The sequence below is a fragment of the Numenius arquata genome, chromosome 17 (genome assembly GCF_964106895.1).
Source record: "Numenius arquata chromosome 17, bNumArq3.hap1.1, whole genome shotgun sequence".
NCBI lineage: Eukaryota > Metazoa > Chordata > Aves > Charadriiformes > Scolopacidae > Numenius > Numenius arquata.
The window spans coordinates 5,046,052-5,190,230 of NC_133592.1; the positions used below are offsets into that span (position 1 = coordinate 5,046,052).

The window sequence follows — 144,179 nt, forward strand, 5'->3', positions numbered from 1 at the left end:
AGAATCTGAACCTGAACATTTTCAGATGCATTACTAAAAGAAAAAAAAGCAATTTTTTTGACAAGACCAACTTCCCATTAAAAATCACAGTGAAAGGGGCAATTCTCTATGTTTTCTTCCTCTTCTTCATCAAAATTGTGAGTGGTGGCAGGCAAGGAAGAAAGGGTCTGTGTCCCAGCAGCACCACTCCAGGACTAGCTCTGGGAGGCAGTTACGTGGCTCAGCACTAGTCACTGCCCCTTCCCCAGTCCCCTCTTCGTACTGAGCAGGGAGCAGAAATTGCTTTTTATCCACATCTGCGCTAAACCACCCAGCACACAAGGGCTTCACCAGCCATGGCTTTCTCATCCTCACCACCTCCCCACCACCTCGTCTTCAAACAGTCGGTGCACACACGTCCAGACGGAGAGTCCACTCCAGGCAGGTTCGCTGGCCCTTACTCCCTGCATCTCAGAAGGGTTATGCTGTGTATTTAGTGGGCAATTTGTAATCATTTAACTTTCATGGACTCCTAAACTGCTTTTGCTATGTTATAAAGCCTGTGTGAAAATGCTGACCGTGATTTAGAGCAACTAAGTTAAGCAGTAAATAGGCTGTTAACTGTACTCTGCCTCTCCCAATGCTCAGTGGGAACTAGGGCCACTGAACTTCAGAATGTAACTTGTGTACCTGACGTTAGAACCAAAGCCGGGTAGTATAGCACAGTATAGCTGGCTTTGGATTAAATCTCCTGTCTTCCTTTTTCAAGTTAGTCAACATTACCTTTGCCTTGAATTAAGAGTATGTGCACAGACTATGGCCACAGCTCCGCACAATAACCTACTGAGCCATGGCTTCACAAGCGCATGCCTTAGCGCTGAGCAGCGTGGAGGCTGGCTCACAAGTGGCTGTGTAGCTCTGAAGCAGGAAAAGCATTATTTTACAAAAAATGAAAATTTCTCCTTTAAAAGTCTTAATTATTTTTAAATGTAAAATAAAATATACATAAAGTAGCCCGAAGAAGTTAAACGTTCCCTTCGAGGGAAATTCTCTCTTTTTAAAATTATCCCTTTTTCTAATAAACTAGTAATTTATGTAATCCATGTAAAACCACTAACACTCATTCTTCTATTTTTAAATAACATTGGAGAGCTTTCCCAAGGCTTATTTTATTTTTATGAGAAGGATTAAAAATCATGATGGGCCAGATTCTTCCACACTTCTATCTGCTGACAAGTAACATACTCCTGCCATAACACCAGCGACTAGCAGCTAGGGATGTGTCGTCGTGCGGAATTTGCACCACCCCTCTGGCTGCAGTGGAGTAATACCAGGCTGACAGATTCACTGCTCTGAATGCAACACCATCTGATTTGGAGCTTGCTGAACAAGTCATAAATCAAGCCATCTTTATGTTTCTAGACAAACATTTCAAGAAAAACAAGGATAAAGGATCTCTATATGGAGCTATTTGTTCTATCCAGTCCCTTCTCCAGCTTAATATTTTTATTGCTTCACAATGAGCCTGCATATTGTGATTTCTCTAGACTGCACAGGAGGAAGCTTCACCCTTCCAAAGTAGGTTAAGGCTGCATCCCTGTTTTATAACAAGGAGAGGATCTTGGGAAGAAACTACAGCTGAGTCACCATCCTTCCCGGGGCTCGCTCCTCCAGGGATACTGCTGTGCTCCAACCCATACCTACAACATGCAGAAAGTATAGTGTACCCTGCTTTAGTTTTGGATCCAGCTTAGCACTAAAGTGCGGTGAGACTGAGAGAATGAACTCTACTAGAAATGACAGAGTATCTCAGATGACATTGCAGACACAAGCCAAGGGGGACACACTATCCTCACCACTCAAACGAGTAGGGGGTGAAGTCTATTCAGATAAGAAAATCGTGCCTGCTCTCTCATATTTCCTCTCTGCCCCTCATTTCTCTCAAATAATTCAGATGTTTTAGCCCTTACAGACAAAAACTGGAGCTTTAAATTAAAATGTCATCTGTTAGTAAAGAAACCAAGCTATGTTTTTCATTCCTGAGAAAGGACTCACTTATGCTTATAACTATAAGTTGCTAGTGATTAAGCAACTGGTATATTTTCACACTCATTAAAAGAAACACGGTGTGTTCGCCTTTCTAAGAAAAGGCATCTTGTTTGTAATACTGTAATACATTGGGAACACCTTCTAATTGGCTTCTAGTGCCCCTTGCCAAAATTCAGACACAAGTTTGTTTATTTACACAAGGAAAAAAATAAAACATTGTATAATTAGTCGAGTAATGGACTCCTAAATTCAGCAACTCAGAGGTATGCAAAACTGACAAACTTTTTAAGATTCCATTTTGGTTTATGAAATATCTCAATAGGTAGCCCAGACTGCATCATGGCTATTGTAGCAATGTGCTGCTCAATGTGGTGTTTGTGTCGAGATGGAAAACTTTGACATGTTTGATTTTTATGCAAGTCAATTAACTTGTTTTTTAAAACTGTAAGGGCATGCTTTGCAAATAAGATTACTTACTATAAATTATGAGAACATAGGGCTCCATTCAGACAAAAATGTTACACACCCCTTACACATGCATAAGTCTGCAGAATATAGTTCTGCACCCTGACAACCTATTCAGCGAGGGGTAGAAGCTTATTTTGGTCTATTCCATGGGGGCTTTCCTAAAAAGATATGAACAAAAGGGGATAGAGACTTAATTAGAATGTCTCTCTACACCCCACCTTCCTTTGCACCACCCAGGCAATTCCAACAGGCCAAAACCTCTCCTTATGTGGTGGAGGAAGAATTTCTTTTTTCAGTTAAGTCAGCCCACAGCAGAATTAGCAATGGTATGTCCCCCTAACCACAGTACAGACAGACATTTGGCCATTCCCACCTGTGAGTTCTGCTCTCAACACTCGCACTTAAGCACGGTCCATTGACTGCAGTCATGTCCATCTGTTAACACAACATTCATTGTGCTTGGCCCCAGCTCAGCCGGGACCCTTACACCAAGACATCAGGATGAAACTGTCCCTGGAAGAAAACACATTGAAACCCAGAAATGACGCATTACTAGCACAAATGAAGATGGCAGGGGCATTGCAGTCAGCATGAATCATTGCCATTTAATGCAATAGGCATTTGGTCAAGACTTCTTGCTTCCAAAATGCAGATTCTTCGATGGATGCATGAGAAACTCAGGATGTCTATTTGGCATTCAAAATACAATATAAAGAACTGCAGATATGTACTTAGGGCTTGAAGGCAACCACAGTGCCAATACATACACAAAGCAAATCCAGAGACAAGTATGAGTCAGAGAAAGAAAAACTGCAGAATTTTGTCCAGGTCCTTTCCACTTTTACACATCCAGAGAATCTTTACCTAAGCAAATCATCCCATTGATTACATATGTGAGCAAGAATTACTTGCATGAAGAAAGGTTGCTGGATCTGGTCCCTGCTCTATGCACATGGTGATATAAAGCCAACTCTTACTAAGTCCAAGATTTGCTCCTATTAGTTCTGAATATTAGGTTAAGGCACAGGAGACCACACAGCAGAGTATTTTGTCTCCCTTGCCAGCTTCAGGCTAGGTAATGAAGTCATTCTTATTTGAGTTTGATGTTAGATTGTTGGTTCTAATTTAAAGTCTGCAGCACATATACTCCGTATTGCAGATTACTTATTTTCTTGAAATGTCTTTTATCTAGACAAAAAGGTTAAAAACATGGAGAGAAGACTGAGAAGATTAAGGGACAAATGGCTTTCCTCGTTCCCTGGCTACCTTCTAGACAGTCTTTTCCACAGACTGTTTGCTATTAGAGCTAACTTTCAGCTCAGAGCGGCAATCTCAGATGCGTAGAAAGTTACACACATTGAGAGGAACATATGTATTCCCAGACACATTCAGAAAAGGAGTTTCAGACAAAAGACCTCCTAAAGTTAGATTCCCAAAATTGTGTTCAGAATAATGTAAGATGCTAGTCTGATTAGAAATCAGTCATGTCGTTTACCAGAACTGACCTGCCACGTAAGGACAGACACCTCCCATTCATCAGGAGAACCAGAGTGACTACGTGCCTCTGAGCAGCCTCCCAATGTCGGGTCAACTGTTGTTACTGGCAAGACACTGCTGTGGAAAGCCTGCAACAGAATCAGGGACTCATCACTACCAGTATGTGTTGCTATGGACACCATTGAAGAAAAGCAAAATCATTTGAGAAGGAAATAAAAGACTCTTTTCCACCAATAGTGACAGACACTCTAATAGGTTAGTGATCCTGGTGGAATGCTAATCAACAGCACATAGAAAGACTTGGAAGTCATGCAACTTTTAATATTCCTAGTGAAGGAGTACAGAAGTAAATTCATGTAATACATGGCCATGCACACAGGATTTATACTACTAGTACTTAGTACTGAAAACACAGGCATTGCATGTTAATGCCATGGATAAGTCAGAGAATACTTTGTCTTACAAGCTGTTCCTCTCAAGGATCTCAGCTACAAACTACATTCACCTGAAGAGTCCATCTACAAAGTCCCACTGAACACTTAAATGGAGCTGGATCCCTTGCTCGCATAAAACTGAACAGCTCGCCTGACACCAGCAAAGCTATGCTGATTTACTGCAGCTATGGATCTGGCATCTGATTTGAGCTGTGAGACAATCTAATTTTTCCATTCCTCAGAGCTCTGGTGAATAATTTAAATATACACTCGGAGCTCACCAGAAGTAATACATTTTCAAAATTTTTGGTGAGCTGAAAAGTAAGAAATACTGGCTCAAAATCACACAAAATGCTCTGTTCAATATTAAAGACTTTATTTTTGATTGAGATGGTATTTTGGCTTCCATAGGTTAAAAAGGAATGGATTTTTGTAACAGAATTGAATGAGGACTTTCAAAATGAAAAAAAAAAAATAAAAAAAAATCAATAGGTATTACTCTGAAAACATCAGAGCAAAGTATTTTATTTGAACAAAATCTTTTCAATGTTTTTGAAGCTGGAAAGTGGCCTCATTTTTCAGCTGATGTGAATCTGCAAAATGTTACACTGCCACTGAGTCACCATTTTTGCCCCAGAAAAACTGCTAAAATATGTTTCTCAGCTGTACAAGTAGATAAATCTATTGACCTCAGCAAGACAATTTGCACAAGTAGGGCCAGGAGCATTTACTGTTTTAACAGAACCTAAACTATTCTGAGCAATTTACAGCAGAAATATAGAAACAGGGAGATTTTCTCAAAGGGACCTTCAATCTAGTTTCATTTGTAGTACAGCGAAATGAATCCAAAATACTAAGGGGGACAAGGGTTACAGAATAAACTATAGAATTGCTCAGTGTGGCTAGAAGGCAGCAAAATCCTTTGCAATAAATAATATACTTGACTCACACATTGCAAGTGCCATGGCAGAAATGATGCTCAAGAGCATCCGTGGCAGGAGAAGATTTGGGGATGATTTGCAATAGGTCTATTTAATATTTGCAGAAGAGTTACTCATGGATTCAGATCTATCATTCAGTGCTTCAGCAATTTTTAAAAAATTTTTTGTTTTCAAATGAAATTAGGTTTGTTGGACTGTTCTGCGTGTGTGTCTATATGCTTTCTCAGTTATGAAAATTAAATTCCTGACAATAACAAAACCCAAAAGCTATGTTGGGAAGAGAGATCTAGTAGCTCCCACTACTAAGGTAAGCTGAAGCTTAAGCTCAGCTGTTATTAAAAACCAAGGAACCAACACAAGGCCTCGCCCAGTGGGACAGACGGACAGACTGGGATTCAGGTCATGTCTCTCTGAGTGCCGCTTGGCTTATTCAAAGTTGATGCCACCTGGCTCGCAGCGCACAGGCAAGACAACGCTCCCCAGAAATGGGAGGGTCAGGTTAGTGCTGTCCAGGTTTGGCTCCAGATATATTTGGCAAATGAGCTCCAGAAATTCACTTTCAAGACATAAATCCCCAGGAAACCACGTTTCACATATTCCATGGCTTAATATATTATAAATATTGCAATTTCCCCTCAGTGTTCAAATTATTGTTTCCAGTGAGCAGCACAGCAGGTCACTAGAGGTTGCAGTAGTAGTTGTCCCAAAGTTGAACACAGGAAGATATCTAGCACACTTGTAAAATACATATATTCTTTTCCGAAGGTAAATCTGCACAGAAAACAGAAGCCTCCTACTGCTGCCAGCTAATAGCTTTCTGCAGGTCAAGTAGTAGCAGTCTCTGCACAGACACTGAAGATCCTGCAAGATACTGACAGGGATTATTATACCAGATATTCTGCCTAACAGTAAAATAATGTTTATGCCCTGCCCCTCAACACGGCTGCTTTACACTAGGAAGTGACCAACAGAGTCCTTTTAATGGCAGATTTTCATCTTAACTCTAGCAAAATTGCAAAGGCTATACTGAAAGTTTCTCATGAGCTCCTCAAGAGTGGGCAGTATAGCTTTAGAATCCATTTATTTTACAGAAGAAAAAGGGAATGATAAAAAAGCCCATGTTTTGCTTTGTTTTTATAGAAAGACAAAGAAATTCCACAAAGCTAAACTTGCAAAAGAAAACGTACAGTTTCATAAAACACCTACTATTTGGTCAAAAAATATTTTAATCACAATATTATGACCACCTTTAGAGAAAATATCGTAACAAAGAGAAACTTCAGTGACAGCTAATTACTGTGCCAAAGGCAGAAAGATTTTAGGCAACAAGAAATAGAAAAAGACTTCTGAAAACACTTCATTGATTTTATAAGCAGGTCAAGATCTTCGATCAGCATAAAATAACTGTGTTGAAGTCAATACGTTTATCCACTATGTCTGCAGGGCTGATGGAGCCAAAATGAAGGAAGGAGGGGACTCAACCACTCCTTCAGCATGTGACAGCACCAGCCATGCTAGTGGGAGGTGAGAGGAGGGAAAAAAGTGAAGAGAGGGTAATGCTGCCTTAGCTCTACCTCCCCCATCCTCCTTTTTTCCCTACAAATCCACCCTGGCAGAAGATACGGCTTAGAATCTAATTATTTTGCTTTAGGATTTCTCTTGCCTGTGAGAAACTGTAAGTCCTCTTCTTTTTCTCATGACTTCAGAGCAAGCAGATTTGGAAATGGGATTTTCTGCAGCTCCTAGGAAAGTTACGTACCTAAATTCCACTTTTTTTTTCATGTGCATCTATTAGTTCATTTTGGGGAAAAAAAATAACCTTACTATAACCAGTTATAAAATTCACGGTATCAGATACAAACCTAAGCGGTAAGGCTACATCTGCCATTTTCCTGTGTGCTGTATTATCATTGTCTCCTACTGAGAGCTGTGCATTTCTGCGTCCAAAACTCAAACCGTAATTTTTCCCCTTCCCTAGGTGTCTGCCTGTTGAACAAGATGCCTAATCTTAGGCACCGAGGCCTGAAAATGTTAACCTTAAAGTCTGTTGGCATCTCTCAGGAGCTTGAAAGTAAGAGGAACCTAGTCTGGCTGTCTGAAAAGTTTCATTCAGATTGCTTTAAATATTTTGTGGATGATTACAGTCTGAACATTTGACTACATGCCACTTCATTAGACTTACTCATTTTTTTGTTCATACCATAGATGGGAAATTAAAAATGATCTCTTTAAAAACTCTGATATTTAATTTCTCATAAGATATGAGAGATATTCAGGGCAGTGTCTGGAAAAAAATTAGGATAATAAGGTGTATAAATCTCTGCTTCATTTGAAACAACGCATAAAAGCCAACCCCACATTAATTTTTTTGCTGAAAGAACTTCAATAAGTTTTAAAGTAAGTGTTTCATTTACTGCCACATGCCACACATACATGGCAAACAGTTTATACAAACCACAACACTCAGCTGTTCCTGGTTAGGTAAAACAGCCCTCCCCTGAACACCCAAGCTGCTCTCGGTTCCCTCGGGACTCTGATACAGGGTGCTGAGCACTTCAGCCAGACCCAAAGGACAGTCCACATACATATTTTACTTTAATCAGGTGAGCAGTCCTTCTGTGTGGCTCACAAAGCCTCGGTTGAGTATGTGCTTAAGATTTTGTTGGCTCAGACCAGAATGCTCTGCACTTTTGAAGACAGCTTACGTATAGCATAACTATCCCTGACCTGGTGGTCCAGCCTTAATGCCTTCTTCATGTAGTTCTCAGTGAACTTTATGAGACTTTCCAGCTAACTAGAATACTCCACTGTGCACATACACAACATAAGATCCGGATCCAGAAAACTGCTCGGTGAAAAGGGACTGTTCACACCCTTCTGAAGCCAATATCCTATGAGCAGATACAATGAGATACCTAAGTCTTTCTTAGATACAGAAAAGAGATACCTAAGTCTTTCTAAGGCCCCGAGAAAGACTTCTCATGTAGCACTAAGACTTATTTTAGGGCTTGATTATAACTAAGACACTAAGGCTTATTTACAAGACCTTCAAGGTTCAAGTCAATGACCTCATTTATTGTGCAAGTATTACCTACAAAACAAAATTTTATCCACTTATTCCAAAAGGACATCATGAACTTGGAAGTCCACTCAATTTTAAAAGATAGTATTTCAGCTTGTCTCACTGGGCTATAAAATCCCTCTACTCATTTATGCATGTTTACAATAATATTTATGCAATATTTTTCAGTATTCTTTTGCTGTATGAAAGAAATAGAGTGCCCTTGGAGGAACAAATCTATGTAAAGGGCAAAATAAAACTAACTAGATATGCAGTATCTCCAAATGTCCAAAGCAAACTAGGAGAGGGAGTGAAGGAAAATTATTTTCTGTCCATTTTTCACTCACAGACAATATTATGAAGTGTTTGGAATACCAGAAGGTTCATTTTGAAACAGCGGAGTGATGTTTACACTGGCCCTTATATAAATATATACTGGTTTTATGTACTTTTTTTTCCTAATATTTGAAGTTAAGCTTAATTATTGCTGAGAAAAGGTGCTGGATTTTTTTGTTGCACAGGTACAACACAGCAGCTTGGCAAGCATAGTCTGAATCACAGCCCGTTCCATCCTTTGCTCAGGGAAATGTGTGTTCAGAGCTGCATGATCAGGGTCCTATGAAAGCGTAACCTCTAACCGAGCCCTGGAAAGTTGCACTGCCTTAAATAAAGCAGACCAAGCCAGTGAGCAGAATGTATTTGTATAGGGAGGCATAATATGAGTTTACTGTAAAGTAAGTGGCACCGCACCGCACTGCGCAGTGGGCACTTCCGATTAATACAGCAGAGCATGGCCTTTGCATTTGCTGCATCTTCCTCTAGACCACGGTTTTGCATCCAGGCCAGGTAATAAATTGCCAGGTGTAGATCAAATAGAAAGATATTACTGTGCCAGAAGGAAAATACTATTAGCGTTGTATCTATACAAGGGACTATACTGGTTATATGCCCTTATATTAAGCCCTTCGCCGCAAAGCGAACAAAAAACCCCCAACAACAATATACCCTTATTGCTACCAAATCTCAAACACAGATAAAACATCCTACTTCCTGTTTCATTTTGCTCTTTGCATTGAGAATCCTTGCAAGCATGTCAGTTCTGGTGGTGGCTTTGTGATCTGGATCCTGCTTGGTAGGATCTATGCAGAGACCAACAACTCATTCTACACAGCCCACTATGCAGGCATCAGATGACTGTGGCTTTCAGTTACTACCTCTGGATTGAAGCCAGAAGCCTAGCGGTGAAAAGCTCTTTATACCATTACCAATCCCCCGAGCCACCCAGTCCTTCTCCATTGCATACAGGTTTTTAGTGTTGTGCCTTAAGATCTGTTCTGGTTCTGAGTAACGTTCTTTGTGATGGGAGTCTTGCCACTCCCCCTCTCATGAGGGGAAAAAAAAAAAACTGAGGAGGGAGTGTGAAACCTGTTTTGAAACTCTGTTATGAGTATCTGATGCAGCTAGTACTCTTGGATTCTCTAAGGGCGAGACCTGAGCCCTGGGGAATGTCTGTCTTGGGTAAAGAGTCGGCTCCAGCCCAGTCAGTGCTAAGATCTGTGCAACTTCAGACAGAGCTGCTGGCTTCAGCTTGGTGGTGGCTCTTACAGAGGAGCACCAGCGCACTGCCAGAGGCCCTCACAGGGACGGCTGCAAAGCTTTCCGGGGTACCTGAAGGATGACCAGGCCTAAGAGCACACGCAGGTTTGTCTGGTCTTGAGGGGTGGCTCAGAACCATGCTTAATGGCAGCATAAATAGACCTCTGGAGAGGTCAGAAGGTACAACCAGCGAGCCCCCAGAGCATCTGTTCTCAGCTGGTTTCTGTCTAAACTATCCATCTAAAAAGTCAGAGGCTCAACTGTGCTATCTCTGCAGCTCTTGTCCTCCAGTTCAGCAGAGAAAAGTGACTCAGTGTGATGTTATACTCGTGCAGATTTCTCTTCCGATATCTTCTCTCTCAGACTCTTCAGAAAGCACATCACATAGAGCAGCTGCTTTTCCCCACAGAAAACTAGCTGCAGGGGACTTAACAGTAATACATTGGTACCCAGCCTTCACGAAAGAGGGCTGTAAGCTGCTGATCCTGCAATAACACCTCTAAGGATTTAGCGTCTTTAATGTTGATTGCTGAATATTTCTGTTCCCCTCTGAACCATTCCAACAGTTGTTTCAAGTGAATGTATTCATTCCCTTCCTTTTAACCATTGGAGCTTCTTGCTTGGTCTGGGAGCAAGGAAGAGGGAATGAAAGGGTCTCTTCAGCTTTGCTGTAGCTGCTCTCTTACAAGAGAGCATTGACACAGATTCTGCAGCTCTCGCGTGTAGTGAGACTCCCGGAGGACTTGCATGCACAGAAAGACTGCAGGATCCTTGTGGGCACTCCAGGAAGAGTGTGGCTATTCTCCTCCCCGCTGGATGAGAGTATCGTATCTATTCCTAGCATGGATCTACCAGGTGGCAGCATTCCCCTGCCAACATACCTTTGGTTTGGCTTACCTTGAAAGCTATGATGTTATATTATATGATGACGTCATTATATTTATTTCAACTTTCAATGAAGATTCCTGGCAAATCTCCAAGCTGGAATATCTTCTTTTTAATGGATACAAGATCCAGCCAACATGGTAGAGATTACATCTATATAACACAACCCAAGTAAGGTGAACTGCTAGGGATTTTTTTAACAGCTATTGATGTTACTAAATTGAGATTATTTCTCTATTAAAACTATGGAAGAGGCAAAACTTGCCCAGTAATTATACAAACACTACTGCTCTAATTTCAAGCTGTGATTATTGTTGTGATGACTCCATCATGAACTCATGCAATCTCAAGAATTTATCTTTGTGGTAGTATTTTGAAAAGGATAAAATGAATCAAATATATTTTTTCAACAAGGATGTGTGTGAGGACATCATACTTTAATGGTATGTGTAACAAAGTTTTCCTACTTGGTTCTTTTTCTTCACACTATCTGGACTAATTTTGAATGACCTTATTACAAACATTTGGACAACTTAGTCTGGTCTACTTTTTTTTTTATGCTTTTATCAATTATGTTACTCTTACACTTTCAAATCAGCCTAGAACATCACAACTTTCATTAGAAGTCACACACTTTTCCTGATAAACAGAAGGATAAAGCATTTGAGAATGCTGCATAAGATACTGTTCTGCACTGGCAAAAACAAGGGCTTGGACACTAAAGCCAATACCATCAAGGAACCCCTCCTTGAACACTGGGCCTTAACTTTACTAGATTTTGAATAAAGACGTGGTGTGAGAGAACAAATTATTCCGAATAAAGACTAACTAAGCTGACAAGATGAATTTCTGGACTCCTTATAAGCAACTGCAGCACATAGGTTAAAGAACTCAACTGAGGTTACGCAGTCTATGGCAGAGGTAGAAATGAATTTAAATTTCCAATATTACGCTTTAAGACACTGAAATTGCTAAAGAAGAAACTGAAGAGTAACTAAAAGCAAGCTTTCAACCTTTCCCTTCTTATTTCTTCCCCACAGTGGTTTCTGTGAGGTCTTATGATGCCACTACAAAGATCAGCAAACAAAAATTGGCTGTGTTATGAATTATTTCAATTTAAAAGCTCCATAATTCAATTTTGCTCTAAAAACATATTACAAAATCTAATATTAAAAGATTTGCATAGAAACATTCATCAGAAAGATATTTTATTTGTTTGGCTTGAAACACTTCCACTACAAGCCAAACATTTCAACACTGGGGCAGGAGGACCAGAAAGTGAACCTGACCAGAAACAACAGTGAAAACTACTAGTTTATTTTTGCTCTACCAGCTGACAAAATTTAGTTATTTATTTAAAAAAAAAATCATGGGCCTTGTGGATGGTGAAATTTGATTTTTTTAACCCCAAGTATTCTTGTAAATGTATTAGTAACAGGGCGTCATTAGTTGAGAAAGCCTGTATATAGAAATGTCTTACTGATTACAATGACTATCGGATTAAAAATAAGACAGACGCAGTGAGAGATATTTAGTCTACAGTAACAACACACTTATTTTACACTCACATAACACCCACAAATACACACACATCTCTGCACACATAAAAACTTAAAATCTTTAAGCAAACAGTCAGAGGTGGTTTCCAGATGAAGATGAAGTCTCTGTTTGCCCTATTGCTCGGATCACAGACAGATAAATCACTGGGTGAGTCCCCTCACTACGTAGTGGGAATATTACTTTAGTAAAGTTTGCTAATGGGGCAAAGGACCTTGTATTGTAACCCAGTGACATTTTCAACCTTCGGAGAACTTTTGTTGACATTCCCGAGTCCCTGGCTGCCATCCCAGCATGAAATAGTTTCTGTTCACATAATTCTCGTGTTTACCAGTCATGAAAAACTCTTGCTTTTGGCTTTTTTTTTTTTTTAAATAAACTTTTTTTTTTTTTGCAAGTGAAACTCTGTCTAAAAAAATATTGGCCCCAGGCATAGAAGGTTTTGCATAAATTCATATGTGATGAATGGCTGATTTTAATGTTATTTGGGTATTTGTCAGAACCTAACAAATATACATGGTAATGGTGGTTCATAAACTTAAACATCTCAATATCCCCTTTCTTCTAGAAATAAATTACGTTTGTTTGCCCTGCCTGGAGTCCTAAGGTAGCCGACATTAGGAATATTTTAAATGTGATCATCCATCCAGCATGTCTTTCAGGCGCCACGAAGATTAAATGAAAGAATCATAAGATGAAGGTCTTTAACTTTTAATCCTTTTACAATGAACCCTTAGATAGACATGGGGGCAGGGTGCCTTCTATGTGAGTAATAATGCCTCTGTTCCTCTTCACTAGGTTAATGAATACCCTAAATGTCCCAAGATCTGATTTTTTTTTTCCAAACTATTGAAATTAGAAGCAAAGAGACGGGTGGTAAAACGCACCGAAAGAGTGAGAGAGGGAATGAATATGCATTCGCAGATAGGCGAACTAAACGTTAGAGAAAGTAGGGCTGGGTTGCGTCAATGAAAGACCCACGGGTTTAAAATAATTAGCATAGATTCCCTCAGAGTTTGGGGGAAAAAAAAAAAAAGTTTTTTGATTCCAAGATAAATAAGGAAAAGGCTTTCTGCACTGTCAGGGAGCCTTTGAAGAACACGTGGAGAGTTTGTTTTTGCAGTTGGTATCTATGAGACACTAACTGTCCGGTCTCCCAGCACGTAAAAGTCAAATACTTCGTTAATTGCGACGGGTCCTTACAAAGCCTCAGGACAGTTACGCGTCCCGCGGAGCACAGCGCGCCCCGCGGGCCGGGGCCGTTCCCCACCGCCGGTGCCCCGCTCCCGGGAGAGGACAGCGGAGCGCAGCGGCTGGAAGGGAGCCCCGGGGGCTGCCCCGAGCCAGGGACGGACAGCCTTGGAGCTGGCGCTCGGGGGGAGCGGGCGGAGCGGCGCCGCGGGCCCCGCGGAGGGCGGGTGGGGGGCAGGCGGCTGCGGGACACCGGGCACCTCCGGGGCTGCGGCGTCCCCGGGGCCAGCCGGGCTGCAGCGGCTGGGACCCGCTGCTCCCTGCCCTGCCCGGGAGAGGGAGGAGGGAGCGCGGCCCCGGAGCAGCGCCGGGCGGTCGGCGGAGAAATTACCCGGAGCTGGCGGGAGCCCAAAGAGTTAACCGGGCTGCGAGGGGCGACTGCGGCCGGGCAGGGAGGGTGTGCGAGGCTGTCATAGGATCAGGCTAATAACGTGTCTGCGCTGAAAACCCCCAAAGCCCAAGGGTCAAGTTTCAGCAGTGTCCCACCACAATGGTAGGTGTGAAAGACACGTGTCCCGTTGTAAATGAAATGTCAAGCGGTTAAAAAAAAAAAAAAAAAATAATCCCAAACCAGCTGCCACCGAGCGCGCCTCGGCTGCGCGGCGGTGGATGCGCGGCTCCGCGGGGCGACAGGGCGGTGCGGGGCCGGGGACCCCCCCGGGGGGCCGGGACCCCCCCCGCCCCGCCGCTCCTCGCCCGCCTCAACGCGCGGGGCCCGACCCCCGGGGCACTCCTGAGATGTGGGTGCCAAAGATTCCCTTGGAAGAGAGTCGTGAGCAGGTTCCCGCCTCCTCCTGCCACCGCGAAACGTCCCGCTGAGCGTGGAGAACGAGGAGGAGAGAGAAGAAAGCCCCCCCGAAGGTGGCCAAACCAAAAAGCAAACAGAATCCAAACGGCTCGTGTTTTAGTGGTTGACTTTAATTCTGCACTGCACTTTTACTACAAGGATATAAAGAATAAATAGCAGATACTCTTCATTTACATAGGATTAAGTCATTCAAACTGTTCTCTCTATTTACAATAACATTGTGCTCTAGGCGTTTATTCATTTTTATTTTAAATCTAAAGTCCATGAGGAAAAAAGAAAAAAAAAACAACCCACACACACGCTTTCCGAATAATGGAAAATAGCTTTAAAACGTTTTCTTATCAAAAAGTTTGGTTTGTATTTTTTAATCCTTTTATTAAAAAAAAAAACAAACAACAACAAAAAACCTACTTCGCCAAAGCGAAGCAACTTCTCTCTGGAATATAAATACCAAAAAAAAAGAAAAGATACATTAGCAACGATCAGGGTAATAGTCTCAAAAATACAGTAGACGCTGATTATTTCACGTATAATACTGACCTTTTAATAGTATATTAAAACGGTGCCATATATACACACAATATACATTCTCCTACACGTTACAGTGCATTACAACGTTAACCAGAAAGCAAATGTCTTTTATTTTTGTTGCAGCAAAGGTCCACGTGAGTCCGCTGGAGAAGGGGCGAGAAAAGGTAAGTGCAAGCCCTAGCAGGAGCACTTGCACTCCGAAATGATGGGGTACTGGATGGGTATCCATGTGCACCTCTGCCCTCCCCGACGCTGGCACCTCCACCTCAGGATCGTTAAATGCACGGACTTGGCAGGTTTGCAAACCATGCCTTCTGGGACTGAACAAGACCTTTTACTGTAGCAGCTGCCCACTTTGACATACCGGGGCCAAAAGCGGCTGCCGAGATCGTTCCACGTGTATAGGACCGGGCAGAAGGTCTGGGACCAGAGCCACATCTGCAGCTTCCTGCGCAGCTTCTTGCTCAGCCTGTGCTTCTTGCCCGGCTGCAGCCCGTCGTAAAACTCCAGCCCTTTGATTTCGCTGGGCATCGCTCCCGAGGGTCTCTGCCTGAGCAGCAAGTCCAGCTCAGCTAGATCGTCCACTCCGAGCCGGTCCTCGGGCAAGGAAATAGCCATAAAGTTAGGGTCGAAGTGTCCGCCCATGAGGTTCCTTAGCAAGGTCTCGTTAAGATCCTTCTCCTTGGGGTCAAAGATAGGGTCCGGGTGCTCGATTAGATCCACCAAGGGCAAGTTGTCGCTGGGAGCCGGTCGGATGTGCAGATAGTGCTGGCAGGCGCCTTGCTCTAGCCGGAGACCCAGCAGAACCACCAAGGCGTATATAGTCACAAGGCACTGGGAATGATCCATCCTTGGGAGACCGGTGGGGGGGGGGGAAAGGGGGGCTGGGTTCACCAAACAGCAGGGGAAGAAGGTGCAAGCAAATACATCAGAAAAGTTGTACGGGGATATCCAAAATAGCTTGTCTTTAGGGGGGATCACCTCCACTCCCCGCACCACCAGCGAAGACAGCCCCCTAATAAGCCCGGAGAACAAGCCCCCTGCAAACGCTCTCTCTTGCAGGCTTCTCTATAAATTTCTCCTGGTGGAGCCGCTCCAAAATTCTGCTGCTGCTGCTTCTTTTCACCCTCCCCGGGAAAGGGAGACGCCGCTTTTTGTTGCAAATTCTGCTTGCTGCTGCTGCTCCTCGTTGTCTGCCCGTGCGTATGGAAGAAGTTGCTGCCGATTCTTCCTCCCTGTTCCTCTCCGCCGTTTGCAAAGCAGCCTCCTCAGCAGCAACAGCAGCCACGCACGTTGGCACCAGTTTGTCTGCTTTGCAAGGACCCAAAGCCTTTAAATTTCCTGCACTTTCAGCTTCATCTCCATGGAAACCACAGACTCTCTTCTAACCCACCCCACCCCCCTTAAAAAAAAACCACACACACAACACAACCCCCACTCCCACAAAAGTCCAGGAGAGCGCGGCTTCCCCCTTCCCACCCAGCAGACACCCTCTGGTGGGGAAGGCTGAGGCGGGAGCCGCCGCTGACTCCCCCCGCCTTCCGCACGCCGCCGCTCACGCGAGCCCGCCGCGCCTCGGGCGATGCTGCTCTCGCCGGGGCAGCCGCCGGCCGGCCCCGCTCCGCCCGCCCCGCCGCAGCCCTCCTCCGGCCGCCGGCGACGGCTCCTCGCTCGGCCTCGCCGCCGCGCTCCGCAGCGCCGGTCACCCCATGGGTGCAGCCCCCGCGGCGGCGGAGCTCGGCCTCTCCCGCTCGCCCCGCGCGGGAGCGCGGCCCCGCCGCCCGCGGAGTGCGGCAGCGCGCCCCGCGGTGCGCAGGCTTCCGCGCCCGCTCTCCCGCCGCTGCCCGCGCCCTCCTGCCCCGGCCGGCGCTCCCCGGCCGCTGGGGGTTGCGTGCCCGGCTCCGCACATGGGCCCGCGATGCACTGCCCACACCGCGCCCGGCCGACCGCCCGCGGGGCCGCCGCAGACACCTCCTCTGCCCGCGCCCAGCCGCGGACCCGGCGCCTTCCCGGGCGGAGCGAGCCCTCTGCTGGCGGCGCCGGACGGGACGGGCCGGGGCCGGCGGCTGCCCGCGGGCGGGCGGTGGGCACAGGGCGAGCGAGAGGCGGCGGAAGCCAGCGCGTCTGTCGCAGTTTTAGGGTCTGGGAGAACCCCCTGGAATAAACTTCCCGTGCCGCGCTGGGGAACGAGGGCAGAAAGAAGGGTGTGCAAAACCTGCGGGAAATACCGCGGGTGGGAGGAGGAGGTTCCCGCGGACGGTGCCCGGACCTCAGGGGCTGCCACCGAGCGAGACCCTCCGCACGGAGCCTGCGATCCCCCGGGGGAAGCCCGGTGGCTCCGCTCCCACTGCAGATCGCCCCGGCAGGCTGCAAGGCTCCGCTGCCATCCGCGGAGCACGCACTTGGCATTTTTCTAGGGAGTTCTCTAAGAGTTCTCCCATCAGAAGCACAATTTACAGTTACGCTCCCACTCCACACAGAAAAGACGGAAGGTCTACCTCAAGAGCAAATACATAAAACAATTTAAAAAATTGATACTGAATGCTCCTTCCATTGCAGAATTACTGTCTCACGGCAGGCAGCGTGCTGTAAGGGGAGGTGAACAGTCTATTAAGGTTTGAGTAAAATTTCCTGAAGTGCTTGAATCCCATTCCTGCAGGCCATTTAGGCACTTAGGAGCCGAAGTTTAATGGGACAGAAGCTTAGCCATTTCACCTAAATTATTTATGCATTTGTTTAAATGTTAACCTTCAAATTTAAGTTCATTATAAAAGTAATACATAGATTGTATTACCCAGGTTGAGCATTTTGTTCTAAAAATTCACTATTTTTTTCAACTACTTTCACTCCCTAAGTTAAATTTAAAACAACTCTTATTTTGCCTTATTCCTGAGCATGTAGGGCATTTTATAAATAATACATAACTGAACTAAATGACATGAAAAAGATGGAAAACTGACCCTAGCTCTAAACTGTAAAAGGAGCCTCACAGTGACACTTGCTACTATGATGTCAGTCAAGGATCTGCTGGAGTTTTAGTAGATATTTTTTCACTTAGAGGTTTAGGACTCTACCTTCATCTAGAACCCGACAAGCTGTCATTGCCGAAACTTGGCACACAAGTTGTCACTAGAAATAGGTGAGAAGCCACCCCTCCTATCCTTCAAAATAAAATTCCCCCAAATTGAAGGAGTAGAAACATAACCAGGAACTGAAGACAGACATTCTGCTGAATTTAGGACTTAACTGGATATGACTTTGATGCTGAACTGAATCTGAGTAGGACACAGAGGTGCAAAGGTCTGCACAGAGCCAGCGAGTGAGCTCAGACACAAGCCATTCCAGATTCTCACCAAGGTCTTGGCCTGTTCACGCCACGGTTCCACTCCTTCCCCCTGGGATTAAGCCTCTACAAGCTGTTCCTCTGTCTCTGAGCTGAGCTGGGGAGCGTCTGTTCATCCCTCCTTTATTCCCACACACCCCATTTTTTTCGCCACTCTGCAGGACAAAATGTTTCTTGACATAGAGGAGCATAAGCCAGCACTCGAAGCTCATCAGCTAATCCACTGCTTCTGGGAAGGATCGATGTGACTGGTTTCAGGAGAGGGCAGTTGTGAGGATGGCTGATGAATCCTAGCAAGGTGTTACAGTTTTTTGGGAGTGCTTGTCTGTCTCTTTCTCTCTCTTTCCTCATTGTCTTTCTACCTCCAGCCAATAAGTCACCTGTAAGTCACTTCAAATATTTTTTAATTTGCTTTTAAACCACCTTGTTTAAACACAAAGGCACAAATAACAATACTAGGTTAAAATAATACTGTTTCAAATGGAAAGCAAAAATTCAGAAGTTACACCTAATGCCTTGTATTTCTTCTTTAATAATAAATTCAGTTTTACTCAGCTAGTATTTGAAAACAATTCTTTAACTACTAGTCTCTAAGTCTATAGACTTAGAAAAGCCTATAGAGAAAAATCTATAAAGCCGATAAGGCCTACGTCCTATTTCATGCCAGGTGAAAGACTCTACCTTCAAAACTGTGCTCCTGAGGAAGCACTTGAAGGCCATTTTCTCCTGAACTGAGTTACCTGTAGGCGGAAATGTTTTCTGGAATGAGGTTGTTTCAGATGGACTGCCTCTCTAAGGTACAGAGATTTGTTCTGAGCAGAGCAGGCTGGGGCTTGGTAATTCCTCAAGTGCAGGTGTCTGCCTGGGGTGCACTGGGCTCCTGGCAAGGTTGTGAAAACTCGAGGGATGCAGAAGTGACAGAAGTCACTTGTGGCCCAAGAATTTCTTGGTGGAATGGCTGATAGCAGAACTGGGAAAGAGCTGCCAGTAACAGCTCTGCCAGAAGCCTTTGGGTCAGAGGGAAAAGAGATTTGGCTTCCCATCAAACTGGTTTATTTCAAGGTTTGCTGAAAACAGCAGTAAATGAAACCTGGAGGTAAAGGGCCTGATCCAGGCTCTGTGTATGATGCCAGCCCTTCCTGGGATAGGGAGAGAGGCCAGCAGCTCACAGAGGCCTCAGCTGGTCACTCTACTGGCAATGGTGCACGAAGCAGAGGAGAAAACAACTCCCTTCACCTCAGTTTTATTGGTTCTGGAGTGCTGTCAGTAGTAAAAATGTGTTTTTTCAGTAGACAAAGCAAATACAACCTTCAAGGCACACAGGAAGCCAATGTGGGCAAGAGTAAGATGCCACTTCTGCAGGGTCACATCTTTGATGAGGAGCGAAGAGGTATGCAGCCTGCACTGCTCTGCTTATGACTCTGGAGGCACAGCTCTAAAAACACATTATGTAAGGATCTGATTTCAGTCCACAACAGCAAGGATGCACAGAAAGAATTCAGAATAGATTTGTTTCCCATTAAATCTACTAAAAGAAAATGGCCTGACTTACTTCACCCAACCCAGTGCTCATGGACATCACACTGAATTCAGCCCATTGTGTCGAATCAGTCTGGTCTATGAACAATGGTCCCAAGCTCAATGCATGCACCACCCAAAAACACAGAGGGAATCTCACAGGAAGTAATAAACCACTACGAAACCGGGATAAGGAAGAGCTATGCCAGGTGTGCTCAGACGAGTTGTGCCTTCCTTAGGAGTGGCGGCTTGTTTACAAGTATCCTTGTTTCCCTTACACTTAAAGATTATTTAAATCACGATCTCATTCATGATCTCATTGCCTTTCACTACTTATTTTTAAGAATCCATTGGCATGAAACAAGAAGTGCTTGTTAAAGAAAGGAAAACCAACAGCATAACCAAATGACTCCTCTGCCCAGCTCTCATGCAAATTTCTCATACGGCTTTGGGCAATAATTTCATAGCTTTGTGCTTTTCGTATTTGTAAAGCAGGAATGCTAACCCTTGCCTCTTTCATGGAGATGCTGGACGGTTTGATTAGATGCTACCAGTAAATCTATATCAAGGCAGAGGGAAGAGTCCAGTGTTTTACTAAGACTAATGGAGCAGACAACTGAATTAAAGTCACTTAAATTTTAGTCTTAGGTCCCAGTGAGCCGCTAGACCAGCTCCCTCTTCCTTGCTCACACCCGTATAAATTTTGTAAGGAACTCCTTAGGGTTTAAGTTTCTACCTTTTTTTAAAACTATGACTCCCTAAATAATTTCTAAAGGAAATGCACAGGTTTCAGACATTTTACATAGTTCATATATGCCATATATGACAATCTGCCCGATCTACATGATTAGCTATCAAAGGTCATGTATGACCTCATGCAGGAATCCATTCACCACAGGTAGAAAATCACTGGTCTACTGCTTTCAAGCTATATTCTTCAGTATGAAAGATTCAGGGAGATCTTGCTGGACCTTTGAAATGTGGTCCTGCATCTCAAGGTATCTCATACATTTCCCTGCCCCTTTCCTGATTCACACAAGGGGCCACAAAATATGGATTTTGTTAACGGACTGCACAATGTTAGCAGGTGATCAGCTGCTCTGAAAGAAAACAGTTGTGAATCACATACTTTGGAAGGTAAACATTTTTTGAGAGAGCAAAGTTCTGCCTTGAAATCCCAACAGAATGGAGACAGGGAAGGATACATTTGGCCAAGAACCTGTATCTTCAGTGATAAACGATGTATAAATAATATATTTTGAAACTAAGCTCTGGGATGAATGTTTTATAGTGGAGTAAATCCTAAGATGACTGATGCATTAAAGCAATGAAAAAAGAAAAAAAAAAAAGAGACCCCCCAAATAAAACAAGTTATTTCTTAGTCTTTCAGTACAGCTATATGTAAAGAAATGTATCCATTGCCTTAAAAAAAAACAAAAAAGGAAAAAAAAGGGAAGGCTGTAAAAGAAGAGAATAAAATCTTGTGAGGTTCTTAAAGAATTGCTCTATTTTTCTCATTCCACGTTATTCTTGCACCTAAAACACTGTGCCTCCTTGATTCTCAGACCGCTCTCCTCTTGCTCATGCATTTTTCCTAAGGTATAGACTTTTGTCTTTAGAACAGAGCTTGTGCATTCATCTGCTGATAAACTGTTTATCTTAGCTTTTATGAGGGCGCCTTGCTGCAAGCCAGCCAGAGACAGGATCCTGGGTGTTTGTCTTTTTTTTAAAAGAGGGTCCGGGAAGTGACGGGTATTTATACCTCCCCTTGGCTCTATATATCACGGGAGGTGGAACTCCACTGTCTCTGTTTCTCGCTTTTTCTCTCAGCAGTGTCTTCTGCCGTAAATCTGAATCTCTCAGAACAGAGTTTTCTTGGCTGCAACCCCATTTGGAGGAATTAAAGTTTTATTTATTTATTTATTCACGCAAGAGGTCTGCAACAGAGGAAACCCAAAGTCCTTCTAAATCCTCCCCCTCCTCTACCCCACCTAACCATCCTACTTTTTGTGCCAAATACTAACATCTCAGCAGTCAAGAGAAGAGACCAGAGCCGGTTGAGCGTCTCACAGTTTGCAGACCAATTCATTATGGAGAGAGAGGCCAGTGGGAGAATTGGCAAAGATGAAACAGAAACCCAGGCATTTTTTATGTTAAAAAATGACACTTACATTTACAAGGAATGGCTCCTGACAGGGATTTGAATTTCCACACAGGCAACATTGTTTATCCAAACAAACTCCCTGTAGCAGCATATATTACATATATACACACATGACAAGTAGGAATGTATTTATCCTTTTTGCCAGCCTGCCTATTAAGATAAACATCTATTGAAACAAACCAAGTTTTTATTATTCCTTTTTTATAAAACACTAAAGACAATTGAGTGACAGAGATTCAACGAAGCAAAAAATACAGCAACCCCCCCAATCAAGCCCTGTGTGCATGTGAGTGATTCATTGATGCCAGCTACTGAATAACCCTGATACATAACATTTCCCACCTCTGATATTTAAAAAGACCTCCTCGCCCTTTTAGCACCAATGGAGCCCTTCAGATGTTTTATTGCTAATTGTCTAATGCTATGTGATAAATGGCTGCTTGACTGAAAATGACAACCCCTTTTCTCTCAACTACTTCATTTTCCTGGCTCCAGTGGGGGTGAAGAGGAAAAAATAAATCCGATTACATCATATTTAGCCTGTTGGTTATGAATGAAGGAAAATTAAACTTACTTTAAAAGTACTTCTGTCAACTAAGTCCTGAGCCCCCAGGCCCCCTGCACTCAGTAAATGTTGCCTCAGATGCTGGGGCAAAACGTTCCAAGAGACTTACGGGTTTTGTGAAAGCACAAAATCCCAAAGGCAGGGCCTAATCCTGACGAGAGAGCCAGGAGGAGCAGGACCACAAATATATTTAACTCAGAAACCCTGGACCAAACCTAGAATGGCTGCACTTTGTGCTCACAGGAAGTATTTTGGCTACAGGGTAATAAAAGAGCAGAATTTAGCCCAATATATAAACCAACTCCTGGATATAGCTTTGCCTTAAGAATAAATGCAGCAGAGTAAGGTCCCACAAATTGGGAACTGCTGCATTATTAGACACTTTAAATTTACTTTGGCTAGAAAAATCTGCAAGAATGAAGGAGTTTTAATAACTAGAAAAAGATTAAACTGTGTGTCTTTCCCCAGCACCACTTCTTTCCCGCTTCTTATGCTTTATCCCTTTAGGGAATCTGGTATCTTCAAAAAAGAAGTAGATTGCAATGACGAGCCAGAGCTGTGTGCATAACATTATCTTTGCAGCAGCTACAAAATGTCACCAAATACTAACTCGGAGTGACTGGGTTGGCTGTGAGAAGCTGTGTGTTCAATAGGTTACTTTTCAAAGAAACTTGTACCTTTAGTGGAAAATGGAATGATTCTCTCAGAGATGATGAAACAGACTCACACATGGGGGCATGGGATTAATTCAGATACAGAAACAGACACAAAGGAGACTGATTCCAAACCTGCTCGTGTTCAGTACGAATCTCTGGGAAGTGTTTCTTTGGCTTGGGAGTTTCAAGTCTTTGCCTGTGAAGGCAAAGGGACCCAGGCGAGAAAAATAATGAATCTATGCTTCCCAGACACAGATCTGACATTTGCTCTCTCCCTCTGACTCAGGCTTTGACTGGGTTCAGGGATTAATTAGGCCATGCAAACGAGTTAGGTTCTCTCTTCTGGCAACCTGGTCACGTAGGGAACCCCCACCCCTCCCCTTCCCCACACTCTCCTTCCCCATAATGAAGCATGACTGTAGTAAAACAAGTCTTTTGATGGTGCCTCTTCTCATCACTTTCAAGACAAACAATGTCTCAGAAGCCCCCCAGCTGCTTTTATTTTTCTTATATCTACAGTTACATCTTGGGTGTGTTTACTCATCCTCATTAAATATGTTGTTCCCTCCCCCCCCTTTTTTTTTAATATCCTTCCTTTATTGCAGTTTACACAACACATCAATTACAGGATAGAGTTAAAAGCTTTTAGAGCCATTCTTGGGTATAGAGCAACACCCCACAACACCACCATCTCTAAAAGAGAATTGACAGAGAGTATAGTAGGGTATAGTAGGAATACAAGACAAACAGCCCCACAGCAAACATCTCCACAGCAAAGGAAGAAGTGGTCACAAATTACTAATTTGCTCACAGCAAATTATCGCTTGTGTAGAGTCCACTTCCTTCAATAAGCCTGAGTAAGGACTTTGGTGGTTTTTTTTGTTTTTTTTTTTCCTCATTTAAAAATATTAACAAGTGACTGTTACCCTCCTCCTTTTAATACAGATATTTGGAAAGTCTAAGATGGCACAGTAAGAAGAAATAACCCATCACAGTACTAACAAACAGCTAGGCTTTCCCACATACACCTTAGTCTTAGGATCATTTTTTTTCAAGCAAGATTGAAATAATGACTCTTCAACTGAATATATTTACTGCCTTCTGAAGCCACACCACCTTTTACTTATTTTCATAATAAACACATCAGCAGTTCAATAAGATGCCAGACACAATAGCACAATATTTTAACCATTATTTGGATTTGTTCTCTCTGTATATTTACATTTGTCTGTGCAAGTGTGTGTGTATGCATGCATGTGCAATTGTTTCCGTGTAGGAACAGCCTTTCCATTACTTCCATTCTTTGGAACACTATTCTGTTTTATTTACAAGAAGATCAAAACCAAACAAAAAAGGGAATCGCCCTGACCACCGCGGAAGTTCCACAGGACTTCTCCATACCTTGAGCATGAAGGCTAACTTTTCTAAGCAAACTGAGCACTTCAACTCAAATATTAGGTATTGAAACAGACTTGGACAAGGGATTCAAGGAAGAGACATGTTTTTGTAACAGAAAAAGAAGCAAAAGGAACACTGCTACATTTATAGTGTCCTGTGGTAAAGATGGCTTTTGATGCCACTTTCTCATAAGATCTCCCCACTTTTCTCATCAAAAAAGAAGGTAAGTATAACCTTGCTCTGCAGACTCTAACCTAAATCTCCCTTCAGGGAGACAATTCAGCTCCAGATAGCGGAGTCTGCCCGTCATCATTCTGTGTTAGATCTCTTCAATAAATAAATAAATAAGCAGCCTTCCCCCACCAGCCTAAGAGAGCCCTTGTGTGCCTAGGCTTAGGACTTGCCCAGTGGCTTACTGCTGCAGGACCTGAAGGGAGCAGGGTGGGGGGCGAGGTGGGGGCAATCACCCTCCAACACTGGGAATCGTTTGTAAATTACCCTAAGCTTCCCTTAGTCATTATTCCATTAACTGCCTCTTGGTAGATCTGTCAGTAACTAAGCTGGGACTTATTTGTAGAGAATCAGAGGCTATTTGCTGTACTAAGTGAGCCATGAGAGCGAAAGGGTTTGGGATTTATTTGTAATTACAGTCGGGATTTTTTTCTTCTCCTTCTTGCCTGGACCCCACTGGTACTTTCATTCACATTCCCTAAGCTGAAGCTGGCGCCAGGATCACAGGCTGGCCCTGTGTTTATGTCATTGAGACTAGGACAATATTTCAGTGTGGAGCCAGACCGCAGGGATCCACTCTATAAAACCCTCACTAAAAATAGACAGCCGCCCTGCCCCCAGGCCTGCGGACCGCCGGCACCCTGCGTGGAGCACGGCCCTCAGCTGGGCCGAACCCAGCCCTCCCGGTTGGGCCTGCTGGCCCCGACAGCCCCCCCGGCCTCTGCCAGCCCCCGGCCCACCCTGTGCTTCCCCCCAGCCAGGGTCCCCCTCAGCCACCCCTGGAGCAGCATCCCGAGGGCTCCTCTCCTCCCCAGCTGCTCTTTGCCAGTGGATGTGGCACCTCGAGGTGCCCGGCCTCCCCCTGCTCCTGGCTGGGTGGGAGCATGCCCCGAGTCCTGTTCCGCAGCGATCCCTGACCAGCCCTGTAAAAGCACTGCTCCGGCTGCAACGCAGAGCCAGCGGGTATCCTGAAACACCGCTGGTTTGCTGGAGTGGCACGGCTCTAACTGGTAGACTAAGAGATACCTGAAAATATCAGTGCTTGGGATTCCTCCTTTCCCTCTGTAGCTTGTAAATGTGTTCAGAGAGACCCCAGCAGGACAAAACTGGGTCAAAGACTTCACCTCTGTCTGATAAATCTTTCCTGCAGCAAATTAAAAAAAGAGCTGAACATTTCCATCTCATAGCTGTCAATTTTATTCAAAAGCATGAACCGGGGCAAATCATTCAGCCTTTTCAATGCCAGTGGTGCGTGATCCCTCAGCTTGGGAGGATAAGCGTAACTAGTAGAGTGTTTATTGATTAGTTCAACAGCTATATAGATAAGATATGAGGTGCTTAATGCACTGATTTTCAAGGTAAGAGCCTGATCCTGCAGCTTAGATCCTGACGTTGGAAAAGGCTTCATTGAAGAAGCCTGCGAAGTGACAGAAAAAGCTCACATGGATTTTAATGGGACCAGAGCCTTCCAAAAGACAGCAGCAAAGCACCGTCGAGACTCTTGATCCCCTTAGAGCCCTGTTTGTTTAGCTGCTGAAAAAGCAGACCCAGAGGCAGCAGACGTGAGCATGTGTGCTCGCACACACAGGTATCCCGAGAAGGGATGCTGCCACCGACCGCCAACGAATGCTGATCCACAAGAGGAACAAACCCCTCAGAGAACAGCTTCCTTCCAGATCCCTGTCACTGAATCATTCCTGATACAGGTGCTGCCATCACCACCAGAGCAGAGGTGGTCACATGAATCTCTGACAGAACTGAAAACTGAACTCAGCGCTCTGAAATCCCAGATAGGGCTTTAAAACCCTGCTGTGCTACACGCGGTGCTGCTTATAATGAAACTTGACTTTGATTTGATTGGCTCAAACTACATCATTCTCTGGTCAAAGAAACCATTTTGTACAAGGAGATAAGACTATTGTATCATGGACTAAGAACGTAGGAAAATAACGGCTCCTTGTCGAAAGGCTGCTTTGAAAATTTTCAGAACATCAAGGACACTACATAGAGCAGTACAGATGGGCAGCTGTGGTTTTGTAAGGAGATTTATCAGGGACTTTGGGAAGAGAATCCAACAGATTTCATACAAACCAGTACACGTTTTCTGCACCATGCTACGTGTACTCAGTGCTTGGTCTGATTATTCTGCCGAGTTCAGCTTCTGTCAGTTGTTCACTTAGCTTTTTTCAGCTAAAAGTCTCAGGTGACTGTTAGTGCAATGTATTCAGGATCCCTTTGCAGTGGGCATTGTGCATGTGTTGAATGGCAGTTCAACACATTCTGGATCATCTCAATAGATTACACCGATAAAAGGTGAGAACATGAAAGCCCACAAAGTACACAACTGGCTTGCCCAAGGTCACAAAATAACAAAACTGAGAAGTCTCCACTTTCCCTGCTTAGGACCAGTTCCTATCTTTTATAAGAGTAGCATGTTGGCAGGGATAGGCCACTGGGCCTCATGGATTTCATAGCATCTTCTGATTTCACTACTTTGGAAGTTATTCATCAATTAGAAAGGGAGATCCAAATCACAGCTGCATGAAAGGCAATGGCAAAACTCCACAGTGCTGCTAACAGTGGCCTTATCAAGTGGCCATGAACAAGACAGAATAAGAAGTGTACCTACAGGGAACAGTTGTGCAGCATGCAAAATACTGGTTGCTCTCTGCACAACTTCTTGAAATAATCCTCACAGCAAGGACATACTATGTAGACAAAATTTAGGGCTTCTCACAATTTTATCTGAATAGTCACTGTTTCTCAAATATCAGTCCTAGGGATAGAGGACCTTTAATAACCTTCAGTCAAAAGCGTGATATATAAAGGAATGAAGCTGGAGGGTCTTCATGTGGAGGAAACACATTTTTGATAACAAACTATATTCTATCATGTGCTATTAGTGTCTGAGAAACAGCCCTGAATTGTTCTCACACTTCATGCTACAGCTTTTCACTACTTGAGCAAAAGCCATTTGTTCCCTATGTATTTCGTTCTATAGTCAGTGTGCAGACTTTCTTTTTCATCTTTGGAGCTCGCTGATCATGCACCTGACAATGGATACACAATGAAAGGAGACTGTTGCAGAAACAGGACTCTCTGATTTGTTACAGTAATTAGATGCTAAGTAGCGAATGATGCAGAAGATTGCAAGAAGATAAAGGCAACACTTGCAGAAACTGAACATCATCACAGAAAAATGAATTCTCTCTGTGTTTTGCCAAACAATCCCAGGGCAGCAGCATATAAGCAACTGAAAACTTTTCACAGGTGGCCACTTAATGTATATGTCTCATTTTCGACAATGCTTAAGCTATGCAGCCTCTGCTGGGACTCCATTCATAGCAGGGTGTGCACTCACAACAGCTGCAATTCAAGCCAACTGGAACTGTGCTTTGAACATATAAAGTCGTGATATGAAATATCAGCTCTTAGGTGACTTGAATAAACACACCCACAATTAGAGGTTACTCGAACATTTTGACTGTAGACCATCTATGTCTTGGTTCTCCAGCCATAAAATGACATCACATCAATGATGATACCAAGAAGATAAAAAACCATATCCTTTCAAATATTTGGTATTTATATTATCCTAAAAGGTTGGACATGGACCGACCACATTTGATGCTGTACAAACATGTAAGGAAAAGGCATCCCTGCTCCCACAGAAGTTTATAGCATAAATTAAACCCTTGAGGTAACAAATGGTATGACAGAGGAAGGACAATGAAACAACACCATCTACTGTTTTGCTTCAGCACCTATGCTCAATTATTTTTTTTTTCAGATAAAACAGAAACAAAGACTTTAAAAAAAAGGCTTAAAAAATTTCAGATACTGTGATAAGACCCAGAAAAAAATTCTGTACAGCCTGTGCACTAGGCTATACAGCCTGTGCTCCATACGTTCTGATGAACACACTCTCTTTCAAAACGTCAGTGCTGTCACTGCCAGTGAATCTAAAAGTTATAAATAATGCTGAGGGCTGGAGAGGTTGCCTTCACACAGAAATTATCACATATGAAGAGGTAAAAAACCTGTCTTCATATACTATAGAAAGACATGGCAATTTAAGTTTTCCACATAAACCTAATAAAGATTTTGGTTTTAGTTCTTTATTTTTTTATAGCTACCTGACCAACCCAGTCAGATGTTAGAGCCCACTATCTCTCAGGCCTTAGGAATACATACTGCAGGCATTGCTCCCACCACAAGTACCTCATTATGTGATGGCTTTCCCAGCTAATTCGAAAGGTAATCATTTATCTTAATTTTAAAAGAAAAGTTGTTCTGAATCTGCATACCTCTGCAAAGTGAACAAGCAGACCTGAGAATTTAGCAATCAATCAGCTGGATTTTTTTACATCTTTTCGAAGTATTGCAGGTATCTGTTCTGGGAGTGATCTGCGGACTCCTTTGATAAAGTTTATGGAAATGTATTCTTCCAAATCCCAGCCTTTCTCCCTACCCTCTACCATTTTGGGACAGGAGTACATATACAGTTCTCTCTTTTCCTTGGCATCTGGACAACTCTTCTACTGTCACCGCCCTGTAGTCCTCAGCTGGCATAAGAATTCCAAAATAAATGAGCGTGTTGTAATCAGGAGAAAAATATTGTGTCCTTGTGGTGTTGATGTTTTTGCAGCTCAGCTTCTCAATGGCTACCACAAGTTGAGCTGCATATTTCTTTACAAAAATATGCTTGCATTGGTAACTTGGCAGGCCACTCATTGAATAGGCATTCAGCTACTTAACTGTTTACTGTTGCCAACAAAGTTCAGTTGATGAACTTGAAACAGGGGAGAAGGAGCACCTTGGCACCCAGCACACGGTTAGTGAGCAGGCGGGTGGGCTTTACGGCAAGCAGACCTTTATCGCAGATCTGCTGGTCAAGAGGCTTTTACGAGTTTCGGTGAAACCCAAAAGCCAATAGTAAGAGCAATGTATTACAGCAGAATGTCTTTAAAGAGACAAAGATACTGACTAAATATCTTCTAATTTTAAGCACGTTTTGAGAAATCACATAAGCAAAATAAGTCTCAGCAGATAATTCATAAACCTGCCTACAGGCAACTGAAGAAGAGCATGAGCCAATACTCAAAACCAGCACGGAAGTACTTAAAGGTGTGTTGCTGTGTACAGTCACACAGCCCAAGGGAACGCACTACCCAGAGAACTAAAAGGGCAAGGATAGGATTTTTAAAGCACTCGCTGTCAGCTTAGCTCTGTCAACTCCCACTCCTGCCAAACTGCATCCCAAAAGGCAGGTCTTACCTGTGTTCATCTCCCAGAACCAACAATCTTATTGGGGCCATTCAACTTCCAGTATCCTTCACTTCTTCCAAAAAGGGAAGTTCTATCTCAACTTAATTTCCAGTAAAGCTGGATGCACATAGTCCCAATTTATTTATTTCATAGTGTCAGTGCTCCTACAAGTGTTTTTGCCTGCCCCCCATCAATTCACACCAAAACAATCTTGAAAGTACGCTGATTTTCACTTTCAACCTGTGCCTTCTTGCCAGGGTAGAGCCAGAGCTGTGTATTTGCTCAGGCTGGAAGAGTTAAGCCAAGATCACTCACACTGCCAATAGTTTTCCAAAGTCCTTTCCAGAGATCTCAGTGGAATGACAAGTTCTCTGGCCATGGATCGGGACAGAGTCAGCACCAAGAGCTGGAGGAGATGCTCCCACACATGAGCGGGCTCTGCACCTACGGCAAGGTCACCCTCTGTGCAACACTCACTCCTGACTGACAACAACCCGACCGATCAGAATACCTGCTGGTTCCCCAAACTGGTTAAGCAGCACAGAGGTATTAGTGCACTACTGCTCAGGGCTCTTTGCATTCTCCAGCAGGGCTCAGAGGATTAGGACAGGGACAGAAAGGCCATAGAGGAATAGGTACAGCCCAACTGCACCATTTTTTCCACAGCTGTTGATTTTTATTACAAAAGGGCAGTGACTGTGTGTTATGAAAGTCCACGAAATATGAAGCTAATAATAAACTGCTAAACATCACATGGAGTCTAAAACTATGCTTCATTTCAGTGGCTGCTAACATGCAGGCTATTTAGACTAGTTAACAATGTAGACCAAAATAATTCCTGTATGAATTAAAGCATGGGAGACATTAACTGTTACACCAGCAAGACTAGCTAAATTGTGCTGAAAATAGGTACACCAAATGTAGATGGTGAAGTTATAAGGGAATAGGGACAATTGATTCTCTTTTCACAAATTTCACATTAAAGAGGGGAATTGCTATCTTGTACCATGCAGTATGAAACAGTATTCAACAGGTATTTTTTAATTTAAAGACTGCCCCAATTCAAGAGACATTTTCCAGAGGCAAAGTTCAATCAATTCTTCAGTTTTTCTTACAACTTTTCACATAGCCTTAAAAAAAACCCAAAACAGACCATGAGCACACAAATTGGGCTGAAGTGTGACCACCTGAATTAACTTTTCTTTTAATGACTTCATCTTTATTCATTTCCCTCAACTTTCACAGAAATTATGTGTGCACATGAATAATGCATGCGTAGGGCCAAATACAAACTACTTTGAGAGCACAGCTCCTCCTAAAATTTTCATGGGAATACATGCTGCGGTATATGTATCTTATGGCATATATATTAAATATACTTTTAGAGTTCATCATAAGTCACAGTTTTTACTTTTCCTCACGTAACAAAAGGTATTGGGAAGCAAGTAACTTTTTTTTTCACATCCAAGAAGAAATGTGAATTTAGAGGCAGTTCAGTGCAAAGAGCAAGGTAATCTTCAGCAAGTTTCTCCAGAAGTTAACTGTACCCCATATTTCTACTCAAAACTGCTCCAGTACCAAGACACTGGGTGGGTCTCACAGTGCAGTTTCTTTTTGATGTCAGGACACCTTTACAATCTGAAGCATCCTTGTCCTTCTCGTGAACGTACATACCGAACAGGAGCTAATAACTCTTAGTCACCTCTTAGTTAAATGAACTAGAAAGAGTTGCCTAAGTATCTTGCTCTAAGGTATGTTTTCCAATCCCTGAATCATTCTTATAAGTCTCTACTGATCCTCTGAACCTTTCTGAAGTCTGACTACCAGAACAGCATGAAATACTACTACCTCTGTTAATATATGGTAAATCTGGTCGTTTGGCAAAGAATTAAAGTAATTGGTTAAACCACAAATAGAGGAGACATTTAGCAAAAAAAACACTAGTGAAAGACAGTTTGTCACTTCAAATGAGATTTTTAATACATAAGCTGAAAACTAGATTATTGCCTACTTGGAATGTAATCAGATAACTGATGCTCAGTACAGCTGCATTCTCTCCAGCTTTCATGGCTTCAATAGACACTGAAATGAATCTTCAGTTTGTTTTTAAAATTAATTGCCAAAACTATAATATTTTTTCTCAGCATTGGTTGAATTGATTTGCTGTAAACTGATTTAGCACAGAATGTAGAGCATGTTGAAAGTGAAATAATAAAGCTGTCACAAAGCCAAGGGACCTCTCATCAGCTTGCATATTAGTAGGCCCAACAGCATGGATCTCATTTACTTCATACTTGCTCCAAAGCAAAAGCTATCATCATTCATGAATGGTAGATACACTGTCTTAAATACAATTTTATTCAACCGACTTTAACAATGGAATACTAGACACTGGATGCAATTGCTACAGAATGTAGAAGACCTGTGCATGAGAGAATTTTCTTCTGAGTTGCCCCTTTTTAGATATTGTGGGATTTGCTTTAAGGAAAAATATTACCATAAAAACTCCAGCAGAGTAAACATGGTTTCAAAAGCTTGTTGCATTACACCTTTAATTTTACCTACATTCTGACCCAAATCCTGCCTTGACAGATCCAGATATAAGAATATATCTTTGAATAAGCTCAGAATTGTATATATTCATCACCTATTTACATTTTAATAAGCAACACAGCTTCATTAGCCTCATCCTTTGAAAACCATTAGCACCCAATACCAGTACAAAACTCAGTGCAGAATTAGTGACCATCTGATCTTAGATAGAAGCAAAAGCTCCATCTCTTTTCAAGTACAATCGATTGACATAGGGAGAAAATATTGCTAAATTCATCCTGAATGTTAAAACCACACACTGCAATGGCATTAAGGGTCAAAAATGAGATTGGCCTGCTGTGGCTACGACTATCTAATTTAATTAACATTTACATTCTTAAAAAAACCCCAACCATTTGCAAGTACTAAGTAATATGGTAAATATGGATCAAATTATCAGCAACAGCAGGGGAGATTTAAAATATGCATCTTGAGTTTGGAGTCACTCAGAAACCTGTGGTGATGCAATCACTCAAACAGAGTAATCTTTATGAGTTTAACTTTGCCAAGAATGTGTGTGCAAACTGTCTTCCAGAGGCTCATCCAGCGCAGATGACACATGAGCTGCCCCTGGTTGTTGGAACACCTCATCCACGTGGAGCCATGCCTGAATGTTTTTGCACATCAGGTGTTTCCTAGTGCTGTAGAGCAGGGCTTTTCAGTCTCTTTTGGTTTGAAAACCCTTACAGGTTTTCTAAGGCACAATGCAGACCCCTGTGTAGCGAGTTTAAGGCTGGTGGTGATGGCTGCAGGTTGCAGCCTGGGAGGTTCAGACAGGCCATGACTGTCTGAGCCAAAGGAACGCTCACCCCACTTGCGTCACAGCCCCCATTGCCCTCAGGGGGCCTCCATCACCTCAGAGCCCCGAAAATGATAAATACCTGAGAGGTGGTGGCAGCGGCCATCGATGGTTGGCATAGAGGAAGCGATCCACACTGCGCGTTAGCTGATGCTTTAGCAACGTGGGCACCATGTCTGGAGCACAGCTCTGCTATAACGTCGCAGCAAAGGGCCCAGGCGCTGTGGAAAACACCGGAGGGTTTCTTTCATCCCACTCCTTTATGTGTCCTTGGATAATTCCCCCCCTCCCGCGCCCCGCAAACCCCGCAGAGCACATTAGGGTGTAAAACCAAACGCAGGGGACCCCAAGGCAAGCCTGGCAGCCGCCATTACCTCAGGCTGCCCAGGAGAGGGCGCCGCGCAGCTCCCGCAGGTCGCCATTTTGGGCAGGCGTGAGGTGAGGTGAGGAGAGGAAGAAGAGGAGGGAGAGGGAGAGGAAAGGGGGTGAGGAGAAAGATGATGGAGAGGGGAGGAGAGGACGGCAGGCTGTCCCTGCCCGGCCTGCTGCGGTGGCACAGACGGTGGCGTGCGGGCGGCGAGGGGAGCCGTCAGCCTCAGTGCGGGGCTGGCACCAGGGTCCCAGGACAAAGCATTTTCCCGCCTCCGCGTGCCCCGTCACCACAGCCCCAGCAGGGCTGCTGAGGTGTAACCCTGCATAACGGTGTACCGCTGACCCGATGTTTAGTAACAAACTAATGAAGTTAATGAGGACATACTTAGGCTGGTAAAAATGTATTTCAGGAGCTGGCTGGCATCGGGGAACAGCGCTTTGAGCGCGGGAGGGCTGGGGCTGAGGTCTGAGCTGACCAGGGCTGTGGGGCTGGAGGAGATGGCTGCTGGGTGTGCTGCCGGTACTGAAGAGAGATCTACACAGCTGAGTAGCAAACCCGTCATTGCTTACCTGAACTGCAAACCTCTGTAACGGTCCTTTGTAAAATTCACATCTCTGGGCATCTAGGAGGGGGTACAGCATGCTCTCTCCCTCGCAGTTGTTTGCAGCTTCCTCCTCACCACCCCAAGGCCCAGCTGTGTCTTATTTACCTAATTACAGGCTGTGGAGCTGACCCACAAGAGGCAGGAGCACGTCTCTGCAGTCCAACTGCAGACTCAGCTGCAGGAGAACGGATTCAGGCTGGGACCATCAACACGTGTGAAATGCTGCTTATACGCATCTTCCCAAATAAAAAGATCAGGAACAGCTGAAAACCTCTGTAAGGGTGAGGAGTCCATGGCTGCCTTCACAAAGTACCTGAAGCAGCCCCCTACAGCTGAGCCTGTGGCACGTGAATTTGCACTGGGGGCATCCTACATCTGGAGACAAGCGGCGTGTAGCTCGTGTGCTGGACCTGTGCCAGGGTTAAGCCCCCAGTAGTGGAGGCTGGATCCCTGGTAGCACTCGTGATGGGAGGTCAGGCGCAATGAAAGAGCCCTAGTAGTTTGAGAAGGAACACACCAGCACCTCTCCTGATGGGAGGTCAGGCGCAGTGAGCAGGAGGGCCCCCCTTGTGCTGGCAGCTCCGTTCCAGTGTTTGGCCGGACTCCAGAAGATTAAAATAGAGCCTTAGACTGTCCCCTCGGCAGCACTGCCAGCCAGAGCCCTGACAATCCTGGGGTTGTACTCAAACGTGAGTCCCTCGGGAGCGTGGGCTTTACCCTAACAGCTGAGGCACTGAGTTGGTCGAAGCAGGCAGGGTTATTGCTCTTGTGACTCAGACTCGAGGAAGAGAGGGATCAGGATGGAGCCACGAGAGAGCAGGGGATCAGAACGAAGCCACAAGGCACAGAAGGGGAAAGGAGCAAGTGTGCCCCAGAAGAAAGCTTGAAAAAATCCTTGTTCTGCTGGGCCCGGGTTCAAAGTATCTGTAGCCGTGAGAATTGGGCATTAAACTATTCAAGCCCAAGTTTGATTTTGCTCCTTTCTGTGACCATTCCAGGAAAAAAGAAGATAAGCAAAAAAAAGAAAAGCAACATTTTCCTTTTTCAGATATTTAAAGAAGTAATATGGAAAAAGGCAAAGCCGTGCAGGTTCTTGTGAAGAACCTCCACACAGGTGGAAAAGTCTTTTGTGGTCCAGAAATGATCACAAGTGAGGGGAACTGGGGCAACATTCTTGTACATGTGTGACTAAATATTAAGTGTTTAAATAAAGCATCTGATTTTCAGAAATGAAAAGCAGTCCCAAGTACCACTAAAATCAACAGCAGTGGCAGATGTCAGCATTTCTTACAGAAGGGTGTTTCAACCCAGTCATCTATTTCAGATTTATTTGTCACCACTTAATGAAGGCATCCACACTTGAAATGTTTTGCTTCAGGGTTTTCAGAAGGTGATTACAAACAGTGCTGGACAAAACATTTTGGCATTGCCTTTTTTTCCACTGAAAAATTAAATCTGGTTGAAATTTTAAAATAATTTATTTTGAAAATATCACATTGATTCAGTCAAAAAAACGACCATATCACCAGATTCAGTGATTTTATTTTGATATTTCCAAAACAAAGCACTTATATTTACTGGTATAAAAAGGCTGTTTTGTCTTTAAATTGACTTTAGTATTAGTTTATAAAGTTCAAAAATTGCTTCTCGGTTTACCATTTTTTGTTTGTGAGCAGCAGAGCGGAGGATTCTACCTGGGTTTGTTTTTCTGCGTGTTTGCTATAATAAAACTGAACTGGAAAATCAAAATAATGAGATCTGGTATTCACACAGGTAAGGAGCCAGAAGTCCTACTGATTAATTAGGACTAATTAATATTTATTAATTAAAAACTGTTAAGAAAATAGAAACATTTTAATAACCCTTTCCTAAATGAACATATGTTTATTTGAAAAGAGAGTTTGAAAAGAGCAGTCTGGGGAAGAAAGCAGCGAAGCTTATTAATAAAGATTTTTTGCGTGTTTGCAAAACAAACAGAAAACCCAAATCAAACCCAAAGCTTTTATTTAAGGACAGAATTAAAAAATAAGTTAATAGTTTGCTCAGAGAGATGACAGTTTATATAAGTTAATACATTTGAATGGACCAGCGAAATGGTTATCTTTTGCTGTCAGAAGAACAAGTCAAAAACATGCCTATAAGAGTTTGTTAACTTCTTTCCAGTTGATTTAAAAGCATTTCAGTAAAAGAGCGTAGAACACAGAGGCAGTTATAAAACAGCACTGTCCTTGAAGAAACCATGGCAGACTTGTTATAAAGGTCTGTAAGAATTGCACTGTTCACCTACGTATCTTCTTAAATAAAGAAGAAATCTCAGCTCAGGGCAAGCAAAACATACGAAAAACAAGGCCCTAAAAATTGCATGGTACATGCAAAAATGCACCAAAGTAATTTAAGTACATGCACACAAAAATCCTTCGTTGTCTTGTGGTGTTTCTTCTAGTTAATTTCTTAGGTTAACGTACCTGACTAATTACTTGCATTTGTTTGTTGGTTTGTTGTTTTTTTTTTTTTTACTTAGTAAATGTGGTAACAGTCTTAATGTTTTGAAATTAAAAATCAAGGAATCAGTGTGACTGACAGTCACATTTTATCCTACATTTTTAAGAACTATTTTGCTCTGCTGCTTAACTCCTCTTTGGCTGTGTTTTGGTTAAAATACTTTCCATGTGTGAACATACCCACAGATACTCCAGTAAGATGCTGTTATTCTGAAGCTTGCCATGAGTTAGCCTGTCAGGGCTGAAATACAGACATTTGTCAACATTTACATTACCATATATACTTGTGCACAAGCTATGGATAATTGATGATGTTGTAAGGATCTGTAGCCAGAAAATTATGTCCCAGCTCTGTCACAAGCTGTCTGTGTGACCTTGGGCGTGTCAGTTATTCCAGTGATGGCATTATCTGTACAAAAGGGAGAAGAGTACGTGAAATGTTGAGAGGCTCAGGCAGTGTGATGGTTAAATACATTTAGTAACCTGTCCATCTTTGAAACAAGGTAAACAGTGACCCAAAGCAGAATCCTTCCAGTTTCACTGCAGCATTCAAAATAAGAGTTGTTCTTACTTCTCTTGTTTAAATACAGTAACCCAATTTTATACTGTTAGAAATGTTGCCGTGCTTTTCTTTTCTGTGTACAAAAATACGTGAAAACCGCAGGAATCACAACAGAAGAGCGTGTTTCTCTTTTAGAAGGTAATTCCCTCTGTAGGTAGTACCTGGGGTGTTTCTCAACTATGAGCAGATTATCCATAGCCACAACACGGAGTGTTTGCAACAGGGCTCGAGAGCAGGGATTCACACCAGAAACGCGGAGCGGATTCTGTGGGGCTGTCACTGGAACTGCACAGCGGAAAGTGCCCGTGCGACAGCCCCCAGGGTGGGGGAGAGGGCTCTGCCAGCCTGCGAGATTTTTATGCTCTTCCCTTTGCTGCAAAGATGCTCGTATGCTAGCAACGTCTGCGGTTGTAACACACAGATTAGAAAGATGCCACTTCAAATCTGACTACCCAGGTATCACTTCTGTATTACAGCATTTACATTCATATAAATTGAATTTCAGTTTCTGTTGACTTTGATGGGAGGTTATTTTTACCCACAAACTCTGGAAGCCATGCCTATTTCATTTAGGTTTCTGAATATGTGGACCAAAATAAAAATTTGGAGACCATATTTGAAAGCTTGGCCTTAGAAAAAGTCACTTCCCAATAAAAACAAAAGAATTCAGAGAAAAACACAAATTACATTCAGATTTCCATGGATTGTAAAGCTCACGTACGTGAGTACCTGATGATGGTCAGATAGAACATATTTAGAAAAACACAGTTTAAAGATTATCCACAAGTACACATGGTATTTAGGATGATGTGAACGTATACACTAGCATTTTTTTGTTAATGAGGGAGAAGACTTGAAGTACATAATTTTCAAAGATCACAGGAGCTGTAAGAATGCAAGAGCACTTCAAGTCTTCTACATCTTAAAAGAGCTAGGTTTCTATGATATTAGATCAAACAAAAAAACCTATGTTAAGAACATTTTTATGACAATGATTCACTTGAATAAACCTAAGATTTCTTTTACCAACCAATCTTTTTTCTAAAATAGTATTTAATATCTGAAGTTATAAAAAATATTTGTAGTCTTGAAAATTATTTTTATTATCTATTTTATGTACTATACATGCCTCTTTCAGGAATTATTAAAGAAGCATGAGTCATACGGCACTCATTTACTCTTGGCTCGTGGCCATCCTCAATATATATTTTGCTATTTTCAAACCATTTGCAGGTACATATGCATGAAAATATTGTTGTGTCAAGTCCCAAGATCACAGTTAGCACAGCATACATTGTTCATCTATATATTTACAAAGTTTTAAAGCACATAAAATTGTGCATTATTATGTACCAAAGTTTAAACTTTAACATACGCTTGGTTGCATATATAGCAACAAGTTACAATAAAAATCTGAACAAAGACAACCAATAAACAGCCAAATTGCTATGTACAAACAAGGCAGGAAGCAATTAAACACTGCCTTGCACATTTCACTTAAATTACTTTTTCTCTGAGGGGAAAAAACCAAACAACCCCTTTTCCCCTCCCCCAAGTCCCCAATAACCCTAAACAGTCTTCATTTTTATCAGCGAAATAACTGGAACTCCCACTGCATTCATTTCCCGTATTTGCATAATATGGGGAAGAAATTTGGTCCCCATTATAAAATGTAGCAATATATTATGCAGTATGCGTTCGCCCCCAGTACAACCAGTAACACAGCAGCATGACGGGCTCCGACAACGGTCCCTGTGACCTCTAGGGGAATATTCCGGGAGATAAAAAACCTTTTGCCTTCTGTACGTGTATCGTTTTTTACACCAGCGTAAATGTGGTGTTTCCATGCTGACTCCACTGATCCAGATCCTCGGCTGGTTCCGAGGCAGCCGGGTGAGCGAGTGGAGGTACACTGATTTGTACACCCCGGTACCTGACTCGGCTTCAGTGGAGCCACTCTTGATTTACACTGGTGCAAAAGAACCTGGAACGAGGTCCAAGGACAACAGGATTGGGCCCAAACTGACCTCTCTGTAAAGTAAAACATGAAAAGTCTGTGCGTTTAGCTTAAAGTCTGCTTAATAAATTACTACAGTTCACAGTAATAAGGTAGATTAGTGCTACACCAATCACTTTCTCTAATGTTAGATCAATTTGACACAGCTTTTCCAAGAAAGAAAATGAAAATAACAACAAACAGAAAAAAAAAATCTCATCTTAATATTTGACAAGCTAAATAGGAGGTTTTGTGTAGCCTAGTGACAGACAAGGTCAGTAACACATTGCCCTGTTGTAGGATGACTGGTTTAAAGGCTAAATCTTGCCCAAGGTGCTGTGGTACGGAAAGGCTGAGGAAGGTATTCTACCCTGGCTATTACTTCTCCCCCAAAATCCCGTACGAGACAGTGAGCTGGGTACGGGCTCGTAAACACCAGCAGGGAGGAGAGATGATCTCTGAGCTGGTGGGATCTGTGCCGCTTTCAGCAATACATGGGGGCTGCTCCAAAGCCCAGTCAGATCAACCAAACCACCCCTCATGGCTTTGCGGACGCTCGGGTAGCAGAAGAGAGGGCTGATTGCTCAGCCCGTCTTGGGGAGCGTTGCCCTTGGTTTTGCAAAGAATATTCTGGGCCAACAGCTCTGCCTTTCACTTCTGGGCATGATTGAGCCTTATGAATTCCACTTCATGGAATCAAAAGATAAGTTATACTTACAAATAAAGTTTTCTAGCTATTTAATATTTTTCTGTAATGGAAAAATCAGAGACGCAATCTGATGAAATCTCCGTTGTCTGAAAATTCAAGGCCTCTTTACTAAAAATACTTTTTGCTGATGGCAAAGTTCAACACCTCAGAGAAATTCAGAGTAAGTTTCCAAGCCATATACCGTTTTTTCAAATACACTATACCCTTGTTGTTTGTAAGGCTGTATTGAAATTTTACATAACAGTCATGAGCCATGCATTTAAACACCTTAAAAGAGTTGACCAGCAACTTAATGCATTTCTTTATACCATAGAGAATTTAAAGATGCACCATCTCTGTCCAAAACACTCAAATGTTCAGGATAAAATATTCCATCTTCCCCCTCCCCCTTTAATGTCTATATTTAAAAATACTAATTTATAGATTTCTCTGTGTGTCCTCTTGCTGTATAGAAAATCCAATTGTTAATTAAAATCTAAAGGCAAAGACAAAAAATAATACAGGCCTGGGAAAGAAATGCTTGAGCCACAGGTTTCTTGAGGCAAACTGTCCATGGGCAGACTGCCTTCTTGCGGATGCAAGGAATTTTGAGTGTAAACCTTGCAGTTTACCTACATCTCGCTTCCTACCAGCAGAGAGTAAAAAGTTTCAGACCATAGGAGATATGGTCCACGGTTTGTTGTTTGTTTTTTTTTCTGTGCAGTCATAATATTAAAGCACTATATTCTCTTCTGGCCAGTCCAAGTCATGCCTGGAAATAGGGAGGGACTGGGTTCAGCTCAGGTGAAAATACACTGCCTGGAAAACGGAGGATAGAGGTTCTGTGGCAAGACCTATGAGTAAGAGGGGAGCTACCCAGAAGTTTGCAAAGCCCAAGGACCCATTTCAGAGCAGAGCTTCAGCTGACAGAAGCGGGTACAGACTCATTTGAATGATCTGTCTGCTGCCTAATGGAATTCTCATCTGCTGTGGGCTCCGAGCCACAGCATTTCCCGTTTCTGCGCAAGAATCCTTGGAGGGGCACTCTAGCTCAACCTGCAGAAAGGCTTCCTAGTAATTAAAGCAAAGGTCTGAGTTCCTAATTTTAATTAGATTCCTGACTAGAAGCCTTTACCCTAAGCTCTACTCAGAAGAGTCACTCGTGCCTTCATGGAGCGGGGATAACAGTGCTGTATTTTGTAGGATTCTTCTGAATTTCTACGGTTGCATATGAAGTGTAAAAGAACCACAGAAGTATTATGACAGTATTTGAAAGGCACCACTTTCTACTATTTATTTATCTCTGGGTCTTCATTGCCGTTCTTTTAAGGAGCTGCTTTACTCAGTCACCCACTGAATAGGTAGAGATAGCAATTTTGAACAAAGAACACATATTTCTACCAAAAGAGAATTCAGTGCTTTATAACCAAAAGTATTTAAAGTCAGAACTATCAATTACTACTTCACCTATTAAAGTATGTGGAAGAACCTCAATCCAGAGGTCACAGGATCAAGGAAGCATGCCCCACTGGCCGTCACATAAACACTATTTCCATATAATGAGGTTAAAATCAAGATGGGGTAGGTTGTGGCTGGCATTTGCACTCCCAAGGGTCAAATTCCACCCTAGCACAGAAGATTATGATGAAGTCAACCCTTTCTACCAGTAAAGAATCCAGCTCTTTATTAGATACATGACTACTTCTGGAAAAGTCCAGCAGCAGTAGAACAGATTTTTGCATCAGTACCTCACCAGCAGCGTGTACCTGTTCTTCTGCTGTAGATTTTGCTACTTCTTGCCCTCACTGTTCCTGAAGAGCCAAAGCAAAGCAAGGTGGCTTTCATTTAGGAACATCTTGTTTTATCTCGTCACTTCCTGCAAAAACATATGGCCTCAGCATATCGTTATTTTTATTCTTTAATAGACATTTTTATGGCAGTTTTGCTTAGAGGCTAAACAGATTAGGGGAGCCTGGGTTAGGTGCTGTGTACTAGAAAACAATGTAAATTATTTTGACTTCTGAATACGAGCATGACGTTGTTCTGGCTCTCCCTGGTGAAAAGCCTTCTGCTAATGAACATAATCTAATGTAACAAGCTGCTGCTGCCTTCAGTGACAGTAAAACATCACTGTTTGGTGCTACGGAGTGTGAGTCAGGTTTTCCCCATGCAGTTCCACACAATGTATGTCCTTCTCGCTGCAAATTGGCACTGACACTTCTGCTCCCCCCCGCATCTTCTCACCCACAGGAATTTCCAGTGCTGGTCTCGTTCAAAGCCCGGGGAAGTGAATGGAAGTCTTTCCATCCTCACTGAGCTTTGGATCGGGTAATGAATGAATATTTTTGGTGCAAAAAGTTAACTTCCCTCTCCCAAAAAGAGAAGTTACAAATGTAAATCCCCTATACAAAGTTTTTGCCCTTATATCACTGCAAAGACTCTTCTTGGCTTCCACATACTGACCAAGCATAAAATAGTGAATAACATTTATTTTTGAATTTATGGATTGAGTTCACAGGGATTTTAATAGCACTGGGGTTATGGAAGTGCTATTTTAATAAGGACCACAGATCATGGGCCCAAATCCTTACCTTTACCTCAAGGACTTGTAAACTCAACTATTTAACTCAAATCCCTTTATTGGAGGCCTTAGAATGTATCCACCTGGAGGCTGAAAAATTGAAAGGTAGAAGGCTGCGCAAACAGGGAGTGAGGGAATTTAACCAGCAGGAATGTGGCCCATAAAATTAAACTTCAAGAACTGTTTAAGAAAAATTAAAGCTTGTGCAACAGCTGGGGTTTCTCTCCACATTAGTTCATTTCTTAGTGACTCAAATGTTATGGTTCTCATTAATATAGATTTCATTTTTGAGATTATCTTCTGTAGTACTATAAGTCTTATTCTGGTTGCAAAGGACAAAATCATGACTCACTGTGATCTGCCTTTAGACAAATACGACATGATAAAACACCATCTCCTACTCTCCTTATGATATTAATATTTATTAATATTTATTGGTGGCCCAAATCAAAAAATCTTAGATTCAAACTGCACCCCAAATTTCCCTAATCTGAATTGCCAGAATATCCAAATTTCAGACATGGTGATCAAATACCCTTGAAGTTTTACAGTGAATATTCAGGGACAAAAGCAGGGGCATTTCTTTGCAATGGGGGCATGAGAGTGCCTCCAACATAAAGAAATGTAAAGAAATGTGCTCTTTTGGGCATGGGGTGGGCAGAAGAAAAGACCAGGCTTTGCTTCAGTCTCGCTTAGACCCTGCAGATTATTCCTTCAGAACTTGGCCTCATTCTGCCTGCTCTTGACCTCAAAGGTTCACCTCCTAAGCTTTTAAAATAACTCGCTACTTATATAATTTGAAATCTAAGCTCCTGCAAAAAAACACTGTGATCATTATGTCAGGCTGTGACAGCAGTCAGAGATGGCGTTGACTGCATTTTCTAGATGTTGAAAGAATTTTCATTTCTCTGTAAGTGGCTAGAAACTCTGGGTTAACTGTGTTACTAGACCAGTTAGCACTTCAGTTCTATGCAACCTAATTCCATTCAAGAAGGCTGAGAAGTAGAAAAATTTATAGGAAATGGTGGAAAACAGGTTAATAGAAGTTTAGGACACAGTCCTAACGAGACGACACCAAGGATGTTACAGTTTCTGCTAACTTGCAGGCAGAACAACTCATGCTTAATATTTTGCATGCTCCAAGATACATGGAAATCAAGAGAACTGCAAAACCTGATTGCTAGATTTGCAGCCACAGACAGTTCTGTTATATGGTGACTATTATGACTCTACCTGCAAAACTGCAGATGCCAATAATAATGCTTGCATCATGACAGATACCCCTGAAAGACGAGAAATCTGCTGATGAAGTCAAAAGATTAGGATTCCTTTGAGTGGCATGAGTTGCCTTTTCAGGAGCTGGATTTTTGCGAGTGGTTTTGAAGGTATGGCCCTGTATGCATAATGCCTCCTATCTCACTGTGGAGCAGTGGGAAGCAATGCAGAAGTCTGGGGTTAAAGTGTGCTGCTGAAGACTTCTGAGACAGCAGAACCCGACTGGTCATCTGGACCCATTATCTGTTGCATAGCATTGTGCACATCCTTGTGTTCTACAGACTCTGTGCTCATTGCCCAAGACTTGCCCTCTTCACCCAGAAATGTTGTTTTATAAGGCTCCACGTGTATCCTATGGACATTCTGCCTCGATTCCTCAGACGTGCCTTTCCCATCTTCTGGAAGGCTGGATGCATGAGGTAAGAAAGTGCTCCGAGACCCATCAATGGGAATGTTTAACTGCTCACTGGAGGTAGGTTCTTGAGACAAATCTGAAGATGTCATGAGATGCTGAGTATACACGCCTTCAGACAGAGACCCAGACTGTGTCTCACTGTGCACACGCAGCCAACGATGATGCCGGCTGAAGTAGTTGTAATGTTGATGTTTCCCTAGCTTTTTCTTCCCTAAAAAGCTCAATGGCTGCTTGGAGCTAGAGGATTTGTCTATGCTTTTCGATGTAAGTCCTGACATTGTTAGATTGTTCATATACTCTGTGCAATACTCAGCATCAGTATGAAAGGCACCACACTCTGTCAGGCCTTCTTTCAATGTTAGGCAAGGCTTCATGTCGTGGACTTGGAGCACATCAGGTGCGCTGCCACCCAGGCCACTGCCCGCCTGCTGGGATATGTCATGTGAGGAGGAGTAAATCAGGTCTAATTCTCTGGGGCTTAATGCATCACTGGAGTCATAGTCACTGTCAGTTGGAAGGAATACTTCAGAGCAGCCTTCTTCATCTGAGCAGGGCTGGGAATCTGCAAAGAGAACTGATGAACATTAAGAAGACAAGTACAGGAGAGAAATTGTTTAACTGTCATTTATGTTTTTTTTTTTCTAAAAATGTATGTTTCCTCTGTGGAGTTCTCCAGGGGCTTAGGTGACAGCAAAGACAGTAGTAAGGGAAAATTTACAGATGTGTTAGAGAGGTGGTGGTAGAATTAGGAAAACCAAAAAGGATTCATGTATTAAACTAAGTGCAGGGAAGAATTTTACTTTGAATTGGGATTAAGTTTTGAAAGGATCTGTTTTCTTTCCTCTTGTTTTCACCAAATTTCATAGAGATGGAGATTTTGGAGAGCAAGCAACTCTAATCCACGTTCTGTTTTTATTAAAGATGTCAGTTGAATTACTCCAGATTTACAGCTCTGTGACTGTGAGCAGGGTGCAACTGTACGTGTGTGTAAGAGGCCTCAGGCAAGACATGGCAAAAAGTACCCTTTTGCCCATCAGGTACATTCTGTGTGTTCAAATCCAAAGCAGACACACTTAACTGAAAAGTGAATTTGTTGACCAAAACTCACGCTGGGCCTGAAATCACTGCTGTCTTTTGGCTACTGAAGGATCAATAACAAAATACGTAGTGGCATATGTGGTGGATAGTTTATATTAGGTCCAAGGGAAAACTGTCGATTTTATACAGTGCTGACTATTCGCTTTGACTGAGGGTAAGTTACCATATAGCACAGCAATAATAACTAAGCTCCTGCAGGACAAGATAATGCTCTGGGTTACATGGTGCCAGAGCTAAGGATTATTCTGCATTCATGGCCTGTAATACAGGGAAAAAAATAGCTCAGGGAGAGATGCTGAGATAGAACAGCACTGTGTAATGGAGCGAATCAAAGCACCATTGTCTTTGGGTTTCTTTTCTTTTAACCTAATCGAATCAGAGTAGATTTATTCTTTTTTCTTAACTGTATAAAACTGCCAATTTGAAAAAAACAAATTATTATTACCAAAATGGTCATGGCTGTTGTTTAATGCGGCATCTGTTGCTTTTGTTTCTGCTGTTTCATTTACTTGTTGCTTAAAGACAGCTCAGCAGAATGATGGTTTAGATTTTTCTCTAAAGTCCTTATTCTGCTAGCAAATTAGATGTTAGTTTCATTTGCTTCATCTTTATTTGCTGTGACCCATTTCTTTCATCAGTTTAATTTTCCAGCTGTTCAGAGAAGCAATAATGGTCAATGAGGTGGGTACTTACTTGTGTAATTCTGTGTTTTAAAGTGCTTGTCTAAAACACTAAGAACACTGAGGTATATGAAAACGACTATTTAATCAAACCGGACTATTGGCACTAAAATGTGCTCTGAAACAAAGCAAGAGGAGCATAAGAAAGACTTGCTCCAAAGCAGAGGAACAGTCAAAGCATGGAAGGAAAATGGCTGTAATATTAGAGAAAGTGACAAGTGGAGATTATGGAAAAGTCTGACTTAGATTCTGGACAAATTATTGGAAACTATGGTGAAGGTTAGATAGATACACGAGTGAGAAGAAAGGGCCAGTAGCTTTTCCTTCGTAACTCATGTCTCACCAATCTAATAAAACTCTGAACGTGTGCACAATTAATACACAGGCATCCTTAGGTTTCTGGAGAGCTTTTAACAAGGTTCTTTACCACAGGTTCTGAAGACATGAAGTTGTAATTGAGATAAACAGAAAGCTCCCTCCCTCTATCAGTAGCAGATTGTTGGTGCGGACAACAAATGATGTAGTCAGCTTTCACTATGGATGGATTTTACTAATTGTGGATGTCATGGATAAGACAGTGATAGCACTTGTCCCTTCCAACATGTTCATTAAAGGATCTGGAATAGTGAGGTGACAAAGTTGGCTGATGATGAGCAATTATTCTGAGTAGCTGAAAACAAAAAATGATTGTAAATATTGTAGAAGGATCTCAGGATACTGAGTTGCAAATGATTGGTAAAAAGATGATAACATATGGGAAAAAATTTACTCCTTTAAAAAAGTGAAATACAAGAACTGTTATAATTAAAAGTGAGCTCAAAGATTTCACTCGATGAACAAAGAAAAATTCTCTTACCACTCACAGCTTTTCTCCTCTGGAGCCTAGCCTCAGGTGAAGGGGGAGGTGAAGGAAGACAATCTAGATGTGAAGAGGTTGAACTGATTTTCTTCTGAAAGTGTTCTTCTGAAAGATCCACAAGCTTCATTATGGGTAGGCCAGCTGCTGGCTGCTTGTATCTTGCATACTGCAGTGCTTCTGTGATCCATCTCATTTCCCTCCAGATCTCATCAATTTGCTTTAGAGAAAAAAAACAGTGAAAAGCTACAGTTAAGGCTGTCTATTAATTCTACTTAAGTGTGTACTCGTCTTCAAGTGCCCAAGCAAGGGTGTAGTCATTGCCACCAGAGAGAAGCAGGATCGCCTGACAGGACACTTCAGATCTAGGTGGTCTGAACTGCTTTTGGTTTGGTGCTTGTTCTCTTCCACTACTGTAGAGGCTGCTTAGAATCACCAGACTCTCAAATTAGGTACCTCGATTAAGAACCCGTAGTTAGGAGGAGTGAATCCAGGCCTAAACTCTGACATGGAAAGAAGATGAAAATTGTCTTTCGATGGAGTAAAAAAATTGGTCAATTTTGTAGCACGCTTGAAAGTTGTTTTCATTCTGTACTGGCATGAACACAACACTTCCTAAGCATCCTTGCAAACCCAGGATTATGTTCAAAAGCAGAGTGCTCAGCTCAAACCTAGTTTTTGAGAATAGAAGAATCTACATACATGTAGAAGAATATACATACAGGGAGGGTTAAAGCCCAGCTATGAGCCAAACTGCAGGTTTTCTTCCTTATCATAGTTTTGGTCTACATGCATTTTAATAGCATAAATCTACACTAAGACAGTTCTAATACGTGCCTGTTGATGGCAATAAGAGACAAGTGCCTAAATCAATAGCAGGATATAGCTTTAAGTACTTATGCAGAGAGGAAAGATGCTATTTAATGTGGCTCTTCAGAACCTTTTGATAATGGAACACTTTTAACATCTTCAAGCAATTCAAGATCTTTGATGACTGAGCAAATATTGCTGCAACCAGCAAATGACAGTACAGCTGTGAGTATAATATCGTACCTTCTAGAACTTCCCACTTCCTACAGAAGATACTGCATTTAAAAAAGTGACCCTTCATATTAATATTGCAGTGTTTAAGGGAAACTGCTTTTCAGTGACACGAGCTACATTCTGTAAGGATGCAGAATGAGAGCCCTGGTTCAGTAAATGGACAGGCAAAAGGGAGCGGTACTTTGTGCTGTGAGTATTATCAAATAGAGAAGTAACAGAGGGATCAGTGAGGAGGAGACTGCAGACTGATATATTGTAAGACGGGTTCTCCAGAACATACTCATAGCTGGAGATGTTTCTTCACAAAATGCACATTCAAAGTGTGAAATTTATTGCCAAAGGATACTGTAGATGCCAGATTAGCTGGGGCAGTTCTTGAAAAGCTGTGTTGGAGACAGGATAGCTGCATAGATGGATCTTTGTTTTGACCTAGTATGGCCATTTTTCTGTAAAGGTGAAATCCCAACTCCAATGATGTCAGTGCAAGCCTTGCCACTGAGTTAATTTGAGCTAAGAATATACACTGATAAGAATAGCAAATGGTTCGGAGATTAATTCATAATCCTACATCATTTCAAGACTTCAGTGTATCTCCATGAAGAGAATGCCAGTTAGCAAACGTCTCACCTATTTGATTTTGGAAATTTTATCTTTCCTTTCTGTGATCTTCTTTCCACCCCCCAAAAAAATCATACTGCATGCAGTTTAATAAAATGCAAAACCTGACGGTTTTCTCCCTGATGCCATTCTGCAGTGTCTCCTGGGATAATGGACCAGTCATTTTAATGAACTGTGGTTCTTTTACAATTTAGGAACATTAGAAGCATTATGCTATATAAAATACAGCTTAACTTCAGTTTTAGTTTCAGTGTTTCTTTTCTGGCTGTGTAACATTCTGGTAAAGACTCCAAGTACCTTATCTGCTGGATTTTTTTTATTTTTATTTTTGCTTTATTTTACTTTTCAGTTGCCCTCTGACTTCTTTTCAGAACTGCATTTATATAGACTCCCTTGCTCTTTACAATGTTTGGTTTGTGTAGTGACTTCAACACTGTCTTAGATCTTGGATCACACAAATGCTCTTGCGGTTTTGTGGTCACCACTGAAGATTGCGGTATGTGGTGGGCTGAGATATTTTTGCCAATAGGTGGAATACAGCTGGTTTTCATTTGAGAGGAAACCTGACAAGGCTAATACACTGTCACAATAATTCAGCACAAAACACTGAAGTTTAAAATGTTCTCCCATATTTTCCCAGCATATATATGTGACTCAAACACTTTGGAGAAGAGGAACACAGAACTGTCTATACAGTGCATTAATATTAATATACATATACTTATTTTTGATGTGAAGGATAAAAATTTTCCAAATTCTCCTGCATGCTGGGAAAAAAGCTAGATTTTCTGAGTGTGAGAATGGGAAGATGAGACGGAAGGAGATGATTGAGCAATGAAGTACAATGGAACATTGCTCCATTGCTCTCAGCCCCCCTGCAGGTTGCCAAGAGCTCCAAAGAGGACAAGGCAAAAGGAATCTGAATTCAGAGCAGAGAGGAACAGAAATACTATCATCTTGTTCATAATTACAGAGGGTGTCCTGGTTTGAGGTAACAAACGTATTATCAATGGGATAAATGGTTGTTTTGGCCCCTATTCCAACAGAAGGTCATTTGAATATTAAGAATATAGAGCTATAAACTTATCTGCAGCTCACTTGTAGACAGATCAACCATGCCCATAGATGCACTCTGCAAAGGTCATGAATTTTATCTATAAATAACCAATTGCCCAAATGGTTTGCAAAAGGACAGGCCTTGCTATGCTGCACAAAAGGGTGTCGTTTGAAGATCCCTGGGTTGAGTAAATAAAGTCCTGATCTGGGAACGGTACAGGAAAATCAGGGTGAGAGACAGAGAATGAGGAAATCAGACAAGGATGACAACATTTGTGATCCTTCTGCATTGGGGGACTGAAGCAGCATCACCGCATGGTGCTGGACAGACTTACAGATGCTTTTGGGGCGAGCTTGCCATCTCAAGCAGCTGCTTTCTTCACCGTGATATTGTTGATGAAGATCGTCTCCACAACCTTATCTGAATTTTCATTTTGATTTTTTAAATTGGCAATTTATTATGGTGAAAAACGTCCAGTTCACAAAGACAGAGAAAAACTCTTACACAACTGAACGCCCAAGCATGGTGCTCACCTACCTCACGTTAGATGGGAGTGAGTTTTACAAGCAGACTGACACGTTTCTTTATAACAGTCTAGTATAACTGTCATTTGATTTTACCCATAAAAATCCTTGTATAAAAGCAACAACTAAGGAAATCATGTTCTGGGTTTGAATTTCATAAAAACAGAATTGCACTTTTGATACAACTGCTCTTTTTATGATGTCTGTGAATAATTCTCCATTTAGATTTCAAATTACAGCCCTATGCAATTTTTAAGAAAGCCACCTTAAAATCTCCTTGGAATAGCCAGAAACAGACTATTACCTGTATGTAGTCTGTAACTTGCTGGTGTCTTTGTTTGGCTGCAGCGACTTCACTGTCTGAAATTGCTTCCCTTAGGGATTGCTGGGTTTTCAGAGAGTCCAGCTCTATGACAGCAGAAAGGCGGCAATACAGGCTTATAAATTTTTCCTTGTAACAGCAAAAATGAACTGTGAAAAGACCAAGTGCAAAGGAAACACTGTTATATTCTGGGTATGAAATATGAAATCCTTAGCTTTCAGAACACAAATTTTATTAAATATAATTACTAACTCTCTGGATGGGTTACTTTAAGCTAGAAATAAATAATACAGCCTCTAATTCTCCTTTCATTTACACTGGATTTACTCTGCAACTCCACCGATTTCAAAAGAGTAATTTCTAATTTATATCTAAGTGAAGAGATAATCAGGTCCTTAGTATGCAACTCCAGAGGCTATTTTGCCCTTGATAGCTTTAATCAGAAAGGCTGCTTCTGAGGCTTTTATAGCTCATCATTCCTTTTATCAAGAAAGTAGTGACATGACTGGAAAATGGAACTAATCTTTTTTTTTTTTTTTAATTGAGTGTTTCAGAAAGGAAGTATCATTTTGGAGGAGGATAACTTTCTCCTGGGCTAGGCTAGCTTGAATCAGTAACTTAAATGTATATGACTCGGCTGTAAAAGCATTTAAGTGATACCACAGTTTGAGTGAAACAATTAAAACTCTTTTAGGTGTTATCACACATCGTCCTCTGAACTCTCATGCGGAAGAGTAACACAGAAATTCGGGAATGACCTCTCGCTTTGTGTAATTTGACTGGAGCAGCACAGAGCTCTCTGAGCTACCTCTAAAAGAGGTAACTGGGTGACAGAGAGAGCAGCTACAGTGCCATGGAGCTCCACCAGTGTTCATTTCCCTGGCCTCTTAAAGCTACGTTCTACCAGAACCTGCAATTGCTGAGACAGAACTTGCCCGTTGTCTCTGCGAGCTGCCGTGCAGAACGAGTGCTTGCTGAGGGAGAAAAAGTTTTCAGAAATACTTCCCCATTCATTGGTGCTTCAATAAACGGAAGCATACAGCTTGATCGTGTTGTAGCAGCGAATGCCAGTTGGCTTACTACTGCTGCTTTTCTGGATTGTGACATGGTATTTTTCAGGGTGTTTCAAGTGTAAATTGCATCTATTCTTCTTATCATAAATATTAAAAGAGAAATAAAAAGTGTCACATGTCTACTTATCCCTTGCAAACAACATGATAACAATAATTGAGAAGAATTTATCAAACTAAGAAATGCAGTCACAAAACCATCATTAGCATAACAATAAAGGCCTAATCTGAACATAAAAATCCCACAAAAAAAGAGTGAAAGAAAAAATTCTACCTTCTGGTTTCCCAATGATGCCTAGATATTGCAGGGATCTAGTCTGAATGGTGTGTGGTCTTACAGTATATATGCCATATGTGGTGGACTCTTGAGTGAATTACAGCCGCGGTTTCAGCTTCAGTGCTGAAGTTTCTAGCCTTTGTGGTTTTAAGTCAGACCCTTTAATGTTACTTTAACAAATGTTACTTCAACATAGTCTTTTGTGGTTATGCAATTATATAGTTGGTAGCCACCAGCTAATGGGGAATGGAAGCTTCTAATATTTGAGATGTGGATCACAGTCACTTTATAGAACATCGGGGATACATATATAATAAGTCATATAGAAATGTCATTTGCCTTTGGCCAGATGATTGCTTATTACAAAAATACTCAAAAGTCAAATTCAGCTTTCCATACTGTGCTCTCCATGAACTGCTTTCCCACTGAAGCAACGCTGCTTAACAGAGAGATCTGCACCCAGATGGCCATTTGGGAGAGAGCTCAGTTGCATTTTTATCTGCACCATCTCATCCCATTCAGAGCCTATTCTTCCTTTCTCAGCCCGATGCGAACTGTATCGCACATGTAAGAATGACTCCTGCCCCTGGCCCGTGTACCACATAATAAGAGTTAAATAGTCTGCAAAACCTCTAGTGTGGAGATTAATTTCATCAGAGATGAACACGCTTCATGCATTAATTTGCACAGTGAACGCAGCAGCCATGTCTCCTATGGAGAAATGATATGCTCAATACATAGAGTTTAGCTGTAGACTTCGGGGCTGCGTGTCAAGAAGGCAGTAAGTCTGGCTTTAGGGCACTACAGCCATGGCCGTGTGAGCCAAAGCACCGAACTAACTCTTCTAGTTCGATTATGTCCATTTTCTTTTGAAGGGGTAGCTTTTCATTGGCAGACAACAGCAGCTCATGTATTGTCTGTCCGTACCACTCAGAATTTTATGGCCACTCAGCTGTCATCTGTCCTCCCACAACCAGCATTAAAACCCCAAAGTTGTCACAGGCACCACTTCGTGTGCTCTGGCTGATGTGGCTTAAACGCAACTGTATATTCCTGCCTGACCTAAATGAAGCCTGTGTTGCTGGATGATTGTAGGTCCTGGCTCTGCTGTGACTGCAGAATCATAGGCTTGGTGAGACCCTCCATTAACATCGTCGCAGTTTAGGCTGGGTTAGTCTCTAAACAAGCGATGATGCTCTCTTGTTCTCCTACATTAGTGACTTTGATAGCACTTAGCAATGCTCTAGGAAACAGGATGGTGTTGGCAATTGTATCACATCAACACTTGAGAGAAATGTCACTGAGGACACAGTTGCCACTAGAGACATATTCTGTAGTGGCTCCTTGTGTACTGACCCCACCGGTTTTGGCTCATATCTTTCTCTCTTCTCTAAGGCAGAGGAGAGAAAGATACCCAGTTTCACAGGCCAGAAGGAAACAGAGGAGACTAACGTGTAAGGCTCAGAAGTCCCCATACTTAAAATATTATTTCTAAAAAGAACTATTAAGTCTTTTTAGAGCTGCTTTTATGTGGAACCAAAGAAGAAGAAATGAGAAATAGAGGACCTTGAAGCTAAAGCATATTATGCCTTCTGTGAGACAGCTGGAAAACTCTGTTTTGGGGAATTCTTACCCAGTCAACAGTGCGGCGGAACAAGAGGGCTGAATCTGCTCCAGCACAGGATGTGCTCCCTAAAGAAATAGACTCAAGCCCGGTGCTTCTGCGTTTTTCCCTATAACAAGCTTTTCCTGCACCACAGCAACAGGACTGAGTGTTCTGCATTTTTCCAGGAATCAGAAGGAAAAAGATGACCCTCACGCGGGAAACCCCACTCAGACCTTTCACAAAGTTGTGAGGGAGTCAGACTTTGAGTAGGACTCTCTGCAACCAGGGACTGCAAAAATTATCCTCTACAAAACTGGTGATTATTCTTGTGACAATTTAGAGGGATGTTTTTTTGCATCTCCTTTCACCCTCCAACATTGCTAAGTTGTGTGTAATTTTTTAGTTCTGTTTTTTAAAGAACATCATCTTCCAAATAAGCTTATAGACACATACTGAATAACGGTGGGCTTTGCTCTATGCTCTGCATTTCAGTAATGATTGCTACAGTATATGCTTTAAGCGCTCTGCTCCCTCTATAACTTGTACACAGTTATAGGTAGTGTTGTTGCCAAAGCCATCATGTGATTTATTGACTCTCCACTGGGACAAGGGGAAAACAGATACAACTTTGTGATTTTATTATAAGGAGACTGGGTTAATATTTCTAGGTGAAGCAAGCTACTATACCGAGTTCAAACATCTGAAGAGGGAGGTTAAGAAATCCTGAGTGTGGGGTGTAAGGATTATTCTGTCCTGGGGCAGTGCAGACGTCGTCTGAGGCGGGGAGCAGGAGAAGAAAGGAGACATTGTGACCCAGTTCCAACACCTCCTGTGTATACAGACGGAAGTGCTTAGCCTGTAGAGGGACACGCGCGGGGGAAGAAATAGGAGAGAATTACAACATGGCACTTATATAAACAACACCCCAAATGATATAAAACATTAAAGAAAATTTGCACAACATCAAGCTCGGAATTTTTATAAAACATAAATATTTGGGGGGGGGGGGCCTAAATGTGGGTTCATGTCACTACATAAAATAAAGATTTAAAGCTGCAATGTTCCACATTAAAACAACACACACAGGCACAACCCCCCTGAAAACAACATTTATGTTTCTTATTAGGCAGAAAATGATCACATGCCATGTGCTTTTCAAGATTATGATTGCATAATTATGTGAAAACATGAAAATGGATTCAATTAAAAACCTTTAAGATTCAATTTAGGGTTGGTTAAGAGAAATATGCAGCTCTCCCTCAACACAGCAGTGAGAAGGTTTAACAAGTGCTGCAGCAAGAGAAAATGGCACACACAGGAGTTGGCCTGAGGCTGCTGTAGAGCTGCTGTGTGCAGCGCTGCATTTTTACCCTGGGTATGTACCAGGGTCACTGTCCATGATTCTGTTTACCACAACAAATAATAAAAATACATAAAGAAACTGTTGAATTAAAAATTCAATTCACTCACATCGAAGTTTGGTCCTGAGTCATCAAAACATTTACAACTGCAAGGTCATGTTTATGTCTATCTCTCATGCACAATAGTTGAACTTAAATGCTGGGCTGAACTGCAGCCTAAGGAACATGTGCACAGTGATTTAAATATTTTAGTCCCTAGCTCAAAAAAAGGATGCACAAAAGCTATAACCTACAGAAAATGCACTCGCATAGAGACCTGTACAGAGCTCTATTGAATTAGAGTGACTGACCACAAGGCAGCACACCATCTGTCTTCATTTTGGATTTACTTGAGTCTTACTTGGCTCTTCCCAGGCTAGAAGGTGCAGCACTGATGGATTCTTTTTTAAAAGTAAAGCCTAAACCTTTCAAAATCAAGAAATGTAGAACCAGATTAATTTAAGGCCACATCTTTCTAGCTGCACAAACAGACCTTGAAGTGAATATAAAGATGATTTACTTCTACTTTAAGCCCTCTTTATCCTTATAGACCAAAATAAAATGGAATTCATGTAAACAAGAAACAAACTCCTCAGCTTATTTTTTCATGGATCTTTCACATCATAGATTATTCTCCCTGACTTCTTTATTTATTCACATATGCATTTCTTGTACCTGAATGTAAAGCCAGAAGCCAGATACCTCTCCTCACCCACAGCAATCTGGAGGTCTGGAACTACGTGTTTTAGAAGTGCTATGTTTATCTGTATGTAAAAGAATAGCAAAATGCTGTGTCTTCAGCGGGCCTTTCATACACCCTCACTGTTACCTCCAAAAGAACAGGCAATTGCTGTGCTTGCTTGGAAAAACACCAATTTTTCTTTACCAGCTGGGTAAAGGTGCTCGTAACTACTAGTTCCGTGCAAAAGTGCTTATTTGCACCTGCCTGAAGTGGCACAAATACGGTAACAGAAGCAAAAGTAGGAGCTAATTGAAAATTTGTTCCTTAATCCTTGTATGTTCAAATATCCAGGAAAATAACTTTTATTGAAGATGTTCCCACACACGCACACTTAGGATAATGGAATGTAACGCTTCTCTGCTCTGCTTTTCTGGCAACCGTAAGATGTAACCCCTACTTGCAAGTTACACAGTTTGTAGCTTTTAGTTGTGCTTTTAAGAATCAGTTTTTAAAAAGGTGATAAATACCACAAAGGAAAATACCTGACGCAGAGGTAGATTGATCTGTTTAAGGAGAGCTTTCACTGCCATCTGGAGCTCATACAAGAACAATTGAGTAGGGCAGTCTGAAGTATGATCCATACTTTCCACAGATTCTGAGCCAGAAAGTGTTTGGATCCATTCCCACTCATCTCTGTATGTTGAGTCAAGTTAAAATTAGAAATATAACAAAAGTTCAGTGCACAAGCAGGAATTCAGTGTATGTGCATTTGGGATCTGTTGATAGTTTAATCCTCATATAGCAAAACATTCTAAACTTGTGCAGTCTTGATTGTTTGTGGTTAAAAATCTAACTTTGAAAAGTTTAATTTTTCTAGCACATGTACATCAGGCTGAACATTCCTTGCAACCCTCCGAAAGTCCAACTGCCTTTGAAATATTTCACTAAGACTTCTCACTCCAGGTTTTCTTTTTCACATACTTCATTCCTTATTTGCCACAGTATTTTAAAAAGCATGCATTGGAAATGACAACAGCAACAATTAGCAGAAAGGTTAATTCCTGTGACAGACTCTCTTGTGCTCACCGGAGCCAGAGAACTTCCTGATTTGCTCGCTATATATCCATTCTAGACCTGATAAACATGGGAATCCTCTCTCTGGATCAAATCCTTTATTCACTCTGCCCAGTATTCAGTCTTGTAAAGCAGCCAGCACCAAACATTCAAGAAAAAAAGGACAGGAAACCCCACTACAAGACAAGTAATAGATGTGGTACAATTTTCTCCTAAATAAAGACCTGATCTTAAACTTCAAGAGTCAGAGATTGTTATAAACTCTGAAGCACTAGGCTTTATATTCCCTCCAAAAATTCTGTTAGTATTAACTACTACATTCTGGATATCCTTGTTATCCATATAGGTCCAGTTCCTTTTTCCTCATGCAAAATAGTCAGCTGGTTGCTGAAATGATACGGGATTAAAAAGCTCCAGAATAAAGCCAATAAAATGTGTTGTCCACTAGACAAGGACCAGGCAGCACAAATAAGTGCACTTGCCCAATAGGTAAGGGAAGCAATGGAAGAAGGGGAGAATGGCTTTGCCAGAGCAGTTCAGCGGCTGATAGCATTGGTCTGAAGAGGTGTTTTCAATTGCTGTACGTTTGCTGCGGATTAGAGTGAGAAACCAGATATTACACAAGAGAATACAGAGAAAAATCACCAGCATCAACACCCGATGGTCAGTGAAAATCAATAGACAGATTGACATTGAATTCACTGGAGGCTGAATCGGGGCTGCAGGCTATGATCTTCCTGACAGATGCGTGGAAGATCATCACCACTGTGCAGTATTTGAGCGATCACAGAATACTATCCATAAAAACCAATGGGCTGACATGTAGGTGTTCCGGATAGGCCTCCAGATTGCTGGGAACATGCAGGGCCACCTCTTTAGTTCAGCGCTGGTCTCTGGTGGTACACACCTGAGCCAAACTTTGTTGGCAGCTACAATTTTGCAAAAGCAAAATTGCCTTAGCATTTAATCAGTTTTTTCAAAACAAATGTTCTCTCTCTACATATGTGTGTGTAAATATGTATATATTCACTTACTTGGAGACATTGCTGTTGTCTCGGATTTTAACATGACACAGGACATTAGGCAACTTCTGCAACACAAGCACTTTGATTTGATCCACAGAACTGCAGAGCTTAAAGTAACCCAGATACAAGCCGGGAGGGAGGCGTTGCTGACTTCGTTTGTGATAGGAAAGCATGTCCTGTTTTAAGACATAAAAATCTCTTTTTTTTTTTCCACATAAGCGGAAGAGTTTGGGATCAAAAAGCAACAAATGTTTTTACAGCCGTTTTTTTGTTTCAACGGTGTTCCCAATTCACAAAGCATTTAAGCACATGCTTAAGCATACAAATAATCTCTGGTAGTTTGGATGCACTTGGACAACTTTTTACTTAAAGCCATACACAGGTTCTCTAAGCTCTCCACGTCATGCAGGAATTGGCTCTAATAAAGGGAGATTTCGATCTTCTACAACTCTAGTATTTAAACTAGCTTAAATAACACCCACCTCTGCACTCCTGTCCGATCAGTTCAGCAGTGAGCTGGGTCAGGGAACTGATTCAGCTGAAAAGCAACTCAGGAAAAAGAGCAGTCACTTTTCAGGCAGAGCAGTTCCCTGGGTCACGTTTGGTCCGTAGCTGCACAGACGGAGCAGAGCAGCGTTGGGAGAAAGCTGTCACCTGGGCTGCGTAAGCCAGTACTGTCACCAAAGAAATGCATGTGGAGTCACAGCCTGTGTCTCTCGAAAACCTGCTCAATGTCACCTCCTGTCAGCAGGAAGATCTCTGTGGCATTGGGGGTTGGTGGTTTGTGAAGTTTAATTAATGGCTGTGTTTTCTGAACAAATCTCTTTATCAACAAACAGAGCTTTGAAGGAATTAAAAATGATGGTGCCTTTGCTGAAGCCAGGAGACATTTTTAAGGCTGTGTATAGCAGTCTCCCCAAACTACCCTAAAAATGATGTCTGCTGCCATCCGGAGAAACGTGTGCTTCTGCAATGGGTGAGGATTAAGACGCCTGGCCTTATGCCTTTACTCTTGGAACCATCAAATTATCTGCCAGTGCTATGCTTGGCTCTGACCAATGCAATTAGACCCTCATTTTCACAAGCACTTCATGAACAAAATACCCATTCGATGATTAAACAAGTAATACAAGAAAGGGTGGGCATTAGATAGGAATGTGTAAACCATTAGGGGAACATTTTTTCCACTAGGATCTCTGTGGAAATCTGATCAGGCCTGTATTTTGGGTTTCCTAATATAAAACTTTTGCACAGATTGACATTTTTCTACACCTTTAACACATTTTAATACATTAAATCTAACATAGATCAGGTAAGTTTTATTGTCTTTTGGAAATTTTTTAACGTTTCTTAGACGTGGTAATGTATATTTTGATTGCCTGTCAGTTTCCGGTTCGAAAAGCACAGTCTCTGCCCAAGAAAGTGCCTCTAATTCAAAATTGAACCACAGGAGTCATCGTTGAGTTGAGGCTACTAAAGACAGGACTAAGACAATGATTTGTCTTGTCGTATTTTGGGTAACTTTGCAACTGGGTTTTAGAGAGATTGGCTACTGACATTTTGTGAGAAATAGGTTACTGTTACCTACAGAAAACATGTATTAATGTTTATGTGAACTATCTACGTTTAACATGAGTTTACAGATACCCTGATTCTTGAAGGGCTGAAAACCCATGGCTCTTGATGTTGACTGATCTGACCACGCAAAGCAACTTCTAAGGTCAATCCTTACCTTGGTATTTTTTTAATTGTGAAGTCTAGGGGCATGTTATGCAGAAATTAAAGGAGGGTTATGGTCAGTAAAGAATTCTTTAGCAACTATACCAGGCTCCAAGGAACTCTGAACCCCACAGAACAAGTTTATTAAGTAGAACAGTAAAGTTTTAAACCAAGATTTAGTGTTCAAGGCTGGATGGAAAAATCTTATGGAGTGTAGAAATTGTAAGTGTCTGTATAGGTGCTTAAGAACATCCCAGAGAATTTTAAAGGTTTTTATATCCCTTGCTACAGAATTCTATAGCATGGCTTCCCGAAACTGATAGAAACTGTACTATTCTCTGCTAGGACTTTGAAGTAATTTCTTTAGAACCTCTTGGATATTTTACATATTAAGGATCTGATCCCAGACCCACTGGAAGTAATACAAGTCTTCACTTTCAATGGGAGCCTTGCCATTAGTTTTATTGGGCACTGGATTAAGGCCTAAAATTCTACAAGACCCTTCCAAAAATCGGGGCTCTGGCACAGGACTTTACAAAAGCAAATAACATACAGTAAGAGAAGCAAAGCACTACCTGGATTGTTATAAGCAAGATGTCTAATGCTGTTGGCTCCTCTGGAGTTGAAAGGGATTTCCTCTGGCTTTGTAGTTTGGATACCTGCATCCATTTGCCATTAAAAAATGAATAAAGACTCTCCACTTCTCTTATAGTAACTATCAGCATATTGCCATGTCGATCCTTGATTGGCTCATAAAAAACTCTGCCTAAGTTGTGAGTTCCCAGCAAATTCTAGAAAACAAGCAAATTACAAAATGAAAGTTATTTATCTCATATCAGGAGTGGTATTTTTTGAAACTTAACTTTGTGCTCACTGACCTCAGTCCTATTGACTTTAATAAAAACTAGACGCACAGTGTTTCTCAAACCCTTGCCCTACAGTCGTATCATTCAGTGGCAAAAGAAAAGTTTTTCCCTACGTTGTGTTTGTGGATTGAATTTGGTCCAGCAGCGTTTAGTCCAACATTTAATGGAGAACATCAGAAAGGCTGTTAGGACCCGATGTCTTTGTAAAAGGAAACGCTGCCAAGTAATTCACTTATTTGGACAGAACTTCCTATTGGAAGTCATGTAAAGATAAAGGATGCAATTTTCAAAAGCACTCGGTGTTGGTCTAGTGGTGATTTCTTTGGCACCAATGAAGCCCTTCTGATTTTAATTTACTGAAGATCTAGGTGCTTATCTTAAACTCCCCATAACTAAATGTCAGAGATGATATGAAATTCTTCATCTATCCCCAAATCACTCATATTGGACACTTCAAATGTTTTCTGTTAGGGTCATTAACTATAATCTCCATTTTCTGTTCTCTGTTTTAAAATTATTCAGATTATTTTCAGCAACAAAAGGAAGAGGCCCTCATATCTGTGTTGAATGTAAATAATTCTGGAGCTAAACTGTGGGGTGTGTTTGTGAAGGAACACAGAGGAACCTGAAGAGACGCGGACCCTTTTCCTTTTACTTCAGATACCAAGAATGTGCTAGACAAAACCGGCAGAAACTAACAAACTACCAGGGCAAAGTTCTCCAGGAAAATATGCGAGGATTAAAGAAAAGTAATTTTAAAAGACTCCACATAAAATACATATTTTGGTCAAAATCCCTTTCCTCACACAGGAAGGCATCTGCTTATAGGTGCAAACACACTCAATCCAGTGACCAGCCACTGAAGAGATTCCCAGATGTCTTAAAGAAAAATGCCTAACATTTAAAATATGCTCATTATTTTGTGACTTTTCAAGAGATCTACAGTAAGCTGGATAGAGATGGGGGTAGTTTAAAAGGAAAACTTGAATTCACAATGTAGCACATTGTATGTTTAGGGAAGTGCTGCACATTAAATTAATGACATTGTAAATGGATAGATTATCCTGAATTTATTTATCTGTACTTAGAAGGCAATATTTACTTATAAATTGTATTATGAAATTGTTTATAAACTCTAGGTAGTGAGCACAGTGACTGCCCTTTGTGTGGCAGAACTTAGCTATTTTAGCTTTATGCATCCCTCTCCAGTGCTGATGTCTATATAGCACCTTCCCTTTTCTTTTTCCAACCGTTCTGCCTTTTGAGGTTGGTCTCCATAACTGATCAACACTGGGTGTCTTGAGTATACATTTTATATTAATCCCTGTGTACACAGGTGGGACAAATCATTGCAGGTAAATGTTAGCCATCTATTTGCCATATTAATCACTGCAACATATGAACGTGCTTAGATGAAAACAAACAGTTCTTCACTGTCACTGACTGTATATTCTGAGTGGCATCCCTGCACAGAGAGTGGGGTACCTACTAATACGAATATGTGAGTGTGGATGTGTAATGTGTGGATTAGTATATACGAATATACTAATCCATATACTAAGAGAGTTTTGTGTCTGCTTAGCTTGGCACCCCGTCACTTGTGTTTTGTTTGCTTTAGTTGTCTGGTGGTAACAACAGGCAAAATTACAGTCCTTGTTGTCTCTGAATCCACTGATCTAGTGCCTTAGCAGCTGTGTTGTCACTGATCTTTTCCATTCTGTCCTAAATTCCTGTGGAGTCAGTCTATTAACTGCCTCAATAAAATGTATTCAACCGTATAAACTTTATTGAGATCCTTCCATTGGTGGATCCCATTAGGCCACACACCATTAGAGGCTGGCAGACCTGTGACAATCCCAGTGTTCATCAGGGGACCAAGCTAACAGAACAAACGTTAAGGCCAATAAATTTGCCAGAAATTCAACAAAGCAATATACCACATGGACGCATTTGCTCTATCTCTGTGCTTCAAGCTCTGCTCTTAACATCTTTGGTAGCAAATAAGAACACAAAGTAGTAGGAACCTTGGTTATCTTGAAGTGCGGTCCGTGCATGCTAGCCATGCTCTGTTAAAGGCATCTGCGCAGAGGGAATGAAGCTGAGCTAATCAAAAAGGAATACGCGCTACCTAAGCTGAGCTAACCACACCGGAGGGAACATTCAGCAGATATCATTAAAACTTTCTCTAGTGACAGCTCAAAGGACTGACAAGCAGCTGCTGCTTAACACAGGTGGTCCTCCAATAAAGGTACAGCAGGCTGGCATTCCATATATTTCGGGATACTTTGGGGAAATCAGTCAAGACAGGTGGTTGCCCAGGAAGGCTACTCCTGTACAGCGAGCTTTGCCAAAAGATGTAAAACAAACCCCACATGGATATTCTTAATAATGGCCACAAAGTGTCTGGCTCTCATAGCTGCTGTAAAGCCCAGCTTATTGCATTGACTGGCAATAACAGGAGGGATGGCCGTAGGGCTAATACATGAGCCAAGCAATATGAAGATCTTCATTAATTCCATGACTTTACCATACATTTTTCTGGGAAGCTTTGGTGACTTTATTCAAACAAAAGGTAGGAGAAAGTGAGGCCTGGGTATACTTTTTCTGTAAGAATCACGCACACATCTTTTTGATGTTATGAAAGTGTCCGCCTTCCAGCTAGAGATTTCATGGTAACATGAAAGCCATTCTTCAAAAGCTTTATAATAAAGGTCAAAATGTTCTGCTGGAGAAAGTGTAATTACTATCTGCATAACGAATAGTGGATCGAGACGCAGAAGTGACCTGTTCAGTAGCACTCAGGTTGTATCTGTAGCACAGGCTGGAATGGAACCATCCTGAGAGTCCCTGTAATGCCTTAAAACACGATATGAATAGTGTCTGTGGTGCTGCTGTCCTTAACCACTGCGCTGAGGGGGCAGCACAAGATCTGTGCACCACTTAATCTCTCTCAGTCTCTATTTTTAAGGGTCTAAATAGGTCTCTGACTGGCTCTGCACAAGGGTACATTTCACCTTACAAATTTTGGCAGCTTAATTAAGAACTTAATGAAAGATTCATTTTTATTTCCCCGCTGACAATCCACAACATCCTAGCCATCCTGTTTGTCAAACAGGGTAGTTCTGCCCTAGAAGCTGTACTTGAGCAGTCTGTAAGCCATGGGTGAATCAAGACTACTATTTCGGCAACTTCAGCAGTCTACTTGTCCTTTCTGTCGGGGACAGAAGCTACCTAATGCTGCAGGTTCCCATATCGCACAAGGGAGTGCTACATCTTGCCCGGAGTTTAAGTGCTTAATTAATATATTAATAATTAATAATGAATAGGCCTTCTAAGAGGCTTTTGAGCAGCAGATATTAGGATTATAACTCCTGAATTCCCAATCTGCAAACCCACACGCTTAGCTGTGGTCATTATTTACTGGTTCATATCTGTTTGTTTCTTTGTCTGCCACTATTGTTTCTTTCCTTTCTTTTTCTCACTCTTTACTTTTAATATAACTCCTTCCTTCCAGCTGGCAAGCGAGGCTCAGTGGCACATTTCATTGTAGATGATAACGCTGCTGCAAAGAACGGGCCATTGGGTAGCGGTGAACCGTAGGACAGCTGATGGTACTACCCCTCGGAGATCACAAAGTCACTAAGTTAATAGCAAGAAACATGCAACGCAACCAACCTGTAGCTGTGCTGCTGCTGAAAGCATCTTTTGCCTGGCTTGAAGCGCTGTGGATGAGGACACGGATATCGACATATTCTGCCTTAGCCATCTGATATCATCCCACATGCAAGACAACTGCAAAAATATATCCAGTTAAATCAGTTTTTGTTCTCAGCATTTACAAAAGCATTTTGGACTTAGAAAATATCAGTAGATATTGCTCATTTTGAGTTTCTGCAGATGCCAATGAGTTGCCTAGTAAACATGAAACACGTATTGAATCAGACACATTGTTCTGTAAACGTCATGCAGCTATTTCAATTGCTTTTTGGACTGTTGTGTAAAATTAATTTACTGTTCTTTGGGGAATAAAAAATGGTACGAAGATATCTTGAATGATGGCATAACCATAAGACCAACTTTAAAACTTCTAGGTATTTCTTTAGGCTCTTCCCTAAATTTTCATAAAAGCTTTATGTACCCAAGTAGCAATTACTTATGTAGGGTCATGCATTTAAAAGAGTTAATGGTGCCACTGTCAGTGACCCAGTCAGAATTTAACCCATATAAATGGTTTGTGAAAATTGCATTTTAACCTGAGTGAAAGGTAAAGCACTTCATCATTTAGCTTTTTAATTACATCATTTCATATATACAGACTGATGAGCTAAGGCCTATGCATTGCTAACAACAAATTTGTAGAAGCGAGATATGAAATGAGGCTCCCATTACCTTTGTGAACCACAGGAAATCCTGCATAACTGAGCTACTGTGAGAGTCATCAATTTCCACGATTGGGATTTGATCTTCATTGGTTACTAATAAATTGTCTTTGTAAAAAAATATAACAGATAAGTAGAGTCCCCTAAAGAAAGAAGGAAACATCATCAAACACCTTTTATGTCTATTCACATCCATGCCAAGTTTTAGTTGAAGAATCATAGTTGTTAAGTTCTGAAAAGACAAATTGAGTCATCTGGTCTTAACTTCTGTGTTATATCAATCATGCAACTTCAGCCAGTGAATTCTGAAAGTATTTGGGAAGTTTATCACTTTAGATGATGTGAGACTACAGGAATCTAAGAAATTATGAATCTGTGCAAGCCACTGACATCAGTTTTAGTAAGAATTTTGCCAGACTAAACAGTACACAATGGAGGCTTTGTGCCCTTTAGAAATCAGAAATTTTACTAAAACTTTTTATCATTTATGGGCTTAGTTCTGCCCTCGTTTACTTCAGAGTAAATCTGAACTAACTCAATTGAAATCAGGTGGGTTATTATGGATTTACATTAGTGTAATTGAGTGTAATTTGGCCAGCATATCTGCAAAACTGTTTATAGAGATCATTCCTTTCAATATTTACCCTTGCAATTAGTTACATACGTTAAGTAGTTGCCTTAGGGAATTTAAAGACTCTGGAGAGCTCCTCCGAAAGAATCAAACTTTTATCAAAATACAAAGAAGAAAAAGCAAACTGAACACTCCTGGCAATGAAAGAAGAAATAATCTGGCATAAGCAACTTCCATTTGCTAAAACAAATTATCAAGGCTGAGGGTTGTTTGGGTCATGCTGGGTTGCAAATCTAGCTAAAGATGTGAGGGAATTCTAGATGAGTTGCATGTTGCCAATGGACTATTAAAACATGTTACCTGAGCTCTGCATTTTATATTATGAATTAAATAAATACCATAGTTTCATTACCGAGCAACAACAGAAGCAATACTTCCAAAATACCTCAGTAACTGCACTTTGTATTTGCACAAAAATATTGCACTGTTACAATTCAAATCCATTTCCAACAGTAACAATTAAAAGATTCTGTTGAACTGAATAGGAGCTGGAGCATTGTTTTCCCATCAGCTGCACCAGTATTACATGTATGCAATTTTATTGGGTTCATTCTGATTGATTGCTCATTCATTAGTGGTGGAATCAGGTGCTTTTTACTATCACATAAACTTAGAATGCTTGGGAGATAAAATGAATGACAAACCGTTTCAGAGTCTTCACAAACTTGTTTGACGAATGGAAAAGGTGCTTCAGGCTTCTGGAAACTGATTGCTTGCGACCAGCATTCTGTAATTTAGAACTTTCTGAAATGGAAAATAAAAAGCAAACCAAACCCAGCACTTACATTTCAGTTAGTGTCTCACAAAGAACCTTCGTCTCTAAAACCATAACACTGAATTTCAGTCAGTGCTTACTATATTCCTTTCAAAAGACAACATTTAGAAACATCCTCAAATACAACTTTTTGCTTGTATTTCCATCATTTTTGTGATATGCAACAGCAAACAATTTCCTTACTTGGAGCAAACTCCAACGTGGTAAAAGTGTTTTGCTCTAAGCAAAGTATATGCAAAGTATATCTTGAAGCAGTACTATGTACTCTTAATGTTCAGAATAGATATGAATTTTGCAAGTGGTCTCAAAAACCCAGGAAGATATTTGAACCATCAGTCAACATTTTAGGTTGTTGTATTTCCTCAGTTTCTGTGAACTGAGCATTTGGTGCTCTGGCAATCGCTAACATCACAGCATCACCAGTCTAACCTAACTAAAAGCTTTAAGGAAACAACTAGATGGACCCTTATCTTTCTCTGTATCACATTAAATGCATGTGCTGCTGTTTGGAATTTTTTTCCCCATCACAACAATTTCCACTCACCTGTATTGCTTCTGAGGTTTCAGTTACATTTGCTCCCTAGTAATCTGGAATCCAGGGAAGAGGTGTTTAACTCATTTGTTCACTTCATGTCAAATGCTGAGACCTGCTTTGTGCCTGCAAGGATCTCTGGACCAGCTCTTTCAATAGAAGAATTTTATAAATTCCAATATTTGCCCAATATTCTAAAAAAAGTGACTAAATGTTTATACATTGTATTATTTTTCACTTGTGTGAATTCGACTTAATGTCTTTCCTTCTGTCATACACGTCCTGAGTTTTCTTGTAAGCCAAAGAAAAACCTTCCAGTGGGAATTGTGAACAGCTGTGCCCAGCTGCGTACCTGTGAGCAGATCTGAGGGGGAATGCCAATAGATGGCAGTCAGGGACATGCAGGATTGTATAATGTATTGTCAGTTGTTGTCCACATATGGCATTTAAAAGAATACATGCTTAACACTGTTTGGGTTTTTTGGATTTTTTTTGCATTGCCTTTTGCAATGTCCTTCCTGCTTAATGCTGTTGGACGAGGAACTGCAGAAACATTTAATTTAAAAATTAATTAATTCTTCAGATATTTATTGTGATCTGAAAATAAAGACAAAAAAAAATATAACTGTGAAACTAAATCCCAGCTTTTCAGGATTTGACTGTTTATTTGGATGAAGCGTGGATACCCATCCAGACAGGGGTGTGAAACATTTTGAGGGACACCCTTCTCCAGTGGGGAAAAAATATGACTCGTGAAGAACTATTTGCTGAAAGCTGCTCATCAGTCTGCTTAGGTGTTTTCAGAGTAACGTATTTCCCACTTACCTCCAATGCAGAATAGGTGTCTATCTGTGTCTCCCTACTGAGTTCTAAGTCTGAACATTTAAAGAACATCTAAATTTGCTCTTGTCAAAACCCCATCTGTGGAAGCGCTCAACATATTTTTAAATGATGAATAAATTTGCACCATAATTTGCACATTGAAAACCACAGAAAGAAGACACATTGTTAGCAGTAATTACCATTCTGCTGAACAGCAAGTACAAAGAGAACAAGGTTCTATTGGGGGTGAAATCACACAATTCAGATGTATGAGACTTATTAGATCATCAAATCCATTGTCTTTCCAGTGCAAACTTGTTCTCCATGGCATATTCTCCAATGCGCTGTTCAGCTTAGTTTTAACAGGCTCATCCAAATCCATGACTGCTCCTTTGATGCAAGTGATCTTTGTTTTCTTTTCCTTTTTAAAAAAAAACATTTTTTTTCTACCCATATGTCCTCAGATAATTTTTATTTTACTGTGAACTTTTTTTTCAGTATATCACAGTAATGTAAACCAAATGCTACATGAAAACTCCTGTCTCACTGTTTCCTTCTTCCAAGGTTAAGACCAATTTAGGAATATAAATTTCATTCTAATTATGCAATTTTTCATTTTCTTTTATATTCAGGATGGAGGGAATGGAAGAGGAAGTTGCTGAAGGCAAAGCAACATAATTCTGTATAAAACACCCAGAGACTGCAGCATTAAAATAAGAGGGCACATTACAAAAGAAATGTATGTTATTGGGCTGTTCAGTGGTTTGGGTTTAGTCCACAGCTTTGCAGGAGCCAACAGCAAAAGAAATGATGTAAAACTAGATGGAGACTGTAAACTCTCCTCCATTGCTATTTGCTTCTGTTTTACAGTATAGTGTGTCTAGAAGCTAAAAACCATGGAGCTGAGATTAGAGGATAATTTGGATCTACAGGAAATGGAACTTTGTCTGTTATTTAATTAACTAATAAATAATATAGAGTAACCTTTACAGAAAAGCACCAGTAACAACAAAAGAGCTTTATATTAGTAAATGATACAGCAACAGATCTGTGAGCTCTTTTAATAGATGCTCAGGAGTGAACAAATAGTGGCCAAGATTAGAGAATATCCATTGATTATATTTACATCAGAAGTATTCAAACCTGGCTCAAAGTAGGCTGTTAACTACAAAGGATTATTTACAACATTAGCAGTTTTTCTCTTCTCAGGTAGGATATATAAATGTTTCTTTGCAGTTCACTTAAATGGAGCAGATACTTACAAGCAACATAAGTGGGTTGTGGAAGAACAAGAACAAAGTTGCATACTCAGGCTGCCAGTACGCGTCTGGGGTCTCTGCTCTAGAGGAATGTCTGTTATGCCGTGCCATTTCGCTGAGGAGGAAGATCATCTGGAATTCTTTGTCCTATCACTAGACAAGCGGGTGCCTCTACTCAAGTGGGGCAGATGTGAAGTAAATGGAATTACCTCAGTGCAAAATTATCTGAGATCTTAGCCCCACAAATCAGCCAGCCTGTGGAACAGCTCAGTATCCTTTAGGGTTACCCTGAATACAGAAGCAAATTAGCAGAAGATGAGCTAGATCACACTGAAATCCTAGTGGAGGGCATAAAATGGCGTTTAGAGTTTTCACTGTGTAACCTTTTGAAAATACATCAGAAAGCTGGAAACTTCCAGAAAAATTCAAACTCAATTCAAAGCTGCACATGTTTAGCAGTGCAGACAACTGACACTGGGATATCGTGCACAGAGACATAATTCCACGCAGCATTTAAAGACATAAGTAGTGGCCAGACACCTCAATAGTTTGAGATCGTGATAGATTCTGTTAGCTCAGCTCAAGGTGGGATGTCTTTCAAAAGAAAATTCTGTATCTCAGGAAGAAGCTATTGGCATGACAGTCGTATTACTGGGTGCTATATTTTGGATTATAAAATCAGGCTCAACAGCTGAAACTATAACTTCTTAAATTCCCTACCTGAACTTCTCAGGCTACGGCTTGGTTCTCAAGCCTGCCTTTGTATATTCTCACAAATAATTGTAATCAAAACATTTTAAATGCCCTATGGAATCAGAGATCCTTCTCTTTGTTAAATGCAATAAAACTATGCTCTCTGCTTCTGAATCAAATTACAGTTAGATCATTTTTATTTCACTTCTGACTTGTCTAGTAAAACACATTTCAACCAAATTTCAGAAAGAAAATATCTGGTAAGCGTTTTACTGAAGAGTTGGGTTCCTTTCTTAATGAAGCATCCCACAATTACTTAATCCACTCAGAACTGTTTAGAAAGAATGATCTACAAGAAAAAAATACTTAAAAATACATTTGAAGTGTTGCCAGGACATACAATTGTAGTAACTCAGTTATGATAGTCTGTAGCATGGTATTACGAAGACAAATGGATGACTGTTGTTTGTAATCATCAGGGTTTTCCAGAAGATTAAACATATGAAAGCAAAGCTTCCTAAGTAATTCCCTAGGAGATTTCATCATATCACAGAGCAGGTTCAAAAGCAACAGCTGATCTAATTCCAAAAGCTCTTAAACTCACTGTACATTCCAATGTATTCTTCCTGGTATTTTTGTAAGCTTGTTTTCTTCAGCCCCTGCAATGCAAAGCACAGGGCAAAAGGCAGGCTGCAGCTCAAAGCCTGAATGAACAGACTTGGGCAAGAGATCTGCATGGAATCTGGGCAATTTAACCCTCCCAGGTCAGGCTGGAGCAATAGCACACAGCCTGGCTCTTCTTGCTTCTCGGTATTCTGAGGCTTTTGCCTATGTTATCCGAGTAATTTCAGGCCTTTTAGATCAATTACCCTCAGTTTTTTCCACCTTCCTTGCACTCCTCCTCCACTCTCCTTCAGCCAGCCTGAGCAGCAGGAGTGGGATGTGCTGTGGAGGAGTCAGTGAAAAGCCAAGGTGCCAAGACCCCAGGTTTGGGTCCTGTCTCGGTCTTCCTCTAGCTTTAATTTAGGCAGAGCTTGGTTGTGCTCTCATTTATAAACCACAGCAAAGCAGTGGTTGTAAGCAGATTCAAGGATACTCTACAAAAAATGTCCAGCTACTTACCACCTCTCTAAAACAAATGAGGAAAAGAGAAGTTATAATATTAAGGTATAATCAAAGAAGAGTGTGGTAAAGAGAAGCATGGTAAAGAATGGATAAATGCCTGGGCAGGTCTTCAGCTTATGTATAACAGCATACCCATGCTGACTTCTGTCCATGTCAGTCGAATCATGCTAATTTGCATTAATTTAGAATCTAGCTCAGGCCTCTGTATTATACGAAGTGAAAGCCATTATTTGGGCTTTTCAGTCATATACAGCAACTTATCTCAGATCCTTGATCAAACTCCTCAGATTTCACTGAGGTTGATCAATACCAGAATCAAATTTTAGAGTCAAAGTGATGTCATAATTCTTACTTGTTCTGCAAACTCTTTTTGTCTTGACTCTTTACCAAATTACTGAAATACGAGGGACTGACATCAGTCATATGTCTAAGGCAAATTCCAAAGGCTTTTCTATTATGTTACAATCCTGATTTATCCAAAATATGCTACTGTGTAATGTTAGCATTACAAGTGATTATGAGATTTTTATTTGGTTGGAGGCAAGGGTGTCGCTCAAGCTGACTCCACAGTGTCGTACTCCACAGTGTCACATGTAAGCTCCCACATCCTCTTGCAGACATGCAAGAAAATGTTCTGAGCTAACCAGATTTTCTATATTGTTGTTATTTATTATTTAAAGACAAGGAGTTAGGAAATCAACAAGAGAGTTGTCTGTGCTTTGCTTTGAGACTGGGGTTAATTTCTGGAGCAGTGGAAGTTTATAAGAACCAGGCACTGGTGTCAGATTCTCAAAAGGAGGGATTTTCTGCATGTTGTTTGTAACTGCTTCTGTTCTGGGCTGGTATGTCAGTAAAACAATTTATACTAAGAATATTCTCAGATATTCCATCACTTACTCCCTGTTGACTAGGAAGGTGGCCTGAAAGACCTGTGATATGCACTAACTTCAGAAAGGAAGAACTGTACCATGGAAAAAAGACTTCTTTCATAGCATGAAAAAGCTATCTAAGAGAGAGAGTACTTCATCTGTATTTTCAGTACCAAGACCACCTGCAAGTGATAATGCTTGTATGAATTTTAATTAGAGAAACAACATTTTCTTGCAGTATCTCCTTTCCCTTTCCAAGCAACATAGCTGAATAGTTTAAGTTGCTATGGTTACAATGGGTTGTGGCAGACTGTGGATCATCATGACAGTGACATATTTGCACGTAAAGAACAAAGGCCACATCTTTCCATTTCAGCCAGATGATTTTAGCCCTAAGTATTTCTATGATTTTAAATCAATTGATGCAGCTTGACATAACAGTCATACTAGGTGAAGAAAAATGAAAACTTCATGGTAGTTCAACTTTTCAGTTTAAAATGAGTTCCTTTGCAATGAAGCATTATTCCAGTTAGAAGTTTATTTTAAGAAAATAAATAGTACTTTTCAACAACCCGTATAGAACAGGAGTTTTTATATATGCTTTAAAAAGAATGCCAAGCTGTTGCCTTGGCTCTTGAGCTATTAAAGGCACAGTCTGTTTCTCATGAATGAAGAGCAAAGAGCTGGCTGAGATTCGAACTCTCTCCTAGTTTTGATCCATTCTATTTAAAAATGTAGCAATCTTATCTTCCCACTGCATTGTGCAAGTATTTTTCATTATAGATTGGCATCACATCCACTAGAGTACTTAGTGTCTTCCATTTGGAGGCAGCCAAGTCCCTTCTTTTGATCCAAAACAGTTGTTAACTCTCTAAAGTATTTCTTTATATGAAAAAATAAAAGAGAGATCCTTGAAACATTTTAGTAGAATGCTGTGTGAAACTAATTTGTAGGAAAAAACAAATCTATAGGTGTGTAGGGTACAGAGGGAGAAAGGGAGTGTCTGTGCTTGTGTGCATTCTAGCTTTCTGATGTTTTCATCCAACTAATTTCAAGGGTTAAGAGCAAGATAGTGCGCTAAAGTGATTCCAGATGGGCCAATATTAATATCTTTCTTTTCCTGATGAATGAGAAGGTATGACCTAGTTAGAAAACTGCTAAAATTACAGGCGCCACAGAGGCTTCAGCTGGTGCCCTACCACATAGATATTTATACTTACCTCTGCAATTATAATGCTGATGAGCTGCTCGAACCTGCTGAAGGAGACGTTCCAGGGCCTCAGTGTGTCCCCTGTGCCGAGGTTCTCTTCCACTGCAGTCTTTCCAGTCTATTGAACAAAGGAAATAAACAGAAATGAAACACAAAGGAGCAGGAGAAGGTTTTAAAATATTTTCTTGCCTCTGATATTTCTTGGCTTTAGAGGAGTTCTACATCTGGGCATGCAGGAAAAATGGCAGGTTTTTTTAAGTCTGCTGTTATTACTTGTACAATAAGTTTCCTTTGCCTTGTGCCTGCTAGGTAATTAATCATAATGATTATTATCAAAGAATTCCCAATCAGCTCCTAGAAGCTTCTGTAGTGACTGGCTGGACAATGGCTGTTTCTCTTCTACACATAAGTGGCCTCTGTTACTGCAGTGTCAGAGCTGCTCTCAGGCCGTACCGTCCTGACTCTCCCAGCACCTCGCTAAGATCACACTGCTGCTCCCTCTGCATTCGAGGCTGAATGATTCTCCTACAGTTATACAGGAAAACAATTGCGAAGCAGAGAATGAACATCTTCCTACACCCAGAGCTAGCTCTGGAGCCACAGGAACATGCTCTGAGTAAAATCACTTCTGAAGATCTGCTCCTGGCAGAGGCCTGAACAAACGCTGGCAATTCCTGCCCTGGAGCCTACGCTCTGCTCAGCACTGCACTCGTGAGGCAAGAAGCTGCGGCTTCTGTCCCACATACCTTCAACCTACAAAAGACTTTGTTTTCACTCATTTGCTGCTGGCTACAATCTCAATCTTGGTTTTTAAAAAAAGGCAATCTTATCACAAAGAGGAGATGAAACTGTGTGTATCAAAGAAGAGCTTTTTAATTCCAGACTTGACTACTTTCATAGTTTCATTATGAGAAAAGAAGTATTGCACCAGTTTCCTGACTCAAAGTGGATCAAGCTATTAGGAGACCCGTCTACAAGGGAGACATCTTCCATCTTGCTGGCATAGAGGCCATGTACCTATTCACAGCCACCAACAGTTTGCTCACTCGCTAAGTATACAGATCTAGTTTCTAGTGCGAGTTTGGCGTCAAGCATTCCTTCCAATGGGCTCACTATGCCAACGATATAAATATATATTTGCTGCGATTTAGTATAGCAGCTAGAGTAAGCCCTGTGAGAGGGTGGAAAGAGAAGACATTTGCTCTCCTGATAGCCTGTGGGCAATTGTAACAGCTGCAAGTGGCTGTCCTGCACATTGTATGTTTTTGTGGAGATCGAGGGCCAGCTGCATTTATAGCTTGGTGTGGGGAGGCCAGTTCTTAGATCTCTTGTGAGCAGCCAAGAGGAACCAACTGGAATTCACCAATCTCAAAATGCTTTGGTGTTATCAAACTGGTAAAGTTTCAACAATTAACCTCATGATTTCTCTATCCCAGTGGTTTCCAAACTTTCTGAGCCTCCAGAGTGCTGACTACCTTAAAAATGACATGGAAGTCAGCCCAGCTTCTCACATACTAATGAATAAGTCTGGAAATGTTACGATCTACTAGGATTTCACAGACCAGCTGCACAACACTGGCCGCCACTTTCCAGGCTGCTACTGTGTATGTGGGGGAAACAGGAGGACAGTGGCGAGCATTCACTGTCACGCTACATGGATGCATCTCCAAGGATGTCACTAACCTTTGATGCTCTGGGATTGGAATGGATCAGGATTAAGCCCTGAGGCTTTCATTTCCCTTGCATATTCCTCTGGCTGCTGTTACAGACAACTTGTAGAGTATAATGTATTCACATTTAATTTTTAGCTTAGGGCCATACTTTGTTATGCAACACTGGTGTAATTTCAGGTTGCTGCTGCCTTGCCAAGCACAAATCTGCTAGTTTTCAAAACCAGTCATGAAGGCAGTCATGTGGATAAAGAAGCTCTGCCCACAGTAACTGCAGCAGTAAATAGCATCTTGACTCTCAAGCTAAAATTCTGATCTTAATATTACTTAATGAAAGAATTTACTTTTAGGCTCTGATGGTCTCACTTGCTGTAAAACTTAAGCATGTGTCACTAAGGATACTCAGTGAAAATATCACATTCCTGCCAGCTATCTGTATACAGTGATCTGTGTCTGCCCAACACTTCTGTGTTCACCAACAAAGAAAACATATATATATATATAGCTAGGAAGAAACATTTCTCTTTGCCGTAAACTCACAAACAGCCCCATATACATCAAGTGATGCTCCTGCTCTCCTACAGAGAAATCCAAAAGACTCCTTTTGTTACCTTGGCTGCCTTTCAGAGAAACACCCCCACAATGACTGTCCCAGGCACTTCAGTGGTGCTCCCATGGATGGTACTGCTCTCCCTGGTGGAAGCAAGGACTTTGCTGAGTTCTGAGTGGCTGCACGTGACAATGTGGCCCTAATGCCAGCAAGTCTAGGACTTTCTGCTACTCTAAAGCCCAGAATCCCTGAGACACTAAACATGGGAAATAGACTTAATTATCTGCATAGCTTTTGTGTTGATCCACTGAAATCTGCAGGAAAACTTCCCTTACATCCAAAAGCTTTGGAACTAACATATATTGTCAGATTTCAGAAGGTTAGTAACAGTGGACAAGAAATAGACAGGAAAGACAATGCCGTATGCCTAAAGCAGAAATTCATATCACACAAAGCTACATTCTTACATGCTACCTGTCTTCCCAGGAGTGCCCCGTTCTTTGGTGATATTTAGCTGAATAACTAACAGCTACTGTAAAAGAGGCTGTTTCTCACCTGATCCAAATTTTTGGTTTGTGGGGCTAAATCCTGTGTAGTTATACCTGGGTCTAGTGAAGGTAATTGCATGTCATTAAGTTGTTCAAAACAACTGCATTGTAGAGAGTTATCTGCATAACCAAGAGCAGAGTTTTATCCCATGAGTGTAGCGTATTTTTGTGTGTCCACACCAGAGAATTTTACATACAGGATGCTATGAGAATGGTCCACTGAATGGGATCTATAATGCTACAAGGCAGAATACAAAATTACGTATGATGCATGTAAGTGTTTTGGTTCTAGCAGTTCAGATTCAGGTTTTGAACCATTTGTGTACTGAAAAATGAGGTTCTATATAGCAGAGATCTATTAAGAGAAATGAAGATCAAAATATTTCTCATTTTTCTTAAGTCTTAGTGACTAGATGACAACATTCTGTCAAAGGACTGGAGAAGGATACAAGATTAGATAAATAAATATACATATATGATTATTTTGCTTATTTTCAGCGGGTGGAAGGAGTTGTTATTTATTTATTTATTTTACTCACAGATGACGTGGCAATTAAATCATGAACCTCAGAATATTTGTCTTTTTCTGTTCTTTGAAGAGGGAGAAATTCTGACAAAACAGCATCACTAATCAAACTAGGAGGGTAGACAAACTCAACCTACTTGAAGGAGAAGCATATGCAGGAGTAGATTTGCGTGGAGGTCCCCATCCTCTCATGTTGCATGCTGAAACATGGACATAATACCTCTGGCCCTGCAAATGGAAACAATTGGAGTCAAAACTACCACTTGACTCAAAATCTTGGCTGTAATAACTGGAGAGCAGATTCTCCCAAGGATGTTTTCTTTGAAAAACTGATAGTAGCTTTCAGCAGCATTAACTGATGCACCATGACAGCTTGAAACATAGTACAGGGATTTCAGGAGAGGTGATCTGAGGGTTAAAAGAACACACCAATTCCAGCCAGCAAACTGCACTCTCTTCTACCAAAGCCAAACCCTGGGAACTCTTACAATCAGACTTCAGGAATAGGGACTCCCCTTTTTCCTGTTGTATTTAACAGTTTCTCTACCAGCACAGCAATGGAAGAAGCTGCATTTGGCTGCCACTGAAATCAGTCAGACCTTTATCACTGATTTTGATGTATAAATCTAGACAATGGCAAGCACTTCTGAAAGTCTAACTTGTAATTTAAATATGTTATATACTTTGGATAGTACACAGAAACAAACACATAGTAAGCACTGTGCGCTGTGCAAGCTTGCTTGATTGTGACTTGAGAACAGTTACTCTGTTTTGTTGTTAGAAAATGAGAAACAGAGGAAATGCATATCGTGGCTCAACTCCCTGGAAGACAGTGTGCTTCAAATCAGATTTCTTCAGATAAAAGGCTAGAAATAATCAATATTGTTTCTATTCTATATGGAGGGTTTTTTTAAATATATATATTGTGCCCATTGCTTACTCTTTAAAGTTAATTCTGTCATTTTGAGAGCCCACATTTTGGGGCACTGGCCAGGGGTCACACGCGTGCCTTACTGTAACTCTGTAGACCTGATTCAGTGTGCAGTGAATTCTTTGGAAAGGCTCCAGCTCAGAGGATGCTGGATTGGGCCCCTCTGACGTTGTTTCCAACATTTGGAAATATTGCGGAAATAGTTGTATTTTGAGCAAGCTTTATTTTCATCAAGTATTTTCTGAATTAAAATTTTCTTGCACAAATGGTCCCGAACAGCCTGTAGGAAAAAGACCTTCAGACACATGGTCAAAATTATTCTGCTTAAGAATCCATATGAAAGTTCATCAGTTTTCTCCACTGTTGGCCCAGTTCTTATCAGTGTAAAACATTTATACAAAAATAAATAACAGAAATTAAAATTATTGCCATCAACATGTGTGTCCCTGGAAGAAGTAGAAGAGAAAGAACTATTATTTTAGCTATTGGTCATCAGAGTCAGGACTAGATCTTTTATGAGCCTTTGATCTGCACTAAGATTATCCTGTGATCCAGAAAACAGCAGCTTTCACTCTAGTCTTTTCTGATCTCCCCTAAGCATGACAACTTATAAAACAGTTCATGCTGTCTGTCTATTCCTTTGTGACTTTTGGATTATGGATACCAGACATATTATGCTCAATGACTGGAATGTGTTGCTAGAAGAAAGGCGCTCTACAGTTATTACTAACAGGCACGGATGCAAATCGTCAGTGTCTCTGTATCAGCGGGGCGGCAGGGGGCATCAAGATCTAAATGAGTCATTTGGCACTTACCGTTCTGAGACCTGTGATGGTGCACCTCAAAGACTGAAGATTATCCATAATTATTTCACCAGCCAAAGGAGAAAAGTCTTCTGAAGAGCTCCATTCCACTAGGAAACAGATAGCAGGAGAAAATCAAATCAGATACCAGTCTAAGCAAAGAAATCAAAGTACCCGAACCACTCACAGGTTAAGTTTTCTCCTAGCTGTTTCCCGTTCCATGTGGGTACTAAAAGTCAGGCTTAACAATAACGTTTAGCAAAACTTTACACAGTAATTAAATTATATCTCTGTGTGTGAGAGAGAAAAGCAAAATACTGCTCAAAAGCTTTTCAGGAAAGAATGCTTAAAAATACACTGCCATACAAATTATGTTCAGTCAACATTTGCCCTCATTTAAGCAAATCCCTTTTAAAGAAAGAGAAGTAGTGGAAAAGAGTAGGTAGAGGACCTGGACCTGCAAATGCCATTTGGCAGATTATACATTCAAACCAGCAAAAAGTACTGTTTTGCAATTGGATCTGCAAAGGGTAAGGAATGGGCAGAGAGACCTTTTGGCTCCACAGGTCCACAAAACTCTCATCACCAGCCTTGGCTAATTTGTATAGAAATATCCTCCTTGGACTAGATCCGACATTCACTGGAGTCTCTTCATTGGTTTCAGTGGGTTCTGGCTCTCTTGTCCAAGCCTGATTCTGCTGTGGTCACTGAAATTACGGAGCTCCACAAGGACCTATTAAGTTGTGTCCACTTTTGAAGTGAATTAAGTGGCGCTGGGCTGGCACATCCCTCCCAACCTGTCCTGCAGCCTAAACGACAATGGGTACCTCCACCAAAGTGCTCCCATCAGCTTGTACAGATGACTCATATTCCTGCTTAAGGGGTTATGAAATCAGTAGTCCTGCTGTCAGTGCTCTTGCTCAGTACTGGCAAAAATGGATGTGCATGTAAAATAGCATCAAACAGACCATGAAAAACTACTAGGTGATTTTTAAAATAGAATATATGCAAGGGGGGAACTAATACTCTCTTCGCATATTTATTATTATTGGAGTCAATAATTTAGAATAGTTCAGAGGGTATAGGTATTTTAATTTCAGCATGTAGAATTTTCATCTTCTGGTTGTGTCACACTGGTATTTTCACGTTAAAAGAAAGAAGCTTCTCAGAATTTTTTGCTCAGCATATACATTTAACTGCTAACACATTTTTCTAAAATACCCAAGTATCAATAGCACAACTCATTTTTCCTTTCTCTCCTAATTGCTCCTTTTCTGTGATTGCAGTTTGTGAATGCACAGCATGTTCTGCAACACTTTTGTATTCACTGCAATGAAAAGGATATTGGTTTTGTCTATTGTCTTTGAACTTTTTCAGTGTATATATTTTAGTTTTCCATGGGTTTTAAATACCAGATTATCACCACCTTTAGTGGAAGCAATCTCTGTACATTAGTATGAAAATGTAGAAGCTGTTAAGGTACCACGTTGTAGGTTTTTGTTGACAACTTAATTATAGGAATGCTTATATGTACCACTGAACTTGATGGCCTGTCAGAGTTTCCACTGGAAACCCTCATTTTCAGAGTTTATAACTCCACTGTGTTAAATCATTGAGGACATTGTATACATGCTGCAAATTTAGACGTTGTCTGTTTTCCAGAAGGATAAATTGAAGATATCCTGGTCAACCTGATGAACATGTTATCAAGAGATTTGCAGCCACTTCACATACCATTTTTCTTTTCAAAGATACACGTAAAGTAAGATAGTGTCACTCAAGACAGATTCTGCCAACAAATCCTGTCTTCATTGAAATTCCCAGGCATGACTGACTGCTTCTCAGCACGAGGGGCAGTGCTAAGGTTGTGCTTTAGACAGCACAAAGCAACAGCCGGGGTGAAATAAGCAGCTTTAAACTGCTTTTGACCTTCCCAAATTTTTAGCTGTTCTACGGACTGGAGAGTGCCCAAACATAAACTGGGAGTTCAAGAGGCGTATTTAAATTTGGGCAGCCTACAGAAATTAATATTGCGGCTCTATTCTTGATATGGGTCTCCTTCTCAACCCTTCCACTTGTATTCTGGCATTTAGAAAAGTGCTCCATATATTTAGAGATCTAAATAACACCACCTGAAGAGGAATTAACTGCCTTAATCCAAACAGGATTGTAACCCTACACCTTTGCAAGGGTGTGTACAGCAGGAACAGCACGATACTGTATTATGACTAGCAACAGCATGGCAGTTTGTTCTAAGGACCACCAAGTTCAGAGAAAGAAGCTGTTACCAAGGGGAGGAAAGGCTGACATTGCCTAAAAAGCCATCTCAGGAGCAGGTGAGGAAGTGGGTTTTGAGATAATAAATGACAGCTTTGCTCTGATGTTCTAGGGCAAACTGTTGCCCCAACGCATCTCATTGGTGAAACCCCATGTGCAGCGCAAACCCCCTCATCCACTTGCTGGGTGACACCGTGATCTCCCAGTCCCTTGAAGGACAAGGACTCGCTAGGGAGAGTGACCAAGTCTGCTAGTACTTTCACGAGGTACTGAGGAGAGCTGTGTACCCTCTGATCCCCCCAGCCAGCCGAGGCTTCACAGCCTGTTGGGCTGAGGCTCAGCTTCTCATTATACAGCCAAGTAATGCCAGCATTTTGCACTTATTTTTTTAGCTTACACTGCGGTGGCTGAGACCCATGAAATTGGAAACATAGGAATGTGATATTAGCTTGTGGATCAGGTTATGGTTATCATTATGATTGAGAATCTCTCTTTTATAGGACATTTATCTAACAAGTTGGTGTACACAAAGTTACTCAAAATTCAATTTTCAAATATATATATTTAAAAACTTCACATTCGGAAAAAACCCTGCCCCCCAGTTTCAATAAAAATATCCATAACTGAAAAATAAATATTTTTTGAGCAGCTGCATTGGAATAGTGCCTTCTTTTCCCCCTTGTTTCAAAATATTACTGAAAACATATCAACGGGATACACTGAAACATTGCTATTTTTGACAAAATTTCATTCTCTGACTCATGATATCAGTCATAAAGAAACTCATAACAAATTTTGGAATTTTTTGCTTAATTTTGATGTCAACAAACTTTTTTCCCCATGATTTTACTGATTCAAGTGAGAATAGGATGACATGATATAGTTTTAAAGCAATGCAAATCTACTTAAGTCATTTATCACTTAAGTTTATATCTCCTGTTATACATTGCTAGATTTCAGCTTTCTACTATAATGGTTGTCTAAAAGGGTTGTCTAAATGGTTGTCTAAAAATAATACATAATACTCTACTATAGTCATTCATTGGGTTTTAAACCTTTTAGGAGGATGTGAATACCAGTTTCCCTATTTTATAGGTGGGAAGATAAATGCAAGGAGGGAGAGCCAGAGCATCTTGTTGGCTCAGCAGGCCCCAAAACAACAAGGGACAAACTCCTATGGCCTCTATTACATTTATTGGGCCCGTGTTGCTCACACCTTCTGGCTCTGTGGGGTAGATATAGCTCTTTCTGGTGCTACACCAATACAAAGCTACACATCCACGGTCTTACCCTTGTGATTAACCTGGGTCTAAAATTATGTAACTTTTTGCACGAGCAACCTGTCATGGAGATTTTGGTAAATCTTTGCCTGCTTTCTGAGAGAGAGCTGGGAGAGGCTGCTCTGGTAGTAAACAAAAAATATCAACCATTTGTGTAACTCTAAAGTACTTGGGACTTTAAGAAAGAACAAAAGGCTAGCTAACCTCAGCACTTTAAAAGTTGAATATAAAAATGCACAAGTATAAAAACCTGAAGATGAAGAGGGTCCTTTATAAGAGCCCAGGAACAAGAGCTGGTCTTGTAGACTGTACCAACTGCGCTGTAAAGGACCTGAAAGCTGTTGGGTGAATTAAGGATGGAGCATGTTCCAGTCCTGTTCTGAACACCCCAAAGGCCTGCTTTGTCGTGAACGCTGAATGTCTTCGCTGTTGCGGCTTTCCATCTGACACTTCATGTTATGTCAGAGCGGGGTTTTTTTGTGTGTTTAATATATTGGTCACTATGTGTTTTAATGAAGGTGCCCTGTATTCCAGAGCTAGCAAATGCACGATGTGTTGCTGCGGTCGCCAAGATAAGTAGTAATTTTTAAATAAACAGCAGTATAAACAGTTACATAAAACTCATGTAAATTGCTGGCACATAATTTTAGACTGGCTTAAGTTATGTAACCTACTTGTGGCCAAGTTGCCTTTTTTTTTTTAATACTCAATTCATGCACTTCAAAATAAAGGGAGAAGTTTATTTTCACCTGTTTCTTTTCCACTCACTATATTTCTGTTATATGGAGCACTCCTTAAACAGCTTATCAAAGAGATTGACAGGCAGACAAGAAACAAAGTGAAGGCACAAAACACCTCCTGACCCTATTGTAGGTTCTTTTAGGAAAGCACCTTCTCCTGGGTCAAGTAAACAGGCCCAGCCACAGAAGATTTTGTCAGTTCTCTTGGCATTTGTTTTTGCTTGCACTTAAATTACTCACTGAATTGCTGAGTAGATTAATTAGACCGAGGGACACGAGTTCTGTTGCTAAGTTGATGGAGTCTACAGAGCACTGTACTGAGCTGGGATTCTGAGTTTTATTCTTGCATTTGTTACTGAGTTGCTATGTGACCTTAGGCAAAGCATTGTGCCACTACGGCTTTCAACCCACACTTAAGCAGCAAGGATTCTCTCTCCTTCCCTTCCTCCCCAGATCCAGGGCCAAGGCTGAAGGACACTGGGATCTTGGGTTGTGTTTCCAAGGGCCTCCAAACAAATAATTGCATTGTTCAATAGCTTCCCTTGAAACGTAAAACTGAAAAAGAGCACTAGCACCAGAAAACACCACACCCCATCTTTTTCCGCCTGCTGATCTTTACGAAATTATTTTAATAATTTACACTCATAATGTTTTAGCAGCTTGATTTAAGGATATTGAACACTGCCATTCATGTGAATGAAATCAGAATGAAAGTACCAAACCCAAATATTTAGAAGTATAACACAAAGAGAATTGAGCACTAGTGAAAAGCAGGGATCAGTCTGTTGGTGTAGACAGCATCACCAGCTCAGATGCAGAACACTGCAGTATTTGGTCAGCTCCTCCTTGCTGCCTTGAACCGTTCTTTCCAGCCTGAATTAAGAAAGGAACCCATTTTCTGCAGATTTGGATTCAGAATTTGTTCATGCCTCTCATGTTTGGAAATTCTACACAGAATGATAGGAGAAAGACAAGTCGTACCAGCTGTAGGGAGTACTGACAGAGATCCCAGCATAGTGCTTCCATTAGGAAAACCAAATATTTGGCACTGAGGAATTTGCATTTGTTCCCATGGATTTGCTTTTTTGTATGAAGGGTATAATCCATCCATAAATGCACACTAACTTAGAACGTCTGGAGTTGGTTGCATTCTGCTTATAAGAGTGTAGACAGGGACAGTATGACACAAACCACAGCATTTACAAAAGGGACAGGTGAACTTTTAATTTTTATGTTTACTTAGGGATTCTAACTGGGATTTACTACGCTGCCTAAGTGACTTAGGCGTATCGCTATGCAAACAGAGAAATTAAAACAGTGTAGTCATGGCCTGGGACTAGGATTTCGAGGTACTACTTAAAGTAAAATCTGAGCTCCTGATTGCTCTAAATAACCAGCGTTCATTATTTTGGATCTCATTGATTATTTCATTTCTTTCTGCAAACTTATTCAAGACTCTTTGTACTGGGTCAGTAGAAACATCAATAAGGCTGAAGAGGAATGAAAAAGATGCAAACACACACAGCACTGTGTCCACCTGAAGGAAATAAAGCACCGCTGTGTTTTAGTGTGGAAGAGCTATGGGCGGGTGCAAGGCCCTCTCCTCAGAACAACAGTTAGAACAGAACCAAGAAGAGCATTCCTAGACTTATCCTAGAGAGCACGTCTTCATTTGAAACTTCCATGGCTATAAAGCTTCATGATACTTGTTTCAGAGAATTTTTTTAATAATCAAATCCTTAATTTGCAGTAAAACTTCTTCCCAAACATCTCTGGGCTCCTTTACCTTTTACGCCTGCTAATAATAACTGACAACGTTAAATAAACTTTTTTGTGCCCCTGTTTCTGGATGGTCCTTTGACCCAGGCCAGAATACACCTATCCCTCCCCCTTTCCTCCTCTCAGCTTCCCTTGCCTCCACCATGGGGTTCCACTCAGCCATGGGCTTTTCCATCACATTTAGAACTAACCAGGCCAGTTGTGACCAGCACCCGACATCTCCTGACCTCCTCCCTCACCTGTGGCCCCTGGCTACTGAAACCTGCACATATGCCTAACACAGTACTGAGGGGGGAGCTAAGAGGGGGCTCATGCGTGAACTCATTGGGTGCTCAGACGTGTTAACACGGTGCTCATGTGTGAACCAGCTGGGTGTTCATTAGTAAATTAAATGGGTGCTCATGCATGAACTGATTGGGTGCTCATGCATGAATTGATTGGGTGTTCATGCGTGAACTAATTGGGCACTCATGCATGAAAACAGTAAACCCTGCAATTTATGCTCGACACATGAGGTAGGAGCTTGAAGCAGAATCAAAGGCTCATTCCAAATTTACATTAATTAATCAGTTCTGTGGGTCAGATCTAATTACTAGAACTGTATCATGTTCTGGTTGGAGAGGAGAACTATGTTTTAGACCCTCTATGCTTTTAAATGGTCCAGAAAAGTCCATGATGGACCAGAGAAGACTTCAGACAAAGCCATGAGCAGGGAAACTTTGCCACAGTCCCTTTGAAGACATTCTGGTTTTGTTTAAGTCTCCAGAGAGGAAGCATTCCCCAAGCCATGTCAAGTCAAAGATCTGCTAAATCAGGAACCTCCTTCAAGACAGAAACTGAAGGTCTTGAGTGCCAGTCCTGGCACTGACTATAAAAAAATTCACCTCTTTCATGCCATACCTATGAACTGGAAGCTATAATGCTTAGCCACATACAAATAATTTTTAAAAATACGTATTAATCCTGGTAAGTTAGAGAAAATGTAAAAGGTAAAACAATGTCTAAAATTTAGCAACATCATGTTATGAACTTTTTTTCTTAGAGAGCAAAGGCAGACAAAACCAGAGCCTATATGTCTGGGCTTTCTCATAGCCATTCATCTTGAGCTGCTGTTCAAAATCCTTATAAAACACAAAGCAGGAGGAAAGAATGACTGAATTGAGTAACTAGTGTCTGATCAACTACATTAGTTAATTACACTATCACTTAATATGTCATCCATGTTCAAAGGTGCTTTTAAATACATAGCAAACTTAAAAAGTAAAAGTTCTTAAATTTTGTTGTCCAACACATACTACAGACATTGACGGGAGCTAGAAATAGAAAGGTTTGTTTTAACATTTATACATTTCTGTACTTGCTAGGCATAAAAATAGAAGTCAAATTGCACAGTCCTGTTAGCTACCAAAATGTAATGTGCAAATAAAGTGCCCAGGAGACCTAATAAAATGCCATAAATGCACTACTGTAAAAAATATCAGACCACACCTATTCAGCAGGATAAATTCAAATGTCTTACAAAGAAATGTATTCTCTTTCCTTTTTATGGAGTAAGAACTGTTTTGGGGAAAGAAAGAATGAGTTTCAAAATATACAAAGAAACTTTGGATAATAACTGAAAAGGGCTTCAAGATGACTTTGAATGGAGAATGCTACTTAGTTCCACTATGGAGTGGAACAGGATCAAGCAGTGACATAGGATGTACTTCAGAAAAATGCATAGGTATTAATGTTAAAGCACCACATCTTCATACCTAAGATTCACTTCCATGAGCATTCATTCCCATAACCAGGGTCCTTCTAGAAATCAAAGAAAGCACAGGCTTGCTGTTTTCTACTCTGACACTGCTACGTGAACAGTCAGTTGCCACGAAAGTGGGGAAAAAAGCTGGAGATGTCATATATATATATATATATTTAGATCTTTGTGTCAGCCCTACCTATTAGACTGGCCAAATCTGCCTGGGGTCAAACCCACCGTACAGTACTAGGAGGATCACTGCAGGAAACCTGCTATGGAACAAATCCAAACTTGATCAAAAATGGCAAGTCAACTATCGATAGAGAAATCAAATGCATAATTACAAAACATATGGTATATGCTGTTTGTATGTGCTCACAGGGACAAGCAGAAGCACGTGCAAAATAAGATTATTTGGTTGTGAGAGGACTACCCTTGAGAATAAAACATGCAGAATCACACAAAATTTGTAGATAGTTTTTGTAAAATCTTTGAGGTTTTTTCACATTGAAATTTTTAATGAAAAATTTCCATTGACACACTGAGATGTCAACTGAGAATCTAAACCAGATATTTTTTGAGCTACAGAACATATACCATACATGCCCAACCTGACAGGCTTCCTTATCCCATGATCTCAGGTCCTGACCCTTAACGAAGAGGCAGCTCCATTCATCCTTTAGGTGAGACTTCCGATGTTAACACCAAATTGCAACAGCCTCTCCTGGATAAAGGTACTCACCTATAACCCACCCATTTCTTGCAACCATGCAATAGCAGCATACTCCGGCTACTGCATATGGAGCTAGGACTGAATCAGTGATTTAAAGACAATTTAAATTATTCTCATGCAAAAATGCTGAAACGAACCACAAATTGCCTTGAAAGAAGGAAGGCAGGGAGTGACTTTTTGTCAAAATTTAAACAAGATATAACTCCTCCTTTCCTGATCTAAGTTGATGTGTTGGGTTTTTTAAAGGGCTATAGTGACATAGAAAATAAAAAGTGTTCTCTCCACCCAACAGAAATCCTAGAAGGCAGCTGAGCAGTCCTGACAAACATGAAATACTCTACTAAAATAAGAAACCAAACAAAAAGGTAACTTGGGCTAAAGTGGCCTAGACAACTTAGCATCATTATCTGGAAAATAACTTGGCATCCAAGTCCACAGCTATATCCAAACAGAGAGAAGATCAGCTCTGTTTGCTACATCAAACATGGCCCAGATCTTTTTCTTTCTTCCTCTTTCTTCAAACATAAATAGTTCCAGGCTTTTAAATAAATTAGCTCAACTTTGGTTATACAAGCTGTTTCATTTTTTCTCCAAAAGGGGATATAGATGTTTGTTTAAAATTTGTAAATAAAATATAAACGGAGATTTTCCATTGCATAGTGATCCTTTCCAGTAGGTAATGATCAGCACTGTGTCCATTTTTCTTCCTTATCCTATACTTGGGGATCACAGCAATATTATGACTACTTCTGATGGGAAATGGATGGGAAAAAAAAAATGCAATAAGAGGAGGTGTACCTGTACTCATTCACTGTAAAAGCAAAATAATAATCAGGTTTAAAATGCACAGAAAATAAGTGCAACAAAATTCCTTACCATTACTTACAATTTTGTTCTTTAAAAAACCTGCTTTTTGTACGTGTTGTGTGGAACACGTGAACCCTAGAAAGGCTAATTAGTGAAAGACAACAGTTCTTAAAAGTTCTACGAGCACTTAATGCTTGACTCTGCTGGGACTGTTCCTACGACACAAGTGGTGTCTATCTGGATTCTGTTGCTACTGGGATTTTTTGCATCAAGAGAGTTACAGTAGTGTAGATCTAGGATAAAAATACATCATGCAACAATATGACAGTGTAAGCAGAAGGTTCACCTCAGCTTCAAACTGTGGCAAGTTATTTTGTATATTCGTGTGGAACGTTTTGATTGTGTTTTCAAAGATGTAAAACTAAAGCAGGGCTTAAGTACTTCCATGATGGGATGTGAAGTTTAGCTTTAGGGCATGATTAGCCAAGGGCAGGGGTTTTTCTTCTCAATATTACAGTGATGCTTCACATCCTTCCTAAAACTGGCTGGGGTGAGGTGTCTCTGGCTTTGAATCATTCTGTAGCATGGAGCAGATTATTGCTGCTATTATTGATTTATGCCATGCCTGTCTGCTTCCAGCCTCAAAACACTTTACTAAGTTACACTATACATAGGAATCATTTCACGTCAGCCACCACCACGCTGTAGCCTTCTCTGGAGGGAAGCTGAGGGGAGCCATTAGGATGGTGCCTGCAACATTAAACAACAATCCAGGAGAGGAAGTAAAGAATACTCTGGCTCCTTAAAGCAATGGCTCCACAGAATCCAGTCATCCAGCTGGGACACCAACGTCAATACCCATTCACCGTGTGTGGTTAAAATTAAATCTCTTAATGAAGTGAGATGGTTTTAGTGGTTAGAGAGTGAGTGCAAAGTATTATTCTCCTGTATTATTATTTGTAAGCTATACAGCTAACAAGGGAAAAGATCACACACAGGAAAACAGCAGACAGTTAGATAATGTTCCAAGCCCAGTTTCTAAATGACATTTGGGCAAATAAAGCTTTGGAAAAATATATTTAAAAAAAAAAAGATGACACAAAAAAAAAAAATTGGCAGTTTCTCAATGTTTTTAGGGAACTAAACTAAGCTGATGTCAGTTTTTATCCCCTATAATTCAGGTCCAGAGAAAAGAACATTATTAGCTTCTGTTAATGAGCAGGTATTCCCTAAACACTGCTGCAAATGCTCCTGAATTTTAATTTGCTTCGAAAAAGCAATGGTAAAGTATTGAGAGGAAAAAAAAACACCTAACAGCTTATTTTTGTCCCTGAGTTAGCAAAATGCTTGGATGTTTTCTGGATGGGAGGTTTATATGTCTGACTAAAAAGATCCTCAGACAATGTTATCAAGCTCTCCTTTCAGAGCTCGTAATTGCTAGCTGGTTCTAATCATTCTTGCAAGTGATCATTTGAAAGGTTCATTTTATGACCCCTCAAACTGGCACAAAGAATCTCACTCCATAACGTAATAAACAATTCTGCAACCAGTGCTTAATTAATTCCCGAAAGTCACCAAAAGGAGCTATTAATGATCTTTCTTTTTATCTAACCATAAATATGCAAGTCTCCTGGGATAAAGGATTTAAAAAGAACATTCTGGCAAAACTAACTGTCAACTTGATAAAGCATAAAATGATCACCAGTGAGGGTAATTCAAAATACGATGGCAACGCTATCTAGATTGATTAGAATCTCTGTGAACATTGTACTTACCAAAAAGAGGACAGAATTGACATGTTGCAAAACAGACGCAACCCAAATGAACAAACAAGACAGAAAAATGACAAACTTAATAAAATGATTTTTAAAAATAAATTCTATTTGGTAATTTGCTTTACTGTGAAAATATCAACAATCATTATAATTAGAATGTGAACACGATTTCAGGGTTGTTTAAAATATGTGTATTACAGAAAGCCTGACATTTTCAGGCGAATTTAAGTGTTTTAGGAGCCCAAGTATCATTTTCACAAGTAAATCAGGCAGTAGGAAGCCCTTAAATGAAATTTAGTTTCCTGGCAACCCAACCCATTGCTGAAAATTAGATTTAGGCTTCTAAAGGTCTTTGATGTTTTTGAAAATCACACTTCCTGCAGCATTGCACAGCTGACTAGGTGTAATACAGTAATTTACCCTTCTACTGAGGCTATCAGGAATGGAATCACTTTGATGGCTTTGTGATGTCTAGGAGGAAAATTCTTACTGGGCATAGCCCGTGATGACTGGAATCTCTAACCAGAAGCAGGGGGAGAAGAGAGAATCTGCCTTTTCCAAAATAAACTCATGCAGTCCTTTGGGTGCTTGTGTTTCATGTCAGTGAGGCCTATGCACCGGCATGTCCCACCTTCAGAAGAGCTCCACGAGCTATTGGACCCTCAATGGACTGGGGGCATCTGAATCTCTCCTGTTGAAGCAATCCCTGTGACACCCACTCATGGAGACATGAAATAGACTGCCCCACAACACAACCATTATGGCTATTGCTATGTGGATGGAAAGCCAAGGTTCAAAATCTCTCAAATGAGTTTTTAATTATTTATACGAAGAAACAAACGCAACAGGAAACATTAAGGAAGACGCAGTTGGAAAGGACTTTCAGGCTCCCCACGCCTTGACTCCCCCGGGCTGGGCAAAGAAGGCCTCAGACCTTCAGAGCAGTGCTTTTCAGTCCCTTGACCTGCGGAAGGACTCGGGCTCTCGCTGGAAGGAGGCGGCTGTGGATTGTTGCACTTCACACTGAAGAACTTACTGTTCCAAATATTTTAGAAAACCTGAAAGTTCCTTTGAACAGGAAATTTTAAAATTTCTCATTTTTGTTCTAATCTTCAATAAAACTTTTTTTTTTAATGTTGGAATTTCCTGTGGAACAGAAATTCTGTTTTGAATCCGCTTCTATTCAACAGCGCTATTCAGATGGAAGCGTTTTCCTATTCATTCCACTTTGCAAGTAACTGGTGCCACCCCAAATGTACTGCTCTTCCAAGAATGATGTGGCAGCTCTGGAATAGCTAATTAGTTGGGCTGTATGATGCCTCTGCCAAAAGTGTCAGCTTCCAGAGGCATTCCTTTAAGGAATGGTGGTGTGGGTTTGGCATTTACAAGGATACACATGGTTTCAGGAGCCCACAGGCACCAAAAGTTAGCTTGTGTTTTATAACTGCTCATCTCAACCCAGTCATCGAGCCGATGTCCTAACCACAGTAAGTCAAGCAATCTTCTTCAAAGCACTCAGGGAGAAAGCTTTTGGTTAATTTATTTTTCTTTTTTAATAAAAATTTCATCTTTGGGGAATCTTTTAAGAAAATTCCACTTCTACAGCTATTAACTGGGAAAATAATTAAATTCAAACATTACTAGCAACGTAATATAATCTCTTGTAGATAAATACATTTGTCAGTTAGCCCTTGAGTTTCTGTACATTGTTAAGGTAAATGAAAGATGTCTAAATCCAGTACCTTTATACTTGGTCACCACAGCTGAGTTGACACTCAGAGGTTCTTGGAAGGTGACAGTGAGTGATGTACTGCTTGTTACCATGAGACAGACATTGGTTGGCGCCTCAGGGGCTCCTGGGAGAGAAGAGAAAACATCAGCTCTTCAGCACAACAAATCCTATTCAAACAATGTTTCTGAGTCTTCAAAGAACCCACTGAAAATCACCCTGCAATTGTGAGCTTTGGTTTGTAGGTGTTTGTGTTCTCTGCCTTTTGAGCATTTTAATTAGTGCCCCTGCTAACAATATCCTGCAGACACCATTTGTTTCTATCATGGTTTTTGGCTCCTTTTGGTTAAAAATATCTTCCTGCATATATGTAACCCAATAAAACAGATTCATGCTAATTATGTCAATGAAAAGCCCCTATAAATCTCTTGGGGTGGGTAGGAGGAGAGAGAAAGGACAAAACCACAAAGAGCTAATTAAACCTTTATGGTTTCACTAACAAACTCAAATTTATCAAATAACAGAAAACATTTTTACATTATTGTGATTCAGAAATTGCAAATTCCACAAATGTTTTAGTGAAATAGTCCCGAAATACACTTGTCAGTTGAGATCTAACATTTTTTTCTTTTTCTTTTTTTTTTTTTTTTTAAAAAAAAAAGCTTAATTCACAGAATATCAATTAGAATCAGTTCAGAAATCAAACACAAATTGTTATGATTACTGCTGGGATTAGCTTAAAATATCACTATATTAACTTACACTACTGCTGTACTTCCTATATTTAGTATCTAATACCAGGAGCACTACATCTGTCTTGAAGAAGTAATCTTAGAATACAATAAATTTGAGAAAATTATTTGTAAGTACATTTATATAAATATGGTTGTAAAAATGTTAATGGCAATGACTGTATTTCATTGAATAGGATGCAGCTACAAGATCCACATGTGAAACAATTCAGCCCTGTTTACTCCTTCACACGGGCGCAAATTCACATTTACTGAGTACAGACTCACTTGTACAATTTTTTAAAGTGACCCAGTCTGTGACTGCACTGGTGAAATATTATATATGGATGCTGAAATTAACATTAAGTTTTCAAAATTTTTATATGTAAAATGAAATTTCATTGTTTAGAACAACTCCAGTCTTTTAAAACAGATTTTTAAAAAATAAATATCAAATTACAACAGAAAAAAGGCCAATATCCCCCATCGCTCTTCCTCCCTATTCATATAGACTTTTCTAATCATCCTATTTTAAACTCTGAGCACATTATATGAAATCCAGGAGTAAATGGTAAGAGAAATAAGTAAGATAGAATCATTAGATCCTGAACCAAGGTCTTATCAATTTTATGCAGTCCATTCCTAAGGGAGCTGTGTGCTTGTTGCTCTCAGATACTTGGTCCTCTATTGTTCTAACATCAATTTCCTTCTCATTCTTGGGAAGGCTGTTTAGTCGTGTGCCTCAGTTTCCCCACCCTAACATTTGTCTGCTTCACAGCAGTGCTGTGAGGATCAGTTATAGTGACGGCATCTTTGCTAACAAAGGCAGAGTGTTCTCAGTTGTAGAGTTCTTGTCTTGAATTTTGCAACTACTTTCTTCTACTTACTGGCATGCTCGTAGCCTGCCTTCATGCGCTTGTACAGCCGGTATCTCCATTCCCACGCTTTCAGCTGCTTCTCTTTTTCTGTGCTGTCTGTACCATGGCCTTCATTCATCACTTGTGCAGACAACTCAGTAACTCGCTGCTGTGCTTCCTGGACCAGCGTACTCAGATGCACCGACCTGCTTTCCATGTTAACAACTACCACGAAAAGGGAAAAGTCAATCATTGCTCGGTGGACTTACGTAACAAAATGCTGGCCTTACTCATTCCAGTATAACACACATAAGATCAAATCCTTGAACACTCCACCTTCCAGTAGTTCTCTTGTCATCAAGTGGATTAGAGCATGCCAATTTATACCACTTAAGGATCTGGCCACTTATGAATGAATAAATTGAGCAGATTTTGTCTTCCAATATATCTCATATGCTTAAAAATATCTTAATTAGACTGAAATTGCCTGTATGTTTTAAGTTGGTGGAATATTAAAAACAAACTAAAATAATACAGCATTTGGTTTCTATCCAACCCCTACTTTGCCATAATACCATTAAGATTTCATACAAAAAAAGAAGGTTGCACTCGTTATAAACATGTACAATGTATACATCTCTACAAGCAGAGAGATCTAATTGGCAAACTTAAGAATGAGAGTTTTTGTGGTTTAGGGCCACGGCTGGTATAGAATGGATCTCTTCCCAGGTTTTCTTTGTGCCTCAGTTTTGCCCATGTAATATCTAATTAGATAGATAGACTGGACAGATAGTGAGCAGTTTACACATAGAGATTTTGTTTTTCTTCACTGCTCAGAATAATTTTAATTTGATGTTTATCAGGTCAGATTGCCTGTATGAACTTCTGTGTGCTACAGAAAGGTGAAAATGAAGATCACATAGGTTACAAACTGAAATAGGTTTGATTTTAGCCCGTCTTTAGCACAAGACTACCCTAAACCAGCCCCTTGATTATACAGTGAAATGTGGTGAATCAAACCCTATTTTCAGAATTACTCTTAGCCTGAAATTGTTCAAACTATTTTCAGTTTAGAAAATAGGACTTGTAAAGATGTTTCATCTGAAAAGAAATGCAAGCACTGATCTAATATCCAATATGCAGGAAACAGTGTACAAGAGGAGAAATTCCGAAATCAAAGAAAATAACTTTTCTCAGTTGTCAGGTATTTTTGCAGAAGAGCTCTGAGATAGTCTTAATTGAAAAGGCCCCTATTTACTGAAAACAGTGCCCCAGCACAAGCAGCTGCTGTTAGCAACGCTGGGCAGTTGCTGTGTGGGTGTAACCAGGGTCTCGGTTTCCCTAAGGTTTTTACAGGAACACCATGAACCTTGCACAGGATGCGCTGGTCATTCCCTTGCATAAGCCAGGAGCATCAGACATTTCTGAAAACATCGGACTGTACCGTATGAAGGACCAAGACTGACAAGTTTTTAACATTAAGATACCACATGAGCGAAGATACCTGTGTAAATGAATGTTTTATTCCTAAACACAGGATCATGGGACAAGTCAGTTTGGAAAGGACCTTCTCTAGTCCAACCTTCTGTTCAAAACAGGGTCAGCTACGTACGAGGTCAGACCAAATTACCAAAGGCATTACCCAGTATCGACTTGAAAATTTCCCAGGACAGAGACTCTACAACCACTCTATGCAACCTGTTCCACTGCTTTCCTTTCTTCATGGTGAAAAAGATGTTTGTTTTATCCAGTCGGAACTTATTGTTTTAACTTTTGCCCTTTGTTCCTCATAACAATATCACAAAGTATAGCAGAGTCTAAGAATAACCCTACAAACTACTGTGAAAAGTGCCATGGGATCTTTAAAGCCACAGGAGGAGAGCAAAGAATTACTCAATGCTTCTGACATCCAAAAGGTTGTTTTTGAACAATGTTTGTCTCTAAGAATTTGCTTTCAGAAGCTGGCTTGAAGCCATCCTTCTTGAAGTTTGATCATTCTTCATATGGACATCAGAGACATATGGCCAAGCTTACTGGAATCTGCCGGTATCCTCAAACTGCCTGTTTACTGGGAGGCCAAAGGTGATAGTTTCCTGGATCCGTGCCTACAATAAGCATGTAACACATCTGATAGCACAACGGGACTGAGAAAGGAGATTTTATGTGCCAGAACCTCAGGTGATTGAGAATTGGCATTCGTTCAAGTTCTCACTAGGGATCTGGCTCTATCTGTTTAATCAAGATTTTGATGCACAATTGTCAAGTCCTGGAAACGTGTCCAATCCGCCACTGGAAATTTTAATCTTATTTTCATTTGAAAATGAACGTGAACAGGCCAAGCCAAACCATAAATATGTGATGAATAAGAGTAACTGAGAAGATAACACAGTGGACTTTGCCTTAAATTAATATTTTAAATGCTGTACTCTCTGATCTTTCTTACTTTGTGTTTAAGAGATGTTGGGTTCCTGTTAAGATTTATACAGTCTGAGCTCCATGTGGAAATGAAGATCATAGTTTTACTTTCTGTTGCTTTATCTGCTGTTCTTCCTATTCCAGGCAGAAATCCAGGTGATACAGATGGAAGCTATCTGTTCTCCAGAACCTCTTTTTTACAGCATCAGGTTAGGGATTATAATGAGATTTCAGTTGGATCACTACGGCTAATAGTGGAAGAGCAAGAGTTTTCTCTGTAGGAAGCTTTCTGTGTTCACTTGGGATGGGGAATTCCTCTACCTTGCAATCTTCCAGATCTGTGCATCTGTCCTATAGACTTCCAATGAGATTAAGAGATGCTTGTGTCCTGTCCCAAAATGAGTGAGTCAGAATTTTACCTTGAAATTCCCTCCCCTCCCACTCAGCCTGGGGAAGTCTTGCTCAACTGCCCACCATAGAGAAATGAAAATACTCCCGCTGGGTGCTGGATCATGTTCTTGTAGCCCTGAGATCATACAAACAGAATGGATTTCATTCTGACAGGGTTGGTTAAGTACAGAAAGCAAAGCAGAAAGACCAGAGAAAACAGAAAGTGACTGCTGCCAGTTCCACAAGAATGAAGCCACATATAAAGCTGCTGTGAACCTTTGTTTTGAGTGCTGAAAATAACTTTTTGCATTTTGCGCTCAAGTAGCAACTGCAAACCCTTAAGGTAAAAAAACCCCAAACAATCATTTGCTTTTTATTGAGAATGCTTCATCCATTATTTCAATCAGAAAAACTAAAAATCAAGATAAGTGAAGTGGAAATTTGGTGGGTATATTTTGAAATGGAAATGAGGTGGTTATATATTCATATTCTCTGTGTTCATAGGCATGTTTGCATTAATTACAGGAAATGAATACTAATTTATGATTGCCCCTGCTCGCCATCAGACTGCATTTATTTACAGATGAGGTCAATGAAAAATTAGTTTAGTCTTTTTTACTGCTGTTTAGAACACTCAAGACTGTGTTTTCCTCTAGATTTGTCATGGTTAATGAATGTTGCTTCAGCAGTCAATCATGTACTCTAAATGCTGTCACACTTTTTTTTAAAGCCTCAGTCATGAACCATGACAGAAAAATAAACAAATAAATATAAAACTAAAAAACTCTTTTCACTGAGCAGCTACACTATGCAAAAATCTCCAGGGAAGGTTAAAGGAGGCCAGAATAAATGATAATATAAGTGCTGTGGACATAGAAAAGCAATAAAGGTGTACCAACACTGAGGGTCTGGCAAAAAAACCCAACACACACACGCACATGCACACACACTCTCCAGTGAAAAAACTGGCAATGTTAGTAGCCTCAAGGTGCAATTTCCTGGAGCACTGAGATTGACATGCCAGCACTAAATGTTGTTAATTTAACTAACTTCAAATTAATGGCAGAGTCTGCAGTGGCCGGACCCCTCAAACACAGTCTCATTATAGCCTTGCTGGGAATGTCCTAAATATAGGCATTGACAGTTTAAAACAAATTCGCATACATTGGTGTATTTTTAGACACAAGTAAGGCGTCAGAGTTTGTGTCATGGTATATGGTTGATTAATTGGGTTGGTAAGTCACCCTCTAACCCACAAATTGTGCATAAAAATGCCCATGAAGGAATACAAAGGATAGTTTTATAGCCACGATATGTACTTATAAGCAATATTGGTATTCCAGTAAAGTGAGTATGTCTGTTTTGTGCTTAGATTTTCTCCGGTTCTGTAGAACTTTGAAATTCTCATTTAAGTGGGATTTTAGGCCATTTGGAGACTAGGCGCGAGGAGTCTGTGGTAATGAAAATGATAGATTTCAACACAACCTGTCTCCTGAAGGCAGCATAGTCAAAATCAAAAGGATAATCAAAATAAACCAATGTCTAGACAACCCATCATCCTTTCATTTTTGATGACAAACACCATATTTCAGACCATGATCTTTGAATCACTCACTTAGTTCCTGTTTCCCTATTTTTTACGATTTTTTTTTTTCAGTATTGATATTAACTCAGCTGTTCCAGTGTTAATCACATTAGAAGCTCAACCTGATTCATCAGGTATGTATCTGACGGAGAACAAAAAAGATCTACTGAGCACACAGTCAACAAGCAGCTATTGCTGCAAATGTCCTCCAGCACTGTGGTACTATCGCTGGTATAATCATCTTTATGATAAAACCAGTTGATTTTTGTGATTTCCCAAAACAGTAGCAAACCTTATCTCCTACAGATAATTATCTAAGTCAATTCAATTTGTGTTCTTTACTTACAGTGTGGGCTTTCCTTTGCCCCAACATGTAGAAGGGTCCTGGCAATGGGGACGTTGTTCGTCAAAATAGCAATATCCAAAGGAGTTAGTCCCTCACTGTTTGGTGTGTTCAGGTCCAGTTCCTCCAGTGTGTATTGATAAAGAAGAATCTGAACAGCATCCAGATCTTGCTGTTCTACAGCCTCAAACATAGCTTCATTGCACTGGAAATTCTGTGTATTGATAAAAACAGAGATTAGGTAAATTTTCAAATGTCAGTGTTTAAAAGATAAATTGAGGAAATTTATGTTTTGTGAGATTGCTAGAAAATATTGATCCTCCAGCCCCAGCTTAGGTTCCGTTAGAAACATGGAAATTGTTTGCAGAAGAACTGAGCTTGGTCTGCCTCTGGCCTTGTGTGCTTTAACTTACTTCAGGTCTGTGGGAAGATTCAAGTGAGATTCAAACCCATACAAAACAAACCTGTACTTATTCAGACATCTGTTCTGTAATCAAGCTATATGAGCAATATTACGTTTTTAGTGTGAAACTGGATGAAAGGCTATGACTTTGGCAGAGCCTTAGACTACTGTTTTTCAAACTCAAAATTTAAAGTAAAAATCTACAAACTCAGGTGATCAAAATCCAAATCAAACAAGCTATTCGGCAGACAAACCTTCACAGCTCCAGTGGGAGCTAGTAACAGGTACTGTTCATTCAAACACTTCAGTCATTTCTAGGTGCTCATATTTTTGCATTTAACTTGTAACTAGAAACAGCTTTGAAATGTATAGTCCTTAAATAATGAAGTAGAAATGAGACTCAAAGAATTGCCTGTCCAGTGTGCATGTCCAGAACGTGATGTCTCTGAACAGCAGAGAACACAAGCAGCCAAACCCAAGAAGATACATGGCACCGACTCTCAAGCAGGGAGAACCACTGAACCTTTTCCTTACCAATGTCAAGGAGATAAAAGAATGGTATAATACAAAGAAACATATCATTTCTTAGTTGAGCTGGGGAGAAGCAGGTGCAGGAGAGTAGCATCGCCTGCAGGTTTCTCTTATGAAAACATCCTTCTGGAGCCTACAGTAATGACATGTTATTTGCCAAGATTCTTTAAATTCCCACTCCCGGTGTCCCATTGCCATAATTACCCAATAGGTTTTCTTTTCCTCTTAAGAATGAGTTAATAGAAGCAAGTGGCCCAGCTAAGCAAGGAGGGCTCAGCATGTGGTCACATAAAGGAACTGAGATCTACGTAGACATATTGTGCCAATGGGCATACTAAAGAAACGCATACATTAGAGAGCAAGCGATCCAGATCCATGATGTAAACAAGCTTCCTGGGTCCTGGAACCCACATGGAGGAAACACGGAGGAAATTCTTATATAGTAACGTATTCTTTATGACATGAAATACTATTGAATTGAAACCCTCTTCTACTGTGATTAAAAATTAACATTTCAACCACATCAAACCTTCATTTTCTTTTTTAAATTGATGTAGTTTTATTTGGCATATCCCTACCAAAGTTTTTCTCTCAGTGAAACACTTTCTGAAAGAGCACTGATCTGCTGCAACATCTTTTGTCTCCTCCTAAAACACGTAGACTAATAGTTTGCAAGCAGTTCTGAAAAGGAGTCCACACCTCCACCTTAGAATTTGATCAGTTCTACAGGTTTTTTTCAGTTGTGCTTGCAGTTAAAAGTGTCTCCAGAAATTCTGAGGCCTGACAGAGATCTTCTGATCTATTGTTTTGCATGTGAAGTATTGGTACCACACTAAGAAATTGCAAAAATAATATCTTAAATTTTTAATACGGACCTCACCTATGCTGAATATTAGGGATCAGCAGAACAAGAAGATAGATGTACATAAGATGATATTTACCCAAAATTGTCAATATAGAGAAATGAGGTACTTATGTTAGATGACTATCTAAGGACGAGATAAACTATGCAGCAATGAAGCTAATCTAGGAGAGTAGCGCTGACTTGGGAATCTACCTTTTAGACACCTAAGTGCAAGAGATAGCTCATGCTGGAGAAATATTTTTTCTGTAGATTTCCACGCAGAATAAAATACACTACTTACTTAAACAAGTACTTCATCAAAATGGGTCTCTGTCAAATTCTTTTTTTTTCAGGTTCTCCTCTAGATTGTAAGTTTCAGATTTAATTTCATTATCAAATACTTAGATCATACTTCAGTGTTATGTGTAAGAGGAAAATCTCAGAAAAAGAAACAGCTGAATGGTAAGCAGGTAGATTTATCATTCCTTATCCACCTCTCTGTTCAAGGCAAAAATTATCCATAAGGACATATACGGTCAATTAGAGAAGGAACATCTCCAGAAAATTTTGGAAAAGAGGCCAGCACATATTTCTCTTGTTATAAGGTAAAACTTAAAAGTGACAGAAATTTTTACTGCAATGCAGCAATATTTCTTTTCATTCCAGTAGCTCCACACATTTGCTGGCTTGCTTATGTAACACCTTATCATCCTGAAATCAGAGATCTTACTCTTATTCCAGGGTTTTGCCCCTACCCTGAAGGGATGAAGTGCTCTGGCTAGAAATTAAAAGAATTTTAAATAATTTTAATTATAATTACAAAATATTTTAATTAATGGTATGATTCTAATACATGGTATATGTTATCAACTCCTACTCAAGTCAATGATATGCATTTAACAGCTGTATGTCACTGTACCATGTACTCCAAATTAACATAAATAGATCAGTCATGTTCCACCTAAAGAGGAAAAAAGAAAGCTGTCCTCCTTCACTCTTTGAAATTTCATTATTATAAATGCAGAACTATGAACCGATAGATTGGTTTTTCATATAAATTATAAGAAGTGCAAAATATATTCATCAATTCTCCAAATACATATATGCCAACATTCTAAAAAGCATTAATTTCATCGCAATTTACACCCTTTTCAAATTCTTTTTCTACTGATTTTGGAACTTCCTCTATACTGTTATTTATGGAAATAAAGGGTAATTATGCTTCAGAAGCATCTGCATTTTGATCCAATCAGAAAACAAGCACAATCATATTACTATTGTAACTGATCACAGCTAGGAAAATCTACTTATTTAACTGTAAATTCATAAAGAGCTTACTACAAAGGGAATTGGCTGAAGTAAACAGAATGACTACATTAATATCCATTTCTTTTAGTTAAGTTTGGTTTAGGAAAGACTGGGTAACAGTCTGAGAGCAGAACAAAAAGGTACAGCTGAATATTACTTGTGGTGCTCACTGAGGACAGGAAACCAGGTATTTCTCTGTTCACTTCTGTGGCACTGGGTACATATATGGTTTCCCCCTTTTTTGAAATCAGAATATTATGATCTTTTAATTGACTTCATGTATGTGCATAAAAGTTAAATGAGTTAGCATTTGTAGAGTGCTACCCTAAATGCTCAATACTGTTACTTGGCTTTAATTCCAGTTTCGTGTGAAACTCAATAAATCTTGGACATCATCTCAGGAGTTTCTTGCATTATATAAAACAAACAAAAAAAAATATCTGTTATATAATAAAAAAAAGGATGGGTAACTTCAGTATTACAGCTGAAATTAACCCCATGATATGGCTGACAAAAGCATTTGGCCCTTTTCAAATATATGTACAAATACTTTAAGAACAGATTTTACCTACCTGGATGATTATTGTAGAATTATTTTTAAAGCTTTGATTGAATTGTTATTTTTGGACTCAGTTATCAAGATGTAGACCTGCCTAGATGCCTTTGAAAATGCATCTTTGGATTTTTGCTTGCCAAATGAAATACCTAAAGTATTTGTGAAATTTTGGCCTTAAGTAAGCTGCTGAACAGAATGTAAGCACATGCTTAAGTTAATTCCTCATAAACACTCTTGCCAGCTAATCTGTTGGCAAGAATGTTTCGCCAAAAGGGAAAAAATAGAAGAAAATTTCTATTTCTTCATTTAATCAGAAATCTGATTGAAAAAGCTGCACTGATTTAAACAAGAAACAGAGCATGAATTTTATAAGCTACTTCATCCAATCCAAACAATTATGAGACCAAATTGCAAATATCAGGTTTTCCAAATGAACAATTCAGACACAAGCAATAGGCTAAAATATGTTGGCAGGTCTTGTAACTTCAGAGTGTAAAAACATGGGAACCGTGATACGGCCTTTCTAACTGGGCACGTATGCATCCCTCACCCACATAGCAGTGCACATCTAACCAGGCTATATCAATTTCCATCAAAAAATATCCTGGTAAGACAGCAAAGCATCTACCACATTTTCAGCCACACCAGTAAATTGCCCTGTTTGGAAGTCTGCATCAAGCCCAGCTCTCCAAGTCCAGAAAAACAGTCTATACACCTGACCAACTTTTCCTCAACTATTTCCTTTGACACAGAAAAAGAAATGTATCTGAAAATTATTTAGTTTTCTGCAAAAAAGCTGATCATATTCTATGTAAAAGACTCTCTAGTATTGCAGCATTATTCAGACCTGTGCAGCCCAGGGGTAAGAAATTCAAATAGGGGTAAGAGTTTAGTATCTTTAGACCCATGTGCTCAATTTTAGCCCAGCTGGTATTGTCACAAATACTAACAAGAGCCTTCTGATTTCTGCCTTCATTTACATTTACTGGATAACCTTCTTCTGCTCTGAAAAGACAAACCCATAGAATTCAAGGAGAAACTGAATCATATTTACAAGTGATCAAGTAAAGTTTAGGGGCAGTTTTTACACTGCTTTTTCCTTGACTCAGTCCTGCAACCTCTAATCATTAGCTAGACAGCTGTGCTATGTGATTAATTTATTTAGGTGTTACTCTGATGCACAAATGTATGTACTGAAAAGGACTACAGTATTGCTTTGCAGTAAGTAATAACCATGTTCCAGTAAGTGATTCAGTGCTGGAGTGTTTAGAAATGCAATCTTATGTAGCTTAATTAAAATGAAGTGCTCCTTTCAAGATATTTGCTCTAGGTTTGACTGAAAAAGTCCACTATGTGCTACTGGAGTTGGAAAAAAATGTTAAAGTAGTTTCTGCAAAGACTTGTTTTGATAAACATGAGTTCAAGAATAAAGCTATTTTGGGACATTGCTATGTCTGCAGCAAGACAACAATTTACTGAATGGAAAGTGTTGCACAGCAAGAGAGAATGGAAAGAAAACTCTTCACTAGCCAGAGCTCAAAGAAAACAAATTCTAACAAATGTTGTTCATTTGTCTGGAGACATGATTTTAATCATTGACTGAGCTCTATAGCACAGAAACTCAATGGTTAGAAAATCCATCAGCTAGCAGCTTGACCTGGAATATTTCCACCCCTTCACTGATGCTTTCTTTGCTGTTTATTTCTAGGGAAAAACTGTGAAAACAATAGGCAGAATTGATAGAATGGGATCCAAAGCCTTTTGGGTTCAGTGGGGAGTCTCTTCACTGACTGTTACGGACACCAGCTCATACCCCAGACTGGTAGTACACAGAGGTACCTGTGCTCACTGTAGGGCAGCAGTGACAAAAGCTGTGTCACTCCCACGACATCATAGTGGGTTGGAGGAAACAAAGTTAGCACAAGTCAGTCTATAACCCATTAAACCACCATCACAATGTAAAATCGATTCTCCTAATTACGATTACTGATTGAACAGGCACTCCCACCGCCTGACAGATCGTGATTAAAAAGGGAGAGAAGTGAGATTGTGTTTAGCTCTGTGGACAGTGGAGGACTTGAGCCTCAGCGGCAGTACACTGCTCCTCACCCTTGGGCTATGCTCATTTGCCATTTTTTTTACATTAGTGAAGTATGACAGAAGACCCTATATTTGAAGGGATACATAATTTGAAGTGTATATTTGGAGAAACACTGGTCAGAAGATATGCTAACAGACTGGTATTCATTTGGTCTGCATGTCAGTCTGCTCTGGCATGGTCCCCAGCATTACTTTACCCTCCTCTCTTTCACTGGCTTAGTCACACACAAGCTTGCACTTGAAAAGAAAAAGGCAAGAAAAGATAGCAGCTAAAAAATTAATCTAAAGAATATTTGCCCACAGTTCATAATGAGGCCCAAATTTCAAGCGATCCCTACAAACTGAAAGCATCTGGAAACCCACTGCTTCAAAAGCACGGCTGTCAGCTGCTACACAAAGGCTGTTCTCCAGCTATCAGGCCCTGTTGGGGTTTCAGGCTTCTCCTTCCGTAAAACACAATCTCTTGGCTCTGGCAGAGCCATGATCCCTTGCTTCCTTCAGGTCAGTGTTTCTTCACAGGAGAGAGACAACAGTCTCTTGACTTCCCACTGCTCTAGAGCTGCATTTCAGCTTAGCTCTTCCATGAGGCATCTGACTTCAAGAAAGGAGTGATCCTAGAGGATGGGATCATTGAACTGATTTTAAAATTACTTTCGATTCTTGCATTGATTCATATAACTTGTCTTATACATAACAAAGATTTGTAAGTGTTAAAAGAGTCTAGAGCACGTTTTTTTTCTGAAAAAATGTCATATTTTTATTATCTGGCCCAACCATATTTAGAGTTTAGTCCTGCACTGTGCATCTGCTTTAGTGTAGCTGAGCAATGGTTCCAAGAGGCATCTCCTGGCGCATTCACTGACACTGCCATAAGTCATTGCTCTTCAGAAGTAGAGAGGAACTCTTTCCCTCAAAATAATTCAGAAGAGAAGTTGAAGGATGTGTCAGTTCTTCCTGCTTATGGGAAAGGGGAATTTATTTTGTTTTGGCAACATCAACAGCAGATTCATCTTCCTGCAACAAATACAAGAGATTCTGTTGTGCACTGCACTTACACTGTGCTATTATTTCAGGGACACAGTCCATTCTTCAAAGTGTATGTGTTGGAGGTTGTGTAACTTCACCAGCACTGGTAGAAACAGGAGCACTCACGAGTGTGAAGTGCTCATATGCTTTCCTGTACTGGCAGCAGAGTGCTGAGCTGTGCTCTGCAACTAGGGTAGGGTACCAAACTGCTTCATGTGTGGTCTCCTGTCTCCATGCTCTTATCTAGTGACCCTCACACAGTCTGAAAAACTTTGTATTTATCTGTCACAGCATTTAAGTTCCAGTTGCTCTGTGGTTTGGAAAAACAGGAACTTCTGTTAAAGTAATCTTCAGTTTTCTCAAAACACTTTTTCTTCATTTCTTATAAGAAAAACACTTGTGTGCATATACTTCATCCACATTTTGTCACATTAATGCCAAGACCTTACTCCTAAAATAAAGCATCATCACTCAAGTAAGGTAGCTTTTCCTTAGCCTTCAAGAAGGTCCAACTTTATTTTGACGCAGGATCATAAATGGTAAGTCTGGGAAGAATGCACAGCATTGGTCAGGGAAATGACAAAGCGAGATGATTAAAATTGTACACATTAAAAGCAAACCAATTAAGGAGATTAACAGGACAGTAAATTAGCAATTTGATAAATATCAAGTAATTACCATTGAGGTCTTGCGAAGACTGAGCCGGTCAGATCGAGCTCTGAAATATGCTTCATCAAAGGATGTATGACTCCCCTTAAGCTTCTCTGACAGGTTCCGATATAAGCGCTTGGCAGCATTTGGAGAGGACGGCATGCTGTTCTTTTTAGTCTGGAGGAGACTTAAGTTATGCATTTGCTGTGTCATTTTCAGCTAGTAGTTTCTACAAGAAAAACAACAGCTGTTTAACAAGGTTTTGCTACACTAACATAATTGATCAGAACTGTATCATTGAAATGCACATTACAAGACTTCTATGGCAAAAATCACTTTCACACACACAGTTTTTGTACTCTCAGAAGCACGTTTTTGGGCTTTTTCAATGGCAAATTGCTCCTTATGGAATTAGTCCCATGGATATCTATGGGGAGGGAGAATTAAGGATGGAAAAAACCCCAGACCACTTCAGAACTATTTGCTAATTCATATAAGAAGGGGTTTCATTTAATGAGGGAAATGGCCTTTTGACAGAGCGAGTTCTAGTTACACAGGTATCAGAAAAAATGACACCCAAATGTAAATGTTGCTACACAATTTGGATAACGTACATAATTTGTGTTTTGTCAGTACAATGGTTTCTTAAAATAAAACTGAAGCAATTGAGAGGAAAAAATCTGATTACAGAACACAATGCAGTATTGAATTTAACTGCTTAAATGACTTTGATACAAGCACAACTGTGATCAGACACGTCACTATCTGCTAGCACTATGCGCTCCAAAAACATGTGACGTTTTCAGTTGGGTGGGTGGAATCTCTTCCTCTAGAGACTCAAAGCAGTATTTCTCACTCAGCAACTATGGCTGCATTCAAAATAATTTTTCATCTCTGAACCCATCACAAGCTACTACAGAAATAATGCATGGACTCACATGTAATTTGCATCAAATGCTGACATGTTATCATCCAAATCAAAGTCCATTGCTACAGAGAATGTATTTTTGTTAGACTTTTGAGGAGCATTTGGCAGGGAGGGAACCTGCTCTGTGACCAGGACTGCTAAGGCACTATGGTTTTAGGAAACAACAGCTGAAACACAAAGATTTAGAAACACGTTTATTTAGACTCTGTTATAGGCATAATGAGGTATATGTGCGTTTTTAGTTTGAACTACCTAAGGCCAAATAGCATTCTGGTTATTGCAAACAAAGACCTTACACTTTATGTTTTACAGTTAAAATAATCTGTGATTATCACTGCTGCTGCTTATGGTTTCATACCGAGTAGTTTCTTCCCTCAGTTAGTGAACAGGCACTGATTTTGTCAGTATATTGTATAACTTTATCCTGCTCTGTGTTTGCCCTGTCCATTTAGACCACAAACTCTTCCAAGAGGGATTGCCTCCTCTCTCTAACACTGTCTAGCCCAATAGGATTTCCATATAATCTCATAATTAATAATTTCAGTGCTCTAGGATTACAGTAATTTTTCCATATTAGGAAAAATTGCATTAATATTTAACTCTCTGGAAATATTTTATGTAGGAATAGTTTCGCCTTTCTAAAGGGAAACTAAGAATCAGATTTGACTCAACTGCAAAGATCCCCAGGGATCTCTGTGAGTGAAAAGGTGACGAAAATGCACAATTTCTTCACATTTCCTTTTTCCCTGCCAAGAGTGTGTACATATTTATAAGACAGAATGTCTCTCTAGAAGACCTCACAGTTGTAATAGTAAATCTGGCTACCCTTTCAGACTATCTTTTCCTGGAAATAAGCTTTAGATTCTTTGTACTATGACACAAATCGTGTAACTTTCTGTTCTTGTGGTCTCAGCCTGCATCTACGCAAATCAGATCAGGCTAATACTGTTTATAATCATAAAAGCATTCTTTACAAAACACTTGCCCTGCTATTGGGGCTGCTCATTGGCAAGAATTGGTCCCCAAGATTAAAAGCACCACCCAGGTCTCATACGCTGTCTACATCTTCCATTCTGATTTGTAAACTGTGGTGAAGCAGACAACCTGAGCACAAAAGTATCTGGTTATGAGTAATCTCACATTTTCTCCAAGCTCATGGGGTATTGAAAAGAGACCGAGTCTATGAACAAAGAGAAACAGAGTCAACATAACTGTCATATGTGATGAGAAGACTTTGTTAAATGAGAGTGTGCAATTGCAGAGTGTGCAATCAGAAGATGGGAATTATGTGAACTGCATCCCTGAAACCAATGTGCAAGAGTGGATATGACAAGAAACGAGCTCTCTGGGACTCAGGGAGTGACAATACTACGATGATTTTGGACTGCTTTTCTCTGAGTTTATGGAATACAGGTAAAGTGAGACTCACACAAGCAGTTCATCCTACCTTTTAATTATTACATGCATTTCAGCAGTGCCTACAAGGACTAACTAAAATCACTGTCTGTTCAAATGAAGCATTTTGTTCTCTGCCCCAAACAGCAAGCTTGCATAGAGTAGAAAGAAAGGCTGAGTGGAAACAAAGAAACATAGTAAAATATGTTTAATCAAAGTCTCTGTCAAGAGAAGATGCTTGTTAATGTCAGACCAGAGTATAACACTGAAATTATGATCATCAGTGCCAACCCACAAGTGTTCCAGACATGGCAGAATTATTTGGAACTATGTGCTGGAATCAGTGTAGTTAGGCTTTACTGTATGGAAGCTGTTAGTAACTGTTGAGTTTTAATATTGGACAAACTTAGAAGACAGCCTTTTGTTTTACGGATGCATCTGTGGATCCATTTGGGAGTATAAACATGAAATAAAATTCTTTAAGATGGTCAAAAGATTTCATTCACATCTGTCTGTTCAGCATAGCTTCAATGGTTCAGTTTATTTTCAGCTATTTATTAAAAATAAGCTTAAGAAATAGCCAAGGTATGGGTTCCTGTTCATATTGACTGTATACAAGCATAGTTTGAGTCCAATAATTACAAGTCCTAGGTGTTGCTGGAGTCCTTCCCACCTTGATCTGGTCAATGAAACAAGATTTATACATTCAGAAGAAACAATAGTGTGTTACTAACCATCTAAACAGTGACTTTCGAGGACAGTAACAATAGGGTGTCCATATTAGCATGGAAGCTTTTTCAGTACACCAGCAGAGGAGACCCCCAAGACTAACATCAATGTAAAAAGAGAACAGAATCTTTTGTAATCTCATGAAAGTTTCTCTTAAGTCAAGAGCAGGTGAGTCTATAGAGAAGATCAGTAAACACTGTAGAAATTGCAGCTGCTCAACAATAAAACAGATGACATCTTTTCTATCCACACAGAACCAGTGCATCACAAATGACTTGAAACATATAAATGTTTCCTGTATACTAACCATCAATACCCTGAAATAGTGCATGGAATAAATGCAGAACAATAAAGCAATAGCTGGAATAATATAATGAAAATGAACTACATTTTTTACCAGTGTACTGAAACAGTAAGGTGCAATATGCTATTGAAAATTATTATCCTTAACATGTTTTCCAGTCACATACAAGGTATGAAATGAAAAGGTAAAGATAAGCTGCATATTCTAGAAAACTTTGTAAAAATGTGATCTTATTAGGCTGTAGAAATGACTCCTAGGAGAGCAACAGAAATGAGACTGGGCAAAACCATGGGTAAAATGTATAATAAGAAATGAGGAAAACAAAGACAGCTCAATTCACATGATTCTGTGATTGAAAACTGGTTGTTTTTTATTGGATGTTGGTATTTGATTTTTCAGACATGAGTTATTTTTAAAAAGGAGCCTAAAACTGCTCTTACAAGTCATTCATTTGGGATTTTTTTACAACCATCTCCTCACGTCACTGATCAGGTGAAACCCTGAAATGTGCATTGTCTTGATTGAAATAACAAATCTCCCAAATTGAATGCACTCAACCTGAGGACCTCATTGTCACAACTAAAATTGTTACAGTATATCAAAGTCTAACAGTTTAGAAACAGATCATGTCCAGAACTGACCCATTGGAGATTTTCACCTGTGGGAGCTCCTGCACATACCTAGCACAGGTCCGAATGAAATGATAAGGACATCTAAATGATAAGGACATCTCAATATGGTTCGGAGTAATGCTCCGATCTAGCTAACTAGCTTTCTTACAGCCAGTCAAGAACTACAACAAGCAGCACGTTACAAGGTTTCTCAGTATGAGGCAGAACTAGACAGAATAACAACAGCAGCTACCCTTCTAACTAGTCATAATTAACAGTAGTTTGCATTTCCATGAATTAAAAAACAAAGTGAAAGTCTTATGACAGTAGTTCCAATAACATATAACCTGAATCTCTGGGGAAACAGTTACTGCACTACCCTGGAAATAACCAGCAAACCAGGCTTGTTTGTGTGACTGTCACCCTGCTACAGCATGTACCAAACCAGTGATCGGAGTCTTCCAACGCACATTTCATGCTGCACATACTGTGGCTTAATCTTTGTGACCAGGTTTCCAGTTGCGCTTCTAAGTGCTGAAGTAACTGTTTTATTCCCTAATAGCAGGGTGCTTTAAAATTCAAATTCAAACGAATATAAGTTAATCACCTTTACAAAAGCTTTTTTTTTTTTAATTGGCAAATACTGACCTAATATTCATGTCCTTTTAAAAGCATATTGCAGAGAGAGAGTAAAAAAATCTAAATTATAGATCACTGTCTGTTGTATGTGGCACATATATGCTGCACTGTATAGACAGGTACACTAGGAGGACACAGCATAGCTGTAAAAGCATTTATTTCAGATTTTAGGAAAACACAACAGTCAAGAAACCACTTAACACTATACTAGTTCTTAAATGTTTATGAAACAAATTTATACTTGAAACTAATAATCAAAACTATATGCAGTATAGGGTTAAATTAAACTTACCAGCTTAGGTTATCCAAGGCAAAATGTGAACAAGTTGCTTGTAATTGTCCGCTGTCTTCATTCAATGAATCACATTGGCTTTGCTCTCTCTGCTGGTTCAGCCTCTGGGCAGAATGAGTAAACCTCTTCCTTATACTGCATGAATGATCAGATATGAAAAAGCTTATTACTACCAATTACTGAAGTCCAAGATTGCTGACAAGATCTCAGAGCAAAACAGTATTTAAAGCAAATAGTGTTGTATCACAGGTAAAATGTTTGATGCCCGAACTCTATACCAGTTACCTGTGCAGCTATAGGAATGACTAATATATAAAGCTCTTGCCTCTGTAGTCAAAGATGCCATGACTTCTGCATGCTTTTAGCTTGTATTCCTTAAAATTGATCAGCAGCACAGCGTGCAAGTAGAAAAAAATAATTACTGCCAGAGTAAACAAAACTGATTGTAATTATTTTACCATGAAGCATAAGCAAAAAGGCATTAATGCAGAGCCATCTTAAAGCAGTTAGTTTTATATTAAACCAATAAAAGGGGGAAAAAAAGAGAATCACAGTCCTACACTCAGTCCAGTAATGCATGTTGCATGTGATGTATTGTTTCTTCTTTCTTCAAGCAAGCTATCACTACAGCTGTCTGCAATCATAGCAACAAAAGCAGCAACCATATCCATAGCTATGGGACATCTGTAAGATCATTTGAAAGCTCCCAGCCTGAACAGGTTATGCTTGAAAAACGATTATTAAATGAATAAGAGAAACATGTCTTATTGATCCCTGTGTTGCAGCTAAAACAGATCCTGTAATGTCTGCATTTAGAGCTTCTGAAATAGTAGAATGGTGATATTTGAAAATATAATTATTTTATTCTATAGGGCAAACCCTACAAATGCTGGATCCCACAGAAACCTACAAAGATGTTACAAAGTCAGAGCATGGAATAACCACAAACAGGCTTAGATTTCTAAAAATAGTGTAGGCAATAAATAAACAACAATCTACAAAAATCTTTATCCTTCCTGGACAGTCCGCTGGGTTAAATTCATGTAACTAGAACACTCCTGTGTAACATCTGGCAATAGAAAAAATATTACAACACACTAATTCCTGGGTCTGTCATAGCCAATGTGCACTAATAGCTACAGAAAAGGTAGCTTTAATTGTTTTAAAGGGTTACCACAGCTACTGATACAGTCTGCCGAAAAAATTTCACTGGCTTTATTCAGACATGATGCTTGATTTTTGGAAACTGTTGGAAGCCTCCCAAAAGCTGGTGCCCAGTCTGATTCTCCCACCCTTCAAAACTCAGTTAAGGGTACTGGACCTCATACCAAATAGTGTCCTTCTGCCAAGGGAGCTGAAGCTAAAATCTTATCCTGGGCCTCACATTTGTGTGTCATGGGAATTGAACTTATTCTATACTTTTAAAATCAATCTGGATATGGACCAAATCATTTCTTGAGAGATTTTCTCAAGAATATATATATACATATATACATGCATATATATCTGTATGTAAGCATGCATCAAAGACAAAACAAGAATATCAAATGCAACTACCTGTATGTTTTGCTGCAGCAGAGAATGACAAAGTGCTATGACAGTATGCTATGCACAACATTCCTTCTCCTATACCATGAAGATCACAGGCTATATGCGTATAGGATTCCCTCTTTTGTTCTGCTGTGTCCAAGGATCATTACAGTCAGAAGGCTGCAGGACAGCTGGCTGAGGTCGCTGCTCCTTGCCAACAGCAGGAAGATTGGAAATCTTTTGAAAACCACCGAATACCTCTCTAACACTGGGATACTATCTGAAAAAAAGCATGCTGAAAATCTGAAATGTCTAATTTAGTTAAACATAAGCATTAAAATTCCATTTTCAGTGCTGTCCTGAATAGGGATGATTCTTTTGAGTAAAAATCCCTGATTAAGTTTTTTTGGTCTGTATAGACTCCATCTGTGGAACTCACTTGTGAGGGATTTCTCAATTTCCAGCTATTTTCAGGGGAAAAAGCTAAAGCAAGTTTACTGAAATGAGTCTACTCTTGAACATTTTCTAGCACTTTCTCATTGTGGATCAATACTCCCCGCTCTCTCCTTTGCTTTCTCCCTTCAGCTTGTTGGAAAGTAGACCTTTTGCAGCTGCCATTTCAACTTTTATAATGCTTAGTACTTCTCTATTGCTACCCAAACATTATTTAGTAGAATATTAAAAGACAAGATGTTTTCTTGCCCAAGCTAGTTCTATGAAAGACAGTTAGTTTGTTTATGTGAAGTAAACATATTTCTAAGCTTCCTGTCATATGAATTTAAGTTCATGATTAAGCTGTTCAAAAGCCAGAAGACATAAAACGACACTCAGTAAGGTAAGTAATCATAAGTTTACCAAATAATAAAAACATGAAATTAATTACTAAAAATGATAAATGAATGTGTCTGTGTAAGTAAGTACATGAGGCACCTACATCTAGGAAATAGAGAAGACTTAAAGATCTACAGAAAATAAAAACTTGTGTTTATGATAAAACAAATGTAAGCTGATTCCACAAGCTGCTATTATTATTATTATTGCTAAAGCTGCACATTTTTATGAATAAGTATGTTTAGCAGAACATTTCACTTAAAGAGGCCACCCAGGTTGGCTGATTAACTGATTAACACATTCACCAAAATGTTTACCCTGTATTGTTCTTAGCTTTATACACCACACATTTTTAGCAGGCAAACAGCACATTGTATTGGCCTTTAATTCCAATTAGCAAATTTTGTTGGTGGTTTTTTTTTTTTTTTTTTTTTTTTTTCCTTCTGGACACCGATAACATTTCTGGATGAGGGAGGCTGTTCTCAGGCAGAGGATGAGAAGCTCCGGGTAGCTGGGAGACAATAATTTTCATGTCGTCAATCAATAGGTGGCAGTATTCACCCAGTTCTTCAAAAGCCTGATGTGGTCCATGGAGCAGCAGCCAGACACAGGTACTACGTTGTCCCAAGCACACGATGTCCAACGCTTAATTGCAGGTGGTATTTCAGTAGCAAGCACATCCTCCATACACAGAAACTAACGTCCCTATGCTTTATATTGCTTTGTGTTTCAGTGCTATGTGTACACTGAGTTGGTGAAAAATGCTCGATAGACCAGTAGTCTGGAAACTGGGTGGGAAGCTTGGAGCAAAGAAACTCAAACTTTTGGAATTTGAAAACTTCACATGAAGCCTGACTTCCTAACCGGTCAATGGCAAAGCTGCTCTCAGCATTGGAGACAAGACTGTGTTTTAGATTGTTCACATCACTCCTAAAAGAACAAATACTGCTCTAACATCAGATGTGATGTCCCATACACTGTCGCAGCTGGGGTCGGGCAATGGAGCCTGGCAGATGGGATTCCTGGGAATGGGATCTCCAGCTTCCCTTCCAGAATGGTACAGTTGGGCCAACTCTGCCTGGCATCCGTACACTCTACCATTTTGGAAATACATGACTACAAAGGTGGTTAAACTGACTCTGCTCCTTGAAACAAGATATTGGGGTGTTTTTCTCATACAGCCAAAGGCATAGAGTGGGAAAGGTAAAAAAAACACCACAAAACCAGAAAAACCCCAAGCAAGCCTATAAAAGTGTATCTTTCTTTGTCCCCACACTTATTCTTTCTTGCAAACTTTCATACATATAAGCTACCGTAGTAAATTCCAACTCCGGTTTTGGCAATTTCTGCCTCTGGCTCCTTGTTTACCTATCATCTTTCACACATACCCTTTTGCCAATTTGTTAATTCTCTGTCCTATTCCCTGGTTTCTTGTGTTTCCTCAAGGACATTGATCTGAGTCTTACTGTTTCACTAGCTGCTTTAGCCAGTGTTCTTGATCCAAATCCATAGCAAATAACCTATTATCCACAGAGACACAGAAGTATTCAGTATATTCATAAAAAGACAAATATTTCCCAGTTCATCAGTCATAGACGTGACCAAACTCAAGAAATTCTGAAATTGTGAGTGAAGAAAAAATAATTGTGTTTGGACTAAGTTTAGAAAATTTCCCAATGAAATAATTTTCCCAAGTGTTTTGAAATATTTGAGACACCCATGATGTAAATGACTAAACGAAACTGAGCTTGGCAGCCCCAGCTCCTCCAGGCTTCCTGCCTCAGCCGTGGTTCCTGAACTACTGTCCTCTCCGCACAACCTGGATTCCAGCACAGCCAGGCTCGGCTGCAGGGCTGAAGCTGGCAGATGTGCCAGTGCCTGGGACTTGCAGACTCCCACATCCACAGGAAAGGATGCGGAGGCCAGGAGTTCTCCAGCTTTGTGGCAGCCAGTATGGCAGCGGTGCCTTGGAGTTCGGACCCTGCTTGCTTATATTTCAGAGTATGGTTTTAGACGAACTAGCAGGAAACCAGAACTGTTTGGTCAGAATTCTTTAAAGATGGCATGTTTTTTGTACAGTTTGTTTTTGACATAGTGGCTTTTTTTTTTTTTTCTAAATCTTTTAAATTGGAAAATTCCTGAGAATAACAATCCCTGGCTGCAGTGGAATAGAATCAGGCCTGTAGCGTTTGAGCCACAAAGCACTACATAGTCATTTGGGATCATTTGGAGATTAAGTAAAGGTAAACAGAAATACCTTACAGTAAGAAGTTCATCAGATCCTTAGAGGCAATACTGTTTGAAACAAGTAACCAAAGAGCAGCTGCAGTTGCCCTAAGTGATCCACATACACACGAAGAGGTCCTCACCAACATTGCTTGATGGAAATGCTGCCCTAGCACAAAAACAATTTACAGCAGACTGGTCTTTGCTACTGGTTCCTGCAATTGTTCTCCATATCAGGAAAAAACCTAAATTTGTGCGAACACATCCATCTTCAGAAAGCTTATAAAAGTACACACAGGCCATTAGACATATCTGAAGATATTGCTGTTCCTCAGAAACAAATTACCCAGCTGAACATCATAGAAATAATGAAGTTGTCAGCAACAACAGCGCAACTGTGTTGTTTTGTCACTCTAGTGTTGATTATGCTATCTAGTCAGACACTCCATGTAGAGATAATTTATGCCATGCATTGTTTGGCCATGACTACTCCCAGCTGCACTGCATTTAATCCAAGCTACAGCAGAACATTTTACAAACAGGAATTAACAAGCTTTTCACAGCTGGCAATTTCTAGATTAGGGAAGAATAAAGAAAAAATAGGATTTACCAAAATTGAGCATGGAACAAAGCTGAGCAGAGGCGGACATGCACAATTCCAGAGAAGTAATTTTTTTTTTTTTTAAACTTTAGCTAGAAAGTGATGTTGTCTTCAAAGATCAGAATGATTTTTAAGGTTGCAATGTGGTCATTAAAAAAGACAAAAAATGAACTTATATAGATACAGAAGTTGCAATGACAGCTATGATTACAGTAATTAGCAACGTACTTACTAATATAAGGCCTATTTCTGAAGGTGAATCTCCTTTTTCTTCAAAACTTGATGTATAAGAGCATCTATCATAAAGCACTAAACAAGTGTCATTATTTTTCATACTGAGTAAAGAAACAACTTCAATACCAGAAGAACAGCTTCCTACTATTCTATGAACCCCAAGCAGTGTTTATTTCACTAAACAGATATTCCCTAAAGAGCAGCTTGTTTGCCCTAATAAAAGCAGAAATCTGTTTAAGGGCAATGATTTCTCTTTAACAAATATTTTATAGTGATTAAAATCAGACATTTCAAAAAACAAGAATAAAATACCATTTCAGAAAAAACTCTAGTACGGAGGACAAGGAGTAGGAGGACTATTTTCAAAGGCTAACTTTTACCTGGGGAAAATAATTTTTACAGATCTTGATAGAGACAGACTATTCTAGATAACGACAGTTCAAAACAAGAGCCCATTTGTCTGCATTATCAGAGAAAGGAGCACAAGGAGATCTGTCTCACTAGACCAGCTTTTGTGAATAGCCCCATGGGTCATCTCTGTAAGAGAGAAACATCACAATTCCTGGCTATGTTAGTTTTACACAAGCTGGAATTCATACCGCAATCATTTGGTCTGATGTGACTGTTCATTTACATTTTAGTTAAAAAGAAAATAACTTTGAGGAGTTCCAAACCAGCATCTCACAGGAGCAATACAAAAACCTTAACAGAATAGAAGGGATTGCTGCGAAGTAACTCCAGGCTTTCCAGTGCAATTGGATTTCACATTGAGCTAAAAAGCACATTTAAACATTCATTTTTGCTGCGCATTTATGATAGCTTTCAAATCATGAAGATCCAAGGTTTACTACAGAGGCAATATACATGGACATGAAAATTTTTGCTAAAGCCTTTTTATAATTTACTGAGACAAAGACATAATATTACATGTACTTTAAAAGGGGAACGAGGCACAGCAAAATCAATGGCAAAACTCAAAATATGTGATTGTTCTTTCCTGAAGCTCAACATTTCAATAAAAGTAAAATTAAAATGCAGGAAATGCAACCAAATCTTTCCTGTGTAGAATAGGAGATCTGTAACATACTTTGCCAAAAATCATTACTTTTTTATTGCAGTGGAGGCTTTTAAAATATGTAGCAGTTAGAATACCGGTTCACAAAAATACCCTCTCATCACTTTGCTTAAGCCCTAAAACTGATGAATCTGTTTCCTTTCAATTAGTTATGCCAGGCTCTCAGCAAGCAATAAACATTATTGCTAGTCCTCACTTTGTTGCCACAAGTCCCATCTCCATCACCACAAACAAGAACAGAACAGAAAATGATCATTGCTCTCTAATGAGCACATACTTTTTGGAGGGATTTAGTGCACAGCTTCCCTTTCCATTCCTCTACCTTCCTCATGCCCTAACACATCAATCAACAAAGGTGAGAAATGGATCTGAAATACTCCTACTTTTCATGGCAGGTTGCAGCAAGCATTACTCTCTTTTCCAGCAGGTCAAAGAGAATCTGGTTGAGACATGAGATTCTTGGGTTTATTTCCCACATTCAGACTCTGACTTAGCAAAGTACTTGGCACGCAGCCTTGAAGCCACTTCTTATTCCTTTCAGGACTAAAAAAAACCCCAATCCTTCTTCATGAGGGATTGTGGTATAGGCCAAATCCTGGAATGTTAGCAAAAGTCTCTGAACTTCCATCTTGTTAATCGGCCATCTGGGACATGCTTTACTCATTCTCACTCATCCTTAACTCAGAAAGAACAGTGCTGGTTAATCTTGGGGCAGGAGGTTCTTACAACAGACAGCAGCGCTCTGGCAAGTGCCCGGCCCCACTCTGGGTGGTACAAGCAGCACGGGCTGCTCCCAGGCACACTCTGAGCTGGGTCAGTCTCCCCCTGGGCCAAGTTTTAAAGAGCCTTTTGTTCTTCAACTCATACTACACCACTTGTTAGTCCTTAGAGTACAAAGACATTGGCTAGGAAAACCTTTGTGATACGAAGCTCACATACTCTACCAATTTACCATATCAAGAATGTTTTGTTATCTACATGTTCACTTATGTTTCAGTTACATGCAGAAAATGGAAAAGAATATTAAAAATTAACTTCAAAAAGTGTAAAAAACCAAAACTCCAACATCCTATTATAAATAACTACTACATATATTTTTATAAATGAAGTACTTCGAAAGTGTTTGTACATCACCACCCAGATATTACATTCATTAGAGTTGCCACAGGAGACAGATGGGGAGAATAATTTGCTGTTGTGTTAAAAGATTGAATATTGATTTGAAAACAAGGACCCATGGTCCAATGAAACAACATTCTCTGCAGCTAGAAGTGCTAATCTGACTTCATCTGAATTGAGTTAATAAATATTTGCAAAACCAGGCAGCTTAGGTGGCTTAATTAAGAAAACACTTGCTTTTCACCTTTAGGAATTCATTTCCTCCAGGGTCAGAGTTTGGTGGTCTTACAGCTATCACACAAACTTAGACACAACTTGAATGATTAATGATCTTTGTTCGGAAAAATTACGAGGTGCTATAGGGAAAAATTAACTGAATTCACACAATGTGAAAACACTCACTGAGTACATTTTCTCTGTACTTTGATTATATTTTTAAAAGGGGCATGATCTGTATTCATGTATTTCATAGATAACTTGTATATGGGTAACCTACAAACCTGCACAGAAATATCTTATATGGTAAAGCAGCTGTTCTCTCCTATAGGCAACACTAAGTCCAACTGAAATCTTATAGATATTAAGTGCTGGACAAGAGAATTACCCTTCAAATATCACTGACCAGTATCACAGCTGAACCCTTGTACAGAAAAAAAATGCCCAGAAGTTTTAATTCAGGTGCTCCTCTTGACTGTAACATTAAAAAAACCCAAAACAAAACTGAGCAGTTTTATCACACCAATGGATAGTTTTGAATGGCTTTTTTGTGACTTTTTTTCTGAGTGGCAAATAATATGCTTTAGATCATATTCTGCACTGTTTTACTCTATGCAGATGTTTTGAATATAATAACCGAGAATATAATTTGCCTCTCTGAAGATGCAATTCTGGGCGAACTCCTGCCTCTGGCCCTGTATCCACTTCTCAAATAGGCCCTATGGCAATTGATGCTGTACAACGTCCAGTGTTGCTACTCAGCTGGCAATAAAGTCATGTACTTGCAATGAGAAGTTTGCTTTGTGATCAGCTTTTGGTTTTGCACTGATTTGAGCAGTATTGCCAAACATGCACACCCTGGTCAGAAACTGAGAGCTTATTTTTCCTGTCTTTTGGTGATGATCTATTTCTAAAGCATGACCACAATCACACGTCATGATGCTATTAGGCAAAACCACTTCTGCTCTGATGATGGTACATTTAAATGTTGATAGCAACAGCTTTTTAGGTAGAACAAGCTATTTCTTTAATAAGAGAAAGGAAGTAATGAAGATTAACGAACAAGTTCAAGGTTCAAGAATCCCAGGTAACGGTACCAGTTTTAATATGAATATAGACAACTCACTGTGTCCTAAGTATGTTATGATTTCCTTTCCTTGGCTGCTGATCTATTAAATTTACAGCTGATGGGTAATTGTGAAGCTTAAATCACCAATATTTGTCAAGTATTAAGAGATTCTCAGATGGACAGTATTTTATTATATACAGTCCTCTAAGAGAAAATCGTGTTCTCTAATACTTTGGAAGCACCTGATCTTTTCTATTGCCTGTACCTTATAATAAAAGTATGTATTTTGTTTTCAGTAAGGGCCTCAATTAGAAAGAACTTGAGAATTACCTACTATCAGTATGCAGGATGAATTTGCTATCTTCTCTGAAAAAAAACAAACAACAAAACAACAGAAAAAACTGTGCTGAAAACAGAAGGTCAAATTGATTATTCCAGCTGCACTTTGTAAGAAGCAGTGTTAAACATGAATCATATCAGATTCTTTCTTAGAATTGCTGGTGCAGATGGCTCTGTTGCCAACTGTTCAATACAAATAAGGTGAATTTTCTTGAGAGAAAGAAATACTGAATTACAGAGCAGGGGGAGTGGAAACCAAGACGATAAGAACTACTTCAACCTTCAATCATAGATAAAGAGCAACCATAAAAGAAAAAGTAAAAATTCCATTCTAAATTTTAAAAAAGGAGAATTCAATGACATAGTAATCCCTTTTACAATATTCTATCAGAAACTCAGATACATTTCTGTACTGAAGTGAGTGTGAAAGTGTATGTTTTGTACTAGGATAAAACTAGGTAACTTCTCAGAGATAACTCATGAACTTTTCCTTTCCTTGAGAAGCAACACAAAGTAATTGATCTTTAGATCCATACATTCTGTTCTTTCGTTCAGCTGAAGAAGTTACTGTACTGAAAATTACTAAATCGATATGTGTCCATCTAATAAAAAGCAACCAAGAGAGTTAGAATATATTGAAAACCAAAAGATACAGTTGCTCTTGAATGATGAATCATGCCTGAAAAAGCTCGTGTGTATTTTCTCAAGTATAACTACCAGGTAAATAGTTTTCTGTAAATAGTACTTTTAAGACTGCTCGCAGATGATTTCTTAATAAAAAGAAAGGCAAAACTCACTACAGCATTTGCTTCAAATTATACAACCAACTAATTATCAAGTAGTGTCTTTCAATATGGAATAATTAATACAACTGAATAGCATACACAGATGGGTGAGAAAATTAAGCTTATGAGTGAAATATGAAAGTCAGTGAAGTCTGAAAGTAATTAGAATGGAATTTTATTTCATTAGTTCTATAAAAAGAGGTATTAACTCATTTTCACCTCTGTCTAAGCTGACAAGGCAGTGCACTGATACACAATTTCACCTACTGGATTTTACATTGTTATTAATCCAGGAACAAATGGAAGAGGAAAAAACAACCACCTTTCTTTATAGTTGCCAGGTCATGATTAAAAAAGTAAAAAAATGGCATTTGCATTATCTGCACTGTTCTGAAAATAATACTATAGTAAGAATAAGTGATGCAAAAAGTATCTTCAAAAAACCTCAATAAACGATAAATGAAGATGTCCAATCGTGGATCAGAAATTACCATCCAAAGCTACTGACCGTTATTTACTGCAACAGGATTTAAGCCAATCAGTTGTTTCAAGACTAATTGCATGGGTTTAAATCTTGTGCTGGACAGCACAGACGTTGAAAGCTTTTCTTAACTACAAGTTGAACATTCTGCAACTTGTTCCCATTACCTACAACTCATCTGTCTATGTTCTTTTATGAAATCTGAACACCAAAGCTGAAAGCTTCTTAGACTTCCACTGATCTCATCGTAGCAACAAAAGCAGCTGTCAGGGAATAAAAATGTACAGCATCTACCTACTACTGGTTTGGAGACAGATTTTTTTTTTTTTTTAATCTTGAATCACATTTTGTTTAAAAAATTACAGATGCTTAGAAGTCATAGAGGAAATTACTATTGCATCTACAGCATTCTTCCAAGACAAAGACCAAGGCAGGAAGACACACTGAAAATTAATTCTGTACCAAAAGATAGACAAAGAATAGGTTATAGTGAAACTGAAATAGATTAAAATTTAATTTCAGTGATGGAATAATCCCTTGGTTTACAAGTAGCTGTACTCTTAGATAAATAATTCTCACTAGTTTAAGCTGATACAATCTCAGTCAATAGAAGGAAGCGAGCCACTATTTTGGTAAATAGTTTTGAAAGTCCCAATAGATGTGTATCTGAATCATTCAATGTGAAAACTTCAAAAGAAGAAATGGTCCAGGATGAGTTAACACTTATCTTTATAGAATAGATTTGTAACAGGATCTGGTAAGGAAAAACATACACAGGACTTCTAAGAGCAACTTCTGATCATAGTTCCTCAATTACAATAGCAATTCAGAAACAGCTGAAAAAATAAGACACCCTCCCCATTAGGTATATTCTGTGGCAGAGGACATCGGAATTTGCTTTTCTTAAAGCTAAACAAAGCACAATTACACAGACTTTATGTAACAATGAAAGCAACGGTCTAATTTATTGGATCTTGAAAGCATAAACAAACAACATAGGATCATTGCTAGAGTATGTATATATCTCAAGCATTTTGTCTTTCTGGAAAGCTTCCAAAATCTCAGTCATTTGGCTGAAGTATTATAATGGGAATATAAACAATACTAGCTTATTGAAGAGATGGAAAAGTTTCTGGTAGATTTTGAGTAATAAAAAGATATTGTAAAATAAGAAATCTGTGCAACTGTTCAACTTGAGTTTACCATTGCAGTTTAGCAGCTGTTTATTACAGCCTAAAGATGCTCCAGTTACTACCTCTGTGCTGTCTGGTTTCAAGGTAATAGAAGACTCTACTTTAAAAGTTGCACCATCTTTCTAAAGCAAATATTTAGATAACTGTTAGATTGTTTCACTCTTAGAAAATCAGGACCTTAGTTTTCTCACTGCTTCGATGGTCATCTTCATGACAATAACCCTGTGAAATACACAGCTTCAGAGAGGGATTGGAGAAAAAGTGCTCTGGTAGCTCTTCCTTTCATTTATGCTCTATATTGAAAGATCACAAGTGTGGTGCATTTAGCAGCATTGTCAGTAGCTTCAACTCATGCAAACTATTATTCAGAAAACAAAGCTGACTGTTACCTGGAAAAATATTGTACTGTCAATTTACGACAAGCTAGTTAAAGCAAAGCAATTTAATGAAAATTTATGATACTCAAATTTATTATGATGATAAAATTCCTTCCTTATATTTGGAATTATAACAGCATTTTTAGAAATGATAGGAAAACATGAGTCTTTACGAAAAAGTCTTCTTTCACACTAACACTCTACTATAAAAGTAGCAATTTGGAGGACTGGAAAAATAGCACTGTGAGATGACATCTCTGATCAAACTGCAAAGCGCTGGTTAATTTCTTATTAACTTCGCTACTGCAGGAATAAACTTTTTGATCAATGTCTAGATAAAAACATTAATTTATTATTTTTTAAAACTTAATTATGTCATAAACAGACCATAGTAATTTCATAAGCATTGGCACATTTCCCTTCCCTCACAACTGAAAAGAAAAACTGCTCTCTTATATCCATTCATCATTCTTTAAATGAAAAGGGAAAAGATATTAGTCTGATAAATGTAAGAGCCATGTTCATGACAAAATATACAAAATTATCAGCAGAAAGATGTTACACGTTAATGGTGTCCTCAAGTAACCTTCTGTAAAGCTTCCTGAATAACTGTGTGACTTATCACTGCTTCAAAGATCAGGCAAATGAACATATTCTCCCACCTATTTATGTAAGAAAACAGGTTGTCATGTAATTCCAAGCAAGTCTGCTAAACTGTGAATTTAATAATCAATGGACACTCCTTTAAGTTTCTAGTGTAACTGAAATTGCTTCCACTCTGGGAAGCAACAGTAATAAAATGAATCCTGCTTTAATCTACGTTTTTAGGGGTTTTTGACCCTAATGTTTTGTTTAAATTAAAGATTTCTACAGAGGACCATAAAGGATCCACACATTTTTATAGAAAGTAGAGAGGCAAATATCATTTGAGCAGCTAAATAAGTAGGCATTATAACTGGCGAGGCCTACATTCTCACTGAGCTCTGCACTGTGTAAATCCGGAGTCAACACAGAATTCAGGAATATTTCACACACTGAGGCAACCATATATTTACTTATTCATGAGTATTTTTGTAAAATTTAGCTTCTGCTGTACAAGTTTACATGTGAAATGTGGGAGGGGAAGGCCACGAGCAAACGTGTTGGGCTTGATGCTGCAGACTCACAAGCACGTGCCTCTCTCCATACACAGGAGCAGAACTACTGCGGGAGCAGAGCTTGGCACCAGCCACCCCTCAGCTGTGCACAGGGACAGTCAGATGAGATAAGACTCTCTTGAAGTTGTGACCCTGCCCTGAATTAGTGCAGTGGGGACCACACGTTCCTAGAGCTAAGAGGCAGGGACAAAAAAAGGGAAAAGGGGAGTAGAAAGGATTTCTTCAGAAAATTTTCCTATTTCTGAAGGATATGAGGGGAGTTCTCAGGAGGTACAAAAGAAGGCCAGACAGATGATTAAGTCCGTCCTTTCACAGATTGAAAGATGAGCAGCAAATGAAATACTTGTGCTACTTCTTGATGTAGATAAATATTTCTTTAAGCTGCCTCAGGCATACGGGGGTGAACCATAGGCCTACAAGCAGGCCAAATACCAAATAATTAGTGAACAGATTTGCACACACTGAGGCTAATTGATTTCTAAGGCTAAATTATATTAAAGCACTTACTCAGCCATTAAACCTCACATTCCTTCACCGCAGCCACTTTACTAGTGATTGTAGGAAGCAACTGTTCTTTGATGAGTTCCCTAGTGAATGAGACATTTTAGACTTTTCTTTATGATTACTCTTGTTTTGCCCACCCGCCTACAACCTCAACTATAATAAGGCTATTTATGGTAACTACTACAAGATAAATTAAAACCACATTTTTGATATGTATATGCAAACCCAGCACTCCACTTAATAGAGAAACTGTCATTGTGCCGCATAAGGACTGGTGACTGACCTATGTAGTTCTACCAGTTTAATATGCCCCTCTCCAGCCTCTTGATGGGATTCCTGTGCCACCTGGCACCAAACAGCAACATCATGCACCACAGCTACTCTTTGGCATCAAGATCTAAGTTCTTGTTAAGAATACAGTTAAAGTGAAAGATGTCTCCTCAGTCATGCAAAATGCAGTAATTTCCAAACATGTTTATGACTCTAGATAGACTCAAGGCATTATCACTGACATACCAGATAGCTCCTAGAGCCAGGTACAACTCCAGCTACATTCATAGTAGAAGTCCTTCTGCTGAATTTAGCACTAAAATGCATGCCAACTCATTCAGGCTCAAGAAGGCAGTTACTTCATCCAACACTGGAGATGCATCCTTATTAATTCAGTTGTATTTTTAAAAATACTGAGAAAAACTGGTTTGCGGTTACAAGTGGTACCTTGGAAAGTTCTTCTGAGACAACTAACAATTGTTTAAAAACAAATGGAGCAGTTCTGACAGACTGGACTGACTACAGTGTCACAATTAGATCACTAACCTGGTAAGAGGGAAGCTCATTCCCTCTTCTCCACACCAGTTTGCAGCCTACGAGATTACTCCTCAATCTGCCTCTTTCAGAGAGGAAACATTAAGTACGGATCAGAAGATCACATATTCAATGTGCAATGGTCAAAGCTTCCAGTTCTTGCATTCCTTAGTCAGAAATTCAACCCTGAGCTTTAGAAAATTACCCGTGTTGATGTCATTCTGTTTTGAGAAAAGCTTCAATTGTTATAAAGAGCTTTCCAGTGAAAGCAGTACAGTAAAAATACCTAATTAGCTCCTATTTAGTGTGTTGTTAATGTACCATAATGACCACCCTCCATTGAAGCCAGCTGAAAGAATCTCAGTATATGAAAAACAGAAGATTGGAACATTCTGCGTGGTACACAATAGTTTGAAACATGACAGAAAAAAGCTGAAATCTTTACACTATTAAGATATGAATAACAAAGATAAACATAAGCTACATAGCGAGCAACAAGCATAAAGCTTTCATGTCTCTTCATGGGAAATCCCATGGAAGGTGAATAAGCCCATAGAGACCACTGTTGGAACTCACACCATGCTATTTAAGAAAGCCTTTTTTTATCCCAATAACTGGCAACAAAGTATATTCATTTACAACAGATTTTTTATTCGTGTATATCTGCATCTAACAGCAATTTTTAAAGCCACTTAGTTGTTTAAATAACAGGCTCAACCAGGAAAGTTTCATTTAGAAAAATAAATCAAAATCAGTTACATTTTGGCACCTCGCGTGTTCATTCTTCCCCAATAGTCCTAACTTATGAGTCCTTATTCTCCCTCCTCTTCAGATCCTTCTCTAAGTTCTCTCATCAGGATTTCAAAGTTAGATGATCAAATGTGCAGAGAGGCACCTAATTTCTCACAGGCACTTCTGAAAGCTCCTGACTAGGTCTACAGTGAACAATTTTCTTTCTCTTCCCCCCGCCCCCACCCTTTTTCTGGCCTTTGATCTTTAGAAAGCACAAATGCCATTACAGTGAATAAAGTCATAGCCCACAGAGTCAATCCCCTACTATTTACCTCTTTCCTCCCTGCCCCCCTGCCCGACCAAGGCTCCGGCACAGCCAAGCCAGTTAAGTTGGGCGCAGCTACAGCAGCAGGTATCATCAGCGCTGTGACAAATGAGAGTGTGTGTCAGGGGAGACTATTTAAACAAACAGTTGGATGCTTGGGAACGCAGACAGGAGACCTAAGATCTTGCTCTTTTTTTTTTTTTCTTTTTCTTTCCCTCTCTGTCTTCAAAACAGAAGATTAAGTTTGCTGTGAACATGAGCTGATGAAAAGAATTCAAATAGTGCTTTGAATAGTGCCACTGGGAGCGTCACAGGAGAATTACAAATTGCTGCTGGAGACACCAGTCTCCCTTAACAGAAAGTTAACATAAAAGTACACATATCTTCTTTCTATAAGGTACTAACTTGTAAATTAACCTTTAATGGAGTATAAATGATGTTCTGAAAGAACTGCTTATGCAGCTATATTTATGATCTAGAAAATTGCAAATATTTACAAGATTATAGGTGTTAATGGTCTGTCAAAAATGTTTGTATATTGTACATACATTAAACCTCAGTTTAAGACCACCCTGCTATAAAGACCACCCCATTTCTTGTCCCATATAGAATTTCACTTTGATTCCATATATTCCATTCCTTATAATGAGGCTAGGCCCCAGCACACACCCAAACCACTCTAGACAAGGAACTTCTCCTCCATAGGATCCACTTATTTTACTCTCTGTTCCCAGATCCTCTGTGCAGGTCTCTACATATACAGTATTATCATTGTTATTCACCTTCAGTAAGGGATCTGGAGAACATTCCAAGTGGCTCCACTGCTCATGACACACTCCAAAGACAAAGCAAAGCTCCAGGGGGAAGTCAGGCACATCCTCAGCAGAACCAAGTAGTACTTCACAGCAATACAACCAACAGCTCCACCTTCACAGGTTCCTGCCTCAGTTTCCCCACTCTGATATAAGCCAGTCACACTTCTTAATGAAGCATCTCTAGCGTCACTGTATCCTCCTCTAAGGAACATATTTACCGTTCAAACACAGGTCATCAATAAAGAAAACAGATAAACCAAATCCTGGTGTCTGGCCTCTCTTAAGACCTCTGTTTCCAAGGGCTTCTGCTGCTGTCTACACAGCAGGTGGACCCAGCAGGGCCTTTCATCTCGCTGGTAGAGCAAGCCCCTTTCCCTGACCCAGCACTTCTACAGTAGCCCCCTATTCCCTACAGCTCTCTCTCAGCTAAGCTGCTTGTTGTTCTTTTATCTCACCACCTGGATGCAGCTAATTAATCACATCTGGGGCTACACACCCAACTCCTTCATACAATATTCTCTCCCTGTGGCTGACTAAAATTTGAACTTTTAATTTTCTACATTCAGGTCTCAGGTCTGAGCTTTCTTTTTCACTAAACTCATTATTTAAACTGTACTTTTCCTTACAACAATTTTCAATTGAGGTTTCCTACCAGTGCTACAGTGAAACAAAAAGAAAACATCCCCTCTTTGAGTTAACAGTGAATTCTGTATTTGTCTCTGATTTAATTTTTCTTTGGTAAATAATTATTAATATATCTTTTCCAGACATAAGTTATAGTGATAATAATTTCAATACAAGCGGTTGAATGTATTTGCTGTTCAAAGTGAGAGACTAACTTGTCCTCTGATTTATTACAGTTTCTTTTCTGGGCAACTGAGTAACTTTCTGTGTCAGAAATCTGATTCAGACTTCTGAATTGAAATTTCTTTTTCTGCAAACATTGTCAGATAAAATCAGTTGCAATTTATCAGTTGTGCTGGTGAGATTTCAGAAGGGTAAAAGTTCGAATTTTGAAAAAGGAAAAACTTTTTGTTTGGAAATGTACATAACTAAAACCATTTTCTTTCTCAAAAGATGTTACTTTTTTTAATACTTGCTTTAGAAACATCAATGTATTCACGCATAAATACAGCTGGTGAAAAATAAATATTTTAGGAACAAATACTTGGGCCTCTGCCCAGGTTTTATTACAACAGATTATTTTCTTTTGTAATTTATCATTTGCTGTACATTACCTTGCTCAATGGCTGGAATAAAAAAGTTCTTCTTTAGGATAAAAAAGTCAAAGGAAAACTTGAAAAGCCTCTGTCCCCACTGACCTCATGCACATTTTTATTGATATCAAATTGCTCATATTTTTTTGCCTTGCCATTTTCATTTTTATACCTGCTGGGTCAGATCTTCAAATGATGTAAACTGGCATAAACCTAATGGTTTCAATGAAACTATCAGAGCTGAGGATCTGGCATTAATTATTGGGGATTTTCTGTTATCCAGTGAGATAATGTAAAAGCAGTTCCTCTCCTAACTTTGAAATAGAACTATCTCTAAGCTAACCATGCAGATATATGTCTTAAGTGAGCTGCTATTAGGAAGACACTAAGTTCTAAGATTTTACATAGATCTTCAAATTACCTAATTATTTTTATGGTGTAATCTGTGTCAAGAGAATAGTAAAAGTTAAGTTTCTCTCAAATTATGAAACTTCTAATTTTCTTAAAAATACGGAATTTGCTTGGAGAGCTAAATTGAAATGATGCCATTTCAATTTTAGTGTTGTTTTACACAGAATGAGCTGGCTTATGACAATTTGGCTGCTAATAAGTGACACAGCAAACAACAAAGCTTATACACAATTTTCAGTTTTCAAGCACTGTATTTGACCTGGTTTTTTGGCTGACATACCCAGACACATTACCAGGTTGACAAATATTCCCCTCATCTCAAGTGCATAGTTTCAATGAGTCTTCTCTAAGTCTTCTTCTAAGATTAGTCAGTCCAAAGGGCTTTTTATACAAGTCCCTAGATAAACTTTAGAATTTTATTTTTATAGTCCTACAGGTTATCTTCTGGTTTTGGGGCATCCACTGAGTAGAGATCAAAAGCCCAAGATCTCTAGCAGATCAATGAGATCTTTTGTTGCAAGCAAACACTGCACGTCATACAGCTTCTGTGCTTCTAACGGGGATTTCCCATGTTAAACAAAAGCATTATAAACTATGTATTTATAACTCTGTTATAAAACAAACAAAACCTCCGCACAATCAGGAGTCTGGTCAATGAACTTTGAAGCCTCTAATGTTCGCTTTCAAGGACAAAGACAAAACTCCAAGATCTCTCTGACTAGATATATGAGGCACCTCTTAATGTCCTCTGATTATCAGAGCATTGAGCTATAAATTTCCATGAATATAGTTGGGTTTCTTCCTGCCGGTACTCATACTGGAAGAGTGTTTTCCACCAATAGATGGAAACATCCTGATTTACTATACGTAAACATATGTATTTGTGGCTAGTTTACACCATTTTGATCTTTTTTCCAGTGTTTTTATTTGGAAGTGTATATCCAATTTTGGTGTCTTCCCTCTTGATACTTACACAGAGAGTGATTGTAGACCTTGAATCAATTAGTTGATTTCAACAGCAGATATAAATGAATTTGTGGATCTGAGCTTTCGTGTTCCTGCATTCAAGTTTTTCCTCTTTAAAAGAAGAATAAACAGTCCTTCCTTTCCTCTCCTTTATATGTTCATGTTCAGACTGTAAATTCTTCAGGGCAAGAATTCTGTTAATAAATGTGGGTTTAGTGCCTACTACAATGGGTATCTGCTCACAGTGGGGTACTACTATGCTACAAAAAAAAAATAGTAAATATTACTGACAGTAAAAATACAGCTCGTCGACTAAAGGTGCATGAAAAGAATTTTGTCCTGTAGGACATCAAAGTTCTTAAAAATTCATATGTCAAGTATTGCCATCTGAACTAAATTAGTTTTGTAGAACTAAGATTTCATGGCAAATAAAAATAGTATATCATCTTAATAAAAGCATCATGTGCAAAGGGAAAATAAAAGCAAGAAAGATATAATTTTATAGTACTTGCACAGTTCTTCTTACTCTGAACTGAAATTCAAAACTACCAAAAGAAGCAGCCATCAACAGCCACATAATCAATCTGCTGCAAAGCTGGTGCTGGTCTCCAACTTATTTGATACAAAGGACAGTGGAAACAATAGGAAAGTTTGCAGGAGCGTAGTAAATAACTCTAATGCTTTGAATTGCAAAGGGTAAGCAGCCTACCAAAAGTATTTATCAAAGTCATATTGGGGGAAAGAAACATCACCAAACAGAACCGTGCAAGCCAGATGCTTGGAGATTAAATGGGGTCAAAAATGCAACCCTAATTTTCATAACATCCTCATAAAAATTCACAGGAAACTGCTTTCTGAACCTGTTATGGAAGAGATTTTTCTGAAAGTTAAAGGGGAGTTGCAGAGTGAGATTCTACTGAATGAGGTCAGAATTACAGAGGAAGGGAAAAATAATCTGTTCATTAAATAAAACTAAGAACATAAAAATCAGTACAGAACAATGGCTAAAAGTAGCTGACAGTTATGTCTAGACTTGTGAGATCAGATTTACATCCTTCAATTTGCACTTGTGCTGAAGGTTCAGATCAGAGTCAGATCTTTAACCCCTTCAATGAAGGAACTGGAATTATTGCATACAAGGGAACTAACATACTTGACTTTTGTGAACTCCCCAGACTTACCTCTAAATATAAATAAAACAAAATCAAAAAACCAAACCAAAATAAAAGGAAATAAAATAAAACAAAAGGCTTCTCTACTATTTGCAGCTCCTTTCAACCCTTGTGTCACTCTGCCTTTATTACTGCACACCATCTGCTCAGCCAACTGAAATCATATAATTGAAAATCAGCACTGTAGAGATGAAAATGGTTGGTTTTAAGTGTTATTGTTTGAAGCTACTCAGAAGCAGAGAAAAATGTTTAGCTGTATTGATGATTTTAATTTTCTTTTTCTTTGAAATCCCAAATTTCAACAGGAGTGCTTTTAAAGAGTTCATATTTACTTTTTTTACCTGTTGCACAGTGGGTTGGGAAAAAAAAAATCCCTCTATTTTCAAATTTAGAAATATTGCACCAAAATGTTTTTGAAACGCTCTGAGACCTTCCAATATGGGTGTGGGTTTTTTCTACATTAGACAATAAGATTCAATTAATTATTCACCTCTAAAAATTCTTATACCGTTTAAGATGACCTGTTTCTTGTGTTACCCCAGGAATTTTGAAGCAAGTGCCATTATTTTTTTGCTGTATACGTAGTAATAGGAGATGTCACTATCCTTATTTTCTCACTGGGGCTAGAGATCATGTGATTCAAAATACAGAAAATACAGGTCACCTGAATTTTATCAACAAGGGCTCACAATCAGACCAGTTAGTTGTGCACAAAACTAATTTTCCAGGTGAATTTCTAGTAGAAGCATTGGTAGGATGTTGATGGAATATTTACCCTACACGATTGCAACTGCATCACTGATAGCCCATATTCTCACAGATCTGTGCACACTGGTAAATCACAACTGAGCGAGCTAAGAGAGGTGTAATAAATAAGGAATTGAGGCGAGGATGTGGATAGGGGACTAGATCACACTCTGTGTATAGATACTGTTCTTCCTCATCCTTCAGTAATGAGTTTCTTCAGCTTCTTTTATCTAAACACAGAATTAAAGAGTAGGAACAATACATGCACTTACAACATTGTGCTTTTTTATATATATAAATGCATGCCTAAAGTCCATTGAATATAACGGAAGATGTCCCACATTATTTCTATGGAGTACAGACTTTAGCAAAAGAGAGGATTTTATTTTCAAGAAAAAATTGAGATGAAATCCCCCCACGTGCAAAGGCTAAGATACCAGAAGCCTCAAAAAACTAAATCCAGGCCATGTTATTCAGTATCTCTTAAATACAGTGAATGATGAAGCCCATTAGAAATTAAAGGAAAGGGATTTTTTTAAGTCCTCATGATGCCCTTTAGCTGCCATTCAAAGAGCCATCTGACATTTTCAGTTACCACTAACAGTTGCCGCGCCAGCAGCACTAGGACAATACTCAAAGCAATGACAGGCATTTAATTTTCAGGCTTTGATATTACAAAACAATGCAGCAAAGAGAAATGAAAACTTAACAAATTGGTTGACAATTTTCTTTTAGACTCTTCTCTTTCATTTCTACCATACCAAATTACCTCCTGCTGACTTGCAAAAGAAACACAGTGTAATTAATTTGCTTTAGTGGACAGTGACGGAATACAGAATGCAAACATGAGAACCATAGCTCTGGCGTATTTTGGCTGATGGTTTCAGCTGTAATTATTATATGTCAACAATTTGCACAAAAGTGTAATTTCTAATGCAAATGAATTCTTGGAAGAGCAGTCAATGATGTTTTAAACAAGTAAAAACCAGCCACATCTGAACATACTGGCCATACTCTTTGTGTAAACAGAAAATTTAATAAGTTGATATGTTGATCGGACAAGTGGCATAAATAAACCGTGCACAGGAATGACTACACAATGCAATTTATTTCCATCAATGATTAAAATAATCTACCATACTTATAAAGGCCCAGGAACAAATTCTCTTCTGTGTTTTAGAAGAAAAGTAATTTTGAAATAAAACTGCAACTGAAGCACAAGTTGCAACTCTCTCCTAACTATTCAAAGCCAGAATGGCTGTAGAGCTGTGTTCCTACAGCCCATGAGTGGGTCTGTACTCAGGGCTGCCCTGCGCAAACATGACCCGTGTATCACATATAGGGTTGGTCTAACACTTCTGCGAGCCATCAGCCCTAGTGCACACGTGCTGCATAGACTGTTCCTGATGGGATTGCTGGGTCTGACGAGATATGTTGGATTAATATGCGTGCTTGGAGTTACTCCATGGCACATGCACATAAAGGCTGGAGTATCAGAAGCACTTTCTCTGACAGCAGAGTTAACCTGGGTGTTTCTATCCTCACTCATCTCTAGTTCTGTCCATACAGTAACAATTCAGCGCCCTGTGTTCTGCCACATCAACTATTTGTGGTTGCAACTGTTTCAGCCAAACATAAGACATAGCCTTCTGGGGTTCCTGCAATAAGTCCAGATTGAAATACTTGCACATACGCTGTGCAACGCCTGTGCTGCCTGCTCAACACCTTGAAAACGTCACGTCAGACCTACTGTATGGGTTATAATTGTTGTGCACATGAGGAACAGAGCAAATCTGTGCGTGCAGGGAAAAAATACACAGAGCTTGTGGAGCAGGTCAGATGCTTCCTGAAAGGCTTGACTTACTGAGTGAGCGCAGCCTGAATTAAAAGCACATGTGTGGTAGGGCAGGTCTGTCCAAAACTTCCGGAAAGTGTCAGATCTATTGCAGGCAGACAGCAACTGTGTAGTCCATGTGCACTTACTCAAACATTTCTTGAAAGAACCAGCTTACTATAACTGCTGCACTGATGCTCCAGTTGGCCTGTTGTGTTACCAGAAATCCCGGATAAATGTTTGAATATGGCCAATTCTTTGAAGCTAAAGCTTTTATCCAAAAAGAGGAAAATCTGGAGGTGTGGTATCCCTTATTTCTTCTTTAGTAAACTCCAGTGTGAAGAATTGTTTCCCAGTTGAAATTCCTGAGTCACTGTAATGACTACAATGTTAAAACATGTCAGTTGTATCTAGTCTGACACATGACCGAAGTACAAGCCAAACATTCCCATACTGGAGTTGTGAGATAATGTACATGTTTACAACATGGACAATGTTTCTTGTAACTTTGGGATACTTCATCTCTCTCCCTGTATCCTTTACTGCACTCCCTCTGCAGCATAAAGAAAGCAATCTCAGTCCTCCTCCTCTCACTACAGAAAAGATTCAGCCTTGCCATAAAATTGTATATTTGATTCAGAACAATATGATTGATTTTCTCTTTTTTTTTTTTTTTTTTTTTTTTTTTTTTTTTTGCAAAAAAAGACAGCTTATTGTAAGAGGAACATGGTAAGGGAACAGGAGTCCACAGAGATTATGACTTAAGTCTAAGTCTAAGACTAAGTTTAAAAGCTGGTACAATAATTAATTATTCTTCTTGAAGCTAAAACAGCTTGAAAAGAGGTTTCCTTTGACAATCATCCCTAAATCTAAAAACTTGGCTGCAGGGACCACTAGTTTACAGTCCTCCACTTTTGTCTGTGAAGCAACTAGAAACGCAACTTTGAACATATCCTATGTACAGAGGAAAGAAAGACATAATAAACTCACTGTTTGTGCTAAATTTGTTTTGCCAAATGTGCTATTTTGGTGCTAAAATACAACTGGAATGATAGTCTCTGCAGATAAAATTAGAAAGCTGATATGACACTCGCTAAGTACTTTGCTCTACCTGCACATTCAACTCGCCTTCTTAAAACTTTGGTGGTGCTTGTTGTCACATTGAGGGTAGGTGGGCTCAGATTTCAAGCAGTGGTTGAGTTTAAGAAATAACTCAGCACACAACAGAGCAGCAGTGAGGAATACTGGAGAACATGCTGGGCTTGGGAGTGAGGAGACTTCGTTTCTATTCTTGTTATATGACCGTGACCAAGTCGCTTCCTGTTTCTCTGACCCCTTCCACCCTCATCCATCATCTGTCTGCACAGCACGCTTGCTTTCTTACTTGCAATACCTAATAAAATAGGGCCTGTAGGTGATCCTGTAACACAAATAATACCTGTACAATGCTTCTTGGCTATGGTTACTAAGACACGTTCCCTCCATGATATTCTATGTTTGTGATTCAAGAGATGGCAACATACACCAGTCAAACTCACAGAAGACATTATTATACTGATTTCCAGTGGCAAAACAGTCTTACAAATATGTGAACCATTGATGATGCCAAAGGCTTTTTGCTTCCTTTGTACTCTGTAAATCTTCTAGTATATATCAGATACAAATAGATTTTCTAGCACCAATTTCTATATTTTATTTTAAAGTGTGTGGAAAAGTTGGTCTCTGGCAAGGTATCTCACTATCTGTCTACTATTCTTTACCCATTTTTAACCTGAAAAATTCATATACTATTCTTTTGTTTCACATAGGGTTTGATTTTTATGGAAAGGGTCATCAGGAATTACTGGACTTGAGAGTTTAATTTTCTCCAACATTTTGTAACTTTCATCAACAATGTGAAAAGGGAACAGAAGTTACATTCTAAGGGAATAAAGTGAATACAGTGAATAAAGACTGATCCAAAAATTGTATTACTGCTTCCTAAAAAATCTGAACAATAAGAAAAATGGGGAAAAGAGTATGAAAGAGAATTGGAGTTTTTCCATCATTATCTGAAGACCAAAAATATAAATTTTTTTTGCACACACACTTAACTATCAGCTGCCATACAGTCTTTTTTGAGCTACATGCCAGCTCTGATCAAACCGTAGAACAGCATGGATAACAGCTGGCAAATGTAACACACACTCCCTGGTTAAAGTTCATGTCATCAGCAGAGTAAAATGCATAGTGCTAAACCCCAAAATGTGTTTAGCATTCTGGTCTTAACCCTGGAAAGCATTAAGCACATGATTTTCTTTAACCCCTCAGAAGTCTAAGTAGTTCCACCAAAAACAATGAGACCACTTAAATAGTAAAAATTAAGTGGAAACTCAGGTAGACTGTGGGATTGGGACCACACGTTGCAAATCCAGCCACTAACTCACATCCTTGCTCTCAGTGGAGTTCATTTAGCTCCATGCAGTGCTTGGTACAAGAACCTACAGAGAACTGCAGAAGCACTAGTCCTGTGAAGGGTAAATAACGTTGCTACAAGTAGAGTGGATCAATTCACGTAACAAGGGTTAGACTACAGTTAGTACTAGTTAGGTCTATCTTGCTTATATCCCTGATATTATAAATATGCAACATTAATAAGAGCCTAAAATGTCAAATAACATTAAACAATCTGTAAACCAAAAGTTTATGTGAGAAGAGCTCAGTTTCTTGAAATACACAGCTTTTAATGGAACTGACAAGAGCAATTATCTTTTACCTGATAATAAACATGAGAATGAAAGGGTACCAGACTAAACTAATGAAAAATCTATGCTGAGTAATAGCATGATTAGTTTATATACCTTAAGTACCCCAAAATACACAAAGACACTGTAATAAATAATCATCAAACATCCATCTTTAAGATGGAATAATTATACCAAAATTACTGCTAAATAGTGAGACAAATAGGGTTTTTTAGACATAAAATGTCTGTGCACTGCTATGTTAGTGACAAGGTTTCCCAGGCAGAGCTCTATGTGTGTAGGTCTCCCCACTCCTAAGTTTCACACACCCTCAAAGCATCAAAGTGACTACGTATGTGCCGGTGAGACGATCTGCCTACGGACAGCACCTTTTCTCCAAAGGTTTGAAAGTTCAGAAATCCTGAAGAAATAGTTCAAACTGTCTTTATTCTGCTCTAATACATTCCCAAGTGAAAATAGCCCAGACTCATTCAGTAGGAGTTGTCACAGTTTCACGTGCTGCCCATAGTGTCTATGCTTTTTGTTTGGAAAAATACATTCTATCTCTCATTAATCTCATACCTGAAATTAAAAAAACAATAATAAAATTATAATTTATCCTAAAATGTACCACTTAATACCCCATTCAAGCAAATGTCATGATTGGAAAACTCATAACAAAATCTCTTTTTAAAACATAGTCTCTTTAGAACATAAGACTATTTTACATGTTTGCATTTAAGAAGTAGAAAATAAAGCTCAGCACAGCCATTTAATGGGAACAATCTTAAGGCTTGTCCACACAGGAAGTTAAGCTAAATTAGCTGAAAGGTGTGAATTTAAAGTGCATTAAGGTAAAGTGAACTACAGTCACTTTACTTCTGAATGAGAACATTCACACCAAGCTTTAATGCACTTTAACTAATATACTTTAAAATCATATCTTTAGTTAATTTGTCTTAACTTCCTGTGCAAACAACTCCTCTCTAGCACTTACTGAGAGCCACAATATAGATTGATGTGGGTATATATATAAATATGCCTATTAACCTTAAGACTCTGAGTCAATAAAATTTGGGATGTTAAATAAAAATAAGAAATATGTCCTTGCATGAACTTCCTAGTGCAACGAGAGTGCAAACAGTCCTAGTGTTCCTAGTACAAACATATCATTAATTTAGCCCTAATTTGTATAAAAGTATATAACTACTCAGCTCTAGATAAAACAAAAAGCACTTGTATATTGTAACTGACTATATTCTGAATTTATCCCTGAAACAAATGAAATGTAAATAAATAGAAAAGAAAGCTATGTTTTATTTATATACAGCACGTGTATTGATATTTACCAAGAAGGGCTAAATATAAAGGACTTATATTTGAGCTCACTTTAAAAAAAAGCAAGGAAAAACGGCTCTAAAAGTCTTTGTTTTCTGAGAGATGTCTGAAAGTCATGGTTATAAAGGATGCCTCAAATTATCCAGAGAAAGCAAAACAAGACTTTGCCTCAGATAACCTGCGAAATCAATACTAACTGTGTTTTTCCTGCCACTGCTCAAGTTAAAAAACCTTTTCAGAAGCAGCTCTTATAGAAAGAGAACAGAGATATGCTTAACACCCCATGTATATTCCCAGAGTGACTTAGTGCTCTGACAAACCAAGGAACAATGGTCTGGCATAAAAATCAGTGTTTGGAGACTGCTGTTGTGCTCTGCAGACTCACACACTGACCTCAGCTACCAGGAGTCTGACTTGGGGAAAAAAGATGCCCCTTGCAAGAGCAGGGAAAAAATCTGGTTTTGCAACCAAGCTGGCAGAGTGAGATTGTGTGTCCTCAGGGCACAGCAACCCTGGATGCAGCCCCACATGTTCACAAGGTTACAGAGACCGTCTCGATTCCCCCCCAGCTAGTCTCTAAGTCCTTCCTTGCTCTTCGAAAGCTGATGAATAGCACACATTAGTTCAAAAGGGAAAATGCAATAGTGCTCCTTTTTTTTTACTGGTGACTTAGAGAATGGGACAGTGGAGCATGAAACAGATTCTCTTTAAAAAGAGGACTGCTAAAATAACAGCACTAATGGTTGCTAAAGCCTAAACTTTTTATGAAAAAAAAAAATAAGCTGTTCAGCACACACCACCCTTTTTTAGTCTACAAATTCACAAAAAGCTTTATCTGATTCAAGCACTACATGTTCTGATCAACTAGGCTACAACAGACTAGAGATAAAAAGATATTTAGCATATTTTGAAATGTAGAGTATTCCTAAAAAGTTAACTTTTTAACTGATGGAGTTAAGGGAATTCCATCAGTTAAAAGCTTCAAGTGTATTGAAAATTTTACTCTTACATTTTTACACAGTAACACAAACTAAGAGTATTGTATTTATACAGGTGGCAAAGCCATAGCCATTTACAGTTCAGCAAAATGTTAAGAGACTGTCCTGGCTCAGGCATCCTGGTGCTAGGTATTGCACATTACAAAACGCACTCAGTGATGACAATATCCAGGCCTGTTTGATAGCTTTTTCTGAGTGCAGACTGTTGCTTAGACAACACACAGCCTTATGCTTTGAATCTCAGTTAGAGCCACAATCCCCTTTTAGTTCCTCATGTTTTCTGATTTCACCTAACTGGGCAGCCCACGCACTATTTTTGAGCATTCAGTACTAATACATTCTTTGGACAGGTTTCCCACAGCTCAGTAGTCTGCATTTTGTGCTGCTGGAGCTTTTAAATCATGGTTCATTTTCATGATGAAAGGCAGTCACAAACTTAAACTCATATATAAAACAGAAAGTCTAACCATTAGGTTGAGAGTCACAGTCAAAGGCAGTAAGAATGTGTGTGGCAAAATTGAGCTATTTGTCCCATAGCCCCTGTTTGTGTGGCATCTGACTCCTCTCACATCTCACTCGGTACCAAAATGTTCTCTTCGAAGCCCTGAATTCTGTTATATGTCATAGCGATTAGCGATACCATTTTAGTGATGGTTTTTGTCAGTGTTGGGACGATGGTTGGACTCGATGATCTGAAAGGTCCCTTCCAACCTAGACAATTCTATGATTCTAAGTCCAGGAGAAAAGGCAGTTGTTGCTTTTGCCAACACTACAGCACATGTAGATTCCCTTTAGGGGGTGTCCTCTTGGTGTTTTCCCTGAGCAGTGGGCACTCACCGATTTGAGCTAACCAGATAGTACAAGATTGTAAGTGAAAATGTATGGTCATTTTCTGTTTGTGCAACAACATTACTTCCTAATTACATCCTAAACTTTTGGGATTCCATCATCTTTCTTGTAATATCCCCTAAATCAGACTGTTAATATGCTTTAAGAATTCTAGCTGATTGGAAGTTTGGTCATTTTATACTCTTCGCCCTTTAGCACCGTGCTCATTGCAAGAGCCTCTGAACGTGCTTTTCACTGATGTGATAAGCAGGAAAGAGCTCCCATCTCTGATGCTGTTTGCTTTGTCCTTCTCTTCCCCTTCTTCGTAGCTTATGGAGTGCAGAAGTTTGTATTTCACTTTTTAATTATTCCCCCCTCCCTGAAGTTAACACCAGAACATCGCTATCTACAAGAACTGAAAAGTGGGAGCTGTTTTCTACAGGACATGCAGACCCTGCTTGGATTAGGCTTGACTCAGTGGAAGAGGGACAGTTTTCTCTTTTGCTCAGCAATTTAAGTTGAGGACATAATGTAACCAGTAGAAAGCTGTGCATCAATCTTGATTATCCCAGATATCACATCCTAGAAAAAAAAAAAAACTTAAAACAGCAAAAACATTAAGAGAAAATGCACCTGAGACAGGCAGACATGTCTAATTCATGCCATCAAGCTTCGAGCTAAAACTTTAACTTCAGTGATTATGCCTGAGACATTTAAATGGTTTTAAATTATAAGTCTAGCAGAAGTATTTTTCTAATAATAAGCCATTAATTCTGGCAGTTGCAGACTGTCTGAATCTAGGTGTATAAACTGTAGCTGCATCAATCAGTGCTGTGTGTCTGGCTATTTCAGGCATTCCTTGTTAGTGCAAAGAAAGAACAGTTTGTCCACCAAGCACAACAGCAGCTGAGATTCCCGTTGATTGATAACTAAATGTGCCGTAGTGAAAATATATTCGGATTGAGCTGAAGAAGCAGGCACAGCAAAGACGTAATGGGGGCGGAGGAAGGAGAGATGAAATTGGCCACAACAGGAAATTCCTTCTCATGAGTCTTCCAAATAGCTGACAAGATGGATTTCGTTCCTGCAGGTAACAGTGCCTTTAGATTTAATCTTCTACAACATCTGTAACTATGCAAAGTCCTCACAACTCTATATGAATGCTCAGTTACTGAAAAATTGTTCTTGCTGTTCAGGACATTTCTCCACTGTATATTTGTACTGCTTCACATACAGAATCCATTGATGTCAACAAAATTGGTGTGTAAAGCAAGCATATATATATAAAAGGAAATTATTCTGCCCATTGAAGAATCCTTTATTGATCACAATGAGGAAGTTGGAAATTTCTGAAGTCTAAAGTGGTTTATCAAGAGGCTTGTATTATTTATTTCCAGACAACCAATGATTTTGCTGTTAAAAACTGGCAGAAGTTCACAGATGTCAGAGTATTTAATTCCAAGAACCTTATTTTAAAAGCTTTACAATTCTAGCTAGGAAAGGAATATTTTCTGCCGTAAACGTCAGTATCTGTGTTATACACAGTGACAAGTAAAACTCAACTAATTTTCCAGCTTGGTGAAAATTTCAGATTTTGGGTTCTCAGCCAAATGTCTGTCTGAACTTCTGAGCTTTGACAGCCTGAAAAACAAGCTAGAACTTTCAGAGCAACAGATTTCTACCATTTGCAAACTGTGAAAATCTAGGCTGTAAAACTGACAAAATTTGGCCCAGATCCTGATTTCATAGATCAAGTAGCTGAGCACCACTACAGCAGTTCGTGGCACAACATTAGAATTCCCTGTTATACTAGTCTCTTTTCTAACATGCAGTCAATCAGTATGGAAAGACTTTTTTCCTCCTATGCAGTAAAATATTAAAGTATGCACTTAAGTTTAAACAGATGCAGTCTTTCTGTCAATGACATAAAAGTTTAAAGTGCAACAAATACTTACCTGAGAGGCAGATAATCCTGTAATCAAAATGCCCTGCTGTTGGCTCTGTTGGAAGGCACTGTGAGGAAGAGACAGTCACCCTGCCTTCATTTTAGGTATATACATCGGGAGTAATTGTTTCCTTTATTGTAAAAGCAGTGAGGAAAGCATCTCAGAATAACTGAGACTGGTTAAATTTGGATGTCACCTACTCCCACTGACGTGAGCCTGGGTCCTCATTTTGCCACACAGGCAAATGGTGCAAAAACCTTCTGTAGTGAAAGTCAATTCAAAACAAATTTGGAAATATCTTTTCATTCCTAAATACGTTTTATAAAATGCAGATCTCTTGGTAATGGTTGAAGATTTTAGATGCAGTTAAAAAAGAAACTTGAAAGCATGAGCCCTTCTTTCTGAGTGGAGATTCACCCAGAAATTTCAGCACAATTAATTAATTTGCTTATATTTACGCATGGGCTGAAATATCTTGGTCAGCTGACGCGTGAAAGGGGAAGAGCTTTAAATACAACATCAGGGATGTTATTTTTAAGTGTTTTTGTGGTAATAGCCAGATTCAGAGCTCAACTTTTCAAGGGAGAAAACTGGGAAAAATGACTATATTGAATTCGTTTTCACCCTGAAAGAGAAAAGGCCAGTAGGAACACTTCCCTATCAAGACAGCTTATTTACAGATGACAGTCAAGCTTTCATTATTATTCCAGTTCAAGACTTTGTGGTTTTCTCATTTTTTTCTTCAAAGTTCTCTGGCATTATCTTCTCTAATCAGTTGCAAAAAGCACAAAATAAAATGAAGTGGCAGAGGTTTATGATCTTGAGAAATCAGCCTCCTGGAGTGACTTCTAAATTAAGAAAACACATTTTTTGTTTTGTCTTCTTCTTGGCAATTTCCATATAAACTAAAAAGATACCATTCCCCATCCCATCAAGCCACATCATTCTTGGAAAAAGAACCACAACATTCATACGTACAAAAGAACTTGTCTAGAACAAACTAGGAATGAAAATCAGATTTATTTTTATTTACTTATGAGTTTGTTGCATGCCCCTAATGAAGAGGCAGTACCCCATGCCTGGCGAACAGAGTTAACTCTTAGTCCGCTTTGCCTCTTCAACAGGAAGTGCTGCAAAGAGATTTCCAAGGAGACGGAGCTGGGATTACTATAGGGGGGCTCAGACTGACACATTATGTAGAAGCCATTATTAGTAGTAATAGTGTGGTAGCATTTTTGAGTCATGTATTAGTGTAAGCTGATGATACCGAACCCATCTATGAACTGCCTGTTTCCCTGCTCCAGTTAAAGATGTTTCCCTATAGAACTTTTTTAGACAACAGGATAAAAAAAGGATGTTGGTTGATCTGTCTTGCCTAACTGGGAAAGAGGGGCAGAAAGATCCCTTTGTCTTTCCTTCACTCAGAGGACTGGTAACAACTCTAGTCTATTTTGTTATTTCCCTTTTTCTCTTCTGTCTTGATGTTTCCAATTTTGCAATGAAAAGCAGTCCTTTTTCCTTTGCTAGAACAACTTTTGTCTGGCAATGTAAGACCTCTCTTGCTCTGTTCACTGGAGGTGATGAATCCAGATAAACCTGCGCAGCAGGCACAGGCAAACCTGTCTGTGACCAGGACACACTTGTGAAACTACATGTTTCCTGCCAGCCTGCAGGGATCATTGAAGACGGATGTTACTAGGTGCTCAAATTTGGAGAGAAACATCTCACTTTGCAAAAATATACTACTGTCCCATTGCCAAAAGTCAGGCCAGGAAATGATCCGTATATTTTACTGATGTTCAAAAGGCAAGATTTTGCAAAGGAGCCTACGAGATTTAGTTGTCGAAGTTCCCATTAAAGGTTTCAGATTGCTGTGTTTGATCATTACATTTCAAAATAAAAATAAAAATAAAATTTCCAAGGGAAATGTAACACTGTGTTTATGAAAAGATCAGATTGTAACAGTTAAAATGAAGACATGCTCAGGTGCCTGGCTTATGTGAGCCATTTTTTATCTTTGTATTTCTAGTTACAACGAATGCATTTAACCGAGGCAGAAAAGATGGCTGTGAGGCCTTTAGTCCCACTCCTATACCAGCAGCACTTTGCTGAGGGACAAATGCCTCAGTACACCAAGAGAGAATTACATAAAAAAATATGCTACATAAAAGCCCTCCCTACACACCACCAAGCAGACTAGGAGAAACTAGGAAAAAATCAGATTTCATTTTTAAACCTTCTATACAGATTAGTCAGATGCAAACTGGGGTGGTCCGTCTGCCACCAGTGATTGTCTTACAGAACATGAAAACAAACCCATAAAGTTGCTATTTTTATACTTCTACCCATACAAGTTTGGTCATGGCTTCTCTAAGGATGCATAGCTGTCCTCATTTGAACTTGTAGGAGATCGCAGTATCCCCTTTTACAGATTGTGTTTCCTTTATATTCAGCCAGATGGAAACTTGGGAGTTTTTTCCAGTTTTGCAGTCTGGATTACAAACTGGGGTTGGCTCTGCTTCTGTCTGTTCATTTATTTCCTTTTCATTTTCTGTTGCATTTGTCTACCCAGGAAATTACTGCAAATTACACTGGGACATAAATTTACAGCATACTAATTACATTGCAGTAATTCCCCTGTGTTAATCCACTCACCATACCCCAAATCCTTAGAAAGTGGAATAAACTGTCTTGTACTTACTGAGTGTTCAAAGTGACCACACAGAGGTTTTGCACATGCTAATACACATAATCTGACACCTAAGCTTCCTTTGCAGCCATTTTTCTATTAGCTATTAACTATTTTAGGTGACATTTCAAAAATATCTTGAGACGTATATTATGTGTCTGCTGGTGCCTGGTTTTGCATGCTAATAATCCAGTTCTTCCTGTACAAATCTCAGAGTCCAACCTTTAAATCAAAAAATGAAGTGACTCCCACTAAGTACAAATTTCTAAAAGCCACTGTTTTAAAATACTTTTTGTTCAGAAGAACAAGCTCTTCTTTTATTAAATGTTTACTGAACTCTCAACACTCATTGCTCTCTCACATGTAGAGCCCATTGTCACATATATGGTGGAAGACATCCTTAGTGGCTATAATAAGACACTGTAAGTAAGAAGTTTCAGAAGCTATCCATTCGTTTCACATTTAACCAAAGAACAGGAAACCATTAATGATGGATTTCACCTGTAGAGTCATGTACTGTTCATGTTTCATTATGGAAAGGAAATAATTCATCTGATTTACTCCACTTCTAATGCTAAGTCTATTTTTTTTAGTCTGCAGGAATTTCCCTACTCACACCAGAAAGAGAAGCACAGCAGAAGATTCCAGTAAATCTTTGCACAAAACCAAGGTGTCTCTCTCTCCAGCCTCCCATACTTACCAAACATGGTGCACATTTTGTGTTGTAGCAGTCAACTATTAAAAATTGACAACACAAATTTAGTAAAACTAAAAACTTCCACCCACTGTGAACTGGAACTTTTCGCATGACCAACTGTTAATAAGCAATTTTTTTTCAACTCTACAAAACAGAACTATGAACAGAAACTAGAACTTCCAGAAAGAAGAACAAGTCTGGATCTTAAGAAAATTACTCTTATTCTTGCACAACCAGAGTATGAAGAAAATATGAGAGAATGTGTTGAGAGCAAAGACTAAGTTACGATCTGCGGAGATACCTTATGCTACAGATTTTGTCTTGGGGAGGAATATACAGAAGAGGATAATTTAACTTTTTCAAAATAGAACAATTTAGTAATACCTGGAAACATGGCGTGCATTTTTGTTGTGTTTATCATCATACTGGTGTTACACTTAATTTCTTAGGGGGAACACAGGTTAATAACTCCAGTTGAAAAGAATATTGTTGGCAAGTTTAAGGACATAATCCAGTTATTGTCTACCCAGTACAGCAGCCAGCATGACACATTTCTACCATAATCTGCAGCTGGTCAGCTCTAAAACATCTAATTAAAGCAATTATTCTAGACTTAATTGTTTATTTTTATTAGCATCGCATCAAGAGGTGCCTCCTGAAACTGAGGCTATATACTCTACAAACACTTAGCAAGAAATAATACTTTCCTTTTCAAGCTTTCAGTATAAATAAATAAGACACAGAGGAAACAGCAAGTTGAAGAGACAATAGTTGTGTGTGGGTTAGTTACATAGTGATGGAGACTTGATTAGCAGCTGACCCTGCTTAGTCCAATTCTGGTGTCTGACCATTTGGATATTTCGGGTTTTATCTA

At 39.7% G+C, this 144,179-nt stretch overlaps 2 protein-coding genes across 2 annotated transcripts; both read right to left on the bottom strand.

The window, feature by feature from the left end:
* Positions 1–15,234: 15,234 nt before the first annotated feature.
* NOG (noggin) lies at positions 15,235–15,906 on the bottom strand. The gene has a single exon (XM_074160300.1). The coding sequence runs from the start codon at positions 15,904–15,906 to the stop codon at positions 15,235–15,237; it is 672 nt and encodes a 223-aa protein (XP_074016401.1).
* Positions 15,907–44,351: 28,445 nt separating this feature from the next.
* Positions 44,352–109,430, bottom strand: ANKFN1 (ankyrin repeat and fibronectin type III domain containing 1). The gene is made up of 19 exons (XM_074160261.1): positions 109,323–109,430; positions 105,648–105,653; positions 104,456–104,647; positions 97,013–97,223; positions 92,307–92,501; positions 90,702–90,815; positions 77,840–77,937; positions 76,231–76,321; positions 72,810–72,917; positions 66,159–66,258; positions 64,894–65,026; positions 64,180–64,296; positions 60,214–60,429; positions 57,929–58,095; positions 56,363–56,513; positions 54,426–54,594; positions 50,768–50,934; positions 47,221–47,440; positions 44,352–45,148 (listed from the first exon to the last, which is right to left on the bottom strand). The coding sequence occupies exons 3-19, from the start codon at positions 104,639–104,641 to the stop codon at positions 44,352–44,354; spliced, it is 3,240 nt and encodes a 1,079-aa protein (XP_074016362.1). The 5' UTR covers positions 104,642–104,647; positions 105,648–105,653; positions 109,323–109,430.
* Positions 109,431–144,179: the final 34,749 nt, after the last annotated feature.

Bases quoted from the DNA above. Each gene is read 5' to 3' on its own strand.
- NOG (XM_074160300.1), bottom strand. From the start codon at position 15,906: ATGGATCATTCCCAGTGCCTTGTGACTATATACGCCTTGGTGGTTCTG.
- ANKFN1 (XM_074160261.1), bottom strand. From the start codon at position 104,641: ATGACACAGCAAATGCATAACTTAAGTCTCCTCCAGACTAAAAAGAAC. The intron at 54,595-56,362 runs GTATTTTCCTTT...GTCCCTCTACAG, and splicing joins TCAATCTACCTCTGCGTCAG to GCTAAGCACTTCCGTCTGTA. The intron at 47,441-50,767 runs GTAATAGTCTGT...TTTTCTCTAAAG, and splicing joins AAGTTACAGACTACATACAG to CAAATTGATGAGATCTGGAG.